Here is a 112,340-nt window from a genome sequence, read left to right on the forward strand (position 1 = left end):
CAGTTATATCTGGCATGGCACACAGTAAGTGAGCAGGTGAGCATGCTTCAGAAGACCCACTGAAGAGCTCGTGTGTGTCTATGTGTGTGTGCCATCAGTGCTGGGGTAAAGCATGTAAAGGTTACAGGTAAGGATGGGGTTAGAATTATTATCCAGGAAATGAGAAACTTAGAGATGGACAATGTATGCATTTTAAGGAAAAACTGCCACGCATCATGAGCCACTACTAACTTACAACATAGTGAATCAATTTTTTATTTATTGTTTCTGAGCTGTATTTTGTTGTTGCCTCATCTTCTTCCATAATGTTTCTTTAGCAACAAGTAACACATATTCCCAACATCACATCTTATTTGCATTTTTTTTTCTTTATTAGGGTCACATGAATCTGTATCTCACCCAGCTGAGAGAACATCTGACTGCCATTCGTAGATAATGCAGCAGTTTGGCTCATTTTAAGAACTGGGCTCCAAACGAAGTGTGTTTTTGTCGATGTTTTGGTTTGTTGGTATTTCTTTGTTTTCATGAGTGATTTAAAAAGGAGCTGAAAGACATTCCTGTGAAGAGCTCACGGTCTGAGCTAACAGGGTTAGGTTTTCTGATCTTCTGATCCCTGCCCAGTGCTGCCCATGGCTCAGACAGGGGGACATGGGTGGGGGATGGACATGTTTGCAGCTACTCAAAGTCCAGTTTATCCTTCTACTTTGAAGGAAGGCCTTGAACCATTTCTCTCACTCTCAAGGATACCTGATACAAATTATGTTTCATACTGTATGACAGGAAGGTTATCTTTCACGCACACACAAGTCACACGACTTTATCTGCATAACCATCTCATAAATCCAGATCGGTATTACAAGTTATTAACCTTGTGAGGCTTGTTAATCCTTTGACTGTTAGTCATCAGCTTCTCAGATCTTTTGGGAGAGATATTTAAAATAAGATAAATATTAAAATCATATTTACAGCAACAAATATGACAAATATGAATACGGTTACACATTTTGTAATGCTGGGCAGGTTTTAATACTGCATCTGGTGTCTGTGGATGCCTGCAGACAAGAAAAGAAAGAAAAAGCTTTTCACAGCCATTCCCTAGCTTAGATGTAATGCACTGGGGACATCTGGTTGCTCTCCTTTTTGTTTTTGTTTTTTTTTGTTTTGTTTTGTTTTTTTGGGGGGGGGGGTGGGGGTGGGGGGGGTTCAGTGCATAAAGCCTTTTACTGTCAGATGTTGAACACAATGGCTACAGGAAGAATGGCATGTACAGTATAAGGCACAAAAACAGTTAACACAGCAGATACTTTTTTTTAATGATGTGTTGATAAGATAGCTCTTTGATCACTCACAGAGATGACTAATAAAGTCTTTGGACAAGTTCCCAAATCTATGTAAGTAGATTACAGAATTAGCATTCTGGGAAAATCTGCTGACTTAAAAAGAAACAGAACACACACGACACCATGTGCACATTGCTCAAGAGTTGTCCGCCATGTTGGATGTGACACAGCCACTCGTTGTTATTTCGTATTCCCCAACTGGTTGGCAGTTGTTCTTGGGGGTTGCTGGCTGTCACAGAGTGAAATTGGTTGCAAAGAAGGTGCTGCACCAAAAACGTCCTAGTGATTGCTTTGTTTGCTAGCACATTGCCACAGTTGCCTGTGGTTTTTCATGTTTGTTTGCAAATACTTGCTAACTACTAGCCCAGTGATAGCAAAACTTGAAAACTACATTGTCACCATGACTGTAACATATCCAGCATCACGTGGTTAGTGGTCACATGTGTGCAAAACCTCAATAAGCAACTCTTAGCTTGGCAAGAAAACAAAAAGACCGCTAGACAATGGAACAGAAACTCACTGGGCTGCAAGCAAGGACGTAGAAACGAGTTTACCATTGGGGGGGGACACATATCGGAAACCTGACAGATCCATAAATACTCTGAGCAAAGCATAAAAAATGCTATATTGATCATATGTCTATCGCAATACATATTGCTATAGATTTATTGCCCAGCCCTAAGATGTATACATTACAACTCATATGCTGTCAACTCTAGTAAAAGTTTTCATTTATTTTACAACCTCACCTCGAGCCCTGACCCCCCCCCCTCTTTTTCCTGTCTCCTTTGTGCTGCCCCTGCATTGCTGCTTCTAAACAAACAAAATGGTTTCAGAGATGAGACACAGCTCCTGAGCCTAAAGGTGGCTCATTTTATACTAAATGAGAAAAAAAAAATCCACTTATTGGTCACTATGGAGAAGCATTTCACCAACTCTAGTGAGGTGTTGTACTGCACCTGGCAACCCAAACCTAACCTAACCCATACTCTTTTAAGTACTGTGGAAATAATGAAAACATTATTGAAAATTTATCTTGAAAAAAAAATAAGCCTGATATCAGTCCTCATCTGTTCTTTCTGGATCTATTATAATTAAAATGGAGACACAGCCTGTCTCACACCCTGAAGCTCCACCTGGCTCTCCTCTCTCTTCCCTGAACCAGTTCTTCTCATGATCAAATTGTTTAGTTTTATATTTAAAAATAATAAGAGGCTAATACATATTTCACTAAACTAATATAAGACCTCGTCTGAGCTTCTTCAGCCTCTCCACCTTTCATTGCTTCAACTGAGTCATTACTCTATGATAAGATATCATTACACATATCTAATATACTGTCGTACATATTGATAGATTATGATCAGGTGTTGCCCTTGTGTTGTGTGACTGTTACTCATACTGACGTTACTCTTTAAAAAATCAAAGTAAGTCCTGCTGCTGTTTCAGCCTTTTTTGTTGGTGGTGGCATTGTGCTGAAATGAGATAACAAAACATGTTGGCTAGTTTAGCTAACTTCTAGACAAAGTTAGCAGTTAAATATTGGACGAGTGACCATGCCAGGATTAAGATGACTGAAAAAGATTTGGTTTCTATACATGAAAATAAACTGACAACAAGGCGTCATAAACTGTCTCTGTCTCTGCCTCCCACATACTCCCAAACACACTGTTCAGAGGAGGGCAGGGGGAGTGCAGTGACATGACACTATGTTGCGCCTTCAAAATAAAAGCACGCGAGTTACAGATTTAGTATTTTTTTTTCCTCCGCAGTGTAATTTTTGGGTAGGACAAATGTGCATGTCTCCAATATTTTGAGGGGGACATGTCCCCCCAGTCCCCCCAGTTCCTACGCCTATGGCTGCAAGAATTCTCATATTCTGTTATAAAAAAAAAATTATTTACTGGTTTAAAAGTTACTGCTGGATTCTATTTTACCTTTGGGCTGGAAGGAAAGATAATAATTCTTTTCTTTTAGTTTAAGGAGATAGGTCACACCAAAAGCAAATTTAAATACTGCATATAGATTTTCCTTGGGCCTTCAGTGATCATTATCCATCTAGATTGTTTTGGTGTTAGTTGTAGGTAAATGTCCAGTTCTGTCTCTCCATAAGGATCTTAATTATGTTTGGCATTGTGTATAAACAGCCGTTGCTCTTTTAGCACTTTTATTTCATGATTTTATAATGTCTTTTTTTTCCCTTTTATGTCAAGAGAGCAATTCAAAGAAAATATGAATAACCACTGGAGTGAGCTTGTTTTATAAAACATAAGGTTGAGTGCAACTCATAAAGATTCTCAGAGAAATAATTTTTGACTGACATAAGATGGAAATTGCCAATTGTCCAGCAGAGAAACATAGATTTGGGTCCATAAGCTTTGAACAGTAACAAAATATTTATAATAGTGGAATTTGTATCAAGATAGATTGCAGACTTTAAGATTTAATCCAAGGGGTTGAACAAATGTTTTGCATTTACAGTATAGGAACTGCAGTCATTTTTATACACAGTCGTCCATTTACAGAGGTATTTGGACAACTGACTGAAAAGTGTTTTCATCACTAAGTGAGGCCTGTTCCTTTTTTTCATGATAAATTAAGTAGATAAAAGATTTAGTATTGAATTTTTTGTATTTTATAGATTTTCACTGTAATGTTTAAATATGAGGCTAAATGTCTGTAATGGTTAAATATGAGGCCCAAAGAGATGTCAATGAGGGAGCCAATCATTAGGCTGAAAAACTAAATTAAACCTATCAGAAAAAGAAGAAAATTAGATTAGAGAAAGTCCAAAATAAATTCAAACTTGTGCACCTGATTCTTGTTTTTTTAAGTCATTAAAAATGTATGCTTTGTATGTACAATCATTCCACCCTGGAAAAAGAACAGTTCAAAGAAATCATTAAAAACCCAAAATTACCAAAGCTTTCATGCCCATGATAAATGCTTGTAAACTTCTGACCACAACTATATACCTTAAGGCAGGCCTACAAGTCTTGCTGAAATATGATCATGGTGTATCTCTTAGATTCTTAGTCAGATTCATCACATCTGGTTCAATGCATCAAGATTTTGATGATATTCAGCGATGGTTGGTAGTAGTCTGATGAGCAATCCTAGCAAGGATTTTACTACCACTTTGTTTTTATACACGGTGATAATGAATGCACCACAGAGGTCTTGAAGTAACCTGCTCTGCTTCCACCAACATGAAGAGCTAGTGGAGTTTGTTGTGTAACACCACCATATCTGTGGTGCGATGCCATTAGTTCCTGCTGCCTAACCACTCTTTACCTGCTTTATGGCTTCCATGGACCCTTTAAAAGTGGGTGGCTCATCTAGCTCAGCTTTCACTGATTGTGAGGAATGCGGAAATTTGCAAAACATATGTTCCATATGTAGTTGAAAGACACAAGACTGTTATTTTTCCTCTTATCTAACTCTTGTTAAAGCTGGTTAGCATGCAGATTATGGCACATCAATACAGTGCCATACTGTAATCATTCACACTCCAGCTTAAGTGTACTTGACTTGCTGCAATCTTTCCTAAATGATTACATACATTGATCACAAGAGAAGGTATGGAGAAGGAGAGAAACAGTTCATAGTCTAAAATATACCAGATCATCTATCCAACATGGTGGGGATAATGTTATGGTATGGGCATGTATGGCTGCCAGTGGAACCAGGTCACACGTATTTATTGACGATGTGGCTGCTGTTAGAAGTAGCAGGATAAATTGTGACATGTACAGGGCCACACTCTCTACTCAGATTTAGCAAAATACTACAAAACTGCTCAGACTGTTTCATAGTGCAAATGGATAATGACACCAAACCATACTTCTAAAGGTATCCAAGGATTTTTCAAGGCAAAGAAATATGGTATTCTTCAATAGCCAATTCTGGATCTCAACCCAATGAAATGTGCTTTTCTGTTACTAATGACAAAACTGAAGGTGGATAGACCCACAAACAAGCAGCAACTGAAGGTGGCTGCATAAAAGGCCTGACAGAGCACCTTAAGGAAGGAAATATGGCATTTAGTGATGTCCATGGGTTCTTCGCTTCAGGCAGTCATTGACTACAACAGATTTTCATAAAGTATCAAACACAGTCCTTATATTTAAAATTATGTTAGTTTTTGAGTCTTTGAAAATGGGGGACTGTGTAAACTGCTCAAAAACATTAAAGGATCACTTTTTAATCAGAGCATAGCATCAAGTCAGTCAAATGTCTGGGATATTGATCTGGTCAGTTAAGTAGCAGAGGGGGTTGTTAATCAGTTTCAGCTGCTTTGGTGTTAATGAAATTAATAACAGGTGCACTAAAGGGGCAGCAATGAGACAACCCCCCCAAACAGGAGAGGCTTTACAGGTGGAGACTGTAATGGCCGGTTACGGCCAGGTGGTGGTGCATGGAAGGTGGGTGTGTGGAATAGGAAATGAAAGAAGAATAAAAGGTTATCAAGTTGTCTCGCATCCTGGCTGTTGTGTCTTTGAATACAAAAGAGTAGTATAGAGGAACAATACATGGTGTCAGAAGCGTACAGCCCACGGCAGAGAGAGTCTAGTGGCGCAGACAACACTTTCGAAACGGTTCGAAAGTGTTGTCTGCGCCACGACAGAGAGAGTCTAGTGGCGCAGACAACACTTTCGAAACGGTTCAAAAGTGTTGTCTGCGCCACGACAGAGAGAGTCTAGTGGCGCAGACAACACTTTTGAACCGTTTCGGCGATGTGGAGAAGGAAAAAAGAGTGACGTGAAGCCGGAGAAAAAAAAGTGAGTCAGCGAAGGCTAACAACAAGCTCGCGGCAAGCTAACAGCAGGCAACATGGATCACATATTTACCATCACACCGCCAGGACCATTCAGCTTTGAGCCAAGCTCCTGGTCAGTGTGGATTAAGAGATTCGAACGCTTCAGACTTGCTTCCGGACTTAAGGAAAAGGATGGAGCTTACCAGGTGAATTCTCTCATCTACACCATGGGTGATAAAGCCGATGATATCCTGACCTCACTGCAGCTGGATGATGCAAAACTAAACGACTATGATGAGGTAAAAAAGGCATTTGATGGACACTTTATCGGAGTGCATAATGTCATTTATGAACGAGCTAAGTTTAATAAGCGATGTCAGGAAATCGGCGAATCAGCTGAGGACTTTATCACGGCAGTGCACAAGCTAGCTGAACATTGCAAATATGGCATTTTACGTGAAGAAATGATCCGAGACAGAATTGTTGTTGGCATGCGTGATGCCAAATTGTCCGAAAAGCTACAGCTCAACCCAAATTTGGATTTGGCTACAGCCATAGCTCAAGTGAGGCAGCACGAAGAAGTAAAGAAGCAACAGGCAGTTCTGCGGTCACCAGGACAAGTAGACGCAGTATCTCGTAATAGCAAGAGACAGACCTACAGGAAAAAGTCAACTCAATACACAAGCCATTCTCAGCCTCAGCCAACTTTAACAAAGCCAAAGCAGTGTGGGAAGTGTGGCAAAACTCCAAATCATTCATGGACTGAATGTCCAGCAAAAGATGTTGAATGCAGAAAATGTCAAGAGGGGACATTTTTCAGCAGTTTGCAGATCAGCCCAAAAGCTGGAATCGATTGAGGATGAGGATGTGGCGGCATACCTGGGAACTGTTAACCAGCCGCAGTCATCTACGTGGACAGAAATACTGTGCATAAATGGCAGCCTGCTACGCTTTAAAGTGGACACAGGTGTGTCTGTGACTGCCATCCCAGAATCAGAATACACACAGGAGAAATATGGCCGTTACACACCACCAGCCAGACCTCTTTTGGGCCCAGCTGGTCAACCCCTGGATGTCAAAGGCCACATTCATGCTGTACTTCAGAGAGGAGACAGAAAGATAGAGGAGGAGGTGTTCATTGTCAAAGATTTAACCCTGCCTTTGTTGGGTCTCCCTGCTATCCGCAGACTTCAGTTGATTTCTCAGCTTCATAGCATCGAGGACGCAGAGTCACACTTTCGTTCAACATATCCAGATGTCTTCACAGGGCTAGGTAAGCTGAAAGGTGAATATAAAATCACACTTAAAGACAATGCAACGCCTTATGCCCTCTCTGCCCCACGACGTGTGGCCATTCCTCTCCGAGCTAAAGTTAAAGAGGAATTAGACCGGATGGAGAAAATGGGGGTCATAGCCCGTGTTGAAGAACCAACAGAATGGTGTGCGGGCATGGTCCCTATAGAGAAAACCTCCGGGAAAATACGCGTTTGCGTTGACCTAACTCATCTGAATGAGAGTGTCGTCAGAGAAAGACACATCTTACCAGCTGTGGATGAGACACTGGCCAAGCTAGAAGGAGCCAGAGTCTTCACAAAGCTAGATGCTACATCAGGCTTCTGGCAGGTGCCACTCCATCATGACTCAATGCTGCTGACCACATTCATCACACCAGAGGGCCGCTATTACTTCAAGAGGCTCCCTTTTGGTATATCATCTGCCCCCGAACATTTTCAAAAGAGGATGTCTCAGCTGATAGATGGCATTGACGGAGTCCTGTGTCATGCTGATGATGTCCTCGTCACAGGGAAGGACCGAGCAGAGCACGATGACAGGCTGCACAGAGTGCTGCAGAAATTCAGAGAAGCTGGGCTCACTCTTAACGAAAAATGCCAGTTTGCTCTGACTGAGATTCATTTCTCCGGACATGTCATCAACTCGCAAGGCATCCGAGCAGACCCAGATAAAATAAAGGCAATCCTCGACATGCCAGAGCCAAAGGATGTGGCTGATGTCCGCCGTTTCATGGGCATGGTGAACTTTGTAGGCAAATTTTCACCCCGCCTGCCTGACCTGACAAAGCCCATCCGTGACCTGTTGAAAACAGAGAACAGCTGGACGTGGGGTGCACCCCAACAGAAAGCATTCCTGGAAACAAAGAAAGAACTGGGCTCAGAGACTGTGTTAGCCCAGTACAGCCCATGTCATGAAACTATAGTGTCAGCAGACGCCTCCTCTTATGGTCTGGGAGGGGTCTTGACACAAAAACAGTCAACAGGGGAGTGGAGGCCTGTCGTCTATATTTCAAGAAGTTTAACCAAAGCTGAATCAAGATATGCCCAAATAGAAAAAGAGGCCTTAGCTACGACCTGGGCATGTGAATGTTTGCATGACTATTTGAGTGGCCTGGACTTCACCATAAGAACTGATCACAAGCCACTCATAACACTCCTGAAATCCAGAGCATTGGATGATCTTCCACCGAGGATTGTCAGATTCAGACTCCGACTGCTCAGGTTCAATTTCAACATCATTTACGTTCCAGGTAAAAACCTGATAACAGCTGATGCTCTGTCCAGGGCTCCACTTCCAGCTACAGCCACAGAGGCAGAGCAGGACATGGAAAAAGAATGCAAGGCTTACCTGGACAGCATAGTTGCAAGCTTGCCAGCCACCCCGACAAGACTGGAACAGATTAAGAATAGAAGAAACAGCCTTTATTGTCCCACAGAGGGGAAATTTGGGGAAATTTGGGATGCACAAACCTCTGATGATGCCTGTAAACGTCTGAGTCGTTATATTGCAAATGGCTGGCCTGAACACAGAAGAGACGTGCATGAACTGCTGTTACCCTACTGGCCCGAAAGGTCAGTCCTGCATGAAGGAGGAGGGCTGCTCATGAAAGGTGAGAGACTCATCATACCTGAAAACATGAGGCCTGACATCCTGCAGAGACTTCACCAGGGACATCAAGGCATCAACAAATGCCTAGCTAGGGCAAGAGAATCAGTCTGGTGGCAAGGCATCACATGCGCTGTGAGACAGATGGTTGAGAGATGTGATATTTGTGCACGTGAAGCACAAATACCAGCTGAACCACTACTCATAACAGATCTTCCAAGCAGACCATGGCAGAGGGTCGCAGCAGATCTTTTTCAATGGCAAAACGGGAACTATTTAGTCATGATAGACTACTTCTCTCGTTATATTGAAGTGTGTACCCTGCCAGCAGGCACATCTGCAAAACAGACTATTGCCAGATTTAAAGCTGTGTTTGCCAGGCATGGTTGCCCAGAAGTGTTAGTCACGGACAATGGCCCACAGTTTTCCTGTCACGAATTCTCTCAGTTTGCACAAGATTATGACTTTACTCATGTGACAAGCAGCCCCTGTTATCCCCGTAGCAATGGAGAGGCTGAAAGGGCTGTCAGGACAGTGAAGTCCCTCTTAGAAAGAGAGGGAGACTTCCACAAAGGTCTGCTGGCATACAGGGCCACTCCATTGGCACATGGGATTTCCCCAGCACAACTCCTCATGGGGAGGAGGATAAGAACACCAGTCCCAGTGTCACCAATGCAGCTTCAACCTCAGTGGCCCAATCTCAAAACATTCAGAGAAAAGGATGCTGCATTGAAACGGCAACAGCAGCAAACATACAACCAGAGACATCGCACGCAAAATCTACCACCGCTTCAGCCTGGACAACAGGTGTGGATAAAACCTGCACGCACCAGAGGGACAATTGTGGGTTCTGCACCTACACCACGCTCATATGAGGTGGAGACCCCGGATGGAGGACGGCTGCGACGCAACCGTTCACATCTTAGAGAAGTGCCAGTACAGCCACCAGCAGGTGACGTGACAATGACCAGGTCAGGGAGACTGTCAAAGGCCCCTGAAAGACTGGACCTGTGAACATTACACACACCTGCACATAGAGGGTTGGAAAGAAAAAGAATAACAATAAGAAAAAAAAAGTGAAGCATCTGTTTGAAAACTCATGTTCAGTCAGGTTTGTTGAATCTAGTGAGAAGGTGGAGGGTCAAGAATGTTAAATGGCTGCAGTAAAGCATACGTTAATTTATAAGATTTACAGTTTACACTTTCAAGTTTTGAGAAAGGATTTGAGTGATTTTCTGATGTTACAAAATAAATGACTGAAACTGCAATGTAGCCATACCACCAAATAGATTTAGATATTTTGAGGTTCTGTTAAACATTCATCTAAAAGGGAGAGATGTAATGGCCGGTTACGGCCAGGTGGTGGTGCATGGAAGGTGGGTGTGTGGAATAGGAAATGAAAGAAGAATAAAAGGTTATCAAGTTGTCTCGCATCCTGGCTGTTGTGTCCTTGAATACAAAAGAGTAGTATAGAGGAACAATACAGAGACCACTGACATTTTTCCCTCCTCAATTCTCAGTTTTTTTTTTTTTGTTTTTTTTCTTTTCATTTGGCTGGGGTCAATGTCACTACTGGTAGCATGAGGTAATACCTGGAGACTACAGAGGTTGTACAGATAGTCCAGCTCCTCCAGGATTGCATATCAATGCATGCCATTGCTGTCTTCCACCACAGTCTCACGGCATGGAGGAGATTCTGGGGGACAGGCAGTTACTCTAGGAGAGCTAGACAGGGCTGTAGAAGGTCTTTAACCCATCAGCACGGATTGTCAGCTCCTTTGTGCAGATATGAGCACTGCCAGAGCCCAACAAAATGACCTCTAGCATGCCACTGATTTCACAGATGAGAGCAGGTTCCCCCTGAGCACATGTGCCAGATGTGAAAGGGTCTGGAGAAGCCGTGAAGAATGTAATGCTGCCTGTAACATAGTTCAGTACGACTGATTTGGTGGTGGGTCAGTGATGTCTGGAGAGGAATATCCATGGAGGCACAGACCTCTACAGGCTAGGCAACAGCACCCTGTCTACCATTAGCTACATATATATATATATATATACATATACATATATATATACATATATATATATATATATATATATATATATATATATATATATATATATATATATATATATATATATATATATATATATATATATATATATATATATGTATGTATGTAGCCCGGTTAAAAAATGGGAAACTGTAATAAATAAGCTGTTCATAATAAATTTGTGATATTTGGTTAAAAACAGTTAAAAATATATTTTGTTGTGTTAAGTTCATGGCTGAAATATTAAGAATGTTAAAAACCATTTGTTTTAATTATTGTATATTTCTTTTGGTTTTAAAAACTGTATTTCTTTGAAAGAACTGTTTTTTCCGAGTGGAAGTGAAGGAGACACAGGTGGAATGGCGGAGTGAGAACGAGAGGAGACGAGAGGAGCTACCGCAGAGAAGTGGATTCCCGCAGAGATCGGAGGCAAAAGTTTATGGCTACAGACATTTTGGATTGTCGGTTAGATAAGTCAGAGACTGTGGGCCATTCTGAGAACAGCAAAAGTCGACCTGAAGTTTGCTGTGTGGAAGTTTGCTGCTCGTTGGTGAAGTGAGTAGCTAATGACTGAGCGATCGGACTGTAAGCGGCTAGTAGCTAACCCAGCTTCAAGACAGCTGCCCGGTCTGGACATTTTGTGGGCCAGGAAAAGAGATAGCATCCAAGCAACAATTAGAGTGGCCCGGGGACGCCCGTGGTTCCTCTAGTGGAGGTGAAGTCCATCTTGTTCTGCAGTGATTCCTGAGAGCTTCTGTTCTGCTCCGGAGATGAGGCCTGCTGGCTAGCTTCTTCCTGCGGGACACGTGTCTTTCAAAAAGGTACCACCATTTTATTTTGTTGCTCCAGGTGGAGTGAAACGACCACTGAGTTTTAGGTCACTACGATCTCCAGCCACGATTCAGGCCTGCAACATTTATTTTCTTTTATATTGTTTTGCCGGCATAGTGGTAAATGATAAGGATGATTTGAAATTTAAGTTGAATAACAGAAGGCACTTTAATTTTGTATTTCTCTTTTATTTTCATTGAACTATTAGTAAATTGACTCTTTTAATTTCAAATACTGGTGTGTTTATTGTGTTATAGTAAAGCTCATTCTCTTTAAGGTTTCAAGGTGGTAGTAGTAAATGTACATTCTCTGTTGCTAATCCTATTGTGTGTGAGTGTATGTTAGTTTCTGGGGGTAATTTGAGTTGAATAATCTTTAATTGTTAACAGTTACAGTAGATAGAGAAAAGAACCTAGGGCCCCATCTACATCGTTATTTACATATATGGTAGACGGGCTACATAAAATGGAGGCACCGCTGGGATAGGTACAACCCCCCTTTTATTAGATTTCAATGGATTAGCTAAGAAACCGTAGAGAAGCAATACTCTTAAGAATGGCAGATAAGGTAAACCTTGTTTCTGAGCTGAAGAGATGGTGCAGGGGTGAAGGTTTGGATGAAGCCCATGGACTAATGGTCATTGTTCCAGAAGATACTGAAATATCCAAAATTGAAGAGACTCTTGAAACTATTAAGTGCTTAGGGCGAGTTCGTGTCAGAGGAAGGATCTTTGATGCCAGATCAGACAACCTGATGGTTTTGTGTGAAAGTAGAGAAACTTTATCTGGCGCAAGTCTTCCTTCAGAGGTCCATCTTCCTGAGGGAAGGGGGTCCTGGCCCTTAGTCACTACAGGAAACTCCCCTGACACTGCTGATGAAGAGTTTGACAAAAAACTAAAAGGGCTATTGGCAGCTGAAGGAAAGACCATAGAGGACCTTAAAGTCCTGCTGACTACTGGTCAACGCCCCACGGACTCTACTGAGTCCATCCTCCAAGCAGTTGGGGATTTTTTGGAAAAGGCTACTAAACCTCCCTTAGAAGGTATTTATCGACGCTTACGCATTTTTTCAGGAGCACAGCCTGTCCCAGCTGGGGAAGAGCAGTTTGAGTACTGGCTCGAACAGGCATGGCTCATGATAGAAGAAAGTGAATGCACTAATAAAGAAAAAAAGCGGCGATTAATGGAAAGTTTAAAGGGGCCAGCACTGGAAATTGCAAAAGCTGTGCGAACCTCCCATCCGGATGCTAGCCCTGCTGTGTATTTGGAAGCCCTAGAAAGTGCTTTCGGAACAGCAGAATCCGGGGATGATCTGTATTTCGCATTCAGATTGATGCAGCAGCAACCTGGAGAAAAACTTTCCGATTTCCTCAGAAGGCTGGAGCGCGCTCTCTCAAAGGTCATTCAGAGAGGTGGCCTTCCCCCTAGTTGTAGGGATAGGGCTCGTTTGGAGCAACTACTCAGAGGGGCAGTGGCCTCTGACCTGATGTTAATCCAGCTACGCTTAAGAGAGCGAAAGACAGCTCCTCCTACCTTTCTGCAGCTTTTGAGTGAAGTTCGGGCTGAGGAAGAGTATGAAGCCTCTAGGATGAAACTCAAAACTTCAGTGCATCGAGTAGAAGCAACACAGACAGTGGATCTAAGACAGGCCGAGATCCAAAGTCTAAAAGCTGAAATCAAAGAGCTCAAGAGCATGGTTGCATCAGTTGGGACCAAGCCCCATGTACCTAAGGATGAATATCCCAGTGCTGGTACTGTGATCAAAGAACACACTTTTGAGAACACTCAAGAGTCTGAGCTGACATCTTTAAAAAAGCAGTTAAAGAGGTTGCAGCACCAGGTAAATAAAAGAGTGCCTGAATCAGACACTCTGGCCCAACCAGCTACAGTTTCGACTATGGAAGCTTCTGCTAGCTCCCTCTCCAGACCCTCCAGACACACAGAGGAACAGTTCTGTTACCGGTGTGGGGAGAAAGGTCACTTTGCCGCAAAATGCCGTAATCCAGAAAATCAGAGCAAGGTCATTAGGCAACTGATTCAAGCTCTAAAGCTAGCAAAGGTACACCAACCTTCTGCAAAACCAGCAAGGGAAGAGGTTAACTGTGGTGTCAAGAGAAGTCTCGTACTTACACCACAGGACTCTGGAATCCCTGAAGGTTTGATTGGGCCACCTAGCATTGTACAGTTAAAAGTTAATGGACACTCATGCCATGCCCTGTTTGATAGTGGCTCTCAGGTCACTATAATTTTTGAGTCTTGGTACCAAAAGTACCTCCCGGATGTCCCCGTACAACCAGTGTCCGGTCTTGCTCTGTGGGGTTTGAGTGAGTCAGAGGCTAGCTATCCTTATCGTGGCTATGTAGTGGTAGACCTTGAATACCCAGCCATGGTCACAGGGACATGTCAGATTGTGACAGTTCTTGCCCTGATTTGCCCCAGTCCCCGAACTGATGACCAGACCCCAGTTATTATAGGGACAAATACCAGTCATGTCAGGAGTCTAGTGGAACAGTGTCGAGCAAGTGGCATTGATATCACACAAACTCTTGGCATACCGGCTGAGTCTAACAGTGAGCATTCAGCTGCAGAGACTACATCATCTGCCAGTGAGTCAGAAGACAGTGTTGGCATGGTGACGTGGCAGGGCCCTGGCCCTCTTACTCTGCCCCCAGGTGCAGACCAGCAGGTGGTCTGCAAAGTTGATCTCACACAACCGGTTGATAAAGAGATCCTGATGCTTGACTCTTCTCCTTCGGCTCCACTTCCGGCCAGTGTGTTACTGCAACCTATGGTAGTACCAGGCCATGCAGTGAATGTCAATAATTTCAGAATCCTGGTTCAGAACCAGTCTCTGAAAGAGACAGTCATACCAGTGGGCACGGTCCTGGGACACATGTACCTCACTGAGAGTGTTGCTACAGTTCCTCTGGCCAAGTCAGCATCAACATCAGACATTGATGCCAAACTGATTAATTTTGGAGATTCACCTGTCCCAGAAGAATGGAAGAGACGATTAGGAGAAAAACTGTCTCAACGATCAAATGTCTTCTCCAAGGAGGAATGGGATGTTGGGCTAGCCAGAGATGTGGAGCACACAATTCGCCTCTCTGATGATAGACCCTTTCGGCAGCGTTCCCGCCGCCTGGCTCCTGCAGACATTGAGGATGTCAGAAAGCACCTCCAACAGCTCCTGTGTGCAGGCATCATTAAGGAGTCTCGTAGTCCATATGCGTCACCAATTGTGATCGTTAGGAAGAAAAATGGGACTATAAGGATGTGCATTGACTATAGGCTACTGAATAGCCGGACAGTTCCCGATCAATACACTACACCTTGTATTGATGAAGTACTGGACTCCCTCTCTGGAAGCCAGTGGTTCTCTGTTCTCGACTTGCGGAGCGGCTATTACCAAATAGCCATGGCTGAGGAGGACAAAGAAAAAACTGCATTCATTTGTCCTCTGGGCTTTTTCCAGTTCGAAAGAATGCCTCAGGGAATAACTGGAGCCCCAGCAACTTTCCAAAGGTTAATGGAAAAGACTGTTGGTGACATGAACTTGCTGCAAGTACTGGTCTACCTCGATGACCTAATTGTCTTTGGAAGGTCCTTGGAAGAGCACGAGGAAAGGCTCCTCAAAGTTCTAGACCGACTTGCAGAGGCTGGACTGAAACTCTCTCTTGAGAAGTGTCAGTTCTGCCAGCCAAAAGTAAAGTTTCTTGGCCACATTGTATCCGCAGATGGTGTTTCACCAGACCCACAGAAAATTGAGGCAGTCATTGGCTGGCCTCAGCCAACAAACCTGAAAACATTGAAATCCTTTTTGGGTTTCTGCGGATACTATCGCAGGTTCATAGCCAACTATGCTGCCATTGTCAGACCGTTGACTGAGCTGACAAAAGGCTATGCTCCCACCCAGAAAAGTAAGAGGCAAAACAGAGACCCTACTAAGACTTACCTGAGTGAGTCCGAACCTTTTGGTGAAAGATGGGATCAGTCCTGCATAGATGCATTCCATCAGATCATCTACTGCTTGACTCATGCCCCTGTGTTAGCTTTTGCTAACCCTGAAAAGCCGTACATCCTGCATGTGGATGCAAGCTTGAAGGGGATTGGGGCTGTCCTTTATCAGGAATACCCAGAAGGATTGAGACCAGTTGCGTTTGCCAGCAGAAAGCTTAGCCAATCTGAGAAACGATACCCAGTACATCAGCTGGAGTTCCTGTCACTTAAGTGGGCTGTGGTGGACAAGTTCCATGATTATCTTTATGGGGTTCGATTCACGGTGCGCACCGATAACAATCCCTTGACGTATGTGCTCACCACAGCCAAGCTTAGTGCAGTAGGGCATCGATGGCTTGCTGCCCTTTCCACATACGACTTTGACATCCATTACCGACCTGGAAGGCATAATATAGATGCTGACCTCCTTTCCAGAAACTTTCCAGACAATGATAACACAGAATGGGAGATCATTCCGCAGGCAGATGTAAAGTCAGTCTGTCAACAGGTTTGTGTCTCTGAGTCCTCAGATAGCCCCCCAAGGTACATTGATCAGTTAGGAGCTTCTCCTGCTTGTGTGCCAGACATCTACTCTTTCCCGACATACATGGGATTGAAGTCTTTAGAGTGTCTGAGAAAACCACAGCTGGTCAGTGCCCAAAAAGAGGATGCGGTAATTAGAGCAGCTTTGCAAGCGGTTCAGAATAAACAATGGCCTGAGGATACAGAGAATAATCCAGAGCTCTCCCAGCTGAAACGAGACAAGGATAAGCTGGTAATAAAGGATGGGCTGCTTTATCGAATAAGCAGGCAACCCTCAGGTGAAGAACTCACTCAGCTTGTTCTACCTGTGGAGTTCCGTAAGATTGTGTTGACATCATTGCACGATGATTTGGGACACCTTGGCATTGAAAGGACCGCTGATCTCCTGAGGAGAAGGTTCTTTTGGCCCAAAATGTCAAGAGATGTGGAGCAGCATGTAAAGACTTGTGGAGAGTGCATTACCCGTAAGTCACCTCCGCAGAGAGCAGCTCCATTACATCAGATCCTAAGCAGTGGCCCTATGGATCTAGTATGTATTGATTTCCTTTCATTGGAACCTGATAGTAAAGGCATGAGCAGTGTATTAGTGATCACTGATCATTTCACTCGCTATGCACAAGCTTTCCCTACCAAGAACCAGAAGGCTCAGACTGTGGCAAAGATACTGGTTGACAAGTATTTTGTACATTATGGTCTGCCTTCTAGAATCCATTCAGATCAGGGCAGAGATTTCGAGAGTCACCTGATTCGAGACATGCTGAAGATGATGGGAGTGCGGAAGTCCCGAACTACTCCGTATCACCCTCAAGGAGACCCTCAACCGGAAAGGTTCAACCGGACCTTGCTTTCCATGCTTGCTACTCTGAGTGATGAGAAAAAACAACAGTGGAGTCAACATGTTGGATTTCTGGTGCATGCCTACAACAGTACTAAATGCGATGCAACAGGCTATTCCCCGTATTATCTAATGTTTGGCAGGGAAGCCCGGCTCCCAGTGGATTTGTGTTTTGGCACTGGTGAGGATGGAAAAGGAGAGAGCCATTCACGCTATGTGGCAAAGTTGAAGGAAGACCTTAAGAGAGCTTATCAGCTTGCCACTGAAACTGCCAACAAGAGTCACTATAAGAACAAGAGAATGTACGACAAAAGAGTTGGCTTTCAGTCTCTCAAAGTAGGTGACAGAGTGTTACTCAAGAACTTGGGGCTTAAAGGAAAGCATAAGTTGCAAGTCCGGTGGAGTCCTGTCCCCTACACTGTAGTGGAAAAACTGCCCAATCTTCCAGTTTATAGAGTCAAACCTGAAGATGGCTGTGGAGGCGTGAAAACTATTCATCGTGACCATATCCTGCCTATTGGACAACTTGTGAGGTTGCCAAAGACTAATAGGGATTGCAGTCCACCCACCAGACCAAAGACCAGAACTTCATCTACCCAGAGATGGACCCAAAACTTACCTGAGAGTCGAGAGGTGCAAGACTCTGACTCATCCTCTGATTTAGAGTATTATAGACCAGCAAGGATTGCCGATGAATGCTCAGCAAGATTGGGGCAACAAATGTGGCAACCTGCTAGGCGGTCATCTGTTGTTTTGGAGGAAGAGAGATCGCGTTCTCAGTTAGATGAAGGTCCAGAGCTGGATCATGCTGAGCAAGAGTATTGGACTGATCAAGACCAGCAATCTCAGGATTCTGTTCCTGATTCTGGAACTGATCTTGAGGAAGAAGATTTGGAAGGGGATGGATCTCACCATGCTAGAGCTCCAAGATATGTGAGAGAGACAGATTGCAGACATGATGAGAAAACTGAGATCCGCCCCAAGAGAACAGTGAAGCCAGTTGTTAGGCTAACGTATGACAAACCAGGTACTGCCAAAGATGAACCAATCACCATCATACATAGAGGTGTTGTCATAAAGATTGGGCAAAGCTAAAAAAAAAAAAACAGGATGCTTGCTCACACCCCCTTATGTGTTTTATGTTTTGAGATGTTTGAAGCCTGATGAGGACATCAGACGTTTAGAAGGGGGAGGGTGTAGCCCGGTTAAAAAATGGGAAACTGTAATAAATAAGCTGTTCATAATAAATTTGTGATATTTGGTTAAAAACAGTTAAAAATATATTTTGTTGTGTTAAGTTCATGGCTGAAATATTAAGAATGTTAAAAACCATTTGTTTTAATTATTGTATATTTCTTTTGGTTTTAAAAACTGTATTTCTTTGAAAGAACTGTTTTTTCCGAGTGGAAGTGAAGGAGACACAGGTGGAATGGCGGAGTGAGAACGAGAGGAGACGAGAGGAGCTACCGCAGAGAAGTGGATTCCCGCAGAGATCGGAGGCAAAAGTTTATGGCTACAGACATTTTGGATTGTCGGTTAGATAAGTCAGAGACTGTGGGCCATTCTGAGAACAGCAAAAGTCGACCTGAAGTTTGCTGTGTGGAAGTTTGCTGCTCGTTGGTGAAGTGAGTAGCTAATGACTGAGCGATCGGACTGTAAGCGGCTAGTAGCTAACCCAGCTTCAAGACAGCTGCCCGGTCTGGACATTTTGTGGGCCAGGAAAAGAGATAGCATCCAAGCAACAATTAGAGTGGCCCGGGGACGCCCGTGGTTCCTCTAGTGGAGGTGAAGTCCATCTTGTTCTGCAGTGATTCCTGAGAGCTTCTGTTCTGCTCCGGAGATGAGGCCTGCTGGCTAGCTTCTTCCTGCGGGACACGTGTCTTTCAAAAAGGTACCACCATTTTATTTTGTTGCTCCAGGTGGAGTGAAACGACCACTGAGTTTTAGGTCACTACGATCTCCAGCCACGATTCAGGCCTGCAACATTTATTTTCTTTTATATTGTTTTGCCGGCATAGTGGTAAATGATAAGGATGATTTGAAATTTAAGTTGAATAACAGAAGGCACTTTAATTTTGTATTTCTCTTTTATTTTCATTGAACTATTAGTAAATTGACTCTTTTAATTTCAAATACTGGTGTGTTTATTGTGTTATAGTAAAGCTCATTCTCTTTAAGGTTTCAAGGTGGTAGTAGTAAATGTACATTCTCTGTTGCTAATCCTATTGTGTGTGAGTGTATGTTAGTTTCTGGGGTAATTTGAGTTGAATAATCTTTAATTGTTAACAGTTACAGTAGATAGAGAAAAGAACCTAGGGCCCCATCTGCATCGTTATTTACATATATGGCAGACGGGCTACATGTATATATATATATATTCACCCATTCATATGAATTCATCTTTTCAAGCGTTTATAACAAATGTTTGAAAAAATTTGCAGAGGGCGCAGAGGGCGCAGAGGGCTGGCATTACTTAAAGTGAGCAGAAACATTGGTTCCTGTGGACGCTGAGTTGGAGAAGATAGAGAGGCAGGAAGAGGCCCACATTGAGACCAGACAGACAACATAAGGAGAATGTCACACATGTCTTCATTTAACCCTTTACAAGATGTAAACTTGTACGTAGGAGAGAAGTGGAGAGAGTTGGGTCCACCCATATGGAAAAACCTTTCCTCTGTAGGCTGAAGTACATCTAGGTTTTGTCTTCAAATTATCTCAAGTTACTTGTTTAAATAATCTTTAATAATGTTTTAAAACAACACCTTACTCCTTACAGTACTACACTGATAAAACACTCACTGGCACATTAATATAACTACAAAAGAACAAAACAATCTTATGCAAGGTATAACAAGGTTTTTATTGTGTACTATTAAAACAAAAATAATCTGTGCTGTATTCCATTTTTTATGTTGTAGTTTCTCCCCACACGGATCACAATAAAAACCTCACACAACTGTGTGTAAAGGTACTTGTTTTAACTTACTCCAGCTTTAATGACCTCCTGCACAAACATGGCAAGAAGAAAAAACAACCAATTACCAAACTAGTCATTATTTGAAATTGCACATTGAAATGGTTGAAGTTGGCTTAACAAAATGCCTCGTGAGTGCTTCAACTGCTAACAGCACACCTGTAATTTTACATTTGTAACTGCAATAAAGTATGATACCAAAGTGGCAACATTTTTATTTATATATGTTCTGTTAACTGTAATTTCCCCATTGTGGGACTAATAAAGGTATTCGTATTCGTATAGTACTACAGCCAAAGTATATGTAGTATCAAGTGCTGACTCTTTTTATCTTTCATGTGTTTTTGCATTTGCACCATCCAAACCAAAGTGTGGTGTCAAAAACATCAGTTTATTATTGCTACACATGTATAATTTTTTATTTTTCTATCTTTCATTGTGAAGAAAGGGGGTCAGCTGAAATAAGGAAACTGAGGGATTGAATGTGCTGCTCACAGATGGGAACAATCCCTCAAAGCCACTGCATCTCACATCATTCACACTGGAGGAAAAAAAGGCTTCAGAGTGGGCTGTGGGCCATTCCTGAACAAATGCAATGGGGTGCAGCCAATTGGTGGAAGTAATCAAAAGCACAAGAAAAAGAGAAACGCGTGTGGAGGGGGCTGGCATGACAGAAAGGAGAGCAGGGAGGGGAGAAAAGACTTTTTTATAAAGTGTGTCAGAGTCCCCTACAGTCCTGAGCACACTTCAAGAAAGAGCTGGGACAAGAGGGCCAGTACCTTTGATCAGGTAGGTGTGTTTGTGTTTACATGCAAGTGTGGGATTTTGTTGTTGTTTTTTTTATTTATGAAGTCTTATTCAAGATGAATGAATGACAAGATAGAGTCAGTAAAGTTAGAGGTTTTTTTTGGAAATGTAATTATTGAATATTTTACCTTAATTTTTACAATAATCAGCAGGGAAAACACAACTGGTATTCAAGGAAGGCTTTTCCTGGCTTCTCCTAGCTCCCCTGTGGACTAATACCCCTAAGAATGTGTTTGTCTGTAGCCAGTTACATTTCCACTGTAACCTGGACTGTCCCTTAAACCTCAATAGGATAGAAAAATAGCCGATTGTTTAAAAGTTGTATGAGAAGTTCTACTCTTGAAGATTTTTTTTGTCTTTTTAAATTTTATAATTTTGTATGTTTACCTTGATTTGCATCTGTTTTAAAACAACATGCTTTAAAACATCTTTCAATTGAGCATGACAAAATACAATGTTGATTTGTGAATGACTTTTCCTGTTTTTGGACATTTTAATACCACTGTGTGTCCCTCTGTTCTCCCCATATTACAGTTAACCTTTGTGTGACTTCAATCATGCGTCTGGTGATCCTTTTCCTTTTATCTGTCCTACTTCCACTCGTTCTCTCCCATGGATGGGATCACTTAGCCGGGGCATATTACCAGCAGAACCAAGGATACCTTTATGGCTCCCTGTATGCAGACAGAGCAGGAGGGGAGTGTCCTGAGGAGTGTGACTGCCCCCCTTCTTTCCCTGTTGCCATGTACTGTGACAGTCGAGGCCTTACCGCCGTGCCAACCATTCCCTCCCATATCAAATACTTGTACCTTCAACACAACGCCATCACAGCTTTGCCGGACTCAGCTCTAAGCAATGCAACCAATCTGGTGTGGCTTATGATTCATTATAACCAGCTGACATCTGAATCAATTGGCAAGAAGGTAAACCTACAGATCACATGCGCTGATGCCGCAATAAATAGCTGTATAATGACTGACAGGTTCAGTCACTTTACTTTTATGCTGTGTATTTTTAATCCTCAAGTTAATTTCCTGTGTTCTCTTTTTTATAAAAGAAAAGAAGAAGCCAGGAAGGAAAAAGGGTAACATTTTATAATACGGCCCACGACTAAGGCTGTAAGTACATGTATTTTACAGGGATGTATCCTGTAAGTACATTTGACTTTTGTGTAATTTCCAGGACTAAGGCTGTAATTTCCAGGACTTAAGGCCTGCATTAAGTGTATGTGCTGAAATTACGTGTAAGTGCAGGTATTTTACAGGGATGTACCCTGTAAGTAAATTTGAGTTCTACGTAATTTACAGGACTAAGGCTGTAAGTCTCAGAACATATGGCCTTAGTCCTGGAAATCACATAGAATTTAAATTTACTTAAAGGGTACATCCCTGTAAAATACCTGCGAGTTAGGTTAAGCCACTACATAATATGACCCACGCCCTTAAAAGTACAGCGTACCTATGATGTAGGATCTTATGACCTTAGTCCCCGAAATTACAACCTTAGTCCTGAAATTTATGGCCTTAGTCCTGGAAATTACAGCCTTAGTCCTGAAAATTGCAAACTCAATCCTGGAAATTACAACCTTAGTCCTGGAATTTATGGCCTTAGTCCTGGAAATTACAGCCTTTGTCCTGAAAACTGCTACCTTAGTCCTGGAAACTACAACCTTAGTCCTGGAATTTACGGCCTTAGTCGTGGAAATTATGGCCTTAGTCCTGAAAATTGCAACCTTAGTCCTGGAATTTACAGCCTTAGTCCTGGAATTTACAGCCTTAGTCCTGGAAATTACGTCCTTATTCCTGGAAATTACAGCCTTAGTCCTGAAACTTACGGCCTTAGTCCTGGAAATTACGACCTTAGTTCTGGAATTTATAGCCTTAGTCCTGGAAATTATGGCCTTAGTCCTGGGATTTACAGCCTGAGTCCTGAAAATTACGCAGAACTTAAATGTACTTACTGGATACATCCCTGTAAAATACATGTGCCTTAGTCCCAGACCATATTGTAAAGTGTTACTGAAAAAAATATTAAGAAATATTGTGGTTTAATGATCCTTACTTTTCTGTCAAGCTATAATAAACTTGTTATAATTTGAAACCTATTTGGATAAAGCAGTGTGATCAGCGGAGCAGATAGTTACACTTAGCCAGACAGCAGCTCATCATCATCAGAGCCATAGACTTTGTGGTCTACAACCCCATCAGTATTTCTCATAAAATCTCCTTCTCCAGTGAAACACACTAAAACACATTCTCTTAAGTAAAAGGGCACTCTAACTCTCAGTTTGCATGCTGCAAATACCTCAAACATGCATATGTGGGTTCCCAGGTGGCTTAGTGGTAAAGCTGGCGACCACATACATATGCTGCGTTGCAGTGCGGGCGGCGCGGGTTCGAGTCCCGGCCCATCGCCAATTTGCCCGCGTGTCTTCCCCTGCATCTTTCCCCCATTTCCTGTCTCTCTCCACTGCCAATAAAAGCCGCTGTGGCCAAAAATGCAAAAAAAAAATTAAACATGTATATGTAATGCTCTTCGACATCACTACCAACAATCGACTGTGCTCAGCAGCTATTTTACCAAAGGCCCTTTTCAACATTTTAATTGTAAAAACCAACAAAGAATTTACTATAATTTTTGTCTGACTTTTTCTTTTTGGGTTTCGTACCTGTTCATCCTGATCATTTTGTAGGCATTTCTGAAGTTGGAGGCACTCGAGCGTTTATATCTACAACATAACAATTTGACAAGCATTCCTTCAAACCTTCCCCGCTCTCTGCTAGACCTGAGAATTGATCATAACAAGATTGAGAAGGTAAATTTCCTGATATGTTTTTAAATTCATTCACAGACCCTCTTTTTTAGCCCTACATCAGGTGAGACATTAGATTTTATAGTTGTTACCACTTTTGCCTAGGTATCACCTACAGACCTAGAGGGAATGGATAACCTCACTGTCCTGTATCTTCATAATAACGGTCTCTCAGAGGTGGGCTCATCGCTGAAGGCACTGAAATCTCTCATACTCCTTGACATCAGTGGCAACAAGTTGACAAAGGTAAATGTGTATCTGTTTGTTTCTAAATGCCTCATTGAGCAACCAGGATAATCTCAAGTGGAGATGCTGTATCACTGTCCCAGGTCCCAGATCCGCTACCTGCAAACCTGCACCAGCTCTACATGGAGTACAACTCCATTGACTCTGTACCAGAAGCTTTCCTGAGCAAGTTCACACAGCTGCAGTATATCAGGATGTCACACAACCTGCTCACAGATAAAAGCATCCCTGCTAACACCTTTAATGTGTCTGGGCTGGTGGAGTTGGACCTGAGCTTCAACAACTTAGAGCGAATTCCTTTAGTCAGCACCACGCTACAACATCTTTATCTGCAAGCCAATCAAATCAAAGGTAAGAGTTTCTATTAAGAAAGCATTGAGCCTCTTTTTGTTTTTGTCTGCCAGCCTACAAACAATTGTGCTCTGCACTAGCAGGCGGTTTACTGCTTTTAGACCAGTTTGGCATATTTTACAGAAATGTCATGATTCTGTGATTATGTGCTACTGTTTCGTGCATACTCAGATTAAACAACAATATAAAGTTGTTATGAGAGGGTGCTAAAATGTTTGGTGTAGTTTTACTGCTGTATTTTATCAGGTCATATTGCAATGCTGCAATATTTGTACAAAAATAAACTCATTACTGTCTCGACTCTTTCTTTTGCCTGCAGAGTTTACTCTGGGTAGCTTCTGCAGTGTCGTGGACATGACAAATTTCTCCAAACTGCTAACACTGCGACTGGATGGAAATGGGATCAGTCCACAGAACATCCCCGTAGACTCAAGCCTTTGTCTGCGCCAGGTTTTGGACATTGAGATCTAGCCACGTGCAGAACACAGTCTTGTGGCTCAAATGCAGCAGAGTTTAAAGCATGCACTTACAGCATGACTTATTTTTGACAGATCACAACAGATGTAAGTTAATATCTACAGTAGGTAGTGGCAGTTATTAACACGCAGTATTTTCCCAAAAGTGAATTCAAAGAGTGTCACTATGAACAGGCTTCACAGGAAACTCATGCAGTTAAAAAAAAAAGAAAGCTGTTCCTGCTCTTTCTTGCAAGTGGGAATATTAATTTCAGATTCATGAGGATAAAACAGCATCAATGAGCCTTTAGACACACACACACAAAAAAAACCCCAGCATAAGCTGATTAAAATGTGTGAACCATTCAAGGATGTTTCTCTGATGCTGATCCTACTTACACTTTGCTGTTGGGATCAATAACCTTTATGATCAGTGGTTTTATTCTTTTATCTGCCTGCATCGTCCTCCATATATTTTATTGTTTTGTCGACTAAGGTGATGATTAACAATTTGTATCATGTATACTGTGAAATGTATAATTTCAACTATAAATCATTAGCTTTCATATAATACTATAAACACAATTATGGTGTCTACTGCATGTTATTTCACTTGGCTACATTATTTTATCTTTCTAATAGAAAAATGCTGACAGCTTGAGTCTGTTGAAGATCCTCTTTTTGCACCGTAAAATCAAATTTTCTTAGAGACATAGAAAATATCTATATATACTGACAGAGGGTTTTTGTTTATGACCTCATTGCAGAATAAATAAAGTTAATGAAGATCTGTGTCCTTTTTGTCCTATTGATCAACCAAGGATCAAACACTACACTGATCTGATCAGTTAAAAGTACAAGCTACCACTCTTTAATTGAGTAAGTCCCTCTTACACCGCTAAAATCATTCTGACAAGTCAGGACAGCAACAAGGGGCCTCAAGCAGTATCCTATGCTGTCCGATGGCCAGTAGATCTTTTAAGTTTTGTGAGTTGCATAATGGGACATCAGCAGATCTGGCTTGTCCCACAGCATCCCTTGCATGCTGATCTGGGATCTGAGGAGTTTGGGTCAATGGCTTGGACTCTTTGTAGTTATTCCTGTTCTTCGTACCCACTTTAATATAAGGGCTTGAGGTTTCTCAGCATAACAGTACACTTAAATTGAATTTATCAGTTATATTGACTCCTTCAGCTGTTTCATCACATATACTGCAGAATATACTATTTTTCATGCTTTTCCACCATGGCATGATGGTGTACTCATACTGAGGAACAGTCTGCTGCATAATTCTTCAACAAACTGATTCACTCTAATTTGGTAGGCTGCAGGAATGCAGTAGACAAGCACTCAACCAATCAAAACTCTTCAGCTCTTCACGCTCAACCTGTAACCTTTCATGTTCTTTGAAAATTGCTACCCCTGAGCAGGAACTTTGGGGGATTAAAAGAATTTACCCAGCACTTAAGTTAGATCCGGGACAGTGGGGTTGAACCACAAGGTCTCTTCAGCATTTCCTCCTACAATGGAAGCATGGCTAACGCATCTTTGAAGTCTTTGAATTGAAGTTTACGTAGCTCCTATCTCTCACTGTTAAGTTCATACTTCTTTCAAAGGTTAATAACACTCATGAGGATGAAGAGAGCATCAGTCACCAGTGAGCATTTCTGGAGCCTGGTGCAAGATTTTAAATAGAAAACTGAAAGAATGCATTCGAAATTGCAATGGACTGGCTGAAGAGGTGTTTCATTTACAGCTTATTTACACCAAAGTGTCCACAGAAGCCAGATAAACCACAAGGAGTCAAAGCCCTAAATCTGCTGCTATGTTTATCCAGTAAATTAAACCAATTTAACACAGAGAAAAGGTCTTAAGAGGGTGTTGGTACAAAGACGAGGTACTGGATTCTTTAAAACCGTAAACAAAAATCCTCTGTGATTTTTTAAAAAATTGTTCCACATTAACATTAATTCTAAACCATTTTTTTTGTGCAAGCCAACTAAGGCAATTTTCTCATGACTATTAAGTTATTCATCAGGCCGAGTGGCTTTACTTGAGAGAGACAAATACATTTCTCTTCTTTCTTCTAATGTTTCTCTTTAGTTCCTTTTAGCTCCTTCTTAATGGCCTCCATTACAATTTCATTTAATGTTCTTTGTTTTTACATTTTTCTGTGCTCACCATGCTGCAAATGAGGTTTTTCTGGGATGGATTTATAATCCTGATAATGCTAAAGATGATTCACTGGTGCATCAGAGCCAAACGCTCTATGTGTCAACTGGCCAGAGGTGGGATGGTCAGAGGACACATAATGTCTAAATTTAGGATGTTTTTTGTCTGTAGTCTGTGGACACACCACAAGATCATCATTACACATAATGTATGTTAAATGCTTTCTGTGGTTACCTTGTGGCCAAAGGTCACTGACCAAAATAGCAAAGAACTCAAGTACAATGAGAACACGGCTCCCACCCTGTATGAGTAACTGCCATTAGGCAACAATACTGTTTGCTCACTGCTTTAAACTCACAAGCTCTGCTATCAATAAATAGATGATTTGTGTATTGTTATGATGGGGAATAGTAATGAGAACATATGACTCACTTGCCATACTATTTATATTAATTCATCCATCCATTGGAGTACTGAGTTATTTTGAGGATGTGTCAGGCGAATTGTGGGAACTTTATGCATTTACTTGATAGCAAACATGGAAAGATGACAGAAAACAAGGAGAGAGATGCAACAAAGGCTCACAGCTGAATTTGACCATTCTAAGTGAACAAGAGGTGAGAGTGCAAATACCTGAAGTACATGTATAAATCCTCCCTAAAGCAAGATACATAAGCATAGGGTGCATCTTAATTGTCAATATTTTGTTCATAATCTGTATAAATCAGTCTCTTGCTTCTGTCACAAACAGTACAGTAAAGACTGGATTGTCTGTTGGAGTAAAGCCTGTTCTCCTGGCAAACAAATAATTCAGTAACCATGCTCCACTTGTTTAACTCCTTTTGACCCATAAAAGAAGCTTGTTTAAGTCTAAAGAATGACTAGAATGTGTATAACTTGTTGGCCGGATAATTACATATAAACTTTAGATATGACACAAAATTCCCATGTTGTGCTGCAGACTGGTCTCCTTAATCAGAAAAAAAAAAAAGCATGAAAAAAGTCCAAAATCCAAAAGTGCTAAATTTTTGGATGTCATTAAAGAATTAACAACACCAGGAAAGCCTGTAATGCAGAACTACAGCAGACACAGAGACAATCTAGGAACTAGAATAACGTCCGCTGCTTTCCTCAGTATGAGTACACCCCTGGGTGTACTCATACTGAGGAAAATGGACAGAAAACTAGGTAACATGGAATTAAGGAGTAAGAAGTGGAGATATTTGTGTTAAAATTCAGCTGCCACAGAGGATCATCTGTCTCGGTCTTGCCCTACCCCTAGCGTTCTCCTGTGTCACCTCCACCCTCTGCGTGTCCTCCTTCACTACATTCGTAAACCTTCTCTGTGATCTTCCTCATTTCCTCCTGCCTGGTATCTCCATCTTCAGCATCCTTTGTCTAATTGTCTTATCCTTTGTCCACCATCCCTTTTCTGCACATGTCCAAACCATCTCAGCTTTGCTTCTCTAGCTTTGTCACCAAAATGCTCAACCTGAGTTGTCCCTCTGATGTACTCATTTCTAATCTTGTCCACTCTGGTCACTCCCAATGAAAATCTTAACATCTTCAACTCGGGCACGTCCAGCTTGGTCTTTTTTTCAGTGCCACTGTCACCAAACCATACATCACAGCAGGTCTCACTACCATCTTGTAAACCTTCCCTTTGTCATGGTCCTGGATCAGTTTCCCAGTTTTTTTGAGTTTTTGAACCTTTTCTGTTGTTTATTCATCCTATTAATTCTTGGGTTGTTTAAAGGTTATATTGTTTCATGTGTTCTCTCCTTAGTACACTTAGTTTGTTCTTAGTTCCCAGTGGTGTTAAGAGTTTAGTTCTCCTTCCGTGTTTTTTCCTTCACTGTTCCCTCCTCACATGTCTGTGTCTCCCAGTTTAGTTATTTGATTTTCTTTTGTTAGTTTGTGTTCCTTGTGCTTTGCTTTCAGTTTTGTTATTTTGGCTCATCTCCCATGATTTTGTTCACCTGTGTCTCATTTGCCCCAGCTGTCTCTGCTTCCACTAATCACCCTCTTGTGTATATATTGCCTCAGTCATCCCTGGTTCCTTGTCAGATCACCTGTTTCTGTTCCACTCACTCCTGCTATTGTTTTTGACCCTCCAAGTGGTACCTAGTGTTTTGTTTTCCTAATTAGTTTTCAGTTAGTTTCCTGGTATTATGTTTCAGTCCTCAGTTCTGTTTTTTTTTTTTTTTTTTAGCCTGTCATGTCTGGCATCTTTCACAATCGGAATGATGATCCGAATGCACTGATGTACCAAACATATTTGCTTTGACAAGAACAGCTCTATATGTTTCCTATAGGCTCTTCTTGTTAATGTTTGCAATTTTATTTTTATTTATTTATCTTTTTATTTAGTTATTCATGCCAAGTCTGACAGGCAACAAGGAAAGGGCAAGAACAAGAGGTGGGGGGGAGAAAAGGAAGAAAGGAGATAGAAAAAAAAATATATAAATAAATAAATAAATAAAAGGGGTTGATATACTCACACACACACACACATCCATACACACACCCATATGCACCTACATATACACACACTCAGTTCTGTTTTTGGAGTTAATGTTTGGACTTTGTTTCCTGCCTTTAGCCATCAATGAATGACTTGTTTTCAGTTTAAACCCTGTTCGTCTCCATGCGTTCTGCATTTGGGTCCTCACACCTTCCATGCTGCACATGGTCAGTGTTTATACCCTTTCACTCTACTGCTATCCTTCTGTCAGAAATCACCATTGACACCCGTCTTCCCCTGCTCCACCCTGCCTGCAGTTTCTTCTTCTCCTCTCTTGTGCACAGTCTGTTGCTTTGGAAGGTTGACCCCAGGTATTTAAACTCCTCTACCTTCACTGTCTCTGCTTCTTGCATGTTTACCTGTTCAGTCTCCTTCATTCACACACATGTAGTCTGGATCCAGTGCATACTGTACCTCCACGTGTCCAGGCTCCCTCCCACCTGCTCCCTGCTCTTATCAGTCAGCCTGTTCATTGTCACTATGAACTAGAACAGGGCTCTTCAACTCCAGGCCTCGAGATCCCCTGTCCTGCAGGTTTTAGATGTATCCCTGCTCCAACACACCTGAATCAAATGGTTGAATTACCTCCTCTATATGCAGTCAAGTTCTCCAGAGTCCTGCTAATGACTTCTATATTTGACTCAGGTGTGCTAAAGCAGAGACGCATCTAAAACCTGCAGGACAGGGGCTCTCAAGGCCTGGAGTTGAAGAGCCCTGAACTAGAAGGAACTCAAAGCTGATCCCTCATATAATCCCACCCTCACTGCTACCACACACCTCACCACTGTCTCACTGTCCCAATACAGTATATGTCCTGCACCACCCTCACATACTCTTCTGCCGCTTCTGACTTCCCTGTGCAGCACCACAGGTCTTCTTCTGCCACCCTATCAAATGCTTTCTCCAGATCCACAAAGACACAGTGCAACTCCTTCTGACCTTCTCTCTACTTCTCCATCAACACTCTCAAAGCAAACATCACATCTCTAGTGTGCTTTCTCAGCATGAAACCACACTGCTTCTTACTGATTGTCACCTCTTTTCTTAACCTAGCTTTCTTTCACATTGGTCCTTTTGTAGTTACAAAAACTCCAATATTGTGTTAAATAATCTGGTTAAGTCCAATCCCCTCTCTCCTAGATGTCTCCATACCTCCACAGGTATGCTACCTGTTATGTCACCTTTCCACTCTTCATCCTCTTCATAGCTGCCCTCACGTCCTCCTTACTAATCCTCTGCACTTCCAGATTCACCAACTTTTCTCCATCTGTTCTCCTTTCCCTCTCATTTTCTTCATTCACAAGCTCCTAAAAGTACTCCTTCCATCTTCTCAACATGCTCTCGTCACTCGCTAGTATATTTCTATAGCCTTAATCACCCTAACCAGCTGCACATCCTTTCCTGCTCGATCTCTTTGTCTAGCTAATCGATACAATTTATTTCCTTCCTTTCCTCCTTTCTTAGTGTCAAATACAACTCTCTATAAGCCTTTTCTTTTGTCTTCGCCACCTCTCTCTTTGCTGTGTGCTGTAATAATGCAACAACATTCAGCTACATAAATACATTGTGCTTATGTTGTTCTATGTTGCAGTAAAGTCTCTCTGTGATCTGGTTATTTTGTGATCATAGATCAATGCTGTCACAATGTTACCACTTGGTAATATTGCAACTTACCAAATCATGACCAAATATAAAGTTGGCATTACACATGTGTTTGTAGGGAATACACTATTAGCTTATATAAATGAAATACGTTCATAATCAGCATTTGGGACTGCATTGCATGCTGATGTATGTCTAACTAATAATATAATCTGATTAAAATAGAGCAAACATTTTTCATTTATCTCCTTTTGTCACCAGTCACCAGTCATGTGGGCACACCATCTATTATTACAGGTGACACAGACATACACGTGCCAGCAGTGCAGTCATTATGTCTAGATGTCACTGACCAAAATGAGCTTTGTCCACTACGCATCACAGCAGTGGCATTAGGGAGGAGTGCTGAAGGTAAGGGTGCAGGCTTAGAGTCATGAACCTGAGTCACACAGACTGTGGACACTGAGAAACAGTCAGAGCTTCACTCTTTTTTTATTTATCAGTTCAGACTATATAAAGTTATCACTCTGACATCTGGAGATAGAGGTCACATACACTGCAAGTGTATTTTGGCACCATGACATTATACAGTGAATATTACTGCCATTTAATAATAGCAGTACCTGATAGCATAAAGCAACACTGACATGCTCAGACTGAACATCTGTAGGTGTGTCATTTAAAAAAAAAAAAAGAGGAAAACTTCCTTGATTTGTCTGTATAATGACTTTTTTAAGGTTTAGGGCAGGAGTTGATGTAATTGAATACAAATATCTCAGGGGGAGGGCTAAGGCAGTGATTGGTTAGAAAACATCACTTACTTGTCTTTGGAAAGGGGACTTTAAAACAGACCTAGTGAATTAAATTCCTTATGTTGTTCTGACAAGCAGGTGAAAGAACATGAGAAAATACCGCTGGAACAATTTCAAGGATTTAATTTTCAGAAATCCGGCTGTCGTCCAGGTAGGATTGCAGACCTGCTTGACCAGACTTTCACGGGATAATTTACGACATAATAGTTACACAGTTGTTAGACAGTTGTGTGTATTTAAAAAGTCAAATGTAAATCTACTGAGAAAACAAAGAAGACATGCTCTTTTCTTCTTTCCATATTTACAGCAGTTTAATGAATTTGATTTAACTGTGGTATATTTAGAAAAATGTTCTTTTATAATGTTCTGCTACCGCTGAAAAAATGAAACCAACTTATTAATATATGATTATTACAGTGACTGAGATTTTTCTATGGTTTTCTTTAAAGCCTCGGTGTTGATTTGGACGTGCTGTTCTGAAGAAAAAAATGATAACCACCAAGCAATCATAATTAAGGCAATAATTAAAATATTTGCCATACCATTGTTCCAAAAGAGACTCTTCTCCCTAACATCTGTTTTCCTGATGATCCTGATGCATCCAGTAACTGCTTACACATGTCATGTTTTAATGAGCAGGATCCACATGTGGATGATGGGGATGAGAATGCTGAGCGTGGTAACTGGTCCAACAAGAAAGAGTACATCCTCTCTATGATCGGCTACGCTGTTGGTCTGGGAAATATCTGGAGATTTCCATATTTGGCCTACAAGAATGGAGGGGGTACATCAGCATTTATTTTCTAATTCACTGGCATTTGTCTTTGAAAACACAGATGTTATTATAACTTTTAATTTATTCTGTTCATCACCCAATCCTTTATTTGGGGCAGGTGCCTTTCTTATTCCCTATTTCTTGATGTTGGTGGTGGTTGGAATTCCTCTTTTCTTCTTGGAAAGTGCCTTTGGTCAGTTCTGCAGCCAAGGCCCAATTAATGTATGGAGAGCAGTGCCGTTACTCCAGGGTAATTTTAATTTCTTTTCCTTTTTTTTTTATTTTTCAAAAATGTTTTTATTCATACTTTAACATGACAAACATCTGAACAGTACATTAACTTGTACTTAATGCACAGTTATGTCATCATAAATCAGCCCCAAACTCTCATTAATGAGACTTTTGGTTAATGGTCAATGTTGCTGTTGTTGCTTTACATGAGTTTAATCATAAACTCACTTAAAAATAACAACTATTTTTCAGAGAGGTTTCTGTTGATCTTTTTAAGCTAATAGTATATTTTATGCTCTTTCTATCCCTCCAGGTGTTGGTGTTGCCATGGTTATGGTGTCTCTAATAGTATCTATTTATTACAATGTCATCATCGCCTACAGTCTGTACTACTTGTTCGCCTCCATGCAGTTTCCTCTGCCGTGGTCGAGCTGCTTGAGCGGGGCTGGCAGTAACTGCAGCAGCACGCCTGAAGGTGCTTAAACTGTCTTCTATTCTTGTAAAGAGTCGCTGATTAAATCTGCTGCTTTGCAGCATCTGAATTGCCACATACACTGATTTGATCTCAATTAAATATTAAAAAGTGTGATGACATATTTATTAATCTTGCCAATTTAAAATGTATTTATTCTGGAGAAATTAAAACACCCACTTCAGATCAAATCTCAGATATCACTGTTGCAGAAAATAATGATTTTTGATTTATATTTTGGACGAGCCACTCACAGCTCCTCTTTCCTCTAGTGTCCTGTAATGTGAGTGATGTTTTGATGGCCAACTGGACTCAGGAAAACAGCAACTGCTCTTCCTCCAACACAACAGTTTCGGTGCAGACCCCGAGTGAGAAGTACTGGGAGTAAGAATCACAGGCACATGCAGACAAGCACAAATAAATGCACTTGTAACAGACAGATGTCAGATTTGTACAGACAGATGTCTCATCTCCTTTGCAGTCATGTGGCTCTGCAGAGATCCGGCGGTCTCGACGAAACAGGGCCAATAGTTTGGCACTTGGCTCTCTGTCTGCTGCTGAGCTCCATACTTGTTGCTCTAGCGCTCATCAGAGGCATCAAATCATCAGGCAAAGTAAGTCAAAGTCATCCATGTAACTGGACATCACAAACACTGTGTATATCAAGTCATCTGCAAAAGGCAACTGCAAACTGTCAGGCTGTTTTTGTCTGTAAAGTCCCATTTGAAATAAAAGAAACAATAAGGCACCATGTGCTTTAGGTCTCTATTGTGCAGCGTCCTCAGTTTCTCAGGCAGATTCACACGTTTCTTCTGCCGTCCAGTTTCAAATAATCAGAAAGTCCATACACTGATGCCTTTCATGTGTGATCTAAAACTAGCTTTGGACTAAAAAATGTGTGTGAATACTGAATAAATGGGGAAGGCCTGATAAATTTTCAGAACTTAGGCTTGGATCTTGAAACATGTAACAAAATTTCATTATTTGCTTCTTCTTCTTCTTCTTTTTTTACCCATGAAGTTACAACTCTTTGTCTCTCCAGGTTGTGTACTTCACCGCTACATTCCCTTACGTGGTGATTGTGATCCTGCTGATCAGAGGTGTGACACTAGAGGGAGCCAAAGATGGAATAGCATTCTACATTGGTTCAGAGTCCAACTTGACTAAACTGACTGAAGCTCAGGTAGAAGCTGTCACTGTTCAAGCACAATCTGAGGAGAAAAAACCTCTTATGTCCCTGTGATCTACAGTACAAATATGTGTTTTAGGTATGGAAGGACGCAGCAACTCAGACCTTCTACTCTCTCTCTATTGGTTGGGGTGGACTCATGGCTCTTGCTTCCTATAACAACTTTCACAACAATGTGTTCAAGGACTCATTTGTTATCACCCTTACTAATGCTGGTAGGGGCCTGTCTCTTCTGTAATTATATTATAGAAAGATTTGAATTGTTTTATACATTTCCTGTTTTGATCTCTTTCTAGGGACCAGTGTGCTTGCAGGCTTTGCCATATTTTCAATTTTGGGACATATGGCTCACTTTTATAAAATACCAGTTGGAGAAGTGGTAAAGGAAGGTCAGACACACACTCTCATCATGTGCCATTAAATACTGCCATTCTGTCAGCCTTTTGCTTTCACTGTCACCTGCTTATATGTGTTACGTAGACACTAAAACCTAGTTGTTAATGTTTAGGCACTAAAGAGGATGGTTAGGTTTCAGATGCACAGGGGTTTGGACTGAAATACGTCTCTTCACAATGTTTAGTCTTCACAGTTAAAAACTGATGCTTACTAAGCCCACTTCTACAGAAATGATTGGGGGGGGTCCTGTACAAACGTGCATATGTAACAAGTTAGGAATATGAGACTTGTGTCATTACTGCCATAATATCAATGCATCAGGAAAAGATTGGCAGTATTTGGTGTCCTATAAATCATAATAGGCTGGATAAACCATGTTGGCATCAGATGACACTTGATGATTTTTGTGCTTTTCATTGTCTTTAATGCAGGGTTTGGTCTGGCCTTCATTGCGTATCCAGATGCTCTGTCTAAGCTCCCCATCTCCCCACTGTGGTCCATTTTGTTCTTCGTCATGCTTTTGACTGTTGGTTTGGACTCCCAGTTTGCAGGAATAGGTTAGATCTGAGACTTCAGTTCAGTGTGGTGTTTGCAGAACATTCAGCCCACTGATGTTTGATCTCTACAAACTAAAATCTCTCTTCTTGTCATTAGAGGTCATAATAACCTGCCTGCTCGACGCATTCCCTACAGCCTTCAAATCCAAACATGCCTTATTAACTGTAATGTTATGTTCTATCCTCTACCTCCTGGGCTTACCATGTGTCACAAGGGTGAGTCTGTCCTAGCACAACTTTGTGTTACTGTTGTAAGATCTTGTTGCTCAGCCTCAGTCTCTATAAATATAAGCTGCATACTGTGTGTGTGTGTGTGTGTATTTGTATGATAGGCAGGAATATACTGGGTAACTCTAATTGACCAGTTTGTTGCCAGCTGGGTGCTACTATTTTTGGTGCTTCTGGAAATCATTGGTGTCTCCTACATATACGGTAAGTATGATAATATGAGATTCAGGCATATGAAGGTTACAGATGGTCTTAAATTCCAGGATGTATATATTTGTCTTACATCTTACAGGAGGGAACCGTTTCATTAAAGACATTGAGATGATGCTTGGAAAGAAGACTTGCACTTTCTGGCTGTGGTGGAGATCATGTTGGTTCTTCATCAGCCCCTGCATCATAGTGGTGAATACGACCTCACGGTGTTTCTTTCTATACATCTTAACGTTAGCATTGGTGTGCCATCTTTGCTGTGCTGAGAGAATTTAGACAGAAAAAGACAAAGGCATCATATTACTCATCAACTTTTATCAACATGCATATGTTCACATTAATATAATGCGGCTGTGTGTCTCTGCCAGCAATGATCTTCATATGTTTTGTAACTCTTGTCTAGGTAATCTTGGGCTGGTCTCTGGTAACCTTTTCCCCCCCTACCTATGGACAAATCCAGTATCCAGTCTGGGGCTTGAATCTAGGCTGGTGCATGGTTGCATTTGTCCTTATGTGGATCCCTGTTGTTGCTGTGTATAAGCTGATAAAAGCAAAAGGAAACACCTGGAAGGTGGGTACTTGTGAAGTTGATGTCTTTTTCTACATTTTACAAATCACTCCAGAACATCTTAGATTTTTCAGTCAATTCCACAAGTGATTTGTGGGTAATTATAAAACACCTGTACTAAAATTTCTCCTTCTTGCATTTTGCAGCGTCTGAAGTCACTGTGCTCTCCATCTGAAGAATGGCATCCCTACCTGGATGTCCATCGAGGGGAGCGCTACTCAGAAACACGCAGCCTCCCTAAGAAGAAGAACTCCAAAAACAAACCAGAGGATAATGTAAATGTAATTGCCAGCTCATGGCTATAATGTGTCTTTCTCTGTACCTCCTTTCTCCGGTGTGTGATCTATGAGTACCTTGTTCTGAAAATTCAAGCTGCATTAAGTCATTTTTGACCTCTGGGAGATGGACATATCAATTTCAGCTCACAGCAGACTACACTGATCTTACATGCTAAAGCACAAACTTTCAAAAAGAGAAAAAGAGCAGAGCAGAGAAGTGCCATCTTCTTCTTGTTCATTTCTTCTTTTAGATGAAATGTCTGCATTTTCTCTTTTGTCTTCATGACGTACTGTACTGCTGAAGCTTGTTTAAGGTCACATGTTTACAGAAAAAGAGAGCATTCGATCACACAGACAGACGAACCGAACATGGAGAAAAAGCCAAATATTTTAATATATTTTTGTTGCTTGATGAGGCATCAGTATCAGGTGATTTTTTTTTTTTACTGTCATGCCACCAAAAATGTTCATTCTTTTATTAGTATAGATTGATTCTGCTCCAGTACCTGTACTCTTTAAAGTAAAGTTAATTATCCTGTCAGTTATCAGTTTGTTTCTGACATCTGAATGCAATAAATAACAATACAGTGAATATTTTTCAGATATTAATGTGATAAAATGATTTAGTAAACAGATAAGTATGATCAAGAAAAGGAAGCTACGAGATTTAGATGTTTTTATTTCAGTCTGGGGTTTGGTTGTTGTTGTTGTTGTTGTTGTTGTTGTTGTTGCTCATCCTATGCAGACAGGACTGTGTTATGTAATCTTGCTCCCACCTTTGAATAAATCTGTGTGATTATGAAGGTAAAGAGTGCTCATGTAATTTTTATCTCAGCAGCCTCATAACCACAGTGTGCACTGATGTTTTCTATTAACCTTTTTTAATACTACTGCTTGGGGATGACCTGAGTGTGTCACAGCTGGGTGTTTTCAAATTCTCACTGTAGCAGCTTGTTAGCAGCACAAACGTTGGCAAAATGAATGCATCAAATGCACCCATAACTGGATTGCATTTTCACTTGCAAGTTACACCACAAGGCATCCCAGTGTGCATACAAAATACCATTTTTAGCAGTACAAATATAAAAAAAAAAAAATCTAATGCACTAATCACTAAAGCAATTTTCTAAAATTGGATCATGAATTGTTTAAAGTAGGATTACAAACTCAAATCCACCATTAGAGTCATTATGATCCAGAAAAACTGGTGAATTTTGTTGTTTGTTTGTTTTTTAATTGATGTGTTGGTAGTATTTTCACCTGCACGCCTCCACCTTTATTCAACCCAATGATCTGCAAAGAAAATTTGGAGTTTATTGTGGAGCAATCTGGAAAGGCTTTCAGCTAGAGCTAAACTTTGTCAGGCTTATCCAGGTGATATCTTTCAGACAAGCACAATGACTCTTTTACTCTGTGCAAACTCTTTAAAAAGTCCTAGTCCTGAGTTTGAATCCAGTCTGGTGCCATCTTCTTCCCACGGGCCAAAGACATGGAGTTAGTGGGGTTAGCTTAATTGGTGATTTGAGGTGTGAATGTGAGTGGCAATGGACGTCTGTGTCTCTGTGTCAGCCCTACGACAGATTGGCGACTTGCCCAGGGTTTACTCTGCCTCTCACCCTGTGACAGCTGTGAAAGGCTCCAGTTTGTGCATGCTTGACTGTGGCCATAACAAAAGCTGAGGGATTGTAATAATCTGCTGATAAATGGTTTGTACTGAGGTTCAGGTTTACCTCTCTGTGTCACCAGTTGTTTAGTGTCTGATGGCTGTGACAGGTATCACACTGTTATTACAGTGGCTGTACTCTAGGCTTTGCTTAAGTAGGTTTCTAATGTCAGCACACAAACTGAGGTCTGCTCGGGTAACTTTAGTTTAAACCATTTTCTAACGACTCACACTTACAGTGTATTACAGCCCATGTTGCTAAAGGAATAAATGGCATACAGTTATACACCCCAGAACCTTCACTGGTTCAAGGGTCAGACAGTTTGTGTTATAAAAATGATTTTAAATATTGAATTTTTTTTCTTTTGTTTTTTTGTAACAATACTGAAAATGACCACAACTTAGGCATCCTCCTAAATGTTACTTTTCTGCATTAAGACTAATAACAAACAGAAATTATTATTTCTACAGTTCAATGCAAATACTATACTAATGATGAATCCCATGGAAAAACTCAAAAGACACAAAACAAGAAATTTTAAAGTAACAGCTTACCAAAAGCCTTACAAGTGACATTTGAAAATCTAGACCTAATAACCATAATTACATGGTATAATTAGGCTTTCTATTTTTTTTTACTTCAAGCAGAATAACCTATGGGCAAACCTGTCTCTGTGAAAGAGGTTACAGACAGGACACCAGTTTCCTGTCCGTGAGTCCAGACAGCCTTCAAAAAAGAAAGTGATGAAACAGTTTGTGTGTATATATATACATATATATATATATATATATATATATATATATATATAAAATCTAGAATAGGTTGATGTTCTAAAGAGGAATTCCTCTTTCTTTCGTCATGGGACCCATTTAACAAAGTTAAAGCTACTGTAAGTGTTCATAGACATTTGTCTATCACGCTGAGTTTCCTCATTCTCAGTGTATTTTTCCATGATGACTGACATCAGTGACATTCAAAGGAATATTTTTCAACTCTCCATGCAGTCACAGAGTGCTGCGTGAATTCCAGCTGTGTGGTTTTGTTTTGTTTTTCTCATACGTCATGAGATAGTGTCTGTTTTTTTGGGGTTTTTTGGTGGAGGTGTTTCCCAGTGGAATATGCTGCAGTGATAAACTGTCTATACAATAAAGTGACACCTTAGAACTTTAGAGCAGGACACTCACATGGATGATGTTTACCAGAGTCGCAAGAGTAGAAATTGGACCAAGAAGACAGAACATCTTCTCCATGACTGGCCATGCTTGTGGTCTGGGAAATATCTGGAGATTATATAATAATATATAAAAATCAAAAATCAAACAAACCAAAAACTACTTGATATTGATTTGATAATTACTTTGTAACAGTGGGGATCTTGTAATAAAGTAAAGAGAGCTTTTGTTTTGAAGTTTGTTTTCAATTTTTCTCAGTGTGGTTTTGCTAAAAACAAAATGCAAAAAAAGAGAAGCTGTCTTCAAATTATAAACATATTTTAGAATTTGTGTTTAGCCAAACTCGCTCTTGCCATTGTTGTGTGAACTGGCTAAGCAGAAGAAAATGGACGGATGGGTTGATGAATTGAACTGAATGGAATTTAATTTTCCGCTGCATCACATCTCATTATTATGATTCATTTAGCTAGTTCCATTGTCAGGATTAAGTGAATCAAACTAAACAGAAATGGTATCATGTGGTAATTTGGTAAAATTTGACAAATTATAACACATTATAACACTCAAAGTATTCTGCCAACAGAAGCCAAAGAAGCCTACATAATGTTAATAAGTCAACATTCATCACATAGAGTAATATTGTAAGCAAGCCATTCACAGATCCTCTCTCCTTTTCTAGTGTACTGTGATCTAAGTGGTGTTTTAGTGGACAACTGGGCTCAGGAAAACAGCAACTGCTCTTCATCCAGCGTGATCACAGTTCCAGTGCAGAACCCAAGTGATGAGTATTGGGACTAAGACTCACTCACACATTCATGCAGACTACCACACATTGTCACACTGCTCTGTCTGTACTGATGTCTCTTCTTCTTTTTCAGTCATGCAACTCTGCAGAGATCCAGTGTTCTTGATGAAACAGGACCAGTAGTTTGGCTCTATACTTGTTACTTGCAGAGGCACCAAATCATCAGTTAAAGTGAGTCAAAACCTACCTGATTTATCTACTTTTCCACTCTCTCATCTTTTGTTGCATGATAAGAATCTCAGTAACTACTAAATAACTTAATTTTATGGCAGAATGTGATATGGAACACACACCACTTAGGGCAAACATATATATCTTTGAAATGGGCGTGTATCATTGTATGAATTTATAAGTTTCACTTCTCCAGATTGTGTATTTCACTGCTGCATTTCCTTATGTGGTGATTCTGATCCCACAGAGAGGTGTGACACCTGAGGGAGCTAAAGATGGCTGAGAGTTCTACACTGGATCCCAGTCTAATTTGGCTAAACTGACAGGTAGGAACCTTAATGTAGCCTATGTACAACACAGTGCTCATGTACCATAGTTACTATTTACTAGCTATTTACTTGTGATTTATTGTGTACAAGTGTAAAAATTCAAGGGTGGCGCTGACAAAAACTGCAGTTCTTCAAATGGCCACCTGAAGTTGGCTCCAAAAGCAGCCCAGTCCCTTTAGATTCCTGTGTTAAAATGCACAACTTCACAGCAGAAATAAACATGATTACAGCCTTGGAAAAAGTTTTGTGCCTGTAGTTATTTTACTCTTTTGCAACAACTGTTGGAGGGTGTGCTCACATCATCATTCCAGTATGTTCACAGAGCAGTAAACACAAAGGGAATAATGAAAATTTAAAAAAATAATAATAAATACAGAATACATGATATAACCCTAGACAGTATGGGTATCACATGGTCTTGGTAGTCCATCTAATTATTGTTATTTCAGGCTGTGAACTGACTGAACAACCTTTCTTGACGAGGGCAAAATTATTTCCTAAAACCACATACTGCTGTTTTCAGGCAGAAGTTTGTTAGGGACTTTTTACACAGCCTATAGATTTGTTATGGTAGAAAGTATATGGGGGTCAAAACAGTGGACTGGTTAAAAGTAAGCCAAAATACCCCTGAGTACCCATTAAGATGAAATTTCACCCACTGCAACAGTGCTTTTAGACAGCAATGAAAGTTTGTTTGTGGGATGAAATCATTGACGGTATTGACCATTTTTATAAGATTTACTGGTTGTACTAACCAAAGTTAAATATAGCACATTTCCAGACTTATCCTGGGCATGTGAATAAAAGGCAGAAATCCAGCTGCACTGATGACGTGCATATATATATATATATATATATATATATATATATATATATATATATATATATATATATATATATATATATATATATATATATATATATATATATATATATATATATGCTGTACTACAACAATCTGAGGATACTTTTACACTCTTTAGACTCTTTTACAGCCCTCAGTCTTGTTAACTACATTTGATAACTATGTATGAGGCTTGACTAATCAGCAAAAGTGAAAAGTCAAACACTTTGTTTGCTCAATACCAGCATTTCATTGGATCTTCAGGAAACCCTGATAACATTCAAGTGCCTTTTGATAATGTGTTCATCATTAAATTAGATATTTTCAAGGTTACTTCTGTGGGCTGTTCTGTACATCACACTCAAGTTCTTAAATGTTCTTTTTGCCTTAAAAGAAAGAAGTTAGAGTGGCGCTACTCATGCCCCTTAAACCATCAGGAGTAGAAAATTGCACAAAAAATTCAGGCACTCAAGGCAGGTTTGAAATAAAAGGCCTGTCAGCTTATTTAAAGAGACGCGAACATATTAGCATACATTTTGCCTTGTTTCCAATATCTGTAACTATTTGGGGGGAAGCTCATTATGATCTAAATGAATTTAACTGACCCACCAACATTTGGGTTGTACCATTTTCCAAGTACAGTTTGATAGTGATGTTTACTCGTTCTGTGCTACACACTTTATCATCCCTCACACATGGTTATAATGTGTATCAATTATAAATGTTACTCTGTTTTTCAGAAAGAAAATACAGATTTTTTGTCCTCCTCTGTACTTGGAGGTGGATCAGCTGTTTTGTGATTACAGTGTAACATTATTGCACTAACGGCCAGCTGGGGCCTTTCTTTGTGGAGTTTGCATGTACTCCCCTTGCCTGCATGTGTGTCCTGGTCCTGGGATTTTGAACCCTGAGGGTTTTGTTTTTGGACTTTGAATTCTTAGTTATCATTATGCATTCTCTGTTTTGATTTTAGTTTAGCAGTATGTGGTCAGTAGTCTTGAGTTCTCACTAACTTGATAATCTGTCTGCCTTTGGAGTCTGCATTTGGGTCCAAGCCAGCCACACTCCACATTAACATGAGAGTGTGTTCACTTCAAGTACTCTGGCTTCCTCCCACAGTCCAAAGACATGTGTTAGGTTAAATGGTGATTCTAAATTGGCCATAGGTGTGAATGTGAGCGTAAATAGCTGTCTGTCTCCCTTGTGTTAGCCTTGCAACAGACTGGCGACCCCACCTTGGGCCTTATGGTAGCTGAGATTGGCTCCAGCCCAATCACCACCCCAGATGGATGAATGGATTTTTGCACTATTGTTCCATGTCTCTAAAGCTTCATTATCTGGCTTTTAGTGTTTAAAGGAGAAAATGGCTTACATATCAAGTTATCCACAAACCAAACCTATAAAGCAATTCAAAGCTAATAGGCATGAAAAGTTGCCAGAATTCTTTTCCCTCTGGCTTGAAGTTATGCACATGGGGTTTAGCTATATTGAGTGACAAGTGGAGTGCTGACACAGGTGGCCGTAGCTGATATCTGTCTGCTTCATCTAAGTCACTGAACTGGACTTCTTGACCATGAGGTCAACCTTGAGGTGTTGGAGCATTTTAAAAGTGATTAAATTCATCAGTCACATTTGTATCACACACTTGTCCCTGTTTCGAGGTATCTGGTATGGCTTGAATTATGCCTCATGTGACTTGAGCTTGATATACACTATGCTGCATGTATCTCAATGTGTCTCAGTTTGTTACCCAATAATGAGCTATCTCAGGCTGAAATAGCTCATTACTGGGTATTGAAATTTTCAGCTTGGATTGAAGTGGTGGATTGGCTGGCATTGTCATCCCGAGAGCCATTACAAGAATAGAAACACAATCAACACTGAGCCAGTATCTGAGATGTGGATCATCAAACTGCACGTTCCACACAATGCTGAGAAATATCTTTTCTAATACGCACACTATTACCTCTGAAAGGCACTGCAGCTTCATCACAGTGCTGTTCATTAAACCAACAGAGAAAGCTACACATTTTCCACTGATATATGTGGCTGCACCACTGTGGCTTCATTAATGTAAGTATTGTATATTATGGACCCAAATATTTTTCCAGTTTAAGAGAGGAAGACATTTTTTTTTTCTGTGAAAGTCTCAAATATCCATTTTAGATTTTATAAGAGCAATAATTTATGAAATAACAGTCACCAGCAGTTGTATTGCACTCGAAGAAATAAAAAAACTGAGTTTATGTTTGGCTAAAATAGGAAAAGGAAATGCAAAAAACTCATGAGTGTGTGGTGAAAACATGAGTAAAGCTTTTGATGCACTGCCTAATGTCACCACCAGAGAGAGTCAATAAGCTGCGGAGCAGCCGGATCTATTTTGTGTGAGATGTTAAGCAACGACAGACTGTTTATCCTTGGATCATTTTAGTTCTCTCTACAGTGATGTCATTTGCTCTTTAAAACAGTCAGAACTTTTAAAAGTCAGAAGTGCGCGGCACGCAAATTAGGTCTCAACCTCTGAAACATCAGATCTTGTTCTTTTTTGCTGTAGAGATAAATTACATTGAACTAATTGAACTGCAAACCAAACTCTCTACTCTCTCTCTCACCATGGCAACCAGGCACAGGGAGCCAGGGAAAGAACACAAACCTGTTGCCATCTCCCACGCAATACACACAGCTGCATATTGCGCACACACATGCACACAGGCACTAGTTGACTGTAGAATGACACGTGAAAACAGTGATTAATCACGGTTAGTGTCGCTGCATTGTGCCTTCTGTTGGAGAGGGAGGATGAAGATGCTGAATGCGTCCCATCTGCACTGGGGTTTAAAATGAAATACAGAATAGCTGTTAAGGTTATATTTATATCTTCACATCTTTGCAGCAGAGGAACTTATCAGATCCTGTGAACTTCTCAGATATGTGAGAGCGCATATTTAAAGCAGAAGGAACAAATGGTGAGAACAGGATTCCATCTGTATTTTTCTTCTCAGTTTGAGTCGGGATGAATGTGAAAAATGAGCAGCAACCTCCGGGGATGTAAAATGAAGCCAGCACGAAAGCTGCCAAAAACCGCAGTTCTTCTAATGGCCACATGAGGCTGGCTCCAAAAGCAGCCCAGTCCCTTTAGATTCCTGTGTTAAAATGCACAACTTCACAGCAGAAATAAACATGATTACAGCCTTGGAAAAAGTTTTGTGCCTGTAGCTATTTTACTCTTTTGCAACAACTGTCGGAGGGTGTGTTTTGTTCACCCATTTAAATTTTAATAAGGCTTAAATTTAGAGGTAGGGCCGCTTTGAGTGGATGGTGGACGGTGACACAGCCAGCTGTAACCAATAGCTAGTTCAAGGTCAAGCCACTGAACTCAGCTTCTTGACTGTGTCTGTGCTGCTCGCATCTTCTGGAGGAAATCTAATAAATAATATGTCCTACTGTGTGGTTAAATGTTATGACCAACCAGTTTGTGCTCCAGTTTTGATAAGTGTAAATCTAGTATTTGATTTGAATGTTTCAGGTCTGCAGCTTGCAAAGCAAGCTTGCAGTGAATACTGTAAAAAGTGTAAACAGTGTTCTCTGTTCAGTCCTCAGAACTGATTTCATTCTCCACCCTCACCGCCTCCCCACCCACATAATTCGGGCTTTTCAACAGCCCGTTGCTATTAGATACTGCTGGGCCTATCACCATGGCAGCAAATGCTCAATAATTTTCCCTCAACTATGTTTCCATGCGCACGCTCTCGCACATACACAACCCTCCCACATCACATTTAGCTGTGCAGAAACGTCCTTGAGTTTTTGAGTGTTCCCAGGTCCAGCTGGGGAACAGCCCACCTGCGAACAGAATTCAAATGCTGTGACAGGATCGAGATGCTCTGCCACACATCAGAATATCATGGTTTTTTTTTTTTTAAAAATCATTTTCACAAGCAAGCTGTTACAGCATGACATGACATGTTACTGAAATCTTTGTGCAGTCGTGCATCTCGCATCCTGTGCATGTGTGCTTTTTCTGATAAATATATCTTATTTCTTCATAAAGTTCACAGAGTTCTTGCTTCTGCTTGGATGTGCTGTGAACAAAGAGTCTGTTTTCTTAAAAATGTAAATGATGTGACTCAGGATTTTGACTCGCTGACAGCTGAAGGCATACAGTACTTTCAAAATATTTGCAACATGGTGTCAAAACACTGTCACTACTGCTGGAGCAAGGAAATACATCTATATATACACTGACATGCTTCTGTCTTTAGTGTGTGAGACGCAAATATATTAATTTCTCTATACATATTTCGTCCATGCACCTGATCTATCAACACCATTTTACCTCCAACATTCCTCAGTGTGCTAATCAGAAACAACTGTAACAACGGACGTGACTTGAATGCCCGCATCATGTCCCCATGTCCCAGGAAGCTGATGTCAGCTCAGGGAAGATGAAATGAACAAACAGAGAAAAAGAAAGGTGAGGCAGAGAAAGGAGAATTGGGAGAGTGAGAGGAGAGTGGGGGGGTGGGGTGGGGTGGGGGGGTATAGGCAGAGCTGATTTTCTTTCTCCAGTAAAAGCGACAACCCCTCCGTGTTGCTATGGCGACCCCCCTCTCTCTCCCTTCCTTTCAGCGAGCTACCACTTATCCTTGCTGCCTTTCAGTCAGCAGGGCATGTGGGTGTGCGTGCTTTTGTGTGTTGGCTCTTGAATGAATCAAGCAAATGAAGGGGAGAGCCATTAGAGAGCCAACTAAGACTATGTCACATACACACACACACATGCATGCATGTATACACACACACACATGCACGCACACTCACATGCATTATTACACATTAGTAAGCCATCATTTTGCAAAAATGCTCCTTACTTTTCAGTTAGCTGACTTCTCGGTTCTTTTCTCTCTCTCTCTCTCTCTCTCACTCTCTCTTTTTTTTTTTTTTTGCTCTTTCATTATCAGAATATATTCTGCAGTAGCGTCTCTCTATCTTTTGCTTTCTTACACAACCATCTGGCTGTTTTTCAGGTCTTGGTCTCTTGATGCACCCACTCAGATTATAATGATAAACACAGTGCTACATGAATGCATTTAACTTTTTAATGTATTAATTTTTTTACACAAGCAAATTCTAAGTGATTGGAAGACACCCTCAAATCAAACTCATGTCACCACTGGCTGTATCCAAATATATTTAGAGGTCTAATATCAGATTACATCACAGAGAAAAGCTTTGCAACTGCTGTTTTACTGTTTTTACACTTCACTTTTCACAAGTAATAATAACCTCTATAGTTGCAAAAATTTTTTAAATGTATATCTGCAAGCATGTTTCTGGCAGGTCTCAGCACCGTTTGGCCAAACACAGACTCAGGATGTCATGTCACTTTAAATTGTCTGAATTTATAATATTAAAAGCACGCATCTAAACAAATGTTCAATTTTGTGTGTGTGGGTGGGTGGGTGGGGGGGGGTGGGGTGGGGGTGGGGGGGTGTCAATCAGTATATTTTCAGTAATATATATTATACTATTATATATATTATTAAGTATGTGTGCATACATTGTCATTTATTACATGTTGACAAAGATTTTGTTGCTCTGCCTGACCAAAAACTAATAATACATGGTTGTGGATGCCAAAATGTCAAACATATCTGCAGAAAATCTACTGTATACAGGAACTTCTATTAATCTATGGTGACCCAAAAGCGTGATCTGACATACCGTAGTAGTCTCAGAATCCACTAATGAATTGCCATCAATATGGATGATTCTTGCAGGCAGAGATGGGCACTCTGATCATACTGGTGGATTATTTGCATGAATCAGTATTGAGTTTTAATATCCTGCATTTATTTTAGGAGTCACTGTGGTTTGTACTCTGCATTAATACTAGTGGGGAAAGATATAAATGTAAAAAAAAAAAGTCAGTCAGTGTTTATCTCTAATTTTTTTTCTTCTTGAAGGAACCTGTCTTTAGCATCTAAATGCAGCAATATGTTCACCAGTTAGCTGCTAATTATGTCCATCTACTATTTGGTGCTTGCTGGGAAATTAATTGTGTTTTTTCAGTGAAAACAATAGCTGGCAGAAACAGGAAACAAGACTGAAGAAAGGGGTTTGTACCAACAAAGACTGCCGTGGTCTGGAAATAAATTTGAAATTATAATTTCCAGAACTGTAATGTTTTGTAAAAATTCCAAAGTCTAAAATGATTTGTCCACATTCTGGAAAAAGAAGGGTTTTCAGATTCACTAGCTTTAGTGATAAGGTGACTTAACTGGTCAACAAAAACAAAGCTGATTATAAAAGAAAAAAAAATAGAAAACTTCTGAAATTTAAAATCAAAATATGATTTTCTATGAGCTGGAAACAGGAAATATGAGCAGGCTTTTATTTTAAAATGTTTTGTTGACCCGTACATGCACCCTGACCTCCTTGCTGTTTGGAGTTTGCCACAGTTCTTTCATCATGTCATATTCACCCTAAAGGGTGCCCCATTAAACTCATTTTACATCATGGACCACATACATCCCAGTTTCAGCTCAAGTGGGCTAGCCCAGTAAAGCTGTGGCTCAGTAACCTTTTTTTTTTTAAACACCTTCAAATTGTTCCCCTGACTTTCAGTGTAAAGAAGATAACTACACGTTTAATCCTTCCAATGGTTTAAGAAAAAGAAATGTCATTTCAATTATATGTTTCAGTCTTTCCACATTATAAAGAAATGTTGCTGCAAATAAACTTGTTAGCACAGCTCACTGGGCTTAAACTGTAAGAAATAAATGACTTAACCCTGTAATTACCCTGTAAGGACATCAAAATTTTTTTAAATTTAATTCTATAGTTAAAAATGGGGGGAAAATCAGGAACTTTACTGTTATTTAATGGAATACCAACAATAAGAAACCAGCTAATTTTCTGGTGTATGGTTTATGTCTTTATCAGAAAGAAGACTGTAACACTGACAAAAATAGAGTTAAAGATGCTAAATTCACGCCCTCCCTCTCTGATATACTCACATAATCCAAAGTCATACAGTGGGCCAGATTGGACCCTTTGGCAGGCCAATTCTAGCCCCCGGGCCTTATGTTTGGCAGCCCTGTCCTAGAAGGTGTCCCTAGAAGGCGTGACAGATTAATTCTTCAGTGTCATCAGGGGGTGATCAGCCTCGCTATAGTATAGTGATATTTTTGACAGGTACAAGTACACAATCCAAGTGCTTATAGCCCACGATATGTATTCATACTTGTCAGTGTGAAGCTCCTTCCATACTAAAATCTCATATTTAAATGTAATCCCGTTTTGTCTGCCCTGTTGCTGATTCTCGTACTCGTGCACCTGTGAAACTGCAAATCCAGCTTACACATTAATCCCAGTTTGACTCCTGAGAATGAGCTTTCACCTTTCCTGTTGTCGTTGGAGCCAGTGTTAATTTAAAATACATATTCTATCCTGGGATGCGATTAGGGACCAATATTAGACTCATTTAAGTCATGCTGTTTGAGCTGCATACCTCGCTCTTCATCAGCCCACTCCATTAATATGAAAGGCAGATTTTGGCTTTCAAGTCACATTTACTGTCAGCATTCAAATGCATTTCACTGCTCTAACTGCAGGTGCTATTTGCAACAAAAAAAAAACCCCTCCACTTCAGTCTCTACCTGCTGTGATTTCACATCATTTATATAGGGTAATATAAGGTATACTATACTCTGCATGCCTGATTTGTATAACGTTTCTACTGCACTACTGAAGCCTGGACCATCCTACAGAGTAAAGGTTTAAACCCAGTTCCTCTACTACCCTGTTTCTTTTCAATCTATAGCCAAGCTGTTGACTTAAAGAGGAATAACTGGTGTTGTTATTGAAAATATTTACATACTGCAGTAAGTCTGAGAGCCTCTCGGTGTCTGCATCCCTACTGGACTAAATTATTGTTCTTTCAGACATAGATTACTGCCATAGCCACCACCTGTCAATGTAACATTACACAGAATCTGTTAAAAGAGTCAATTTAGAATCAGCAGTGTAAAGATCTTGGCATGCAAACAATAAACAAAGATTTTCTTTTCTTTTCAAAGTAAATATCTGTCCCTCCCGGTGTTTTATAACCTCCTATGCATGACCTGACATTCCAAACAGGTCTTTAATACACACATGATGGCAGAAAACTAAAATGCCACCAGGGGCCAAAGAAAACTTCTCATCCAGCAAAAATTGCACGTTGTATTGAGCACATGTGGGTTTCTATCAGCTTGTAGAAAGAAAATGAGAACGAGAGAGAGAGTGAGGCAGGCAATAGAAAGAGAGGTGGAGAAATGAGAGGGACAGAAGCACTGCTGCAGAACACCTCATCTCCTCTAGCTGGAGGGAGAGAGAGAAAGAGAGGGAGGGAGGGAAAAGAGAGAGAGAGAGATTCAGTCTATGCCAATTTTCTCTTCAGCTCTTGTGATCGAGAGGGAGCTAGGGAAGTGATATTTCAGGAATCTTAAGAGATCAACAAACGTGTGAGAGGGGGAAGGACAGAAAAGCATCTCGGCATGTGAAGAATTTGCAAAGAAAGATTGAAAGCAAATGGAGAAAGGAAGAAACGACAGAGAATGAGAGATGATGTAGTCTGTGCTTCTGCTGCGGTAAGATAAAATATGCTGGTAGTATTTTCTGAGCAAACTGGACACTGTAGCGCGCACAGAAGCATGTAGTTACTCTTGCACACATGCAGCTGTGGTGGATGCATGCTTATTAACTCTGAATGAAAGCAGGATTGATTCAGGAGTCACGGGAGCAGGTGTGTGTGTGTGTGTGTGTGTGTGTGTGTGTGTGTGTGTGTGTGTGTGTGTGTGTGTGTGTGTGTGTGTGTGTGTGTGTGTGTGTGTGTGTGTGTATGTGTGTGTGTGTGTGTGTGTGTGTGTGTGTGCGTGTGTTTGAAATGAAGGAGCTTGAGTGTCTCAGCAAGCAGAGCAGGAACATAAATGATGAGTTTGTGTATATGGGTGTCTTTGTGCACGCTGGAACAGATTCAGCTGCAGAGTAATGCATCTGTTTTCTGTTTTTTTGTTGGGTTTTTTTTGTAAATATCTGCATCCAGCACCTCTATCTCTGTCATGCCACCCCTCTTTCCTGCTCTCTAAATCCTCCCTGTCTCTATTCCGCCCTGTTGCAGTGTCTCTGTGTCATAGCTGCACTCCCCAAACAAAACCTGTATGCAAAGACTATTTCATGTGACTCTTTTCTTCATACAAATCACTCTTTTTCCTGCAGCTTCGTTCTGTCTCTGCCTGGCTTTTCTCAAACTGGAGAAGGAAAAGGAGCCAAAGGAGAGACATTTTTTACTTTACTTACATTTTTTACTACTGGAGAAGCTTGAATGTGGCAGATGATTTTTTTTTCTGTTTGTTTGTGTGAACTAGTATATGTGTACATGCATGTGTTTTTAAGCTTTCAGTTCCAAATTAAACGTCTCTCACATCCCCTTGTTATTAAAGTGGACAGGCAAGTGCTTAATCGCAAGGAGATACTTGGGTGCAGAGTTCGTTGTCTGCACATCAAGCAAAAACAAATATGAGTGCTAACACAATTTAAAAAGAAAAAACTGCCAATATTGTTTAACAATTGTAATCAGACTTAAACAATCAAATTCTGTGTCTGTGTTTGTTTTGCGAGTGCAATCAAAGTAAATACAATTGTAATGTAAGAAGAATGGTAGCAAGAAAAATTCTGTTTTTGTGGAATATGGACAGATATAATGTGACGCTCCAAACACATGAGCTTTATGCAACAATCCTGCAAAATACATAAAATGTTGCACTCTGTGAAGAATGGAGTGATTTGAAAGATAAATTAGGAAAAGTATCGTAATAAAACTCATCAATACATAAACAGACATCTTCATAAGGGCTTCTACTAAGGCTGAGTAGAGGAACACATTTTGTAGAAAGCATCAATAACACAAGTAGCAACTGCACTGGTGTTTAAGTAATGATACAGCCAGAAGAGACAACACATCAGACAGCTATCTTCAACCTTTTCCTTTCTTTTTTTTTTTTTTGGTAATATCTACTCCTGACAAATGGTTAATAAAAATAATGAGTGTTTTTTATTATTTTCAAATTGCATCCCAACATCCTGAGCCAAGGACATGATATGCGCTTGTAGTCCCAAAATGAAACCAATAGAATAAGATATTCTTTGCATGTGTGGTTAAGGGTGGGGTGGTGGTGGAGGGGGGCTCCTCTGATTTTACAAATCAAGGTCTGTTTACAGGCCTTCACGTGCTACACACCAGCAAAGAGACTGCACGCAATCTTTTGTGGCTCCAAGAAAAGCCAATAGTGTGCAGCTGGAAGAAGAAGCCTGATCATTATCTCGAAGCTATAATAAATAGCTCTGATACTAAAATGTTGAAGAAGAATAAGAGGAAAGTATGAATTAAAACTCATATTTTTTTCTTCTGTGGTATTGAGTGTGAGCATTTATTTCACTGTCCAGTTAGAAGAATCTTTATGAAACAGTATTTAGGTGGTTTATGCTAAGTTGGTGCATGTACAGTACATATAAAAGAAGAGATTAAATCTCCACCGCACAGTTAACACACTTAACTTATAGTGAGACCTTTTGCTCTTGACCCCTTACTTGTGACTGACATGAGTTTGATAAGTTAGCAGTGATGGAATATATGAATATACAAATAGTTTTAAAACAATTTCCTCTTCCTCAGATTTTGATTCAATTGTGAGGGCAGCTGTTTTTTTTTTAATTTTTATTGTCCTTGGATAGGCGGGTTGCAGTCATATGTGAAACTTAAATCTGAGTCAGAAGAGTGCGCAGACTAATAATGAACACTAAGAGTGAAAATAATCTCTGCAGAATAGTAATGGACTGCAGATGAAAAGCTATTTTCATGTATTTGCTACAATACATGTATTGTGCAAGTCCCCGCTAAATAAACAACAAATAGTGATTAAAAATAATTTATCCATTGTTGAAATTACAAGTCCTCACATCATAAGTCTTTTGTATACACCCATCAGCACATCGCTCTGCTCTCCTGAAACTGCCAAAATTGCTACGAGCTTTTGAGAGCAAATGATAAAAATGGAGGACATCAAAATTAAATGACAAATCCATTATTGAGCAGGTTGCTTGTAAAAAGATGAGAGAGTGGAGATGAAAGCGAATGGCTGATAGAAGTGTAAGAGGAGCCCCGGGAGGTGGGAACTGCTCCTGTGTTTCAGCTCAGACCCTGACCTACACTTTTCACCCACAACAATTGTTTCACAAATCTCACTTTTTGCTATTCATACATTTTGACAATGTGGCGTTTGGATGTTTATGCTTTTATCATCATCATAACTGCTCTGAACAGAACCGGTTAATTCATCTTACTGTTTGATGGTAATTTGGCAAACGACTATCAGCTGTACATGATGTTCTGGCAAGTCTACTGACTGCAAACCTCTGAAGTTTTGGATGGAAACACTTTGCAACTGTCACAAAGTGGTTTAAGTTCATCTAAATATAAATAGTTTTTATTATCACGCAGAGTGTCAGAAACTGAACAGATGGATGATCTTGTCTAGAACATCTTTTAGGAACAAATAACAGTGCTTTCATTTAATTGTTTATCAGTTAACATCAAGTGCAGGTGGAAAAGTTCTCTTATCACTATAAAGTCAGTATTGAGTTTGCAGTGATTAGACAGAATAATGGCACCACCTGGATTTAGACTGGTAATCTGTGAGGATTGCTTTCACTTCAGTCTGCAAGTGGGGATGAAATCTTCTGGGACAATGAAGCCATGATTGTGTGACCAAAACAGGAAAAGGATGGTGTTTTTGTTTTCTCCAGAAGCCATTTGTAATCTTCCCTCAGTAGCTGAAATGGTGGATCAAATTGTGGAAACTTTACTCATCAAAAGAAAAAGAGCTGAGAGAAATAAAAGAGGGCGATGAGGGCGAGTGACAGAAACAGAGAGTAAAGCCTTGGACAGGCAATCACTTGACGGAAGGAGCTCTGGGATTTGAGTGGCTTCAAAAGCTAATAGGCTAAACTGTGGAATATGTTGTGCTCAGTAGGACTTGGACCTCGTGACTGAGCCCATGAACATATCAGGAAAGTGGTAACTGAGGTCAAGTAAGCCCAGGGCCATTTTACCATAGACTTTTGTACAACTGGGTTCCTTTTTGAAACCAGAGGGGTCGCCCCCTGCTGACCATTAGAAGAAATGCAGTTTTAGGACACTTTTACATTGGCTTCAATTTTCAGGCTTGGAAGCTATGACAGTGGGTGTAAATCACAAGACTGTTTACAGCAGATTGCAGTTTGTCTTCTATGTGGTATCTTATTTGCATTTTGTTGTTTGATTTGTCTTTATTTGCTGGTTTGATCTAGTTATCTCTTGGTTAGATTCAGGAAAAGATCATGGGTTGAGTCGAATATGCGGTTATCCTTTGGATGTGTTTTTATGGCCTTTTCTGGTATACAATCATTTAGGAGTGAGACTGAGCTCAACATGCAGTTGGTGTTATTTTTTACTGGATCAGTAAGTAACAAAACTGGCCTACTTAGAGGTCAGTTTTGGTGGAGAGGGTGACAGAAAAGTTGTCTGGTGACATTTCAAAATAAAGAACCTATATCAAATCAATTTATCGTCCCTTTTTCAAAGCGCTCCATGACTCTGTGATGCTGAGATCACAGGCCTCACTTGGTGCTTTCTGACTGCAGGTTCCTGTCATGATGTAGATTAAAGTGGTAGAAAATCCCTGATGGTATTGCATGGTGGACTAAATAATTTGCAAAGCACTGCACGTCGCCTCATTCCACTTATTGTTGTTTCAGCCATGATCTTATAATCTAATACACAATATATCCAAAATCATTCTCACAAGTAACTAGATGGGAGATTTGCAAAAATAAATAAACTATATGGTAAGCCTTGGCAATTAATTATAACTTAAATGTTGCTCCAGTGGATCCGACAGAATATTTTGCTATGGTGATAATAATGTGAAATACCAGCTAGAAGGCAAATAACTCTGACCTGCTTAGGTCAGTATAAAATAATATATACATATTCATGAAAACGTTTGTGTGTCCAGTTCATGTATGTCAGGTGCTTCCTATAACAGATCAGTGTAGTTGTTGTCTGTTTTACAATCATAAAACAGTTCATCCCATTTTTTTTTTTTAAACACCTTCCAGCAAAGATGAGAAACTGGTCTCCGCTGTGAGGTAACTACAGTTTATGGTCAAAAGACTTTTCAAAGTAATACTGTACATTTAAAATAAAAAATAAAGGCTTTTTTACTAGTTTTTACCCAAAAGTAAATTCTACTACAATTGTTTTTGTTTATTTGTTGGATTTATTGTTCTTTTTTGCACGCTATTAGCTTTTGTGTTACCGTAAGATATTGTTTGCAAAGTGTGCAACTGGCTACTTTTCTAACTGTCGCTATCAGCAAAGACCCGATAAAAACTCAAACATACCTGCAGGCAAACTTAGTGATTATGAAGCAATTTTAAGCTCAAGTTTTAGAGGTGATGTAATTTTCCTGTATTAACTGTCACACTGTTACAGAGTTTAGAGCAGAAAAACATTTTAATTATATCCTGTCACCAAGGTTATTATAGATAGTTAACTAAAGAGCTGTGAAAATGAAAATTAAAAAAAAAAAAAAATACAATGGAAATTTCCTTTGGTTACATTTGACAACACAGCCTGCCTGAAGAGGATTCGTTTATTTACACTCGGGATGTGTTTGTTTTGTAACATCTGTACTGAACTTCTCAGATCTTGCCTTTGGCGTGTATCCCACATGTTATAATAATTAAAGAGATTAAAACTAACACTGAAACTAATTAAAACTAAAAAAAAAAATTAAAATAATAAAAAAATATATATATTAAAACTGAAATGAGCAAATCTGCTCTGGAAACAAACTAAACTAAAAAAAAATAATAAAGCTAATTGGAAAACACAAAATTATAATAACTGTGGTCCTCATATTTTAAAAAGGTGTATATATAGGTGTATATAAAAGGTGTAAATGTAAAGCAATGGAGCCCAAATTATATTTAAAAATGCCTTTATTTACTGTTTATTTATTTCATCCATCCATCCATCCATCTTCTTCTGCTTATCCAGGGCCCAGCCTCCTCCCAGCAGGACATGCCCAGAACACCTCACCCAAGAGGTGCCCAGGAGGCATCCTAGTCAGATGCCCAAACCACCTAAACTGGCTCCTTTCGATGTGAAGGAGCAGCGGCTCTACTCTGAACCACCATTCACCCTGTCTCTAAGGGGTGAAGGGCCATACGAAAAGCATTTCAGAAGACCTCTATGGAAGAACAATCAAGGGAACAGTTTACACTGCCTGGGATAGGGTTTCTGGGGCCACACCCTGGAACCAGGCCTGGAGAGTGAGGCTGGCTACTGGGACATGTTTGTTTATTTATTTATTATAACAACATGCATCTAAGCTTTGGCCTACAGCTTAGGTCATACTTTGCATGGGAGGAAAAAAATGTCTTTCATGTTTTTCAAATTAAAATCAGCTTTCTAGAAGCTGATATTTCTGAGGACAGCACATAATTTTTCCCACCATAGGGTGCCTGCAGTTTGGGTCAGCTAATTACCGACATGATGCTCTAAATGTTTGATGTGTTAGTGTGATGGTTTTGCACCATGAATGCTGAGCAGCAAGTCTCTCTGCTGTGTGTGTGTGTGTGTGTGTGTGCGTGCGTGCGCATGTACATTCACTGAGTCTTTCCCATTATAATCTTAAGTATAAAACACTGATATGAACATAGAAGAACCTTGGGGTCTTTTTAACTGTTACATAATGAATAACATTTGTGGGATGCTATGTTCTCACAGGCTCTGAATGTGAAGTACGAGTGTAAAATATTTATGTACATGTTACATGATTTCATCATTCCTGCATGTTTACCTACTCTCCTGCTGAGCTGATACGATTACAACAGAGCATAATTTTCTCTGTGTTTCTTCTCTGATTTTTTTAATCATTATTCTGTCCATGTCTAAAGGAAGAGTCAAGGCTAAATCTCATATTGAAAAACATCCATTTCCATCCATCTTCTCACCTTCATCTCTCCCCTTTTCTGCCTTTATAAATCTGCCTGATTCTACTATGACCTTGCTATCACACGAGTAAAACTGCGCTTTTTTTAGTCTTACATGCAGCATTAGCAGACTGTATGAAACAGCCTATATGCTTCTTTTCTCTCTCTTTTCCTCTGAATCCCTTTCTCTCTCTTTTTTTCTTCTGTTTCTGACAAAACAGTGATCCGCTGCACCCCAAGCTATGAGTCCTCCACTTGTGGTCAGGATGTGAGACTGATGATGTGAAAGCAAAGGCCGTCATCAAGCTACAGCCACTGTGCAGTCCCGCGTCTACCACTGCAATCAAAGACTCACAAAATCTCTCTTGGTACAGTAGAGCCTCTGCAAGCTCAGCAATGGAAAGATAGACATTTCAGCTTTCTAATTCTGTGTGAAACCCCCGTAGATGTCTGTCAACATTATTGTTCCTGTTTAATTGGTTGCCACTTTGTGAATGATGACACTAAACCATCTGTCTGATTTGTGCAGTTAGCTCACCTACCTGTTCATACCACAGATTTACAAAAATTGCTGTCCAAATGATCAAACGCACGTCTCCATAACAAACTCCTCTCCACCTCGTCTAAATCACCTATAAGGATTATGAGGCCGGCTTTAGTGCTTCTACAGTCGCATTGTCTCTTGTGTGTGTTTGGCGGCATGTGTGTGCCCATTGTTGTGGGCTCCCAGCCTCCTGCACTACCATGGCATGTCTCGTGCCCTGCGAGGTGTGTGTGTCAGATCAAGCCATGGTTCTCCCCCGATTCTGTTTACCATGAAGCTCCCACTGTGGACTGCAATGATCTGCTGTTGACTAAGCTCCCATCATCAATACCCCTGGACACACACACCTTGTACCTGCAGAGTAATCTCCTGTCAGTGCTGGACACTGCAGTGCTGCATGGACTCCCCAATCTCACCGACCTCGACCTTTCTCAGAATCGCTTCAGTCATGTGAGGACCATAAGTGACAGTTTCTCCCTGCCCTCTCTTCTGTCCCTACACATGGAGGAAAACCATCTCACTCACCTTCCTGAGGCTTCTTTTGCATCACTGCCTGCTTTGCAGGAACTTTTCCTCAGTCACAACTACTTACATTCAATAGCGCCTGGGGCCTTCACTGGTCTGGACTCTCTACTCCGTCTTCATATCAACAACAACAGACTCACTACTGTTGACCCTCAGTGGTTCAAGGCTTTGCCTCGCTTGGAAGTTCTCATGCTTGGGGGTAATCCTGTGGAGTCGCTACCTGAGTGTGGCTTTATGGCCCTGAAATCCCTCCGGAGTCTTGTCCTTGGTGGTATGGGTCTAAAGGGTTTGGCTGAAAAAGCACTAGAAGGCCTGGACAACCTAGAGAGCCTCTCCTTCTATGATAACCTTTTGACTAAAGTTCCAACTCAGGCCCTAAGGAGAGTACCAGGATTGAAGTTTCTTGACCTCAACAAGAACCGCATCAAACTGATTGGGACAGGAGATTTCCAAGATATGGCTCACCTGAAGGAGCTTGGTCTAAACAACATGGAGGAGCTGATGTCCATTGAGAGGGCAGCCCTGCAGAACCTTCCAGAGCTCACCAAGCTTGAAATCACAAACAACCCGCGTCTGTCCTACATTCACCCAGAGGCTTTCCTCCAGCTGAGCAGGCTGGAGAGTCTAATGCTCAACTCCAACTCACTGAGTGCTCTGCACCAGCACATCATGCTCTCTCTGCCAAATCTTCAGGAGGTCAGCTTACACTCCAACCCACTGCGATGTGACTGTCTGTTTCACTGGGCAGCCAAGGAGGTCTCTCATCCTCGCATTGAGAAAGACACTGAGGCAGAAACACAGACTCCCCGGGTAGTGCGTTTCATTCAACCCCAGGCAACCTTGTGTTCAGAACCTCCAGAACTCAGAGCTCGCAGGGTGAGAGAGGTGTCCTCAGGAGAGATGTCTGCCTTGTGTCTCCCTATGATCCCTGCCAGCTCCCTGCCTTCCTATGTAGGGGTGCGTGAAGGCAGCAAACTGGTTTTGCACTGTCGAGCTCTTGCAGATCCACAGCCCGAACTATACTGGGTGACCCCCTCTGGTCTGAAACTTCATCCGGCAGAGATCCATGTATCCAAAGGTCCGCCAACTCCTGTCCCCTGCAAGAGCTGGAGGACTTCTGAAGAAGTCAACCACACATCTGCAGCCAATGCCCCTCCCCAGCAGAATGAAGATGATATTCCCTGTCAGCTCCTCACACATTACCAGGTACTTCCTGAAGGAACTCTGGAGATAAGCAAGATCACTGCCAGAGAGGCGGGATTGTATACATGTGTGGCTGAGAATGCTCTAGGAGCAGATACACGTAGTGTTAATGTAGGTGTGCATAACAGAGAAAAGAAAAGAAACAGAGGAGCAGCTGCTAAGCTGAAGAAATTTCAATTACTGAGAGCAGATGCCAGGTTTGAGGTGAAAGAGCTCGGAGAACACTATGTCATCCTGTCTTGGCAGAGTGGACACAACCTCCCTTCAACCCGCCTTTCCTGGCAAGCCATATACTCAAAGGCCCACTCGCCCACATACACCACACGCATCCTTGCCGGCACACAGAGTTTCAACCTGACTCACCTGCAGGCAGAGACGTATTACAGAGTCTGTCTGCATTTAGGAATCAGTGAGGGCACCAAGCATGCCAGCAGGAGATTAAGAGAGAACAGAAAACTTCAGTGTGTTTCATTCAGAACAAAAGATGCCCCTGACCCTCAGCCCAGTTTGCAGCTCAACCCACAGCTGACCTCCACAGCAGTCACACTTCTGCTGCTCGCGATCATACTATTGCTTGCAGGTCAGGGCTGGGACAGTGAGCCTAGTGAGGGGACAGGAAAGAATCATAATACCTCCTATCATGATATAAGGGGTTCCAAAGTTCTGATCTTCAATCAAAGGGTAAAAGGAAGTGACGACTGTCAGCCAAAGCAGAGCGACAAACTGCTACTACATCAAAACTGCTGAGATAATTGTACACACTGAAATGCAGTAACACTGACACACACATACATACATACAAAAAGTCAGATATACAATTTGTTATTAAGAAGAAGAGATGAATCATAGATGAAAGCTGTAAGAGAGAGATTTGTATTTATTTTATATACCGTATGACATATATATTGACATTGTTTCTGTGTTAAGATGTGTTGTAAATGTCTAACCCCTAACCAGGGAAATTAAACTGGACAATCAAACTCCTGCTGTACAGTGAGTGAACACAGGAGAAACAAATGAGCCTGAGCTGCCGATGATCACTGGACTGAAAATAAACAAAGCCCGATTCAAGCCAGAGACTTACACAGTGGAGAGCAGCTCAGACCTCCAGGGTTTTGTCATGTTTGCTGTCTACGTGTTCCACAGACTGAACCATAACTTTCTCCAAGCAGATGGAAATCTGCCTTAAGACTGACACTGAACAAAATCCCTGCTCGTTTGGACTCTGTAAGTCAAAGTGATTGATGTAACAACCCTTCTGCTTAGCTTTCAAAATCTTGGACTGGGTTGTCCATCTTGCAGTACGCTACATGTACAGCATACTCATCCAGATTCCTTATCTAACATCCTACATTCTGCTTCAAAATAAAAGTGATCTGAAAGTGATTGTGTTAAATTCTATTTTGAGCTACACACAATAAAATCTCTTTTCCATTTACTCAGTTTTATTCTTTATTTCCATTTTCTGACTGCAAAATGAGTTAAAAAATACTGAAAATATACTGTTTGATATTGATGGGGCTCAAGCAATTACAGAAAAGTTAATGCATCAAAATCTTACTACCAATTCATCTGCAGCTACAGCTGCGTCTCTGTATGCAATTATCATTTCTCCACAGTAGAAAAAGGCATAATAGCTCAGGATATCTGGAACCTGCTAAGTTAATACAGGACACAGTGTGTCCTCTGCTGGATAAGATCTGGAACTGAGCTGGGGTTTGCAGTACCAGTCCCCAAAAAGCCGGTCTCATTATAGTAGTCGCAATCCTACATGTGCATGTCTGCCCCTGGACTCACCATCTCCTTCAGGATTTTAAGTGAAGATCCCCTGCTCCAGTGTATTTGCATTTAGAGTGATATAAATATGTGAATCTACTTTGTATTTATATACTAATAAAACTGCCCAATATATTTTATATAATTATCATTTGGAATCACAAACCCTGACTTTCGACTTAAAACTGAATAAAAATACACTTTAATCAGTAGTTAGTTTGTATTTATTCACACAAAACATAATACATTTCTTCAATAAGGCAACACAATACTGTATATACATACAATGACTTATATGTATACCATATTTAAAATTTATGTCACTTTGTCATTCTTTACTGTCACTACCAAGTGTAAATAAATAGTTTAGCAAGTCATGTAAAAGAGAGCCAGATGCAAAAACTTCAAGTCAAACTGTACATCCAATGCAAAACTCCTTCCCTTCCTGTAGTATTTTCTCATTGCCAACCTGTTTTAGCTGCAGTTGATTTCTTGTACTGAAGCCCAGAGAGCTCAAAATGCCGCAACTTAGTTTGGGGCAACTTAAGAAAATGCAGCCAAACATCCAAAACACGAGGAGATCAAGGCATTATTTCTACCCACCAGACGACAGATTTAGCAAAAAATTATTAGAAATGGTAAAAAAAAATTATTCATGCATTAGCATACACAGAACCTCCTGCAAATACAGAGAAGCTGCAAGTGGCAGAAACTACAATGAAAATCTTTTCAAGGGGCACTAAAAAGTGATGAACATTACTGTAGCTGGCTGTTTGTTTTTTAAGGTGAACGACAAAATTATTGACATTAACAGTGTAACAGTTAACATTCGGATTATATTCAGGTGTCTGCTATTATTCTGGCAGCATTTCAGTATTTGGTTGATTTCTGCATCCCCAGCACATTTTCTCACATTGATAAATGCTGAAAAAAATCTTAGTAGTTTGCTTGCTTCTTTTTTTTCTTCTTTCTTGTGTTTTCATAAGTTGCCCTGAATTGAACTGTTTGCCTCACTGTAAAACGAACCTGTACAATTAGAAGTAAAATTAACCAGTTAACACTCCAACATCAGTTAAAAGCCAAAAATAATAATAATCTCAGCTGTAAACCTCTTCACAAACTGACATCATAATTAGTTGCAGGAGTGGGTGTCCTAAATCATGCGATATGAAAATGTAGTTGAGTCTGTGTTTTCAGTGCAAAGTGAGCGTGCTGAATGTGCCGTACAGACCGATGCGAAGTGAAAATGCCGCGTTAAGTCCCATTCTCTTCAAGACTGACAAAATCGTACGATTGTTTACAAAAATATAACTCTACTCTGCATTAACAAATGACAGAAGTAATTAGTTCTCTTTTAGAAGACAAGTTTTAGAACCAGGAATTCTGTGGAAATTAGAAAATGACATCAAGCAACAATACTGTAATTATTACCACTGTATACAAAGCACACAATGCTGCATACTTCACTATGATATATGAGCAGTACTAGACGCCACTCTGTTTTAATCTCCGTCTATGCATTTGATTGTGTTTTTGGCCCTCTTGTTTGTCCTGTTTGCCTTTGCACTGTGTGATAAAACATCAGAAATCAAAGCTGCAAATGCTAATTTGTTCAAACACCACGGGCATCATTAGATTTGGAAACTCATGGTACTACAAACTTTTACCACACTGTGGTAACTTTCCAAATATAGTTATTCTTAATTATATATTTACTGTATAAACAGTATATGAACAAATTTTAATGTAGCTGTAGCTGATTTAAGTGTACATGTAAGTGTAGTCTTACATGTAGCACAGTATAACATAACTGTTGTCACAGTAATAGAATGATTTATAATCCCAATATGTACAGTACTCTGTAAAAGTCTTACACCACCCCTCATTTCTTCATATTTTGCTAGGAAAATATGAAATAGGTACTTTATGAGACTTCTGCAAACATACATGGAAATGCAAGTTTGTACAATTCTAAGCTTGAATGTCAGTATTTGGCATGGCCACATTTATTCTTCAACACAGCTTTAACTCTCTTAGGCAGGTTTTCATGTAATTTCTTTAAGTAGTCTTCAGGAATAGTCCTCCAGGCTTCTTGAAGAACATTCAAAGCTCTTGTTTGGATGTTGGCTGCCTTTTGCTCTATACTCTATCAAGATGATCCTGCACTGCTTCAATACATTGTGGGTTTACAGGCTGCTAGTAACAAAGTGCCCAAAGATACAATTACAATTTGTTCTTTGAGGTATGGCTCAAGACTTTTTCACAGTACTGCAACAGTTAACATATCTGAACATAATATATTATTATAGGTATGCTATATTGTGTTATCCATAATTAATTAACTGCTTATACAATAGAATTCTACATATGAGGAAGTACAGCAGTTAAAAAATATCAAAAACATATCAGAGTGAGTTGTAGTGTTTCATTACTCACATATGAGTGTATGATAAGGCAATACAGTGACTATGATTGAAAAAAGGTTCATATCTTTTATGTCTTTTAAATGTGTTGGATGTCAGGGCTTTGACCCTGACCTTAATGAGCAGCAGGATTTTTAAATATAGAGATTTTACCTTCAGTCTTTCAACATAAGAACATACACATACTTCAAAACTCTGCACACACACACACACACACTCACACACACACACACATACATACACATACACATACACACTTACAGACACCTATAGGAGGCAAGAAACACTTAAATGGTTTCATTAATCCGGTGGGATATATATGGTAGAGTACGTTCACGCTGTCTAACAAGCTATGAAAAAGTGTACTGGTGTGAGGAAGTGATTTAAAGAAGCAGCATCAAACGCAAAGTTAAGCCACAGGAGATATATGAATATATCAGGATGTGTGGAGGTGAAACAATTAAGTGACCACCTGACACCTTTAAGAAAAATAATGCTAAAATGTAAGGGCTCCAACATCCCAAATAATAACTGTGTGTCAGTTTTCTGGTCTTTCATGACATTAAATTGTTTCTTTTTTTGGTTTAGTTACACTTAACAATCTTTCTCTATATTATCATTTGGAAAACTAGAATCCCTACTGATAAACTTTTTGTCCCATGTAAAACAATCATAAGCAAAACAAAGTGAATAAGGGAATATCCTTCCACATGATCTGCTTCTGCTGTGTATTACTTACATTTCAAGCCTCTCACCTTTCTAGTCCTTTTTTAATCACTGAATTGCATATGAGATATATTAATATTAATAAGACCACGATGAGGAGCAGGATGTAGAAGTGATTACACTGTACTGTACATCTGTACACATGGAGGAGCAGGCAGCATCAGAGTTAACACGCCATTAAAACTGGACTCCTGGCTACTTCGTTCTCAGTTGCCGTGGAAACGACAGATGTGTCATGCCTCAATTGGACTAAAATGTAAACATTCGTGGGTTTTGATCCCGTCATTTTATTTCCACCTTAAAATGGCAAAGAGCAAGGAGCGCAAACCACACTCTGCTTGACATGCGCCGATAAATGAGATTCCCTCATTTAATCTGTTCCAGCTCCTGGAGCAGATTTCTGTACCAAACCCTGACTTCTGACCTCTCTATCAAGCTACAAAACATATCTTTCCTATCCAGCATCACAAACAAGGAAAACTTCCAAGGTTCTGAAATGTAAAAAACAAAACAAAAAAAAAACAAAACAGCCTTTTCCAGATGTTTAGGTAAATTCATCAAAAAATTTAGCATACTCGTCCTTGACAAACACATACATGCACTGAAAACACACACACACACACACACAAGCACGCACGCACACACCCACATCTCAGCTGTAGTTGTAGGTGAAGTTATATGAGCTAGGCTCCTTTGGCACAGGAGGCGGCGCTTCCGGGATGGTGATGTTCTCAAGGTCGAGGAGGCGGAGCTTCATCTCCATGCTGATGAGAGTATCTAGGTCACTGCGTGTCAGGTCACTGCCCATCTCTCTGCCCAGCAGCGCACACAGCCCATCAGTCCAGATACAATACTGAGCGCACGCACGCGCACACACACACACACACACACACACACACACACACAAAAACATCCATGAAGGTGAAACATTGCCGGCTCTACATAAGAGATAATATCCAACAAGTTTTTTTTTTTTTTTTTATGTGTTAATCAATGCGCACATTTCTGACTTAGCAGCTTTTAGTCCTTTTGCTGAAAGTTATACAAAGAACACCCGGACCAGGCTCTAAGTTTTTTTCATGTTTGTTTTACAACAATAAAAACACAGCATTAACATTTATAAATTTGCCACCTGGCAAATGTAAGTGCAATATTAACTCACATTCTGCTTTTCACCAATCGCCAAGGGAAATATCTGGCTCTTTATCTGCTAAATGCTTCACTGTGTTCACCAGCTGGTTGCTAACTTTATCTGTCTGCCGTTTAGTGCTGGGAAGGTAACATACAGCAAATCTGTCAGAGCTTATTCAGCTGCCTGCTGTCGCTGGAAATGAGGATGATGAGAGCAGTGAGACTAAGCCAAATCAGTAGATTTGCTGACTGTTAAAGTAAAGAAGTTAATGATGTTAAAGTGTTCCACAAGGATGTGCAATTCAGGGGACTTAAAGCTAATTCCTTCCAAGTGCTCCACACAAATCACCCTTTTAATAATAGAAATATTAATTAGTGAAGGTTTAATATTTCACATTTGCCAGACAAGCACATATGAGCTTACCTCATATTTGTTGGGTGCAACAAAATTAAGTGTTTCATCAGGATCATAGAGGACAGAGAAGGCCAACTCCAGCACCTCCTGAGGGAATCAACAGGTCAAACAACATAGTTTCTACACTGAGCGGCAGCAGAGGATTAAAGGGCAGCTATGTGACTAGAATGGCAACAAAAAGAAACGAAAGTGACACTACCTTATTTTGTTTTAGAGCGCTTTTCTCTTTCATATGAGGGCAGTCCTTCCCTGTCACCACAGACTTAATATCAGAGACGGGGACTGGGGAAAACAAAAGACACAAACACATAATCATATTCATTTATTAAGGTTAGCCTCACAACAGATGCAGCATGCTCTGCCGGTGACAGTGTCATTGTGTTATGAAAGACTTATTAAGAGGCTTGGATAAAGAAAGTGTCTTACTCTTGTCACTGAGTAGCTCAAAAGGCACTTCACCCTGAGGTGACTCATCTAAGTCCCCGTAGTGCAGCACTTTGTGATTCAGAGACAGCCTGCAGAACCAAAACTTTTCTATGTAAAAGAAGGGGACACAGTGCTTAGTTGATAATCAGCAACAGCAGAACTCACTCAACAGAAGCAAATTGATTGCATCGATGCTGCACTGTACCTTGCCTTCGGCGGTTGCCCAGTTTACGGAAGCAACTCCCCTCGCACAGCCGGTTGAGTCGCTGTTGCTTGATGAGCTCTAAGATCTCGGGCTGAATTCTCTCCCGCAACTCACTGCAGCACAAACACGCATAGAGCACAGTCTGGATATGATAAATTTACAACCAGATAGAGATGAGATAGATACCTCATATGGGTAAGACTCTGTGAGAAAAGCTCCCCCTTTTAGTTCCAGCACCCATCCACCCTTTGATCTTAACAGCACCACTGTCATGTTTCATAGTCATATTTTGCATGCTATCATGTTGAAGGCTGTCCTAAAATGTCCAAACATATACACACCAGCCAAAGTACTCAAAACTGCCCTTGCAGCAGCTCCAAGTGCAGCAGGTGCTACCAGGGCATATACACACAGTCAAACAGATGTGGAAGGTGAAAAGAATCCCAGCCACGTTCTCGAGGCTGATAACGAGAATGAATACTAGTGTAGATGCAAACTGACATAATGGGTGGAGACTGGAAGTCATCCTGGCTCATTCTTTCAGACTGCCGCAGGCGCAGAATCTCTGAATAGTTGAGGCCTCGCAGCTTAGTCTTCAGCTGGTCTATAGATGATGGTTTCATTGCCAGAGCTCTGGTGATCTGCTCACGGACTACCTGCATCACCTGGTAAGGGTTTAAGCAAACATATACACAAAAGATGAGTAAGAAAAGGTGACGTATTCTCCCGAATGCTAACATAGGTACAGTAAACATAAGAGTCATGATACTGGCTTTTAATGAACCATCATCCCCCCCAACGAGAAGCTCAAACTACTGACTAAAATATTTTTTTAAAAGGTATTAATATTTAAACCCCTCTATACCCAAAACAGCTTTTTGTATTCCTGTTCATTTCATTAAATGTCTAGCAAAGTAATAATTATCATGCATTATTTAATAAACCGAAAACCTTTCAACTGTCTGCTCTAGTGGGCTCAGTCACATATTGCAGAACGCAGCAGCTACAGTAATGTGTGTCAGTGTTACGCCTAATATGTCTCACAGTGACAGTGGGCAAACACTGTCTGCTCTGGATAGATGGTGGCTATTTGGCAATGATGATCACCTACTGTAAGCAACCCTCCTACTGTGCTGACATTACTGTAATGTCATGTTTAATCACCATTTAAGTTATGTCAGCATGGTGACTTTTCACTAATTAGCGCTAAATAATTATTTTAGATTACCAGATAAAATTTAGCTAACCAAGAAAGTACATCTGTGGCTGATAGACAGGTCTAGATTTTACTAATATTTTATCCTTACATAAGTTGACAAATTAAGATTTTGACCTATTGATGCAGAGAAAAAACAGAGCTAAGGAGCTGCCAAAATGATTAGCATTCACCCTGATAGAGAGGAATGAATGTGTACCCCTTCCAGAAGAGAAAGTCACTGAGACACGCTGGGTGAACGTGATTACAACAATTGAAGCACACATTTATACAATCTCTAGCCATTTTGAGACTTGAGGCGCTTTTCTGCAATACAAACCAAGCGGTTAGGGTCCACACTAACCACATGGATGAGGATACCATCAGCAGCCAAGTCCCCTGATCGACCAGTGGCCTGCATGCTAATGACCTGCTCTAAAACTCGGATTTCCCATCTACCTACTAGCTACTATCAAAGAAAGGCAAAACACAAATCAACATTCTGCTTCTGCTTGTGGTTGCCTCCTTTGGCAATATTTAAAGATTTTCCCTTTATTGATAATCAAGTGTTTAATTAGGTTAGCATGTCACATGGAAAATGTGCTTGAAGTCATAATAAACAAAATGAAGGAATCAACACCGCTGCTGAGGATTTCTGCCTTGAAATCTGGAACCTGCATTTTGGAGTAACTTAGACAGTCAATTTTTCATTCCCACAAGAGAAGGGTTAAATTGTCAGAAGATGGTGTTCAAAAACACAGTTTATCTAACACAAGCAACACATTATTAACTGTATTACACAACAACACTTTGGTCAAATGGCTAAGTTTCTATTATTGTGGAAAGCCATACAGAACACCGATTAGCATTCTCATCTATCGACTTAATGGATTCAAACGTGTATGACTGAATTAACTCATTAGTAAAATAAAGACCATTCAACTGTGTCGTGCAGAGCAGTGTGGAGTAACAGTGCAGCGTCCAAGGTGGGTGGCAGAAGGGTATGTGATCATAAAGTGTGGAGTTAACGCACAATTATTTTCATGGTAAAGCTGTCTAAAGGGAAAGAGAAGGGAAAGAAAGAGATCATATATCTCTCGTATTCATTTCTCTTCATCAGCTTCCTGTTATATGGAGAACGGAATTTAAAATCCTTCTTCTCAAATAGAAAGTCCTGAATGATCAGACTCTATCATATCTTAAAGACTTTATAGTATCTTATTATACCAAAAGAAAGCACTTTGCTCTCAGAGTGCAGATTTATTTGTGCTTCTTTGAGTTTCCATTAGCACAACGGGAACTAGAATCAGACTGGGATGCAGAGCCTTCAGCTATTCAATTCAATTCAATTTTATTTATATAGCACCAGATCACAACAACGGTCGCCTCAAGAAGCAGCTATTAAGCCCAATTCCAGTGGAACCAGCTCCAAGTTTGGGTTCAAGAGTCAGACACTCTCCCTACTCTACCACATATATGAATAAATAATTAAAGGTTTGAAATTGATTTAAATGCAATTAAATATGTATTTTAGGTTAAACCCTAGAATTCCATTTCTGTTAATCATTCCCAGGTACCTCAAACAATCCAACTGTGTTATCTGTGTTTAATTAGTCCTAGAGTTTGAAAAGGTTGTATTTTGTTCTATACCAAGCTTGGTTCCATGTTTGCAATGGTTGTCACGAGAGCCATGGCACTACAGTGACACTTGCACATCTGATAAATCAATCAATCCATCTATAAGTCAATCAATTGATCAATCAATCCCACTCTCTAATGTGTGGCAGTAGTGGTATGTATCTGCAAGGTTTGTGTTATTTTTCAGGCTATAAAAGCTTGGTTACAGGAGGAAATATACATGTGTACATGTACAGTAACTCAAAATGAATTAACCGACTGTGTGTGAATATTAGACCTTGTTGAAGTCCTCAGCTGTGGCCCTCATCTCCTTCCAGGTTTTATTAAGCAGCTGGATGCAGACACAGAAGAACTCCTCCCATGCCCGGTCATGGGTGAAGAACATGGGGTGATAATCGTTGCAGCCCTCATTAGCTACACAAAAGAAAAGATTTCTAAATGAAAAACACTGGCATGCGAGAGATATACTTCTTCTGTCTCACACATCCTGCAATCAAGGAATAAATTCAATGTCAAATTTTACAAACACATCTTTAACATTATCCTGTTTGAAAAACATTAAAGCATAGAGTATCACTGTAGTACAACCGCTACATATGCAAAGCTGCTTACGCAGTTCTCCAACTTGGAGTATCTCGCACAGCATTCGAGTGAGTTCGATGGCGCAGCGGCCAAAGGGACACTCGTGCTTATCCTCTCGGCTGCTGTTCTCCAGAACAATCTGTCAGGAGTGGGGAAAAACATTAACTTGTGGAAGACTTTTCCTGTTCTGTAAACTCAGCAAAATTGTGTCTGAGACCAACACTGACCCTGATGTACGTGTCCTGGTGAACCTTGGCCAGATACAGCATGTTGTCCAGAGCCAGCATCCCTGGAGGAGTCTGGGTGAAGTCCATGGCTGGGTTTACATGGTTCTACATTTTAAATAGAGATAATGTAAGCTAAGACACAGGAGAGAACCAACTAAACTGTTTCTATTTTATTAATTATTCCGTTTTTCCAGAAGAAACTGAAATCTTGAGTAAAGACTCACAGTGAAGCCCAGCATCTTGTAGTCCTTGGTGTACATGGCCTTTCTTTTCTCTGTGCCAGTGGGGTCATTTTCTCCGTCGAAGGCAATTCTACGCAGCTCAAAAATGATGTCTCTCTGAGCCTGTGAGAGAAAAGCCAACATATTTTCAGCATATTAGCACAAACAAGAACACACAGCTGCAAAGAAATAATGAAAAGGGGGGAAAGGATAGGTCAATCAGCAGAGAGCAGATGGCTGTAAACAAGCAGTGGGGAAAAAAAAACAACACACGCACAAAAACTTTAATTTTCTGGTCCACTTGTTACACTTAAAGCAGCTCTGTCAGTGTAAACGTCACTGGTAGAAGGTTGTCTCTAATTATTGCACTTTTTCAGGATCCAGCTATTTCCATTCAGCTGAACACGTTGCTTATTTAAACATACTGCAGAGGATTCCATTACATTACATTCAAACCGCATTTGTTTTATAGCACTCTGTTTTAACAGGACTGCATAACAATATGGAAATAAATGTAATCATTTTGATTTTTACCTGGTCATTAGGATCCATTTTGGTCATCATTCGTTCTTCCAGAAGGTTAAAAGTCAACACCTGCAGCACGTATAACTGATGAGCCATTTCTGCTTTGATTGGTCGATTTCCTCTTATGACGTGCTGGAAAAGAGGAGCACAGGGCTTTGTGCAAACCCTTGATGTGGGCTGCAAATTTGTGCACAAACAGCATGTCATATGAAAAGGCACAAGCTAAAGCTCCCCATGAAGTAAAAAGAAACTGACCTAATGAATTGTTTTATTTTTCCAATCAAAAGCAAGAAATTTGCCATTATGATGAATTTTCATCATTACAGTTTGTCCAAATTACCAATAAATAATATAACAATACTGTTATCACCCAGCAGGTAACTAGGTCCCATTAACACTGCAAAGATTGCAAGTTTTCCTTCCATGAAGGAATAAAATGGTGGCGCTGCTCTTGGATATTTCCTTATTCCAGGAAGCTGGAGTGTAGCACTTCCTAACTTGAAGTCATTTCCAGCCAGTTCACTACTCGGGCACTTTCAGACAAGTGCCAGAAGGAATCATTTTCAGAGGAGATTTTGTTCCACTTCATAGACTTGGTGCCATATCACATTTGCTGGTTCTGTGTCAAGTGAGTAAAGCTTTCCATTTTCCAAATTGTGACCAACTCTTTGTCCAAGGGTGGAAACTATCATCAAACCCCAACACAGGAAAATCTCAAAAGAGGATGAACAGGAATATTATGTATCTCAAAGGTTTTCAGGTGTTTCAATGGAAATAGTTGTAGAAACAGTCAATGGGAATTGCTTAATGTCCTTGGAAAGCTTAACAGTCAACAAAAAAAGAGCTCTGGTATATTTTATTGTCTGCATTCAGACTTGATACTCACATTGAGGATGATGGACCGCAGGTGTTTCTGAGCCAAAGAGCTTGCCATTTCCTGAGGGTAAAGAGAAACATTATTCCAACCCATAAAATCTACTTAGGAAAGATGCTTTACTACAACATAAAATAGCACCCAATGATAATTTTACTGACATCTACCTACGGATAAATGGGAATTTTGCAGAAACATTCTAAAGCTGGATTTTGATCTATGGTTTAAACCATTTGCCTTTCACACTTTCTGTAAAACACGTCTAACAGTTGGAGACGAATCTGTCTGCTGCTGCAGCAAACTATGGTTCCAGCTTAATTTAAGGGATTATGGAACAGAATCAGAAGAATCAGACAGCGAAAAAGAGGCGGGAAAGATGATATGAGCTAACGAGGGACGTGTACTCACAGTGAGGTGCTGTTCCAGTGGGTTAGTATACTCCTCCTATGGGTTGACGAGTGGGAGGAGCAGTGTGGGTGTAACAGTAATGGAAATAAAAAGTGCACGCACATGGACCATGAGATACATCACCAGCACGGCATGCAACGAAATAAAAACATGAAACAGCATCATATAAAAATGACACACATCACTTAATACACCCTATAAACTGCATTTATGCACTGTCACCCATGGCAGGATTTATCAACCCAGAGTAGCAGGGTGAGCCTTAAAACAACCATTAAACATGCAAATCAGTGAGGCGCCCAGGGTGCTCTCATGAGTACACTGTAAACATGTTGGTCTCTTCTGAATCCTCCCTGACTCTCTTTTCTTGTAAGGAAAAACACCACCAAAGCTAATGTGAAGAGATCAATAAATCTAAAAGGAATTAGTTTACACTAATTTGCTAAATGAGGTGAAAACTGGCATTTAGTTGGTAATTACAGTAACATCACGATGCCAGCCAGGATGTACTTCTGCTGCGTTTTCCTGGGTAGAATTGACTCACTTTGCCCTCCAGTGGTCAATAACAGCAATTGGAGACAAATGCATGTTAAAAGCCTTTTTGCATACTGTTTGACATAAGGTTTAAAGGAAATGTTGCAATGCACAGCGAAGTTGGGAAAATACTTCATGTTCTTGTGATTACATATAACCCAGTGTACACATGAATTTTTGATTAATACTTTAAAAACTGAATAAGGACTGATGATTTGAGGATCTCTGTGTTATTTTATAGTAGTATAAAGTATAAACCAGTTGTTGAAAACCAGCAGCTCCACAGCCACATGCGGATCCGTTGTCCGTTCTCCAGTGGCTCCCTGCGGCTTTTACAAAAAAAAAAAAAAAAAAAAAACCCTAAATAATTAGATGAATATAAAAGTTAACAGAGTTAGACTTTTAAGTGGTTAGAGGTGGTTGGGGTTTAGCAAAATTAAGAGGGCAAGCCAAGTGATAGATTTACAAGCACTTACTTATACTTTAAAGTAGGGAACTATTAATCTGATTCATTTGCACAAATGGGCTTTTATGGCTTTACAGCTACTCTGTTTTAAAGTAGGCTGATACGTGCTACTATGTATATTTTATTAATCCACTTCACAATTTCTTTGTTGTGTGGGTAATAAATTATATTGTCAGCAATTTTTGTTATTTTAGTTCTGTAATTTCATAAATATAACAAAACATGGTATTATTGTAATAAAAATGCAAAGCTAATGTACCAAATAGTGATAATAGCCTACTGCAGAGGAATCACATATCTTAAAAGATTTTGATGATTTACATCTATTAGTAATGGTAATAGGGTAATCTATACTTAACAGGTAATCACATATTTATTGCTCTATTGACTATAAACATTACCAATAATAAGATTTTTGTTAAATACAAACCAGTGGCTCTCGGTACAGAATGTACCGAACAACCGCTTGCTAATGATAGCGATCTGTTAACAGTAGCTAAGTGCTGAAATTCTCAGCTTGGCGCGATGGCACCTCAGCAAGAGTCGCGCAATCAACTGCTGGCTAGAACCCTGAATATACACTTTTTTCCTTTCTTTATTTAAATTCTTTGACTTAATTACATTTTATTCCTAAACTGAGACAGTTGTGACTCAGGAGTTAGCGCAGGTTGTCCACGATTTGGAAGGTCAGTGGTTCGATCCCCCGGCTGAATCTGGTGAATGTTAGGTTAACAGAATGAATGAATGTGTGAATGGCTGAATGAGGCTTGTATGTAGAAGATGCCGTGAGTGCTTAAACATAGTGAAAAATAAATACTATAAACTGAAAGTATATACTATAGTGTATATATATATATATATATAGTATATATACTATAAACTGTCTGTGCTAAAACTATTACAATACAAGCAATACAATACAAAAAGTGTATGAAGTTAAACTCTGAAACATGCTGGAGTTAGCAGGAGGAAAGATGAGATTTTATGGCAGTGACAGACTGGACAGAAACCCTTTCACCTTCAGAATTTGTACATTTATCTGTGCAAAAAAATATTCCAGATTGTTTGTTTTTGTTTGATTCTTTTTAAATCAACTTTAAAATGGTATTATTTTGGAGAAATAAATTAAAAGTTAACATATTGTGATATATCACACATGAATAACATCGAGTGCAATCCTTTAATGGCAAGAGGCTGCTTTCTAAAAACACATCGTTACCCTTCCAGGTCCTTTTTCTAAAAGACACAAACAACCATCCATCACGTGCAGATGGGTGGCCGGTTAACCTCACTGAGCTACTCTGAAAAAACTGCAGCAAAACAAATGTACAAACCTCAAAGGAAGGTATTTGGAGTGAGTGTGTCACTGCAGCGATGACTGTCACACAGAATCCACAGCACGACAGCTGGCAGACAGACGTCTATTCATGAGATTAGCTTTAACTAGCCTACTGCTACACGATGAACCAATGTCTGCAGTGCTCTGACGCCAAACATGTCATGAATAAATGTCTATTATGTGTAAGTGGGTTTCTTTAGAATGAAATATGAAGATTTAATATTAGTACTGCAGTTAACTATTAAAAGTGTTCTGTCCTTGACTCTGTGCTGTTAGCGCAGTGCACCGACCTGCCGTCTGTCCTCTGGCGCCTTCAGGAAAAGAGCATTGATGAGAGCGATGGCGTAGGTCTGGATCTCCTGGTTTGACCTGAAGGAATATCCAGCAGCGCAACAACCAGTTAGAAGCATCGTGCTCTGCAAATCTCCTCACAGGAGCAACACTACAGGCTAACAGCTTTGCTACATACAAATAAATAAATAGTCTAATTACCATCAATAAACATTTGGGATGGGTGCAGGATTTTTAGAAGCATCTTCTTCACACAGCAGTTTTAAATGAATGTAAGTCTTTAGTTCTGCTATGCAACATTTTTTCTAAACTTTGGCTTTATTCCTATAAAAAGACCAAAATCAACTTTGAATTTATCATATCAAAAAAAATGCCTTAAGATCTAATCCTATTATTATTAAGGATTATTTTTTATTATTTCGAGGAGGCATAGATAATTTGTACATGTGAAGAGGGGGGGTTAGTGGATATACTGGACAAAGGATGTTGAAAATGGAGCTCCCAGGCAGGAGGAAATGAGGAAGACCACAGAGAAGATTCATGGATGTAGTGAAGGACTACATGCAGAGGGTGAGGTGTGACAGAGGAGGATGAGACAGGGGTGAGACGGAGGCAGATGATCTGCTGAGGCGACCCCTAAAGGGAGAAGCCAAAAGAATATTTTTAATTACTTCACAGGGCTCCATTGTTCTTCATAACATGAAATGTAATTATAACTAGCATGGACATTTTGTTTTATTTTGAGTGAGTCACTCATACGCAGTCCTGCTGCTGTAAATACTCACTAGAGCATCCAGCGCAGATTAATTACTTAAAGTCACCCATAACATTCACACCTATATCTCCTCTTTCTGATTATAGCTACATCAGCAGTAAATGTAGTTCCTATCACCACCATGGCATGAGGTTTTTGGTTAGGAGTTCTTTGAGTTTTGGTTGATTTTTATGGTGTTTTTTGCTGTTAAAGTATTACTTTCCTTGTGTTTCTACAGCTGTTTTGCTTCCTCTGCATTCTGCATTTCTGCTTCCTGACCCATCCCTGATTAGTTTCATCTGTTACCCCGCCCATGCTGTTTATTTATTTTGTGTGCTCTCTCCGTGTCCTGCGTTCCACCCCCTTTTTTTAGGTTTTATGTCTTCAGTAGAAGCCAGTGGGACAGCACTGAGAGCTAAAAATAGGAGCAGGAGATAGGAAAGTACCGAGGCTTTGACTAACATGCTGTTGGTTTTGGTCTTTTCATGGGACTTCTTGGCAATAACAAAAATCTTATACCAGCATTGCTGTTTGATCGGGATTATCTGTGCATCCTGAACACACCCATATAAAGAGAACCAAAAATCACGGCAACTACAGGATAGTTTTTTTCCGGGCACCCCACACTTTTATACCCTCGTCTGTTCCCCCATATCAGAGTGCAGGAAGCCCCTGTGCATGTGTGTGTGCTCACACTTGCAGGTGCCCGATGAGCTGTCCCACGGTGATCTCCTGTGCCACTCGATGGTAGAGGCTGTGGCTGTTTAAAACCATGCTCTCGAGGATGGCCAGGGAGCGCTGCAGGATGGACACATCCACCATCGGCTGGTTCACGTAGCCCGCAATCTGAGCGAGGACAGAGAAAACCAACATGGAGAAAACTTTCGTGCATTTCTTAGTTTATTCTGTTGCACTTGGAAGTTGGTGCATCAGACCAACATAAGCCTGTAATGCTCAAACATTTAGCATAGATGAAAAACAAGTAGAATATTTTTCCAGTATAAAGAAAACTGAATCAAGAGTTCTGTAAAGTTCTCCCGAGCAACTGCCAAGGCTATGGCGAAGTTTTCCAAAGAAAACGATTTACATAAACACTGAAAGAGCTCCAAATAATGTGAGTAGTTGCTCAGCAACAGTACCCACACATATCCGGCATTTGTGTAGAAAATGAGGTCAAAGAAAAGTGTGATTGAAGAAAAGTCCAAGAACACAAATGAATAAAAAAGACGAACCTTGGAGTTTTTGTTTTTTCTTAAGTAGACAACAGTACAGTGAAGTTTCACTGAAATGAAAAATATGTCCTATGAAAAGTTCTTTTGTTGAAAGAAGTACCTGCTTGATGAAGGAGAGGGAGATAAGGTCCCAGGACACAATGCCATGATCCATTAGCTCCAGGAAGGCAGTGAGAGTGAAGGCCAACATTTCACCAAAGCTGGAGGGAGGGAGTTACAGTCAGTGCAGGCCTTCTAGATCACATCTTAACATTTACTTTAACTTTAAAGAAATATCGATACAAGCCTGCTCAATTATGGCTAAATATCATAATCACAATTATTCTGGTCAGTAATGAGATCAAGACTATTGAACACAGTTACTCATTGACTTTAAAAAAGGTCAAACTTGCATTTTTGATTAAGTGGATTTATGTAATTCAACTGAAAAATATAATTAAAAGAATTTAAAAATGTGAACTGAACAAAAATTGCAGGCAGTGAATTTGGACTTTTAGGGAGGGGCGACAATGAAGGAAACTGATGTTCTTTATAGGCTTTAATAGCCTTAGCAATTTCCAGCACTAACATTAAGCAATGGCAGGCTTTGCTCAACAAAGACGATACAACACTGTCATCAGTCAGCTCTGTCAGCTGTCAAAAACAAAAAACTCACTGGGTGCCGCTCTCTACAAGACGAGCCAGTGTCCCAATGCCTTCCATATTTATGAACTCAGCGGCAAAGGTTGGGTCTGCGGAGAGCTTGGCGAGCTCTTTCAGGGCCTCGAGGCGAGCATCAATGCCATGGGACTGGATCCTCTCCAGGAGCTGACGAGCAGCACGAGCCTGTCAGAGACAAACACAATCATTGCCATGATACTCTCATCACCTCGTCCATCAGGTCACTGAATTTACTGTAAGCCTAGATATAGAGAGACAGAGCCCATATAGGAAAAAATACAACAAAATGTTAATAATTTCCCATTAGCTGCAATAGCAAATGTTGTGTAATGTTATGCTTTATAAGATCAACACGTCTTATAAAATGACTGAGTCATGAGTGGCCACTTTCACATTTTCCACATGTATAATAATAATTATTAGGATTATGGTTAAATCATGTTAACTTTGTTTTATGAGAACAATGTGAAAGTGGCCACTTTTATAAGGAAATCATGAGACATACACACTTACTTTTTGAGGCGCACCTTGCTATTATTGGTTGGAGCCCATTTTGCCTTCAGAATTGTCTTCAAGGCACACAGATGTGGAAAAAAAATTGTTGGTACCCTTCCATTAAAAAAAACCCCACAATGATTATTGAAATAACATGAAACTAACAAAAGTAACAATAAATAAAAATTTCCTGAAAATTAACTAATGAAGGTCAGACATTGCTTTTGAATTGTGGTTCAACAGAATGAAACTGGCCTGGACTAAATGATGGTACCCCTAAAAAGACTGAAAATAAGTTGACCACAGAGACAGGTTAATCTAAGGTGTGTCCTGTAATTTGCATCACAGGTGTCTTCTAACGTGTAATCAGTCTGCCTATTTAAAGGGTGAAAAGTGGTCACTGTGCTGTTTGGTATCGTGCTGTTTGCGCCACTGAAGATGGACCACAGAAAGCTAAGGAGAGAGCTGTCACAGGAGATGAGAAAGACTATTATTGACAAGCATGTTAAAGGTAAAGGCTACAAGACCGTCTCCAAGCAGCTTGATATTCCTGCGATTACAGTTGCACATATTATTCAGAAGTTTAAGGTCCATGGGACTGTAGCCAACCCACAGCTGGAGCAGTCTGCTCGTGAGGACTGAGCGAAAACACATTCACAATTCACAAGCAATGTCTGATTTTCATTAGTTAATTTTCAGGAAATTGATATTTATTATTACTTTTGCCAGTTTCAAGTTATTTCAGTGACCAATGTGGGAATTTCTATCTTTAACAGAAGGATACCAACAATTTTGTCCATGTCTGTAGATTCAACAGGAAACATTTCTCAGAGATTCTGGTCCACTTTGATGTTGCTGCACATTTACCTGCTGCACATCCATTAGCCGAATCTCCTATTCCATCACATCCCAAAAGTGCTCTATTGGACTGAGATCTGCTGACTGTGGAGGTCATTTACGTTTGCATACAGTGAACTCATTGTCATGTTCAAGCCTGTGGCTTTTAAACGATGCTCAATATGTACTAAGGGGCCCATAGTGTGCCAAGAAAATATCCCCTCACACCATTACACCACCACACTCAACCGCTGATACAAGGCAGGATGGATCCATGCTCTCATGTTGTTTACACCAAATTCCAACCCTTTCATCTGGATGGTGCAGCAGAAATGAAGACTCATCAGACCAGGGTCCATTTTTCCAATCTTCTATTGTCCAATTTGTGTGAGTCTCAATTTCCTGTTTCTAGCTGACAGGAGTGCTATAGCCCATCTGCTTCGAGGTTTGACATGGTGTGCATTCAGAGATGTTCTCCTATATAGCTCAGTTGTAACAAGTGATTATTTGAGTCCCTGTTGCCTATCTATCAGTTCAACCCTAGAGACGGTTGTGTGGGAAAATCCCAGGAGATCAGCAGTTTCTGAAAAACTCAAACCAGTCCACCTGGCACCAACAAACAAGCCACATTCAAAGGCACTTAAATTACCTTTCTTTCTCATTCCAGTGATTGCTTTGACCTAAAGCAGGATCATCTTGACCATGTCTGCATGCCTAAATGCATTGAGTTGCTTCCATGTGACTGGCTGATTAGTCATTCCATTGCAAAATAATTTCAGTAATCAGTTAAATCAATCTAAGCCCACGGCACTTCAGCACATTTGGCACTGGAGGCATGATGTGCCCCCACAGTGCACTTGGAAGCAGTGTGGGATTAGAGAGACAGATTATCATACATTATTTGTGAGTTAGAGGCTGCTTGCTAGTGACCATAGCAAATCACATCCATTCCTCTTATCCCTTTAAAAGCATTTACAAAAAGAATTTGAGAATTCAGCCCCAAGAAAAAGTAAAATATCAATTACAAACCAGTGAACCATTTTATAAATACCCCACTGGTTTTATTTTCAAGAAAATTACCATTTCAAAACTTCCCAGTGAAAATCAAAACCACATTTTTTGACTTACAGGAGAAATTGCTAATCGAAGGATGGTCCCGTTCTTGATGTCACCACGACTCTGGAAAGATCGTGACAGAATTCAGTATTGATTCACAATGTCCTCATCTGAAGGTTAGGATTAAAAAAAAACAAACAAGCTCACCTGCTCAGTGATATAAAGCTGAGGACCATCAGCATAACGCAGAGCAAACTGCTCTGAGCCAGACAAAGACCAGCTGGGGAAAAGAACAGAGAGAAAATGTTTGCTAAAGAATAAATATTCAACGTGAGTGTTAGACACTACACACACACACACACACACACAAAAAACTCAGTAAAACACAATGTAGAAATGTTGTAATGCAGCATACTCTGATATGCATGAACAAAAGGTTGCTCAAAGTCAGATTGCTGCCTTCAGCAACTGGATTTACATGAGCAGCAAACAGAAAGACTGTGGAGGAGAATCAGTCAGTGGGTGTTAACAGTAAAGTGCAAAGAATTTTGTTTCAAATGGTGAAGGGAGGCAGTGGGTAGATGGAGCCAGGCTAAGAGGTGGACGGGTGGAATAAAATTTGCAATATCCATCACTGAGGTGCAAATATATAAAACACACAGACAACAATAGAGGTTAGAAAAAGGTGAGAAGGGTTATGTAAGGTATCACAGCAGTAAATGTGGTCATCACAGGCTATTCAGCTGCCATTTTCTCCTGACAATTTAGCTTTTCCACTTTTACAAGGCAGAGCTAAGAGAATGGCATTTTGAGTCATCCTCTTTTGACCACAAACCCCAGTGTGCAAAGACACAAACACAATCATGTGGAGTTTTCTCTCTGAGCATGCTGCTGTTATCTTGAATCAGCAGGAAGCGCAGCCGTGACAGAAGGTAAACATATAAACTTAATATAGCCATGAATGAATGTCTTCATAAAAAAAATAAATAACAGCTAGAACAACAAACAATTCTCTGCTGCTTTACAGCACACGTCACTGATGTTCAGCACAGAACGAGCCAGGTGGCCTTTTTCACGGCTTTCACTGTTTCTTGCAAAAATGATGAAGTCAATAGATGATGATCATTAATTTAATGGGATTTTTTTTTGGTTGGAGTTAGTATGGTCAAATAACAAATGTGCTGCTGATTTTTACAATTTGAAAGAACCATCTACAATAAAGCTTTCAGTGTGATAATTATATCAAGTTCATTTTAGCTAACCCAACACAGAAAGTAAATAAATCTTACAGGTTAACTATAATACAAAGACTAATACCAATATTCAACTAATCTGACTACAGAACTCAATATATAAATATTAAAACATATAGGAGTAACACTTACCCATCACATACTTCCCGAATTATTGAGGACAAAGGTCGTTTCTGCAAAGAAGGGAAAAAAAAATTGCACACTTGCAAAATTCTACATTAAAGAACTGAAAGGAATAATAAATCATCACTCCTCACATGGCCCCATTTCTTTCTTTCTTAAAGCTAATCCTAATCTATCAAATCTGTCAGTTACAGATACTTTCCAGTATTATTCATACATAAAACTTTCACATTAAAGCCGTGCACAATTTCCCTCCTTTCATTATGAAAATTGTGTACTCTAACAGCTAGAGGAAGTTAAGTTATTAGAGGCCAAACAGAGATTTATTTCATCTGTCGCACACATACAGACCTGGTCCATCTCTATAAGCTGAGCATTGGCACCGGGCCATTCAATAGCCACCTTCACAATGTCAGCTGGGGGTGGCATGGCTGTGTTTTAGTTAGCACCCTGCAGAAAAAAAAAAAAGTCATTAACAGACTTTCCAAAGCACTAAACTACATGTAAAAGTTACTCTTGGAATAATTGATAATTAAACATGTTCAATTACAAAGGACTGCTTCATTGACAATGAGAACAATATGAATCAGGGGTTATACGTCACCTAACTGATAACTTGTGAATGGGTCAGTTGCTGTCACAGCTCTGCTGTATAAACCCCTGTGTCAGCTCCCCTGTGAACACAGAAAACCACAGCCTGGTCATGCAGGCCCAAAAGCTCAGATCGCTCAGTCGCTGCATTTTCTCTTCAGTGAACTGAATCTGTCAGAGAACAGATCAATAAGCATGACTGTTTCACAAAATCACCCACCCACCCACCCACACACACACACACACACACACACACACACGCAGACACATAAATATCTTGGCTGGGTCAAGCTTTCTGCCAGCTGAGTCTGGTTCTGCTGAATTATGTTGCTCTTGACATATCTGCATATTATTTCCAAAACATAACCTAATTACCTTTATTTCCAACTCACGCTGCACCCTCTATGCAAAAAACATTATTAGATTATTAAATAATTACATTTTAGATATTATTGAGAATGTCTCTTTTACTTCCTTTTCACATTTTGCATTTTGGCAAAGAATAAGTAAATATAACTTGCATGGATCCAAAAACTCTGTGGAAATGGTGATGAATTAAAACAATATGGGATGTTATCGTCTGGCCATCTGCTCTTTATAACGCTCACTCTCATGTAGCTCGCGTGTTTGCAGCGTTTCAGTTTTTAGAACCGTTTAACTGTTACCTGCACTCTCTTTTGTCAGGCCTCACCTTTAATACCTAATTTCGGAGGAACACTGACGCGCATTAAACTTATTTTTCATTATCTGCAACAAAAGCTCAACAGTACAAAAGCAGGAAGAGCACAGCAGGGACCAGTTTTTGGCACCAGAATGGTCTCTCTCTCTCTCTGCTCAAGCATGAGGCAAGCAGGAAAAGCGGTCTGATTGGGAGACAGCTGTAAAGAAAAGAATCACTGCTGTTTCCCAAATGGCTCTTTGCATTCAGGCGGCTTTCAGGATACAAAGCGCTTTGTAAAGCTCTGCTGCTCATTTGCGAAGTAAACCATTGCCTTACTGTTACATGAGAGAAGAACCTTCTTGAAACAACCTGAACCAACAACTGTATTCCCTAGAGATTTATCAGTGTAGTAATGTTTCCAGCACTGCGGCACAGTCTTTCTGAAGAGTTTGAATGTTTGTTCTATAAATACATTCGCCTGCCATTTTCCATCAACAGCGGTTGTGATGTCTGACAGCGTGATCCTTTGATCAGTCACAAAATAAAGCACAGTTTGTTCTTGAACATAGGTTTGTTCTTTTGACAGTGCAGCATGAGCTGTCAGTACATCATTGCACTGCAGATGCCAGCCTCTCGTGATCAAAGTTGGAATAAAGATTTAAGCTGTTGTACTTTAAATAATTAGCATGCATAAATAATTTCATCTCTGAACCATGGGATCACTCAACTGTGACAGACTGATATACAGCATTAGGATTTACATCAACCACAACAAGTTATTGGTGGAGTCTGAAAATAGTGAAAACTGCCTAAACCATATTTGGATTCTAAGTAGGAGTCTAATGGAAAGAAGATAAGAAATACTTAATTGGCTAAAAGTGTGCCAAGAACATATCCCCCCCCCCACACCATTATACCAGCCTGAACTGCTGTAAATTTGGCGTAAATAAGTGTTGTACATTTTACACCAAATTCTGAATGTTGCAGCAGAAATCAAGCTTCATCAGACCAGGGAACATTTTTCCAATCTTCTATTGTCCAATTTTGGTGAGCCTCAGTTTCCTGTTCTTAGCTGACAGGAGTGGCACCTGGTGTGGGCTTCTGCTGCTGTAGGCCATCTGCTCCAAGGTTTGATGTGCTGTGCATCAAACAGATGAAGCAGATACTCTTTTGCATACCTTGTTTGTAACATGTGGTTATTTGAGTTACTGTTGCCTTCCTATCAGCTTGAAGCAGTCTGGCCACTCTCCTCTGACCTGGAATAGCAACGAGGCATTTTCACCCAGAGAACCATTCGCGGTTTATTCTATGGAAAACCTAGAGATGGTTTGGTGGGAAAATCCCAGCAGACCAGCAACTTCTGAAATACTCAGACCAGCCTGTCTAGCACCAACAATGTTCAAAATCACTTAAATCACCTTTCTTCCCCATTCTGATGCTCGCTTTGAACTTCAGCAGATCATACTGACCATGTCTACATACCTAAATGCACTGAGTTTCTGCAGTGTGATTGGCTGATATTAGATATGGTTTCCCATTGGATTTAGTAATATGCTAGTCAAGTAGACAGTCAAGAGGACACAGGCACTTACATCCATATATGTATCCTTAATAGTTGGTAGTTTATCTGGAAACGTCTAAGGTGCAATATCGATCAATTTCTAATTCTATATTCTATTAAAATGCCAGATTATTCTTGCTGTTTACCACTTACAGAGTAGCCTTTAATCAACTACTGGGGGAAGAGGGGGTAAATTAAATGGGCATAAAGTAAACACCTATCTGCCTCCAAGGACAGCTTTTGCAAGCTGTTATTAATGTGTGTCCTGAGCCTTTGCAGGCTCAGGACACACATTAATAAAAAAATAATAATTTAAAAAAAAAAAAAAAAGGTCAAATACTGAAAGCACAGTCAGAGATGAAGCACAGCAAAAATGGAAGCGCCAGTGGTTAGTCGCAGGCTCATATATCATTGTGTAAAAGTAAAATTAATCATATTGATTGCCATTTGCTTGTGCCTTGAAAGACAGCAATCACAGTAACTGTCCAACTAATATAGATTGCACTTTGGGACACATTCATGTAACTATAATAAGATACTATGCATATTATACTATACCATTTGTCCAACAGTGAACAGCCTGGGGGCTCTGAAACCACAAAAGCCAAACAGAGTAACACTTGTGCTTTTCCTACTAAACATCTCCAGTCATATTCTGTGGGAGAGCCCTGTGTTTTCAATAAATAATCACCGCTGGTGGAACAGAAAAGTCACGACTGTTATTAATAAACTATGGATAGTCCATGGATTAGCGTAATTTAGTTATGCCAGTAATTCAAATGAACAGTGTGCACGGGCCTTGTACAGGCATACCTCTGGTGATTACACCTGTGCTCCTCCTGCTTCGACATTTCAAAAATACCTGCCGTGGTTTTATGTTTCTGGTGACTGTGCACACAACAAACACATTGATGGCAATTGAAACGGAAAGCGGTGGGAACCGTTTTCCTGCCACTTTCTGCGGGCCTGTCATCTGGCTAGTATTTGGCTGGATTCACGGCTGCCGCGCGCACTGGGAGTTTTTTATTTGGCAGCACGCGCTGCGGTGGTAGCTTAGCAACTACTGCCAAGGAGCTCAAACCTGAAAAGAAACCCAACAGCGCGGTCGGAGCCTAGATTCAAAAGACTCCCAACTTTTTGTGTCCCCCGGCGCCACCAGCTACTTCTCACCGCGACCCGGATGTTTCTGACGCCATTTTACTGTGCTTTTAAATGTGGCTCGGGGCACCCATCCGGGCCGGAGGACAGGGAAAAAAAAAAAAAGAAAGAAAAAAAAAAGCGTTCACACAAAAAAACTGAGGAGCGCTTAACTTTGATGACAGCTCGTTGGCTACTTGGACATGCGCATTGGCGCCCCTTCTGGTTATACGATGGCTGCAGTCTTGAGGAGGAAAAATAGCCTTGGTAATTTTTCTTTAAAAAAAAAAAAAAAAAACAGATTTAGGGCAAATTTACCTTCTTGCAGCCCAAAGTCCGATAACGGTCACGCTCTTGCATGTAGGAAGACTAATGTCTTCATATCAGCTTATTCGCCGCCAGCGTTAATACGGCCAATCGCGCTTCTTTAAACCTAAACTTAAAATGTTTAAAGCCTGATTTCCGGTGATCGATTAGGCTGAATCAAAGCTCATAAGGAGCCCACAGACTGGTGCACTGAAAGGCTGCATTTGCAACCTTGTGATTTTTAGCGTAATCAATCACAACTCATGATGGTGTTTAAATAAACAGCGGCTGACACAGGCGGTTAACGTCTTTCACTATTCCTCTACCTCTTAATTATTACTAACCAGCAAACTCGCTCGCTATTACAGTGAGCACCACCGCTATTCCTCAAAAGGCGGCTAATGTTATTCAGTCATCCAGCCCAGCCTGTGCCCGTCTACTCCTCCATTGCAGTCAGGATACAGCCCGTCCCCGGAGCAGAAGATGCTCACTGGCTTCACTTGGTGGATTTTAACGAAGGGTACTTATCTGCTAATGTCAGTACTTGGTGCTACTCACCCCGTGTCCTGGCCATCGATGGTGCTCTCGGTATCCCCCCCTCTGTCCCCAGTGAAATACTCGTGAAAAGGAGACACGGCTCCACGCCTTGTAGGCGGGACACAATGTCACCGTCTGCAAATGAGGCAGACTCCTCATCATTTGTGCACGCTCAATCTGGCATTTTACTTTAACCCTTACATACTGTTCACATTTCACAGTATGGTCCGGGTCAGTTTTGACCCCGGTCAAGAATTCCCTCATAATAAGTGTCTGTACTGAGCTATAGCTATATTTAGAATGTATAACTAGCCTATCTCACATTAATAAATGCATGAATCCTTAAATGTTTTAGAGTGTATTTTGTAGGTTTTACACCTGTTACCACACAATATTTCATATCTTGTTTTATCTAAGATATAAAAACATAACAGCTTGTAATAATTGTAACAGATTTTAAAGGCAGGTGAAAATGGCAGGAACAGCCTCATAATGTTCTAATTCTCAATATTCAACATTAATCAATACTGAACACAAAACATTAAAAATGCTTACTGCAAACTAATCCGTGCATTCAAAGCAGTGGTAGGAAACTGCACTCAATTTACAGCTCAACTGTTTTTGAAATCTTACGACCTCCCCAGCCCTTCTTTTGAGTTTTAATCTCAGTTAGCTGCCAGCTGATTTGTTTAATTTTAGGTGATTTCTGTTACATTGCAGGTGCACATGTAATGCACTTGCTTTCATTTTGAGCTTTTCTAAAAAAAAAAAAAAAGAAAAAAAAGAAAATGTTAAAAGCACTTTATTCCACTCACTCCAAGGATTTATACACTTCACATCCACAGCCAATTTAGAAGCACCAGTTAACCTAACATGCATGTATTTGGACCTATGGAGGAAGCTGGAATACCTGAAGCAAACCCACCTGGGCACAGGTGAGAACATGCTAACTCCACACAGAAAGGTCCCCGGCTGGAATTGGAAACGTTTTGTGTAAGATGATAGTGTTAACCACTCTACCACTGCATTACCAATCTTGTGTCTGTGTCAAGAAACCATCTCTAAAGGCATCCTCTAACCTCTGTTCATTTTGTGTACCTTATATGTTCACACCAATGCTGTTTCACGGTTTCCCTCCATGACCCTTCAAAGCATGTGTCTGTCTCTGTGGGAACCAGGGCAAATGTGATGGTAACACAGACAGTTCTCCTGACAGTCTCATTTTTGTTAGCTGTAGTCACAACATTAAAACTAACCAACAAAAGACTACATTCTGCACAACAAAGGCGTTCATAACACTTTTTTTTTATTACTTTTACACAGAAACATGTGTACAGGAGAAATATCTAGAGCCTAGGGGGGTGAGGGGGGTGGGGTACGGTAACATTGGCTCACCTCAGGATGGCTGCTGGTGAAACTTGAAGGGACAAGCGGACAACTGCACTTAAATTCACATAGGAAACAACTGAATGCATTTAGTTTCACATAACATCTCATGCATGACATCAAAACTAGTATTTCTGACATAATTATTAGTTTAGTCAACAAACACAGACATACTCATTCTCAAGTGATCTACAGGCACAGAAAATGAGCAAAAATGCTGCTCTGGAAAGTTCAGAATTCGAGTCAGTTAATGTGGCAAAAAAATACAATCAGTTCTTTTAAAAAAGAAAATATACATGACTTGAAGTAATTTAAATGCATTTCAATCAGTGACAAATTCTGTAGTTTGTCCAAGAATCAAGTACCAGTAACCCCAGCAAGACATTCACTAAAAGAAAAGCTATGGAATACCAGGACTAAACTGTTTAAATATTAAGATGAGACATAATGGTGACACAGCAAATCACAAAGCCTTCTATCCATTTACTGATGTTCTGTTTTATGCCATCATGAAGTAAAAAAAAAAAAAAAAAAATTAAATTAAATCACTGACATACTTCTGTATTATAGGGAAAAGTTGAGGGTAACAGTGAATCATGTGACATTATCTGACATATACATTTAATCAGAGACATACGAGTAAAGTGACACCAGTATCAACAGAAAGCAAACAGCTGTTTAAGGCTTTGAACACGTGAACAGACATGAACACGACTGCAGAGGTTTGGCAGCACAAATCTTCCAGGTGATTTTTTTTTTTTAATTTATTTATTTATTTGAACAGCACCGCATTGTCACTGAAAACGCACAGACACTGTAGACTCATGTTTGTTGCTCTACTGTTACACTACCAGTGGTAATAGGACCTACATCAAAACAATGCTGAAGGATGAAGACAAAAAAAAAAATCCAACACATTCACTAAAGAAGTCCAGGCAGTAAACTAAAGACTCCTCAGAGGTAGGAAAATGGTAATGGAGCATTTATCCTTCGATAGTCAATCAGCTAGGGCCCAATGAGGACTGTCTGCAGGAGTACTACTGGTCAATGAAAGCACCAGGATCAGATACAAATCAAGCATGTTACTTCTGATACTAGCAAAACCTGAAGTTGTAATTGGTTCAGTGGCAATAAACTAGTCTTGTATGAGTTGTTTACATCAAAGCAACAAATTTACAGGGTTGCAGGAAATGAAAGGCCACATAGAAAATTAAATGATGTAAAATTGCCCTATACTTCAACCCAGACACCATACTAGAGCCCAGTTTACACTGATTACATTCCAGCTTGTTGTAACCATGAACTTTTCAAAAACACATTTGCATCTCTGATGAACAATATGAGCGCAGCTGCCATTTAATCTGACCGAGGGATGTACTAGGTTGATTAAATTAATTCATAACAAGCGTTTGAGAGCTATGACCATCTAAGCATCGAGCGTATAATGAGCCTCATTAACATTACCCCGCAATTCAGATGTTAATACAGTGTAGAGATACCCATGACACAAAATCTTTGTAATATACACAATGATCATGGTGCAATAACACTTGATACAGAGATGCTTCATATGAGATGAAATTTACAATGACCTGTCACCTCAGTTGTGGTCACGAGCTGCTAACCAAAGAGTCTACGGTCCTCGCTTGTGTCCAATTAATGAAACACACCTTTCACACTCGCATACAGTACAGAGTATACCCAGCAAAGAGGACCTTTCATGTGATATTATCTACAATAAACCTGTATATATTATCTTTAGACATGACTCATTAAAAATTTCCACAATGTCTCTTGAAAACAAAACTAGAAATCTTTAAATACATATATTATTGAACAAAATGAATAAGAGTGATTACTCTTTATCTATTTTATTTATTCATAAGAGAACTTGATCAAAACGCCCGGTCCAACATGAGCCTGGTTTAAAACCACATCACGAGCGAATGCATCCAGATCTAAAAGTGTGAACGCTAATAGTAAAGTAGACCTTCACTCTGTTTCAAATCACTTCAGACAGCTTTGAGGTCAAAATGAGAGGAAAAAACAAAAACAAACAACAGCATAATATTGCAATAACTCACCCCCACTCTCGTCTGGGAATTCTGGGGATATTTGCAGTTTAATTTTAGCAGTGAAGTAAATAAAGAAACAATGTTGCAATATAAAGCAACAGTACTTGAAAGGATGTGCAAAAAAAAAAAAAAAAGAAACAAGTGATGTTGGATGTGCTTAATAGAACACTGTAGCTGCCTGGCCTTTTGCAAATTTGAATGGGACTTACAGACGGGTTCTGTTGACTCAAAATAAAATGGAAAAGTCAAAGAGCTTCAAAAGCTCAAGAATGTAAAATGGGGATAAAATTCAATGAAAATTTGAGTGAATTTGAGTTGGATTTACCCTGAAGCAATCATTTTAGCAGAAGGGCAATTAATAACTAATTAATAACTGTCAGACATGCCAAACTTCAAAGCATCCTGTTGTATCCTGTGCTGGTCCAGATAACATGACAGTGTTGTATCCACAGCTCTCTGCTGACTTTAAAAACCAAAACTACTTCCTCATTTAAAGAAAAATAATTTGCATAAAATAGCAAACAATACTATAAAAGGCAATTTGGTCTTAACTTGTTACACATTAGATAATTTCATTTAAATTGTGCATAACTGCAGAGAGTTTGAATAATGATGAACAATTTATTAATACAGTGTGGAATGAACTTTATTGTATGGAAAAGGCTTTTAGATCTATTTTACAAAACCAAGAAGGTGCAAAAGTTTTAGGGTCCAAATTTGATTAAATACAGAAAATAATGTGATTAGTGTTTAGACAATCATACTGTATTTACAAGGATTCAAACGTACAACATTAGATTTTTCTCTTTCATGCCCAGAAAATTAAACCCATTAAAACCCATGATCCAGTATGAACACTGGCTTATTTCCCTTTAAGAGTATTATACTTGGGGAGTTTCAGGCAGTACATTATGATCTGATTCAGCTTGATTCCTTTCAGTGAGCACAATTTACAATAATATACAGGACTGATAGTCCGTATAGCTGTATTTTTATGAATATTCTTTTAATAATGAGCTCAACTCATCCCTGGGCTTCATTCATTGCTTCTTAGATAATAAATATATTTTGACTGCATTAACAGGATCAAAGCTGATGGAGCTTTCCCTGAAAGTGCCAGTGAGATGAACAGAGACAGTCAGAAGGGAAAAGGCCAGAGCAGGGGGGAAAAAAAATAAAAAGGTAAGGAGATGTATGTTTGTGAGGTCACTACCAGCCTGCGTTATCCCAGGTTTCCTCAGCGGGTTTCGTAGGACTCTTCTTTGTCTTACCATCCGCATTCTCCCAGTTGTTGTCCCAGGCCTCCCAACTCTCTTCCGTGCTGTGTTTGTTATTGGACGCTGCTTCAGAGCCCCAATTGTCCCAACTGTCAGAGCTCTTCTTGGCAGAATTATCTGCAATGGTCCAGCTGTCACTGCTGGGAGATTTCTTTGCCTTTAAGGAACTGTTGCTGCCAAAGGTCTCCCAGAAGTCCCTTGAGACAGGCTGGCTAGAACTACCCTGATATCCCTCGGTGGCATCCATGTTTTGGTAGCTCTCACCAGCAGACCTGAACATAAAGAAATGCTTTTACAGGACATAGTTTACGGCAGTATATCACAAAGCGCTTAGGATTCTGTATCTGAGAGGTTTTATTTAATTTGTATTAAGTTGTTTTTATTACCCATCTTCTTGTTTTCCAGAGAACAGATTAGTCAATTTTGACCCAGCTCCCTGAACCTAAGGAACAGAGAACAATTTATGGACTTTATTTTTCGTTTATTTAAATGGTCAAAGAAAAACCTAAATAAAAACACAACAAATTAAATAAGTACTGATAAGTAACTTAACTACTATAAATCAGTTTTTGCTGAAAAAAATAAATCAATAAACAGACTGCAGATTTCGTTTTAGCAAGGCAGTAATATTAAAATGACACAAAAACAATTTAACTCTTTTACATTATGTACTCACCACCAGAATAAAAGTGGCAGCAAGAAAAACAAAAAATTAAATGCAATTAGTATTGTTCACAGTTAACAACACTGCAAAACCAGTCTCCTTGGAGGTTTACAGCATTGAGGGTAGGAGACCTCCTCTGCAGTTTTTGCATTCTGTTTGTAACAGCAGTGTCGAGGCTGCTGGCCCTCACTCAGGAGACTGGTTTTGCATCAGCACAGTGTGGCAGAGGTCTGCCATTCCTACCTTGTTTGCCAGCCCAGTGAAGCTGACTGCCACTTCATCTAGCAATTTGCCATCTTTCACCTGGATGAGCCAAATTATTGTTAAAAACTAATAGAAACAACAGTCTCTAATGAAATATGTGATGAAGTGTTCATTTTTGATTGTGGAAAAAGCGAGTGTTTTTTTTTTTTGTTTTTTTTAAATCAGCACAGACCATTTAAAAAAAGAAGGAAGAAAAAAGAAGGAAGACAGTAAAGACAGTAAATAAAAGAAGTTAAACTACAGATACATTAAATTAACACTGCCAACTCTACATTAGAAGACAAAAGCACGTTTTTGTCAATCTCTCTCAGTCAGTGGTCTTCACAAAGAGAATAAATCACAATGAAGCATGGTGAAAAAGACCCTCCTCTGTTTGTTAATGTTACAATTTAAAAAGGTCAATTAGCCTGCTGATTCTGGATTTGAATTTATTAAGACCTGTATGCTTTCTTAAAAAAATAAAAGTGACACATCCAGGAGCTGCTCACTTGACAGTTAAAGCTAAGCAGAAGTATCGTGTCAAAAACACTTACCATTACTACAAAAATGGTACAATTGTAATATATGTTCCAAGAATACATGAGTTCAAAAGAAAGAAAGAAAAAACATCAACAGCAGAAGTCAGACACAACAAATCCCCAAAGATAATGAGCTGAGGCTTTCAAATGAAGAGCTCCAGGATGCATTGCTTCGTGTTTACTCTCAGCAGAGAGCCAGTGGTTTTGAGATTGCATTTTGACCTGCATGCAGCCAAAGCCTGCTGGAGCATGACAGCCTTGAGCCTCAACAGCACTCAGAAGACATGTGTCGCACAAATGTTTAGGAAGCTTATGGTACCAAAAAAATAAATAAAAATTTACTATTATCTGGTTGTAGAGAATTTATTGTGGCCAGGGAAGCTGGAGACTTTCAGGTGCAACGGGCTGCAACGATTCATAGAGTAACTCGAATAATTAGATTATAAAAAATCCTCTACACAAATTTGCTGCTTCGATGCTCTGCAGCGCTCAGGTATCTCCGTGTAAATGGAGCGCTTCATCCACATCAGCACCAGTACAGTTCTACATGGTTGTCTTTTTCTTCTTGTGGGTTTAATAACGGTAGACGAACCAGCTTAGAGCTGCATTACCGCCACCTACTGGACTGGAGTGCGTAACATGCGTTTAAAAAAAACCTCAGATTCTAAAAAACTCTCAGTCGCTGCGACGGATTCCTTTGACACTTTAAGTGGATCATCGCTGACATGGTTTGCCACGCCTCCACCGCTCTCTACCATGTTTGTGTGTTGTGCTCGCTGTGCTGAGAATTTCAGCTGTTATTTTTTTCTCTACTTCAGCTTCCAGTTTAACCGCGGTTTACTAGCGAGTGCTACCATTAGCACTAGCGATCGGAAGGAGCCCTTCTCCCTATCATACTTTAATCCCTGATCAGTGACTAAATATAGACCTGCAGTAGAAACGTGTTTAGGATAATGCTTGTGGATACAAAGCATTACAACACTGCTCTATTGCAGCCCTCAGTTTTTCAACATAAAAACTGATAATACAACGACAGCAGTCAGCCGTTGTACATGCAGTCTGTCTGCACAAGTGCAAAGAGGCGGAGCCGGTGCCGGAGACGGCGAGCTCAGATGGAAAGAAGCTTCCAAAAGAAGCTTTTCCCCCAGTAAAGGTTTAACCACCATTAAACCTTTACTGGGAAACAGCCTAAGGTCCTTCAACAACCACCTGATCAGTAAGTGAAGAAAAGAGAACTTTGTAGCTGCTCCATCCACCCTGATTGTTTCAAAACTGCAGTACGGAAGTTAAAATATGCAGATGAACTGTTAATTCGAAAAAAAAAAAAGTATTTCTTATCTGATTACTCGAGTAATCAATAGAATACTCAATTACTAAAATAATCGATAGCTGCAGCCCTAATCTGAACAAAGAATTTGGCTGTTTGAAATGTTTAATGTGCTATAAGCTTGATCCAGTGACAGTTCACACTGACTCACGAGTTCCCAAATAAACAGTTCACAGGGGTACTCTTCTGCAAATCCCACAGCTGAGTCACTGCCTGAGAGACACAAAGCATTTTTATTTTTTCCATCTTTTAATCCGCAGTTTTTGTCATTTAATGTTAGCTGGCAGAAAGCAGATAAACTGGCACAGAGACAGTGGAGAAAATAGCACATTCACATCTGAAGCTGTTTCTCGTCTAAAGCACTGCATCCCCACCACCAAATCAACAACTTCAAACATCAATGTTACCTTTTCTTGAGTAGGTTTGATAACATTCTCATTTATTGTCTGTCCTAACTCAGTGGCCTAGTTGGAAGTCAGAGAGGAGAGTTCACTTGAATGAAACACAGTTTAACATTTGCAGTACTACAAGACACTGAGCTGCTTGTTCTGCAGTAGCATGCAGCCTGAACATTCCCATCCACCATGACACTGAACAAGCACTAGAGGGTGTAATGGTTCAAAACACTGGAAGCTTTTAAGAGTGCGTCTGTAACCAAAAATAATAAAATCTCTTTGTTTCTTACTCTGCATGTTAAATTCTACAGACCAACATCAATGACTGATATTTTTCTCTCACAGAAATGAATCAGATGTTTGCATACCATTGTCCCTCTTCAGCACTGTTAGCAATAAACACAAAAACTGTCATGCATAAAAGTATAACTCATAACCAATGGACATGAGTGAGCAGTACTTCTGTTCATTCCTATGCCACTTGTCCTAAATGTTATCCATATATTCCAAATTCAGATATGAGACAAAATGCCTGTGTAATTAACCAAGCAGAAGCACGAGGAGACAAAAATCACCAACATTTAAAATTTAAAATGTTTCTTTTAGGGTGTTTAAAAACAAACAAAAACAAAAAAAAAACACAAGCAGACAATGCTTTTTAAAATTGTAGATATATATATTAAACACACACATACACACACAAAAGAAGCACCATGCATCTATAAACTGCTTTACCGGTTCTGGGGGCGCTTTATAGCCCCTTAACTAGATCCACAGAAGGCAAAGAGATAGTAAAGTATTCACACGGTTATTGCTTGTAGGTTTATATTATAAAAATATTTACAAGCAAAAGGCATACAGTTTATGTATGCTACTATCATCAAGCAAGAGGGGACTATTTAATATAGTCAAAAAAAAGAGTAAGAAACCTTTAACAGGACCTGTAACAGGCTACTGTGACTTACCTTTAAGGTTGCTTGGTTTGCTAATTTAGTTGTCTGTGTGAGAGGGGAAGAAAAAAGAAAATAATCATTTTACAAAGTTTAAGTTCAATGCACAACATAAATTCTATCAAAGTAAAATACCTTTGTATGACTTAGATTTATAGTTTTGTATTTTTCATTATTTTTATTATGATTACTTTTCATAGATTTTTTAATTTTTGTGGTCTTTTCACGTAGTGTCCAGAGTGGGTTTTGCTTGTTTTGGTTTAGGTTTTGTAGTTTAAAAATGCTTACTTTTACTCTAGCTAAATTATTGTTATATGAGCTGTATTTGTCAAGGCCAGATTTAAGATGTTGAGAACAGAGGCCTGTATTGGTTTTTGTCTTATCCTGGAAACTTGAGGGTTAACTCTGGGAAGCGGTTCACTTCCTACTGGGGTACATCACCATGGTATCTTAGGCTCTGGAGCAGGTTTGAAATTAGATCAACAGGTATGAAATCAATGCCTACAGACCAATCACTTCTCCAGAGAATAGCATCACCAATCCAGGAAGATCCATTGAACCTCAGTGCACAGCTAAGCAGGACGGTCCAAAGTATTTTTTTCCTAATGCAATTTAGATTGACCTTTATTCCTTGTTTTTATTCCTGTTAGCTGCAAACATCAGCAGCTGTATGCAGCTAACAGGAAGCTGTTGTTGGTCTATAAGCATTAATATATGATACTAAAACAGGACACTTTGTACTTGTGGACTCAAATTTGCCAATTCAAAACTGTCATTTAACCCAACATGCATGTTGGACTGTGGTAGGAAGCCAAAGTACCTGGAGAAAAACTACTGCAGGCACAGGGAGAACAGACGGCCCTTAAATTCTGTTTTTATATTTATTCTTTACTTGCTCTCAGACATTACACACCACTGGGGTTACAGCTGAAAAGAATAAAAACTAAAACCATCTCATTCACTTTTAACCATTAATTTAATTGAATGATTAATTATAATCAATCAGATTATAATGGTCCAGAGCTGTGATACTGTTAAGTCTGTTAACTTGTTCAGCATTTTTGATGGCTTTCCTTCCAGCCTTCAAATGGATTAAACTTTATTACCCCGCCCCCCAGATTAGGGAATAGGGTATTGTTTTTTGGGAATGTTTGCCTGTCCGTCTGTCTGTTTGTTAACAATATTACAGCAACAAGTTTTACTGAAAATCTTGTGAACACAATAACTCGAGAACGTCACCTAGGATGCTCAAGTTCACACCATAGAGGGGGCGGGGTTTGTTGTGCCTGGCATCATTTATTAATACAGTGCTCTTTTTCAGTCTTCCTGACCAAAAGATTTAAAGTGCAAACACATTCATACAATGTTTTTAATTCTGTATTTTCTAAAATTATAGTTTTATCTTTGCTTCAGCCACTCTGCCAGTATACTTATCCATGTCTGCGACTGGTCAGATGCTACAAACACCGCTCCTTTCATGTGATCACACTCATAGCTAGATTGATAAACCCTGGGGTAACTTAGCGAGTTGACAACCAGCATTGTGTGTCCACTTAGCCTGATTGCTGATGTCAGGGTAAGTGAATCCAGATAGGGTGCAGGTATTCCAATACAAACGCTTCACTTAAAATCATGTGCACAACTTATTCTCAGTAAGCATATGCACCAAAGTCTGGTTTTGTTGATTTTGTTATCACAATGAGAAAAACTCAATGAATACATTTCCTGTTCATTTTAATTTTAAATTGAATGAGTTGCCCTTTGTTAAAATACACTTACATTATCTTTGGCAATAGAGGCAAACTTGCTAGCTCCGACAGTAAAACTGCTCCAACCCTGCCAAAAAAATAAAAAGTTAACAAGAAGAAATATACAAAAAAAAAAAAAAAAAGTACAATTCAACCAACAAAGGTGTTTCTTGACCTACTGAATAAATAGAAGACATAGCATTGTTCAGGAAATCATCTTCTTTCTTCTCTGGGGTCACTGTGTTGCCAAACCCAACATACCGATTCTCTTGATTCCCACTATAACCACCTCCACTGAAGAAGCAGGAACGATGTTTTTAAAAACATACAAACACAAAAGAACAAGGATTAATAAAGGGAACTTAAATGTACAATAAACAAAATTCAGAACCACAGGATGTCAGACTAGAGCAGCAGGATCTCAAACTTCACACATCCTGGATTTTGTGCACATCCAGGAAGGTTGTTTACACAAGAGCAAATAAATCAAGCTACAGCCCCAAACAAGCATTTTATAACATACTGAATGGGTTTTAAAAAAAAAAAAAAAATTATGCATTATCTTTTGTGCACAAGATGAAGCCTCCAACACTGTCCTCTGCCATCTTGCTTTAGCTTTCATGTTTTTTTAAATATGCAAAGAGGGATTCACATCCACCAACAGCTACAGGACAAACAGGAATGCGATATTCTCTTCCAAGGATGCCATTAATATACACACTATCTTTACATAGTAAACAATAATTTGCTGCTATATTAATGCTCAAAATCTAGTATGCAAAACTTTAAAAACTTACCTCTGATAAGAGTTAACATCATCACTCAGCCAGTCTTCAAAAGCTTTGTCGCTGGATTGAGCCGAGTTCTGTCCAGGTCCTCCAGCGCTAAATTAGAGAAATATAAATTCACTGTTTTGACGCCTGCATCTGGCATTACACATAGCACATTAGCACGTTTAAAATGTCCTTCATTCATACCGATGAGAGGATGAAAGGCTGCTCTTGGGTTGAGGGGACGTCCAATTTCTTGCAGGGGATGTCTCAATGGACCACTCCTTCCCCTCTGCTAATGTTGCAACCTGTCAAACGCAGTGATGATTAAGGGTGAATTCTTCTGATGAACAGAAGAAGTTACTGCAAGCTGGAAAGATCACAAAAATCTCAGCTGGTGGTGACCCATGCTTCAGCAAACTTTTAATGTTAAAGATATCTCTTCATTGAGGATATATTTTAGAACTTGTACTTTAAATCCTCCTGTAAAGTATTTCATTTCGGTTTTTTTTTTGAGTGGGTTAATGAAAAAAAACAAAAAAAACATCAGAAATAATTAACAACTGAACTCTGGGGGTGTGTAGCGCACCTTGTCCCTAAAGAGTGCAGCAGCCTTGCTGTTATATTTCTCCTGTAGAGTCCAGTTTGGGTCATAATCTTCTTGGAGTTCAAGAAACAGGCGGAACTTTCCATTTCCTCCTGCTTTCATTTTCTCCAGCTCAATATCTTTCCACTTGTCCATGGTGACCGAGCGCACAAAACTGCAGATGGGGAAGAAGAAATAAACTGCATATTGTCAGGCTGTAATAAATTCTTTGTGATGATTTGAAGGAATACATTGAATACTCTGGACCGTTTAGCTGCTTGTAAACAACGTTCTTAAAATAATGGAACATATTTGCAAAACTCAAAAAAGATCATTAGATTAAAATTTTTGATTTTTATGCTGAGAACTGTTATCTTACCACAGGAAAGCTTATCTCTAAGTTGAGCATGTCTTCATAGTTTGTTGAATAGCATAAAAATAATAATCTATGTAAAATTCACCAAAAATTCAGACTCAGGTTGAATAAATGCCAAATATCACACAAATGTCACTAATGTTGGTAAAAGACACCATGACTCATCGCCTTCTTTTTACCTCAGATGTACTCCCAGGCCCCTGTGCTTGCCAGAGCACTCGAGACAAATCCAGATGCCATATGTCACACTAACCCACTGAGGGTTAAAAGCACCACACTCAAAACACAGCTGAAAAGAAAAACAGAGGAATAGAAACATGCACAAAAACACTTCCTATTCAATGATATTTTCTGGTGTTAATTTTTCTATTTTGTGCACAGACAAAAAAGCTGACTCATATTTTAACAAAAAAACCTCTGGTGATTGTGTGAAGACTTACATTATTCTCATCTTGAGTTCTCACTTCCTTCAGAACTCTTCTGGTCCTTGGACTGGCCATGATGACTCACACTGAAACACAATTGCAGAGGATCTTCTTAAGCACAACTATAAGAGCAAATGATCAAAATACTAATTAAACCACTGGCAATTAATACCCATCAATCCAACTTCAAGGTGCCAAGCAACTAATAAAATGCCACCCATACCAGACTGGTGTTTCACCCACTGAAATCACAGTCCCACTGGAGTATCACTTTATTTCTGTAATATATTACAGAGGGCAAGTTTAATTTGTGAAAATGAACCAACATATTCAAAGGCTGGATGGCAATCACAAAAAATGTTTTGATGATGAACTTCAAAAGACAGCTGAACCTGCTCCACGGGCAGCAGCCATGCTTGAGATTAATTGTGCCTTGTGTGGAAGCAAATCAGGCTGTAGCCAAGAGAAACTAAAAAAAAAAAAAAAAAGTTGCCGTAAAGGTCAAACCATGAGCTACTGCTGACAAATTGAAAAAGTTTCTATGTAAAAATATTATATATGAAACTTTATAAATGCTTGTTGTTTACAGGAAGCAGGGGTCTAATAGTTCATTCTGAATTAAAATTAAAGCATTAATTATCACTTTTTCTGATGCATTTGGCAGTAAGTATGGACAATGTCGAAGGCTGTTGCAGTTAAATTTTTCCACCCCATTTTACAAACAAGAAATCCCTACAGCCGTTTCATTTTCACAAGGTTATTGTTGACCACGGCATTGAGACACCAGCAAATTAGAACTCTGCCCAATGCACTGAGCAGTGATTACAATAATTCTTAATGCCAGTCTGTGCAACCTCAAACAAACTTTAAGAGATTAATGTAGTAATCACCAGAACACTATGAAAGCACTGACAGTGACACACACATTCAGAATATACAATACAACAATAATCGCTATAAAAGGCACATCTGTTACCAATAACACTGACAACGGCTGAATACGTAATTGAATGTTGTTAATGAAAGTCACACAAGTGCTTCTTCAACTGACTGGTCAAAATGGCCTTAAATACTACATACTTACAGAAGCAGACATTACCTCAGTACCACACCAAAAATAACTCCTAAAGAAATCATACCAATATATCCTGAGATTATATTTGGGGGGGGGCTGCAGCCTATACCAGCTGTCATAAGGCAAGAGGCAGGGTACACCCTGTAAAGGTGGCCAGGGCAGAGCTAACACAGAGGGACAGACAACCATTTACACTCACAATACAATTTAGAATCACCCTATCAAACATCAACCTAACCCTGCTAAGTGCATGGACTGTGGGAGGAAACCAGAGTAGCTGGAGAGAACCCACACAAACACGGGGAGAACATGAGAACACAGAAAGATCCTGGCCAAGGTGGATTTGAACTCAGGACCTTTTTTTACTGTAAGGCAAAAGTGCTAATCACCTCGCCACCATGCTGGACAGACAACAAACAAAAGATTCATTGTTTAAATTGCTACTCCGTGAATCACCACCTTATCGTGGTGGAGGGGTTTGTGTGTCCCAGTGATCCCAGGAGCTATGTTGTCTGGGGGCTTGTCCCCCTGATAGGGTCTCCCACAGCAAATTGGTCCTGGGTGAAGGGCCAGACAAAGAGTGGTTCAGAAGACCCCTATGGAAATGCCAACAGGGCCTCTTTTCCACCGACAGGGTTCTGGAGCTGGTGCCAGCATTTGAACCATTCGGCGCTTTTTCCACTGCAAAAGAACTTGGTGCTCGGCCGAAAAACTGGTTCGACTCCGGCCCCGCAAGCTAGATGGTCTCAAACCAAGAACGCATGACGAAAGCAGCAGAAGGGCGTGACTCTGCTGTCTCAGCGTAAAGTTTTCTACTGCCGTTTCACTCCATGGTTTGTTACATGAGAAAAGTGATGCGGTTTTCACAGCTGTGAATTAGGTTGGGCTATAATGAACTAGCTGCTTTGTATCAGTTCATATAGCATTTAAAAGGGCACAAAGTGTATACTTTTCGACTTTTGCGTCCTTGCTCATAATCACTGTCTGTGTTTACCGCTGTGCTGCACACAGATGCTGCAGTAGTTTGGTTTGGACCGTAAAATGCATTCGCAGCACAAGAAAGTGGAGCATGTTCTCCCACATTTGTGCTGGCTTCGGCTTTTGTGTCCAGACGAGGACCCGCCCACACTCATACGTAAAGGATCCGTTCGCAGCGTGGTGGAAACGCAGTCCCGTTCTTAAGCATTTCGCCGGTTCATTGGAACCGACACCAGCACTGGCACAAAGCAGCACAAGAGAACTGTTTACCCCGCCCAGATAGGATTACCAGGGCCCCGCCCTGGAGAGGGAGCTCGAGGGTGAGTGCCTAGTGGCCGAGCATTAGCCCGTGGTGCCCGGTCGGACGCAGCCCAAAGAGAAGACTTGGGCCCGTCCTCCTGTAGGCCCACCACCCACAGGAGGCGTCGTAGGGGTTGGGGGCAGCGTGTGTCGGGCGGTGGCCAAGGGCTGCTTCCCTGTACCTTTAGGTCAGGGAAGGGGTCCTGACTGTTGTTTGTGCTTATGCGCCGAATGGCATTTTAGAGTACCCACCCTTTTTTGGAGTCGCTGGGTGGGGTGCTCGAGGGTGCGCCATCCGGTGACTCCATTGTCCTACTGGGAGACTTCAACGCTCACGTGGGCAATGACAGTGAGACCTGGAGGGGCGTGACTGGGAGGAAAGGCCTGCCCAATCTGAACCCGAATGGTGTCTTGTTATTGGACTTCTGTGCAAACCACAGTTTGTCCATAATGAACACCATGTTCGAACATAAGGATGTCCAAAAGTGCATGTGGCACCAGGACACCCTAGGTCACAGGTCGATTTTGTAATCGTATCACCAGATCTGTGGCTGTATGTTCTGGACACTCGGGTGAAGAGAGAAGCTGAGCTGTCAACTGATCACCACCAGGTAGTGAGTTGGATCAGGTGGCGGGGGAAGATGCTGGACAGACCTGGCACGCCTAAACGTGTTGTGAGGGTGCACTGGGAATGCCTGGCAGAAGCTCCAGTCCATGGAATCTTCAACTCCTACCTCTGGTAGAAATTCGACAGCATTCCGAGGGAAGCTGAGGACATTGAGTCCGAATGGACCATGTTCCTCAGAGTTGTGGCTGCAAGGTGGTTGGTGCCTGTCGTGGTGGTGACCCCCGAACCAGATGGTGGCCACCGAAGGTGAAGGGAGGCATCAAGTTGAAGAAGGAATCTTATCTGGCTTGGTTAGCCTGTGGGATTCCGGAGGCAGCTGACAGGTACCAGCAGGCCAAGGGGAACACAGCTCGGGCGGTGGCCAAAGCAAAAACTTGGGTGTGGGAGGAGTTCGGTGAGGCCATGGAAAAAGACTTTCAGACTGTCTCAAAGTGATTCTGGTAAACTGTCAGGCGGCTCAGGAGGGGAAAGCGGTGCTCTACTCACACGGTATATAGTGCAGGTGCAGTGCTGCTGACTTCAACTGAGGCTGTAGTCAGGCAGTGGAAGGAATATTTTGAGGACCTCCTGAATCCCACTGACACGCCTTCTGTAGTGGAAGCAGAGTCTGGGGTTGAGGGGGATGACTCGCCCATCACTGGGGGTGAGGTCACTGAGGTGGTTAAACAACTCCTTGGTGGCAGGGCCCCTGGGGTGGATGAGATTTGCCCTGAGTTCCTGAAGGCTGTTGTAGTGCTGTCTTGGTTGACATGCCTCTGCAACATTGCATGGAGATCTGGGGCAGTGCAACTGGATTGACAGACCAGGGTGGTGGCCCCCATTTTTAAGAAGGGAGACTGGAGGGTGTGCTCCAACTTTCGGGGGATCACACTCCTCAGCCTCCCTGGTAAGGTCTATGCCAGGGTGCTGGAAAGGAGGATCCGTCCATTAGATGAACCCCGGATCCGAGAGAAACAATGCAGTTTTCGTCCTGGTCGTGGAACGCTGGACCAGCTCTTTATCTTCTCGAGGATGTTCGAGTGTTGAGGTGGTTCAGGCATCTGACCAGGATGCCTCCTGGGCACCTCTTGGGTGAGGTGTTCCGTATGTGTGCTTATATGTTTAATCCCACACTCCCCTAAAAGCCCATTCTGAGCCACTAAACCCCCCCCACCAAAAAAATAAAAAATTCTTGACATAGTTTCCCATTGAAGGCCGTGAAGATGAGTTGTAAAAGAAATTGCGGACAATTAGTCTTTTTGATTAACTAATCCATCCATGATTAGTTAATAGTTTAAAGATGCTGATGTTACATAACAGTTTCTGTCAAAGGGTAAACTAGACAGCTGAGCTGAGCTTAACTTGACAGAAAACCTAGCAAGTCTAACAAGCTTAGCAAGTAAGTCTGAAAGTATTTGACATTCCCAACTTTTCTGGAACCAAACTCCAAAGCTCCAAGCACACAAAACATTACCTGAGATATTCTCATACATAAGTATTGTTTAAAATGATAATATTCTCACTTATCAAAATACTGTCACATTCAAGTCGTCCTTTATAAACTGAAATAGGTTGAGCATTTCCTTTTTAAACATTTTCTTTTATTATAACTCCTTTTTCTTTCCCCCTTTAACTGTCACCTTTTACACTACAGCAGGCACATCAAACTCATTTTGCATCATGGGTCACATACAGCACACTTTGATCTTAAATGGGCAGTGTCAGTGTAAAGAAGATTAACTATGCATTTAATCTCTTATCTTAACATAAGAAAAGCAAAGGCAGTTTCAACAGTGCGTCCCAGTTTTTCTACATGATAAAGAAATGCTACTGTAGTAAAGAAAGTAGTAGATTAGATTAGTAGTAGTTAATTGCTTTGGTGTAGTATGAATGGCCACAGGGGAAGTTTTTATCTATAGGAAAAGCTCTAAAACGTATGAAAATACAGTTAAAACTCCTTCACTTGTTCAAAAGCTGTCCAGTGGGCTGATTCTGGCCCCCAGGGTCTTATGTTTGACACCTCCACACTAGAGCTAACAGGTAAACATTTTAGGCCACTTTATCATGGTCTTTAAACGCTGCTACTTTTATCGGTTCACTTTACAATGAAGTCGGTTAGTCCCTTGATCTGCAGTTTAATCTGCCTTTGTGGTCTTGTACTTGGGTGAGAAAGTCTGAAGTTCGGTTCTTGCAGTGATTCCTGTCACATCTTTGACTTCTGAATTCTTGTCTTCAGCACCGGTTAGTTGCGCTTTGTGGGTGGATTGTGGGACAGGTGCCTCAATGTATTATTTATTATTTATTTTAATAAATGTTGCATTAATCGAGTGTGTAGCTCCACTCAGTGACTCAAGTACCACATCATTCCCACCCTTGCCGATTGCCTTGCGTGGTGTCTTACTGAAAGTGGTGGAAAACTTGTCTAATTTCTTCTGCTTTCAGCAGGACCTGATCTACGGACCCGTTGCTCTGACCTCCCACCTCATGAAGACCATGTAAAAGGATAGGATGGTCCTTAGCCATCACCACACCCAGGTGAGCTCTGCACTAGACCCACTGTAGTTCGCCTGTTGACCTGGCATCGGGGTGGATAATCCTGAATGCCAGCAAGACCGAGGAGCTTGCTATTGTTTTCCAAAAGAAACCTTCCCCTCACAAACCAGTGAACACCCAGGGCTTGGTCACTGAGATAGTGGACTCCTTTAAGTACCTGGGTGTTCACCTCAACAATAAACTGGACTGGACAGACAATACTGACACTCTCTACAGGAAAGGCCAGAGTCTGATGAGGTCCTTCGTTGTGCACAAGGCTCTACTTCTGACATTTTACGACACTGTGGTGGTTTCTGCAGTGTTTTATATCATAGTGTGCTGGAGAGGGGGCGGCATGGACAGAGACATGATGAGACTGAACAAACTGGTTAAAAGAGCCAGCTCTGTCCTGGGCTGCCCACTGGACTCCATCGAGGAGGTGGACAGCTAGGCAAGCTGACATCCATCATGCTCAATCCCTCCCACCCCTGCACCACACTGAAGTCCGTGAGCAGCTCCTTCAGCACAAGACTTTTACATCTCCAGTCCAGGACTGCAGATCATTCCTGCCAACAGCCATCAGACTATACAATCTAACACAATAACGTCCACAGAAATACAAGAAACCATATCACATATCAATGCACAACATTTTATGTATATTTTATTTTGTTCTGTTTTGTTGTGTTTTGTAATATTTTGTATATTTTTGTTGCATTATTTTGTGATTTTTGTCGTGCACAGTGACACAGTGGTTAACACTGTTGTCTCACAGTTAGAAGGTCTGGATTTGAATCCACCTCGGCCCGGGCCTTCCTGTGTGGATTTTGCGTGGGTTTTCTCCGGGTACTCCTGTTTCCTCCCATAGTCCAAAGACATGCACTTAGTGGGATTGGGTTAATGGTGATTCTAAATTGACTTGTGAATGTGGAAGATGATGTATGTTGTATTTTTGTTTGTTGCTCTTGTTTTCTGCACCTTGTGTATTGCTGCTGTAACAGGTGAGTTTCCCCACTGTGGGATTAATAAAGTCCTATCCTATCTCCCACTGTGACTTCACAACACTTTGCCCTCTCTTTCAGCATCAGTGTCTCTTGTCTCCAGATCTCTTGGTGATGCCATTACGGCTGAGATTGCCTAACATAACCCCCCTCTCACTTGATTACTTCATCAGTATTTGAGAGCTATCTGAATGGGGGGGGGAGCCTGACATCTGCCCTAAAGACCGAAGATGCTGCTTATAAACTTACAATTTTACGCTGTTTAATTACTCTCAGTAAGGCCTAAAAGCAAACGGCTACAACCATCTAATTATGAGTAACATGTGGGGATGATACTGATTTCAGCCGCTGTGAAGTTTTAGCCGAGGCGCAGACGTGTCAAAGCTCCGAGAGAAACAAACACTACCGCCCCCATACATCGACTTTATCTGGATGTTTCACAACAAAGGCCTAAAGGTTTAGTGACGGTTCTGCCACGTCTTGCTTTGACTAATGGCTCACAGCCCATCTCCAAACAGGGACATCACAGATGATCACATTAAACGAACTGACGAGATTAATAACAGCACCAGCGGCGTTAGCTTTAGCGGGAGCTATCTTACGCTAACTAGCCCGTTACCTGTCTGCGAACGATGAATGACCAAGGAGCTGTTCCCAGAGTCCGCTGATAAACTCCGACCTTTCTCCTGTCGCGGAGGGGCAGCAAATGCTGGTAAATCACAGACTGCGTCGGGCACGGAGAGGACCGTTTTCGAAGACTGCTGATGTTAAACGCCGGTAGCCATGTTCCTGTTTGCATACGTTGGCAATGCAATGCATCATGGGGCCCGATTCCTCTTCTTCGTTTAAATTTTAATTGGTGGCAGCACACCAGTTTCAGTCACGTTGCTGCTGTTTGCTGGACTGGAGTGTGTGTTTGTCTTTTTCAGTCAATTACCCCCGACAATACATTTGTAAAAGAAAATGCACAAATAAAAGGTCACAATTCATCACAGTGTTATTACTGTCTGAGCAAACTTACAAACTCATATAAATCAAAAACACTTAAATACTATATGTCAAATTATTAAAATAATCACCAAATTGCAGTGACGTGAGTCTTTCTGATTAATGAAACATGAATTTTAGTAGTTTGTGCTCCACTGAGTGTGTTACAGGCACAGTCTGCTTCTTTGCTATCACAAAAATATGCAGCTGACTTCTTTCTCATTGTTTTCAGCTGTACTGCCACAAATCTTGTTAAAGTTGTCTCCCTCGATAAATATCAGAAAAATACTTCCTGCTATAGTGAACAGGACTGCTTTTTCTCTAACAGCAGGAGTAATGAATTGTGGCAAATTAAACTTATACTTTTTAAGAATTTTGCTTGATATTATATGCCCTCTGCCATACAATCAATCTTTTTCCCTGTTAGACAACACACATTTCCATATGCTGAACATATTCAGAATAACGGTTTGTCAACATTCCAGCTGGTTAGGTATTTCTCAGTATCACATCTCAAGGCAGAACTGTCATAAATTTGCATATTGGGAATAAAATCTGGAGTCCAAACACATGCACTTAGTGGGGTCAGGTTAATTGGTGATTTTAAATTGTCCATAGGTGTGAATGTGAGTGTGAATTCTTGTCTGCCACTCTGTGTTGGCCCTGCAACAGGCTGGCAACCTGTCCAGGGCGTACCCTGCCTCTTTCCCTATGACAGCTGGGTTAGACTCCAGCTCCCCATGATCCTGAAAAGGATAAAGAAAAGAAAATTGCTGGTTTTTAAAACCAGGGATGACAGTATATATATACTGGCACTGATAATAGCCATAATGACATTTAGAATATGACATACTAATAAAACACAATTAATAATAATGTAATAATGTAGCTGTTTTGTATGCCAGTTTGTACAGTTATGGTTACATACTTTCTCTTCCCTTCCTTAAATTCTTATTTGTAATTAATTTGCCTAAAAATGGGACAATTAACAATGTCCCTTTTTTTCTGCTTTCAGTGGACCACATACTGGAAAAGGCTCTGTTGGATTAAGGTGATAACGGTGTGACAGTTCATGATTGTGTCATGCCCACCCTACTTTCCACCTCTGTTGTATGTAAAACACATTGAAAAGGTTCCATGCCATGCTTCCTAAGTGTATTTAATTATTTAACATGTTATCCATGGTTAAAATTGGAATATTCAACTAAAATCATCAATATTTCTTTTTGTTTTCTGCTAAAGACCATAACCAAAAGTCTTATAGGCAGCTCAGCAGCCAGCTCTTAATGATGAAAAATTGTACCTTTGCTTCTGTGCGTTTATGCAACATCTATGTCGGACTGCTTGCAAACATTATTTATATGTTTACCTCAGACAAAACATTTAAAATTATGACTTTTGCCACTGGGCCATGCACATTTATCATTTTACTCCATAAAAACACAGTGTTTCTGTCATCAGACTTTACCAAAAAAGATTTTAAAAAAAAATGCAAACACCCCCCCAAAAAACTGTGTTTATTTAACACACTACTCATTTCTTTTTCTTTGTTTCTAAATGATGAGGTTAAAATAAATGGATATAATACCAATCAGAACTGTGGCAGAAAACCGCAGGGGGAGAGATAAGGTCAGCTGTGAGAATGAGATTAAAGTGCATTCTGCACTGAAGGTATTGCACTGTTAAATAACTTTGCCCTGCATGTGTTCATGCTCTTTAACCAGTGCTATTAGCTGCTCTTATCTGATTTTAAAAAAGAGAGAAAAGTATAAAAGGCGTCTTACTGCAGCTGGAGAGCCGCAGTCTGGACACTGACCTGTGCATCAACATGAAGAAGTCATCGAGTTTGAAAATACGCCTTCCAATGCTTGTGTTAGTGTTTGAGGTTATCATCATAGCTCTTTATGCTGTGTTTGTCACTTATGATGAAAATGCTGATGCTAAGCTGCAGAACAATGAGACCAACCCCATGGATAACTCCCTCTATCGTGACTACCCCTACTTTGCCGATGTGCAGGTGATGATCTTCGTAGGCTTTGGTTGCCTGCTGGCTTTTTTCAGATTCTACGGCTTCGGTGGGATGGTCTTCAACTTTCTCACAGCTACATTTGCAATCCAGTGGGCAATCCTGATGCAAGGCTTCTTCCAGTTTTACTACGATGGAAAAATTCACCTGGGGGTGATCAATCTGGTGAATGCAGAGTTTGCCTGTGCTGTGGTGCTCATCTCCTTCGGGGCTGTGCTTGGGAAGACCAGTCCTGTTCAGCTCCTGGTCATGGCTTCTCTTGAGATCCCTATCTTTGCTGTGACAGAGTGGGCTATAACGAAATACATTCGGATCAATGATGCAGGTGGCACTATTCTTATTCATCTATTTGCCTGCTATTTTGGTCTAGGGGTGACATTTGTGCTCTATCGGCCAAGTCTGAATGATGGACATGCTAAAGAGATCACTAGTTATCATTCAGATATCCTGTCAGTAATGGGAACCCTTTTTCTCTGGGTATTCTGGCCTTCATTCAACTCTGCTCTTACATTTAAAGGCGATGATCAGCACAGAGCAATACTCCACACCTTCATAGGTCTCTCCTCATCCACTATAACTGCTTTTGCACTCTCTGCGCTATTCAATAAGAGAGGCAAGCTCACAATGGCCGATATCCAGAATGTGACTCTGGCAGGCGGTGTGACTGTTGGGGCTTCTGTGGACATGATGATTTCACCTGTAGCTGCATATGCCCTGGGCGTCATGGGCTGTACTGCCTGTTTCTTTGGTTACAAGTACCTGAGCCCCTTTATGGCTCATCGCATGAGGATCCAAGACCAGTGTGGTATCCACAACCTCCACGGTCTGACTGGCATCATATCGGCCACAGCAGGGATCTGCGCCATCCTGCTCGCCACTGAGGAAACCTACGGGCCCAGCTTGTACCAGACCTTTTCCCATCGTGCTCCACCTGAGGGAGATCCACAGCTGCTTGAGCTGCAGAAGCTGATTCCCGGACTGAACCCGGGCTTGGGCCGCACTGCACAGGAACAAGCGCTGTACCAGGTGGCAGCTGTCCTTATAACCATTGCAGCCTCTGCAGCTGGTGGTCTGCTCACCGGACTGGTCATGAAGTTTCCCTCATTGGCATCGCCGTCTGATGAAGACTGCTTTGATGATGAGCTTTTCTTTGATATGCCCTCTGACTTTGCCAGTATAGAACTCCTAAAGGGCCCCATAACCTGTGAGGAAAAGGGGCAAATGACTCCTATGGACACCAAAGCATGAGCTCTTATTCTTTATAAGAATTTTTCTTTAAAAAATTAAAATACTGCCATTTCAAATTATATTACCATGTAGATATTTGCACTTCAGTGTTTTCAGTGTCGCACGAGTGAGAACGATCATTATACCTGTTGAAGTGATTAAAGTGATCTTTTTGGATTTCTTTGTCAAATGCTCTTCATACCGTACTGTTTTCTTTTAGTGTTTGCACAGAAATATAATAAAATAAGAAGCTTTGTTTCACATTAGTTATTTATTTTTATTTATAATTAATGTGTGAAGACAGGTGTATACATGCCACCCATCAGCTCCTCTATGTGTCATATTTTACAGAATCCACAAAGCAGAATGGAAACAGAAATGAAATGACTTTAATCATTGAATTATTATGTGTACAGTATATAAAAAAGTTTTCTGAAATAGCATAAACATGAGATTTTCAACACCATGATGTTGTTAATGATTTCAAACAACACTATCACTGTTAAACTTTGACACTATAAGGTGTATAGATCATCTCAAAGATACTGAAACACTATCCATATTGAAATCTGTCATTGTTTTACAGAGTCAGATTCAACTGTCAATGACCTCAAAGATACAAAAGTCCCATCTGTATTACAGTCTGACACTGCTTTTCAGTCAACAGACCCAAGTATGGTCTACTGTTGAATCAATGAGCACATGCAACAACAAAGTCTCTGTATTTCAAAGCCTGAACAAAAGAAAATCCACCTCAACTGATAATATGCAAATAAATGAGCTTATGAGAAAACAAAAAGATGTCTCCTTTAATGAAAACAAGTCACTGTGAATTTTAAAGAAATTCATCATCTAATGAAAATTTCCCATGTTACAATAAATTTTATGTGTTTGTTGTGTGCATATGTTATATGACATTAAAAATGATATTGGCTCTACTTTTTAAAAAAAAAAAAAGTTTTGTTTGAAGATTTGAATGTGTTAGTCTCTGGAAAAACATGCATGAGTTTATGTTATCAGCTGGACTTTGACTTTGCTTTCTCACTATATGTGCAAGGCTTACAGTATATGCAGTTACAGCTGTTTCATGTGAAACCTAGAACTGTGATTTTTCACTCACGTAACAATGAGAGTGTAACAAAGCTCGTGTTAGTTTACTATGCTCAAAACTACTCTATGTCAGACAACAGGCCATGCTGGTCCACAATGCCAAGCATTTCAAAGTGCCTTTTTATCTGGGCATCATGGATTTTTGTTGGTGGTGACCAATGTGAAGCAAATTATATGATAAACAACATATTTACAGGAAATAAGACATTTGTCCCAGATAAGCCAAGATTACTGAGAATGTAAGCAAGTACTTCAAACCTGGTTTTACACAAGTAAATTTAAAAATAGATATCCAGTCTAACAATATGATCATTTCCTGTTTATTCAAGATAAATACTATAAAACATTGAGCGTCTGCGATACTGCTGTCTCTAACTATAATCACCGGCTTTATGCCAAAACTCTCTAAAGGCAATACAAATTCTTCTGAGTTTATTATGTCAGTGAGCCCAGAAAGATTACAATTGAAAGGTAAGCATGTCTTGCTTTGATTACCTGTAATAATGGGCATGCTTTTGTTGCAAAGGTTAACTACATCACCAAAGTGTCTTTTATGAACTGATAGGCTGGAGACAATGCCTTATCTAATCATCAACTGTTGCTTTGTACACTGTATTTTATCAAGCACACAGTGCTGGCACAGGCTTTAATGCTGAGTTGATCTTCTTTATGGAAAATTCCTTATCTTAAAATTGTGTGTCGTGAACATATGTAGTAAATTATATTTTCCTACAGTTTTCTCAAGAACATCATATCACTGAAACCAAAAGTTCTTTGAGATTTTACCTCCTAACAATTGGTGGAGTATCATGAGACCACCGTGACGAAGATTTCACTTCAGATTCAGGTTAGTTTAGTCACCTCTCTTTAAACCTACTCTATTTACACTCTGACTAACTAAAATAACATTAACAAAAAGAACAAAAGAGTCCACAGCCAAACCAGCAGCTCTGTGAGGCTGGATTTAGTCATAGGTGTAGCCTCCAAAGTGTTCAACCTGAGCTGTCCTTCTAATACACTCATTGCTAATCTTGTCTATTCTGGTCACTTCCAATAAAAATCTAAGCATCTTCAACTCTGCCAACTCCAGCTCGGCCTCCTGTCTTTTTGTTAGCACCACCATCTCCAGAACAATCCATCATAGGAGGTTTTGCTATCATCTTTTATTTTTTTCCTCATTATATTTTTATTGACATTCAGCATCCAGGAAATCTATATACATCTATTTCCATCAATGTTGCCATGTATCTGTCTGAATGTCCCATTTTTTGGAGAATGTAAAGATAAAATTAAGATAAAAAAAAATACAGAACTACAAAAAAAAGGGGGGGTAATAATAACACAATGAACTACCAAGAACATGAACACTTGAGGAGAGGGGGTGGTTGCTTTTGTGAATCGTGCATTAAATAAAGTTAACCAAAGTTGTATCAGGCCTGCGTGATATTATATAGTCCATCCATTTCTCCCATTGTGAATCAAATAGATCTGTCTTATGATTTATTTCTGCAGTTATTCTCTCCATCCTGTATATGTCCATTATAATGCCCATCCACATATTCAAAGTTGGGCTTTCCTGAGTGAGCCATTTTTTGCAAATAGCCTTTTTACCAGCCACTAGTAAGATATTAAACAGATATTTTACTATCATCTTTTAAACATTCCCTTTCACTCTTGCTGCTATTCATCTGTCACAAATCAGCCCTGGCGTTCATCTGCACCCGCTCCACCCTGCCTGCATGCTCTTCTTCAGTTCTCTTGTGCACTGTCCATTGCTTTATATGGTTAACCACACATATTTAAACTCATCCTCCTTTACTGGCTTTACTTCTTTCAGCTTCACTGTTACATCTGTGTCCTTCTCAGTCACACATGGTAG

The 112,340-nt window shown here is 40.3% G+C and overlaps 5 protein-coding genes and 1 pseudogene across 16 annotated transcripts; 4 read left to right on the forward strand and 2 right to left on the reverse strand.

The window, feature by feature from the left end:
• Window positions 1-20,708: 20,708 nt before the first annotated feature.
• Window positions 20,709-25,654, forward strand: fmoda (fibromodulin a). Its single transcript, XM_030729969.1, has 6 exons — window positions 20,709-21,021; window positions 21,574-21,962; window positions 23,732-23,854; window positions 23,957-24,097; window positions 24,181-24,448; window positions 24,768-25,654. The coding sequence occupies exons 2-6, from the start codon at window positions 21,597-21,599 to the stop codon at window positions 24,917-24,919; spliced, it is 1,050 nt and encodes a 349-aa protein (XP_030585829.1). The 5' UTR covers window positions 20,709-21,021; window positions 21,574-21,596; the 3' UTR covers window positions 24,920-25,654.
• A 6,447-nt stretch (window positions 25,655-32,101) lies between these two features.
• slc6a14 (solute carrier family 6 member 14) lies at window positions 32,102-36,956 on the forward strand. Its single transcript, XM_030729968.1, has 15 exons — window positions 32,102-32,164; window positions 32,650-32,797; window positions 32,907-33,038; window positions 33,333-33,494; window positions 33,764-33,875; window positions 33,973-34,105; window positions 34,534-34,674; window positions 34,760-34,895; window positions 34,977-35,069; window positions 35,508-35,633; window positions 35,731-35,849; window positions 35,966-36,065; window positions 36,154-36,263; window positions 36,475-36,642; window positions 36,786-36,956. Exons 1-15 carry the CDS (start codon window positions 32,102-32,104, stop codon window positions 36,942-36,944), a joined length of 1,902 nt encoding a protein of 633 aa, XP_030585828.1. The 3' UTR covers window positions 36,945-36,956.
• Window positions 36,957-50,346: 13,390 nt separating this feature from the next.
• On the forward strand, window positions 50,347-60,605 carry LOC115780337 (leucine-rich repeat neuronal protein 2-like). The gene is made up of 2 exons (XM_030729476.1): window positions 50,347-50,532; window positions 57,202-60,605. The coding sequence occupies exon 2, from the start codon at window positions 57,624-57,626 to the stop codon at window positions 59,997-59,999; it is 2,376 nt and encodes a 791-aa protein (XP_030585336.1). The 5' UTR covers window positions 50,347-50,532; window positions 57,202-57,623; the 3' UTR covers window positions 60,000-60,605.
• Window positions 60,606-61,266: 661 nt separating this feature from the next.
• elmo2 (engulfment and cell motility 2) lies at window positions 61,267-85,969 on the reverse strand. 11 transcript variants are annotated; one of them, XM_030729243.1, is made up of 24 exons: window positions 85,879-85,969; window positions 81,669-81,738; window positions 81,416-81,514; window positions 81,074-81,114; window positions 79,896-79,968; window positions 79,761-79,811; window positions 77,296-77,465; window positions 76,741-76,840; window positions 76,103-76,254; window positions 74,654-74,732; window positions 72,025-72,060; window positions 71,629-71,679; window positions 70,752-70,874; window positions 70,221-70,340; window positions 69,997-70,101; window positions 69,800-69,908; window positions 69,465-69,601; window positions 66,856-67,019; window positions 66,355-66,467; window positions 66,150-66,257; window positions 65,923-66,005; window positions 65,733-65,810; window positions 64,827-65,030; window positions 61,969-62,054 (listed from the first exon to the last, which is right to left on the reverse strand). In XM_030729243.1, exons 3-23 carry the CDS (start codon window positions 81,491-81,493, stop codon window positions 64,830-64,832), a joined length of 2,172 nt encoding a protein of 723 aa, XP_030585103.1. In that variant the 5' UTR covers window positions 81,494-81,514; window positions 81,669-81,738; window positions 85,879-85,969; the 3' UTR covers window positions 61,969-62,054; window positions 64,827-64,829. The 11 variants fall into 11 exon arrangements, with proteins under 11 accessions (XP_030585107.1, XP_030585102.1, XP_030585110.1 ...); XM_030729247.1 differs by having other exon boundaries at window positions 61,267-65,030; window positions 81,674-81,738; XM_030729242.1 differs by having other exon boundaries at window positions 61,267-65,030.
• A 3,977-nt stretch (window positions 85,970-89,946) lies between these two features.
• arfgap1 (ADP-ribosylation factor GTPase activating protein 1) lies at window positions 89,947-105,924 on the reverse strand. 2 transcript variants are annotated; one of them, XM_030728991.1, is made up of 13 exons: window positions 105,731-105,924; window positions 98,634-98,704; window positions 98,373-98,482; window positions 97,821-97,992; window positions 97,439-97,539; window positions 97,259-97,345; window positions 96,641-96,755; window positions 96,493-96,549; window positions 94,729-94,761; window positions 93,776-93,832; window positions 91,503-91,562; window positions 90,982-91,037; window positions 89,947-90,867 (listed from the first exon to the last, which is right to left on the reverse strand). In XM_030728991.1, the coding sequence occupies exons 2-13, from the start codon at window positions 98,691-98,693 to the stop codon at window positions 90,528-90,530; spliced, it is 1,248 nt and encodes a 415-aa protein (XP_030584851.1). In that variant the 5' UTR covers window positions 98,694-98,704; window positions 105,731-105,924; the 3' UTR covers window positions 89,947-90,527. The 2 variants fall into 2 exon arrangements, with proteins under 2 accessions (XP_030584851.1, XP_030584852.1); XM_030728992.1 differs by lacking the exon at window positions 93,776-93,832.
• A 2,002-nt stretch (window positions 105,925-107,926) lies between these two features.
• Window positions 107,927-109,372, forward strand: LOC115779929 (ammonium transporter Rh type B pseudogene; annotated as a pseudogene).
• Window positions 109,373-112,340: the final 2,968 nt, after the last annotated feature.

This window comes from Archocentrus centrarchus, chromosome 5 (genome assembly GCF_007364275.1).
Source record: "Archocentrus centrarchus isolate MPI-CPG fArcCen1 chromosome 5, fArcCen1, whole genome shotgun sequence".
Taxonomy (NCBI): Eukaryota; Metazoa; Chordata; class Actinopteri; order Cichliformes; family Cichlidae; genus Archocentrus; species Archocentrus centrarchus.

Coding starts and splice junctions, on each gene's coding strand:
- fmoda (XM_030729969.1), top strand. CDS start 21,597: ATGCGTCTGGTGATCCTTTTCCTTTTATCTGTCCTACTTCCACTCGTT. Junction 21,963..23,731: donor CTGAATCAATTGGCAAGAAG/GTAAACCTACAG, acceptor ATCATTTTGTAG/GCATTTCTGAAGTTGGAGGC. Junction 24,098..24,180: donor GTGGCAACAAGTTGACAAAG/GTAAATGTGTAT, acceptor TCACTGTCCCAG/GTCCCAGATCCGCTACCTGC.
- slc6a14 (XM_030729968.1), top strand. CDS start 32,102: ATGAGAAAATACCGCTGGAACAATTTCAAGGATTTAATTTTCAGAAAT. Junction 32,798..32,906: donor GGCCTACAAGAATGGAGGGG/GTACATCAGCAT, acceptor TATTTGGGGCAG/GTGCCTTTCTTATTCCCTAT. Junction 33,876..33,972: donor CCGAGTGAGAAGTACTGGGA/GTAAGAATCACA, acceptor TCTCCTTTGCAG/TCATGTGGCTCTGCAGAGAT.
- LOC115780337 (XM_030729476.1), top strand. CDS start 57,624: ATGAGGCCGGCTTTAGTGCTTCTACAGTCGCATTGTCTCTTGTGTGTG.
- elmo2 (XM_030729247.1), bottom strand. CDS start 81,493: ATGCCACCCCCAGCTGACATTGTGAAGGTGGCTATTGAATGGCCCGGT. Junction 70,875..71,628: donor TGCGGTCCATCATCCTCAAT/GTGAGTATCAAG, acceptor CCTCTTTTCCAG/CACGTCATAAGAGGAAATCG. Junction 66,258..66,354: donor GGGCAACCGCCGAAGGCAAG/GTACAGTGCAGC, acceptor TCTTTTACATAG/AAAAGTTTTGGTTCTGCAGG.
- arfgap1 (XM_030728991.1), bottom strand. CDS start 98,693: ATGGCCAGTCCAAGGACCAGAAGAGTTCTGAAGGAAGTGAGAACTCAA. Junction 97,346..97,438: donor AGCCTTTCATCCTCTCATCG/GTATGAATGAAG, acceptor TCTCTAATTTAG/CGCTGGAGGACCTGGACAGA. Junction 93,833..94,728: donor CAAACCAAGCAACCTTAAAG/GTAAGTCACAGT, acceptor ACTTCCAACTAG/GCCACTGAGTTAGGACAGAC.